At 38.9% G+C, this 144,179-nt stretch overlaps 8 protein-coding genes across 10 annotated transcripts; 2 read left to right on the top strand and 6 right to left on the bottom strand.

Moving 5' to 3' along the window:
- Positions 1–11,175: 11,175 nt before the first annotated feature.
- Positions 11,176–20,416, top strand: LOC122662682 (monosaccharide-sensing protein 2-like). Of its 3 annotated transcripts, none has more exons than XM_043858385.1 (6): positions 11,176–11,319; positions 12,953–13,072; positions 13,492–14,058; positions 15,957–16,918; positions 17,802–17,989; positions 19,521–20,416. In XM_043858385.1, the coding sequence occupies exons 2-6, from the start codon at positions 12,994–12,996 to the stop codon at positions 19,960–19,962; spliced, it is 2,238 nt and encodes a 745-aa protein (XP_043714320.1). In that variant the 5' UTR covers positions 11,176–11,319; positions 12,953–12,993; the 3' UTR covers positions 19,963–20,416. The 3 variants fall into 3 exon arrangements, with proteins under 3 accessions (XP_043714320.1, XP_043714322.1, XP_043714321.1); XM_043858387.1 differs by lacking the exon at positions 11,176–11,319 and adding an exon at positions 12,196–12,308; XM_043858386.1 differs by lacking the exon at positions 11,176–11,319 and adding an exon at positions 12,460–12,583.
- A 3,460-nt stretch (positions 20,417–23,876) lies between these two features.
- On the top strand, positions 23,877–28,475 carry LOC122662683. Its single transcript, XM_043858388.1, has 7 exons — positions 23,877–24,029; positions 24,941–25,001; positions 25,154–25,289; positions 25,427–25,754; positions 27,439–27,567; positions 27,664–28,195; positions 28,229–28,475. Exons 1-6 carry the CDS (start codon positions 23,936–23,938, stop codon positions 28,146–28,148), a joined length of 1,233 nt encoding a protein of 410 aa, XP_043714323.1. The 5' UTR covers positions 23,877–23,935; the 3' UTR covers positions 28,149–28,195; positions 28,229–28,475.
- A 3,797-nt stretch (positions 28,476–32,272) lies between these two features.
- Positions 32,273–38,569, bottom strand: LOC122662684 (protein MULTIPLE CHLOROPLAST DIVISION SITE 1). Its single transcript, XM_043858389.1, has 6 exons — positions 38,372–38,569; positions 38,077–38,260; positions 37,928–38,010; positions 37,176–37,342; positions 36,519–36,906; positions 32,273–32,759 (listed from the first exon to the last, which is right to left on the bottom strand). Exons 1-6 carry the CDS (start codon positions 38,414–38,416, stop codon positions 32,556–32,558), a joined length of 1,071 nt encoding a protein of 356 aa, XP_043714324.1. The 5' UTR covers positions 38,417–38,569; the 3' UTR covers positions 32,273–32,555.
- An 11,312-nt stretch (positions 38,570–49,881) lies between these two features.
- LOC122662793 (RING-H2 finger protein ATL8-like) lies at positions 49,882–50,830 on the bottom strand. Its single transcript, XM_043858508.1, has 2 exons — positions 50,782–50,830; positions 49,882–50,598 (listed from the first exon to the last, which is right to left on the bottom strand). Exons 1-2 carry the CDS (start codon positions 50,828–50,830, stop codon positions 49,919–49,921), a joined length of 729 nt encoding a protein of 242 aa, XP_043714443.1. The 3' UTR covers positions 49,882–49,918.
- Positions 50,831–58,293: 7,463 nt separating this feature from the next.
- LOC122660817 (outer envelope pore protein 21, chloroplastic-like) lies at positions 58,294–73,583 on the bottom strand. Its single transcript, XM_043856056.1, has 5 exons — positions 73,446–73,583; positions 72,316–72,390; positions 72,067–72,219; positions 59,637–59,735; positions 58,294–58,489 (listed from the first exon to the last, which is right to left on the bottom strand). Exons 1-5 carry the CDS (start codon positions 73,536–73,538, stop codon positions 58,406–58,408), a joined length of 504 nt encoding a protein of 167 aa, XP_043711991.1. The 5' UTR covers positions 73,539–73,583; the 3' UTR covers positions 58,294–58,405.
- Positions 73,584–76,063: 2,480 nt separating this feature from the next.
- Positions 76,064–91,382, bottom strand: LOC122661528 (dolichyl-diphosphooligosaccharide--protein glycosyltransferase subunit 1A). Its single transcript, XM_043856945.1, has 10 exons — positions 91,161–91,382; positions 89,161–89,205; positions 88,359–88,993; positions 88,114–88,261; positions 87,851–88,027; positions 81,203–81,271; positions 80,963–81,052; positions 77,709–77,867; positions 77,388–77,612; positions 76,064–76,368 (listed from the first exon to the last, which is right to left on the bottom strand). Exons 1-10 carry the CDS (start codon positions 91,251–91,253, stop codon positions 76,177–76,179), a joined length of 1,833 nt encoding a protein of 610 aa, XP_043712880.1. The 5' UTR covers positions 91,254–91,382; the 3' UTR covers positions 76,064–76,176.
- A 3,510-nt stretch (positions 91,383–94,892) lies between these two features.
- LOC122661529 (MLO-like protein 9) lies at positions 94,893–131,925 on the bottom strand. The gene is made up of 15 exons (XM_043856946.1): positions 131,562–131,925; positions 130,830–130,887; positions 130,400–130,611; positions 108,027–108,143; positions 107,353–107,410; positions 105,466–105,554; positions 101,714–101,788; positions 101,183–101,271; positions 101,014–101,063; positions 100,876–100,916; positions 100,612–100,785; positions 96,610–96,645; positions 96,445–96,512; positions 96,180–96,240; positions 94,893–95,678 (listed from the first exon to the last, which is right to left on the bottom strand). The coding sequence occupies exons 1-15, from the start codon at positions 131,694–131,696 to the stop codon at positions 95,325–95,327; spliced, it is 1,617 nt and encodes a 538-aa protein (XP_043712881.1). The 5' UTR covers positions 131,697–131,925; the 3' UTR covers positions 94,893–95,324.
- Positions 131,926–136,323: 4,398 nt separating this feature from the next.
- Positions 136,324–143,290, bottom strand: LOC122662664 (protein S-acyltransferase 21-like). Its single transcript, XM_043858366.1, has 10 exons — positions 142,927–143,290; positions 141,820–141,933; positions 141,623–141,731; positions 140,587–140,798; positions 139,974–140,042; positions 139,713–139,784; positions 139,467–139,595; positions 138,989–139,069; positions 138,685–138,891; positions 136,324–137,466 (listed from the first exon to the last, which is right to left on the bottom strand). Exons 1-10 carry the CDS (start codon positions 142,969–142,971, stop codon positions 136,540–136,542), a joined length of 1,965 nt encoding a protein of 654 aa, XP_043714301.1. The 5' UTR covers positions 142,972–143,290; the 3' UTR covers positions 136,324–136,539.
- Between the last annotated feature and the right edge of the window lie 889 nt (positions 143,291–144,179).

Here is a 144,179-nt window from a genome sequence, read left to right as displayed (position 1 = left end):
ATGTGGTCGGCTATATAGATCATTGCCCTCCAATCAGCTTCATTCGATAATTAAAACAAGTATCATTAATTACTTGTTTTAATTATCAATTAATAGCATATAGACTAATTGTCAACCAATACAGAATAAACATACTCAGTCACCAACATATTTGTCTTGCTTTTAAGATCTTACACTGTAGTATGTTTTTCTTATTCAATTAACATCTCAACCAATGCTATACAAATGAAGTGAAAGAGAATGGCAACTAAGTTTATTTAATATAAGCCCTAAAAGTGTGCTTTTGTTCATAAGTCAATGATGCCAAGGCTTCAAATCATGCAATTGTTAGTTGCTTGAAACAATATAAATCAATTAATTTTTTATATGATTTTGATATACTCTTGAGAGAGAGAGAAAGAGTTACCCTTTCACTTCCAATGATCCTTTATTCTTCTTCATTTTGTTCCTCTTTCTTCTTTTTCAAGAACTTTTTTTTTTTTTTTCCCATTTGAGATGAATTGAGTTAAGATGGGGTGTTGGGAGAATGGGGTGAAAAGGATAGCCATGCTTAATACTTATTTACAAAAAATATACACATATATAAAAGTCTCTAGCGTATAAAAACTATGGGGAAAAAAACACTGTGCGGGAGTGTGGCCTACGCCAACACTCCCGAGAGTCTATCTCTCTCCTCCCCATCTGAAAAGACACATCTACCCCTTGTTTTGAGGAGGAGAGAGATAGACACATGGGAGTGCTAGCGTAGGCCACTTCCGGACAGAAAACCACTTCCCTAAAAATATAAACAAATTTTAATATAGAAAAAAAATTCTATATAATTAGCACGGATAAATTATTTGTCTCCAACAATTATTAGTTGATAGCATTTCTTGTTAAGTCAATAATATTAGTGTATATACTAATGTATATGATGTTATTGTACACATATTTATCTTTGTAATATCTAATTTTTTTTTTCATCCCCTTCCCATCTCAAAGGATAATAAATAGTAAGTTGGCCAAATTTTAGAAATTAAGAAAAAAAAAAAACATAATTCAAGAATAAAATAAATTTATAACCTCCCTCTCTCTCTCTTGCTTGAACATTCTTTTTTCTCCTCTCACCTTCTCTTGAAAGAATTTATTTTTTAGTTTAAAATAAGAAGTATATCTTTTGTTTTTTAGAAAAAATACACGTCATTATGACAAGGAGAAAGTATTTCATCATTATTAATTCTTAAAATATAACAATTCTTAAAATGTATAAATGCGTTGTATGATTATCCATACAGACATTAACAAATACATGTATTACATATCTCACATTTTATTTTTTTTTTGGGTGAGACGTAACTCTCATCACAAACAAACATGCGTAAGTAGCGCCTATATTATCACATCACATATGAGCTCTTCTTCATAAGCTCTATGTTAATAGATTGACTTTATTCAAAATTTAATGAGGTAAAATAGACAAAACAAAACATCTCTTCACTTTTTACCTATCGATCTATGGAATCTGACCCGACAACCAGTGAGCGGCCAAAACCAATAAGTCGAGCCAACTGTTGGAAAAAGTAATAATTTTTTAAAATGCTTCCCATGTTCTTGAAATGTTTGGTAAAAGGATAAGAAAAATCTCAACTGCTTTCCTATTTTTATTATAACTATATCCACCCCTCCCCCTTCATTTGAGATATACAATGTTATGTTCCCTTTCTAATATTTTTTGTTTCATTTTAAGAATATTCACCTAATAATACGAGTATTGCAAGAAATAGCACAAAACATGAAAACTTTAATAAATTTAGAATATCTACAAGAAATTAATCCAACTGCATTTATTGCTGAGTTTCTATACTGCTCTGATTGGATGTTGGTGAAGTAATATGAATTGTTCAATCCAATGGGTTTGAGGGAAAATAATTTAAGTGAAAATGATGAAATATTTTTTTTTGAGTGTGTATTATCACGAGATATTACAAATTAGGAAACAAGTTTTTTGATGAAATTAGAAGGGAAAAATGAATTTTGAAAGCCACATCTTCCCCAGCCAATTTGCTTATGTATTCAAGTTTCAAAAAGAAAATTTTGCTTTGTATTTCTCCCGGTGACCAGCCAAAACAAAGAATAGTAATAAGAGAAATTGGTATTGTTGGATAAAGAATAAGGAATATCACTAAATAAACAGCAAGGATAGTAAAAAAAATAAAAATAAAAATCATTTTTGTAGGTTGAAGAAAATTTCATTTTGTGTACTTTTTTTTCTTTTAATGATAAAGCCTAAAAACTATGAGAAGCATTATAATGAGACCGAAAAAGAATACAAAAACCCAAACATGGATATCTCCTCTAATCGAAAATCTGAAAACTAGAAAAGGAGAGAAAATATTTACCGTTACTATTTCCATTGCCATCATTTTTTTCTTGTCCAATCAAATGTGGTCTAAAAAGAAAATATTCCAATGCTAATCATATTTTAATACTCTAAATTGGATCAAAATTTTCTTCACCCATGGTCAAGAGAGAATCTTTAAAACCATAAGTTATGACGGTCGAATGAAAGTCGTTAAATAGTAACAAACACATTTATAACTTCGTGCAATAAGAGGGATAGAGGATATCGGGATCAATCACTTGCAAAATCGATATGTATCATTCGATACAAGCGATATGATACCGATATCGATACCTCGAAACCATGATAATGATAATCCAATGACTTGATCATCTTCACCTACAATGAAAAAAAACTTTTGCCCCCCAAATATAGTTGGAGGGAGATGTGAGAGTCATTACTCATTATTAAAAAAAAAGAAATAAAAGGCATGTGAGAGGGATCTAGATCTCCTACGGCCTAGTTGTCAATAGCAGTCTATGTGATGTGATAGGGCTGCACGTGTAATGATTGTCTTACCTCTTACCCTTGCTTGGGTAAGGTGTTGGATAAAGGGTAAGATGGTCATTGCATGTGCGACCCAATCTCCGCCGCACAGGCTGCTCCCGGCAACTGGGCCATAGACGATCTGTCTTGATGTGAGAGACTTAAGAGGAAGAGTGGTGGTGTGCGTGATTGTGAAAAGATTCTCAATTCTGAAGAACCTCTCTCTCTCTCAAAAGTACTCAAATTGTGAGAGTTGATAATAATTAAAGAGCTGACGATACACTTCCACCCCAGATCTCAAAAATTATTTATGGAATGCACGTTCTGATGTTGAAATTTGGTGGACCTTGGCCGGCCCACTTCTAGTTAAATTCCCAAATTGACGTCACTCCTTTATCTAAGATATCTAAGGTAATGTTTTTTATGTTTGAGACTTGGAGTTTAATAAAGCCAAACGGGGCCCAAACCTCTCCCAACAGCACAAAACTATTGAAGAAGTACAGAGTTTCCTTTTTTTTTTTTGGGTAAGAAACAGAGTTTTCTGTCAACATTAAATGTTTTGGATCTCCCCCACTTCAGATTTCGGTCTTTATCAATGTACTTCTTTGAATTAATAATTCCTTTTAGTCAAGATTTCCCCATCAAATGTGGATCTAATCTTATAGGTATACCACTCTCTCTCCACACGCTAGCCATACATGCATGCATCCATGATTTATCATCCCATGTATGAGTGCATGTATTTTTTTTTATGCACTTGATTAACTTTTTAGGGAGAATGTTCTGTGTCGCAATGCAAGTTGCGCCCAGACACATGAATCTACCACTTAGGGAGCATGGTGGTTATTGCATGCACCTTCATATGCATAGGCGCAGCCTACGCTGCGGTATAGAGAATGACACCCCAACTTTTTATTTTGGATTAAGTTTCTCTCTATCATAGTGGATGGTTCACCCACCATCCTAGGGTTCACAAACCCCTCTTAGGGTGAAAAAAAATCACTTCAGCCATGGTGATTTGAAGTTATGATCGACTCCTGGAATGGTGAATGTAATCAATTTTCCTATCCCCTATTTGTGATTCTGATTAAATAGAAGAATAAGACAATGGGTGAGAGTTCTCTGAGCAAGCATTATAGAACTCAAATGGAATAATTCTATACATAGAAGGGTAGCAAGGCCATTTCTGTAAGGAGAGATAAGAGTACTAGCATTAGCTTATTTTTCCTATGTCTTAAAGAATCTTTTCCTAAGAAAATAGAAACCTACATCATCTATTTTTTTTAGAGATAAAAAATTACGATTTGAAAGAAAGAAAGACACATAAAACAATCATTGAATCATCATGATTTTTTTCTTATTATATATTTTTTTTCTTTTCTTTTCTTGGCATCCAAACATAGCCTAAAGAGAAAATTTTCTTCTCCCATATATGAAGGAAAAATATACCCATTTAATAGAATTATTAAATTTAGGGGCATTACTACTCTTCCAAATTTTGGGACCCCGGGCCATCCACAAACCTGTTTCGGCCTTTCTCATATGCTTGGAGAAGGGTAGAAAGACACGTGATTAGATTATGTATGAGTGTATGAGTCATGTCCATCATGGCTGTAGATAATAAAGAATGGTAAGCCATGCATCATGCATGTTGGACATGATCTATTCTCCTCCATGGCTTGGCACGTGTCACACGATATGATATGGTCGTGACGAGATCTGGGGTATGTTTGACCTGCTTACCTGTCACATTGACCGTGACAGTTGGATCCTAGGCTACATATAATACTTAAAGATAATGCCCATATACCCATCATATTTACATAGTCAAGGTGTGTCACTACTTCATTGAGAACAACTTACTTAGTCTCACGTCCTATTTTTAGAGTCCACTCCTCAGTCCTCACATTTCACCTCACAAAATTTGCCTCTTTTTTTTTGGAGAAAGTTTTCTCAACTTATAGAGGATGATTCACCCATCATCTTAGGTTTCACAAACCCCTCCTAGGGTTTTGGATCCCTATCAATACCCATTTCCACCCTCTCCCACCCAGATCCCATGCATTCACCATGGGTGGAGGGAAACTTGGTGCTTTTTTTTTTTTTTTTTTGTTTCTTTTTCTCCCTCTTTCTCAATTTCTAATGATGTTGAATGCGAAAGTTTTTCTTCACAAAAAGAATCAAGGCATTAGAAGGATTAATTTTTCTATTTTCTATTATATAAAATTTGAAATATTTTTTTACAAATTTCAAAAATAATCTTGAAGTTATTCAGCACATCGTTCAACCAAATTGGTGGTTTAAGAAATTCTCTCTTCACCATCGGTGAAAGAAAATTCAACCCATATTATTTTGGGAGAAAGTTTTCTGTTCGAGAGTGTGGCCTACTCTAGCACTCCCATGTGTCTATCTCTCTCCTTTTCAAAACAAGGGTATAGAGGTGTCTTTTCATATGGGGAGGAGAGAGATAGACTCCTGGGAGTGCTGGCGTTTGTCCCTATTTTGTTTGTTTCTATCCTCTAATTTAATGATATTTTACGATCATGTGCCGTGGTGAAAACTTAAGATAGGCCAATAAAGTGCGCTGGCAAGAAATTAGAGTTCAATCTAAACAAGAAAAAGTTTAGAGTTCATGCATCTCTTTACATAATAGGTTTCATCTCAAGCCATTAATCACACTAATTTCACTAGAATTCAATGATAAATCAATAGTAATTATATTAAAAGGGCAAGAGATCGTTGTTTGTTTGTATAGCACTAGTGCGGGGGCCAATGAGAGCACACGCAAGGGCATCAACTCGAATATGATTTTTTATTTCAGGAGGGGTTGGGTGGTAGGCAAAGGAACCACCCGACCAAGCAATGTTCTTTTTCCCATTTTGAAAAATACTAATACATAAGTTATAAAAAGAAATAATTAAGTAGTTATAGTTACATATTCATATACATATAATAATAATTTAATTGGACAGCTTATATTGAAAATACTAACACATAAGTTGTAAAAATAAATAAATATATATTTTTTTGGTAGAAAAAATAAATTGGTAGTTATAGTTACATATTTATATACAAGTACTAGTAATTTAATTTTGACAACTCATTTTGATAAGTTTATCAAAAACGCGTACCATTTCTAGCTATGTGGACAGCTAGGTTTAGACAAATGACAATTGGATGAGTCGTACGCCTTTTGGCATTCTCTTTTAACTCATAACATGCTGACTCCCTTTACTTGTGATGCAATTAAAATTTGATCTAATTTTAAATGTAATATAAAAACAAGTAGAAGTTAAAACAAAATTGTACTTATCTCTTTCCTTTTCTCTGACCTTTCTCTAAATTTACCCTTTTTTGTTCTCCATTTACACTAACATATTATCAAACTTCTACATTTTAACTAAGATGATGAACAAACAATGCATTTTAGAACATGATTATATAAATCTATCATGAAGAAGTCATTGATTTTTTTTTTTTTCAATTGATATTATAAAGTTTATTGAAAACCTATTAGCTCTTTTTTTTCGCAAGGGGGGGTGGTAAGTGAAGGGGAGAGTGGATGATAGCTGATTTTAATTTTTCTTGATTATTAGTTATTATTAGTATTAAGAAGAGGATAGCAACTCCAAATCTGTCGAATCACTCATGTTATGATCTTCTACATCTTAGGTCTTCCCGTTCTATCATCTGGCTTATGTTCTTCATGTAGCATTCAGATCGAACGACTCTATGAAATTACGTCGATACTTCCACATATTACGGGACCGTCCACGTGTGACACCAATGAGAACGTGGGACGGAACATCATATAGGAGGGGGTCATTTCATAGAGGAAAAGAAAGAAATAGAAATAGCTTGCGGTATGTGTGCGGTGTATCCAACCTTTTCCCTTAGAAGTATTATGATGATTGTAGCAGAATGATATTTTATTTTACATAGTATATTAGAGAAAATTAGTTAAAACTAACTAGTAATAGGCATGTGAAGTATTATTTACTGAGCACGACAAGTATAAAAGGCTTATCACAAGAGGAAAATGATATTTTTTTTAAATGAGATATCTAACACATGAAAATAAAACTACTTTGCTTCTAAAATAGTCATAAAATGTCCTCTCATATGCTCACTTTTATGCTTTTAGATTTCCCTATTTGTATAGAATATATTATGGTATATTACAATGCATAGTTCTATTTAAGTAAAATTATTTCTTATACAATAAAATGTTACAAAGTTGAGAAACCAGATCTATTGAATGAAATATTATGTCTTGGGAGTTCATAATTTATAATTGTTGATAATAGGATGATGGCCTAACTTGAAATCTATCTCCTTTCAATTGACAATTCCTATTTCTATTTCATACCTACAATGTGTATTGTCTTTATAATTTTCTTAATCGTCATGATGTTCTCGTATTACTTGAATGATGATATTTTAACAAATTTATTTGGGTTGACAAATATTTTTATTTATATTAACAATTTCTTAGAATTTTATAGGTAAAAAAGTTATCATTCTAAAAAATGTCAAAACATATAGTAGTAGAAAAGTATTTATACAAAATTGGCAAAAAGTAATATATAAAGTTATATAGTCTTTCACTTCCAAATAAACAACACTTTAGATTATTCTTTCAATTATTTTAGTGTTTTTTTTTTTTGGGGGGGGGGGGGTAAACTTTCAATTATTATGGCTTAATCGGTTTATTTTGTGCTGTTTTACTTAATTAAACAATAATATAGATATTTCTCTAAGTTTTTATTTTCACATACTATTTACATAATCATACTTTAAAACCAAAATGTATAAAGAGTACAACATTGACCCTAAAAATCCCCATCACATTAAATGCTCAATCTCTTTCTTTTCCTCGAGGAAGGAGGATTGGAAAGTTTGAAGATCCAAAGGTTAGCCTCTCTCTCTCTCTACCCCCCCCCCCTTTGTGTGCGTTGGTGGGTGGGTGTTTGCATTTATGTGAATTGATTAATTCTAATTTTGATGTAAAGATCCATTTGGTTGTTTTGATTCTTTCTTTTCACGAGTTCCATTAACATTTTATGAACTAATAACAAGTACCCAAGTGTTGATTTTCTCTTAGAATTTTTATGCCAATTATAAAACTTTGCAGTTTAGAGTTTCAATGCCGGATGATTAGGAACACCTTTGCCTTTAGAAGGAACATGGTAATTTGAGTTTTTCTAGCATAGAGAAATACTTCACGAAGGAGCATTATGATTCTAGTACCAAAGTGTCTTGAGGTATTTATAACCACACTTAATTTGAAGGGAAGGGAGGGAGAGTGATAAAAATTATTTTCAAACACCTGATCTATTAAGTTTCTCATGATGTTAAAGTTTCATGGTACTTTTTTTTTTTTTTCTTTCTCCCTCCCTCCTTTTGTTAAAAACGGGAATGAAAATTTACATTTTTTACCCGAAGATCTAGCAAAGCCTTTTTGATATTTCCTTCCCGAAAGCCTTAATGTCATGAGAAACTTCATGGAAGAGCATTACTTATCCAATCAACTGTCCAAAAGTATATTTTCTTAATTTCCTCACATCCTTATTTATATTAGAGTCGTAATGCTCCTCCATGAAATCAATTTGATGCTATGAAAACTCTTTGCTTCTTTTTGTAACTTTCATTATTAGGTTGCATGATATGTCTAAAATACTTATAATATGATTTATCTTTTCTTGTTATAGTAATTTCCTTTTTCACTACCATATCTCTCTCTCTCTCTCTCTCTCTTTCTTAGTTTCACAATTTGTTTTTCCTTCTTTTGATATCAGTGGTGCTTCTAAACCTGTCATTCCATATGAACATTATAGATTTTTTTTTTTAATCATGTCATGCTTCAAAAACAATAGTAAGATTGTAAATTTATAATGGACTTAGGTTATAGCACAAGCTTAAAGGGTGGCAAATCTAATTATCAACTATTGAAAGAATTGCTTCCTTCCTTTATTTAGATTATAGCTAGCGTATAAAAAAAGTGGCATACAAATGATGAGCTAGTGGACCATCCATGTATGGCAAGAAATTGTTTGAATCATAGCATTGGGCAAACTGAAGTTGTGAAAAATGATCTAAAATATTATTGCAAAGCTACAAGCTAGTTTTTCAGATTTAAATACACACGCATCTAGCCAAATTTTGATACAGAATCTCAACAAGATTAATTATATATATAATTAAAATAAGATGACAAAGCCAAAAAAATTAATAATTATATGAAGTTGGGGCCATTCTAAAGAAAAATGAAAATTTTTTTCTTCGATAATAAAAGAAAAATGTAAAATAAAACCTTGAAAAACTCCATCTGAGCAACACAAAGTATGTCAGGAAAGTTAATATATATATTTCATGAAGCTTGATTCTCACAGTTTAATACAATAGAATATTAATTACTATTAGAGTTTTTACCCTAAAATTGAGTCTTAATTTAACTTTGTTACCAAACAAAAAAGAGGAAATAAATATCTAGAACCGTAAATAATTTTCCCATTTAAAGAAGTGAAAGGTTCCACATTTACTAAAATGGCTAGATTGGATGTTAATGACTTAAAAGCCATAATTTTGAAAATGTTTAAAGCTACTGAGCTAAAATGCTAGTGAATACACTCCCAATAATATCAAAATATATTCTTTTTAAAAAAGAAATCCTGTACCAAGATTAGCTATTTCTTCATTTATAAATTTGGAAGAGGGACAAAAACAGTTTTAAATAAACAATGGTTAAGCCAAACTGATTAAAACAATTCCCCTCAAATGAAGAATCAATTAGTGAGGATGCATGTGCCCCTTTATCTTTCTTTATTCAATTAATTCACATTATTTTGATCTTAAACCATATGAGTAATAGAACCACCAACTATGAAAAGAGACAGTAACAGTGGAGACTGATTGGTAAGCTAAGTGATTACATTTGCATGTGGGGTTGAGAAGTTGGAGAGTTGGAAGTTGAGATCATATGGCTGGTCCAACTTCAATCTCAGTCTTACTCCCACACAAGCTTCAACATGTGGAGGTAAGTGGGGGAATTCAGATCCTCTCCAATGACATTTAAACACCAGAGTCGATCTCCCATCATCCATGGGGTGTGGTCTCCACATCCCAGAGGTGGGGTATGGTTTGAAAATTTGAATTGGAATCAGCAAATCCCACTTGAATTGAAATGGATCTAGCTATTTCAATTCCAATTAAATGTCGATTCCTAGATTGATAGTTGATCAATTTTTCCTTTTCTTTTGATGTCTTTGGATTGCAAATGCATTCTTAGCATAGAATGAGAATATCCTTTGGGGAACAAGCTATTCTCGTTCTTAATTAGAATGTAGAATGAGCTAAATTGCACATTCCAAATGGGTTATATTCTCTAACAACCATGAACAAGAATGTATACCTTTCAAAACATGTTTTTGACCTTGCATACCAAACACAACATAATAGTCAGTAAAATAAGAGGAAATCAATAAAACCCTTGTATTTAATCTTCAAGAGTTTTGAATTAATAATTCCAAAAAAACCAAAGATGTGTGTAAATAGAGAAAAAGTTTTCCATGATATTAGAGTACTATTTTCCTCTCATATGGGGATGAGTAGTTCTTTATCATGTTTTCTTTCATGCACGTGTCGACCACGTGGGTCTCATCTCTCATGTGATTGATATTATTCTTTGCACCACCATTGATATGATATGCAGATTCTCCCAACATTTGGCATTCCATGAAATTCTCTTTGGCAAAAATATTTACTCCTTGATTCCAACCGACTCCAATACATTTTGAATAAGAATCAACAGAGACCAATCCTGTGTCCAATACAAAATTTTTATTATGCTACATTTAGGTATGCATTCTTGAAATAAATTATGAGTCTAGAATGCATTTCGAAGTCGATTCTTCTCTATTTTCTTGGATCCAAATACATTATAGAACCAGAATCTATTCTAAAAATGTATACTACACATAACCTAAATTGATACCTTAGCGACGCACGTGTTGATTAAACAGTGATCAACTGTCAGAATTCTTTGATCCAGGTGGCGCATGCAAATGCAATGGATTTCAATAAGTGGGGCCCATAATATTTCCATCATTTTTTTTCGATTTTTAATGCAAAAAATGTCATGCTGTTTAAAAGTGGAACCGTGCCCGACGTTTTACCGTTACATTCTGCGCCACTTTTAACGGATCCCCTTTGTCCTCTTTTGGTAGAAAAAATATAAAGGGAAAGCGTATATTCGTAATTATTTAAGGGTACGACCCGCTCTGTATCTTCCCTGTCCCTGTTTCCTCTCTCTCTCTCTCTCTCTCTCTCAAGATATTCAAATGATTTGGTCCATATGAAAATGATAGAACAGATCAACGAAGGCACGTTCCTCATCCGTAGCTTCTGGTCTCGGAGTGGAACTGGTAAGACCCTGCGCTCCGTTCTTTTGACAGGTAGAATCTCAGATTTACTCAAAACGAAACAAAATAGAAAAGTGTTCTTTTTTTTTCTTCCTCTTTCTGAAGATCGTGACTTGTAGAAACTTGAAGATTATAGTACATTGATTTGGTTTTCTTTTCAATCTTCGATTTGACAAATTAAGTTTTCTGGTTCGGAAATTTGTGTTTCTAAAAAAGTAGAAAAAGTGTACTTTTGGTCTTTTGTTTTATTTTAATGATTTTGGATGGTTTTGAAAAGTATAGATTGATAGGTACCCGAAGACTGAAGAGATGTTTAGGTTTCCATGGTCAAAACTAGCAAGAATTTAACGATCTTTGGCCTTCTTTTTTTTTTTTCCTTTCAAGAAAAGGAAAGATTTTGTCTGTTACGGGCGGTATAAATGTAAGTTTCAGGAGTAGTAATTACAGTATTGAGTATTGCCAGCTTGGAATTTCGGGAGAGTCTCGACAGGTTTGAACTGGTGGTGTTGTCACGATTATTAAGAGTTGGCATTGTCGAATCATTTCTAAGACGGGGGATCTGTGACTGTTTCGATTGAGGACTGTGGATTGGAGATTGATTTTGTCTGCGTTCTGAGAAAGAATTATGAATCAACTCGTTTTTTTGCAGATTTGATATTAGAATTGGACACTCTAGAGATTTTTGATCGGTTATCAGTATTAGACTCGGAAAGGTTCATAAGGATTCCCGTAATCTTTGTACTTGTTTCAGAGTTAAAAATTTGCATTTCGTTTTTTCTTCTTTCTTTGGGTTTTTGAACTCGAATCTGGATACAGTTCTTGTTTCTGTCGTGTCGTGTTGTTAGTAGGGAAGTCGCACTTTCGAAATCTCTGAATTCAACGTTTCTTTTCGGTGCACTCAGTGGTGACTGATCTTTGGCGGTTCGCTTCGCAGTTGAGCTTTAGCGGCAATACGTGAGTGGAAGAGAGGTTGTGGATGCTGACGTGCAGTAGTGAGAGGTGCAGGTGTCATACAGTTAAGGGTTTGTAGAAAAGCTTGACTCTGGTTTTACGACTTTTGTACCGCTTGCAGTTGCGTAGGTTGAACTGTTTTTTCGCTGGAGTATTGTCCTGATATGAGGATTCCGTCAAAAAAGTTAGCTTGTTATATCGATTCTTGGGTGCACTGACGCAACAGTTTCATAAGCACCAGCATTATACTCCTAATCGAACAATCGATTTCCTGTGTTTAGATTTTTTTCGGGGTCTCGGATTCATAGCCACTGAAACGGTTAGCACTTGCTCTTCTTCTCAAAAGGTAAGCGACAAGCTCTTTTGAGTTGTGGGAAATTCATGATCGCTTGTTATTTAAGTTGGATTCAGGATTCGTGATGCCTGCAGACAGTCGTTTTGAGTTTTGATGATTACTTCGTCTCTTTCCATTGAACTTATTAACGAATTAACTTGTTCCATTTCTTTTTATTTTGTCTGGGGGAAGGGGAATTGTGCTGATCCAACGTTAAAGTTGTCTCAACTGGGTAATCGTTGGTTCATGCTTCGCTAGTGAGAATCGGCCTCATGGGTTTTTATTTAATGATGGAGGTTAATGGACTGATGCTTCTTTTTGAACTGTTCGATGTGATTGGTTTGTACTAAATCTTTGCCGATCTGGATTTTTCTTTTGCAGGTTAGTCCGTAGTGGTTAGGAGCAATTAAACTGCAGGAAAGATGAGGGGTGCTGTGCTTGTAGCTATAGCTGCTGCGATTGGGAATATGTTGCAGGGATGGGATAATGCAACGATTGCAGGTGAACGTTTGCCACTTATGTTACTTCTTTATTCTGAAAATACAGGCTTATAAGGTTAGTCAAATTCAAAAGCCGGGAAGATAGAGGAACCCGTGGGACTGTAGATCTGTTCCTTGCTTAATAAACACGAAAAAAACCAATGAAAATAGAACTTAAATTCCCTATTTGGCAGATATTCGTCCCAACTAGTTGAGTTTGCTTTACAGCAAAAAATTATTTTTTTTCTGTTTTGGGGGGGGGGGGGGGTGTACACTCAACTGTACCTTGTCATTGAAAGTGCTTTCTGGTATAGCCAAGAAAGTTTTTCTATTTTTTTCCCTTATTCTTCCTTTTCTTCAATGATTATCCTTCTCTTTATGGAACACGATGCACAAGTGGAAGTAGGACATTTAACTGAGATTAAGTTTTGATATCTACAGGGGCTGTTCTTTACATAAAGGAGGAATTTGAATTGGAAAGTCAGCCAACAGTAGAAGGGCTAATTGTGGCTATGTCGCTTATTGGAGCTACAGTTATTACAACATGCTCTGGACCCGTATCAGATATGCTTGGTCGGCGTCCAATGCTGATAATCTCATCTATCCTCTATTTTGTTAGTGGTCTGGTAATGCTATGGTCTCCGAATGTTTATATCCTTCTCTTGGCGAGACTTTTGGATGGATTTGGAATTGGTCTCGCTGTCACTCTCGTTCCTGTCTATATATCTGAGACGGCCCCGCCAGAAATAAGGGGAATGCTAAACACCCTTCCACAGTTCACTGGTTCTGGTGGAATGTTTCTGTCATACTGTATGGTTTTTGGGATGTCACTGATGGAAGCACCAAGCTGGAGGTTGATGCTTGGTGTTCTTTCTATTCCTTCTCTTGCTTATTTTGTGTTGACAATATTTTTCTTGCCTGAATCTCCACGGTGGCTTGTGAGTAAAGGGCGGATGGTTGAGGCTAAACACGTATTGCAGAGGTTACGTGGAAGGGAAGATGTCGCAGGTTTGTTCTTAAGAGCTCTTTCCAAGTAATTAGTGAAATATTTCCTGTATTGCACTGCAGAACTTAATCTCTTTGTATTTTGCCGTGGAGAAATTTAAACTAAGTTGATGAATTATTTGCACTTATAATTCAACCAAGGGAAAACATTAGTAAGAGTTGTAACAAATGATTTGATAGCACAGTTATTGACCATATATACACTGAGCATATGAGTAGGATTGTTTGTAAGTAGCAACTTCTAGAGTTCATAGTCATACTTCAAGCATTCTTAGAAAAATGACATTGTAGTATGACTATGAGCTATTGCCCAAATACTTTCCCTCTTTCCTGCTTCTTTCCAGTTCTTTGGTTGACGTTTTTGAAAACCTTGAAGCACTAAAATTAGTTCTATTTCAATAAATTCAAGCAAACTTATATTTTTTTTAGAAATCAGTGCCCAGTAGTAATTACCCACTCTTTGTTTTTCTGTAACCTGGGAACTCTGAGCACCCAGGCAACCCTAGTAAATTTATTAAATAATAAAAACAAGATACGATGTAACTTTCTTTGGGGAGGGGGGGGAGAGAAGACCTTACCCTGGAAAGGTCTAGTGATGATGTACTAGAAGTTGTATTGTGGGGTATATTATTTCCACGTAAAGAGCTCCTTTAATGATTATGATCATAAGGACGCAATGGCCTCAATTAGAAGTTCAGTTGAACCCCCCCCCCCCCCTGAAATTGTATATTTATTATGATTTCCGAAATTCCCAAATCTTAGAGTGATTTAGTTTTCCTATTTTCCCATATGATCTTTTTGAAGATGTGTTGAAGGTATATCCATCTCTGATTTAAGTTTGGTGCTACAGATCCAGGGATCTTCTTAACCATAACATCTCAGAGTGTCTTTTTAACCTGCTTCGCTTGAAATTATTTTGGGCTCTTATTGTCCCCTTTAAGTCCTATGCTCTTGTAGGGATGGCAGTTATTTGTGGGATCTTAACTTCTTTGTTCCTTGAGTACATTAATGTACATTTTCCTGTTGTCTTTTATATGCATGAGAGATGGGAAGTCTATACTCTTAAACTCTGGGCTCTTTTAAATTGATTGGTCATTGTGGGATGGGGAGTATAGATCTTTTTAGTTTTTCTTATTTAAACTGGAGGAAGTAGTTTCTTCGACCCTACAAAGTTCTATTGAGAAAGATGTGTTCCATATGCTCTCTCTCTCTCAAGATGTTTTGTTCTATGTTTTCACTTTAGTCGAAGTTTAGAATGCTTAGGGGTGGGGGAGGGGGAGGAGGAGGCTTTTTTTTTCTTAAAGTTTTGTTGAGGTTTTCTTTTCCTTTTCTTATCCTCCTTTTTCTATTTGTATTGTATTGTTTCTTTTTCTTTTCTTTCTCATTCTTTTATTGTGATAATATCTTTTATCCTTGCAGTTTTGAACTTGGATGTCTTTGATCTTTTATCTGGATGCCATCCAAAGTGATTTTTTAGTTGCAGATATTACTTTTGGAACAGCTGGTGTTAATTTATAATCCAATTTAGCTCCATAACCCTGTATTGAAAATTTTATGCTATATGTTGATGTGACATACACATGATAAACAACCAATTACAAGTATTAAAGCAATTCTTTGTATGGGGTCCTCACTCTGAAACCTACATGTGAAGTTAGAGGACAACCGTGATTATAATATTTGAATCAAACAAATAAGTCGATCTTTTTTCTAAAAATATTGCTTTTGAACATTAATTTGTTTTTGTTATGATTTATCTACCATATTTTCACCCCCATCCTACAAGCACAAACTTGCTTCTTGATCTATTCGTAGAGGCTTTAAAAATTGTCTTCTGGTACTTTATAAGAATTTCATTACTGCTGCATAATGGGGAGTACTGAAGCCTCTTTGATCTACAGGTGAGATGGCTTTGCTGGTTGAAGGTCTTGGAGTTGGAGGTGAAACTTCAATAGAAGAGTATATAATAGGCCCAGCCAATGATCTAACTGATGAACATGACCCAACAGCTGCGAAGGACCAGATCAAGTTATATGGGCCTGAAGAGGGTCTTTCTTGGGTTGCCAGACCCGTCACTGGGCAGAGTACTCTTGGTCTTGTGTCACGCCATGGGAGCATGGAGAACCAGAGTGTTCCACTTATGGACCCTCTAGTCACCCTCTTTGGTAGTGTCCATGAGAAGCTTCCTGAGACAGGAAGCATGCGAAGCATGCTCTTTCCCAACTTTGGTAGCATGTTCAGTGTGGCAGAGCATCAGCACGGTAGAAATGAACCATGGGATGAGGAGAGCCAGCAGCAGAGGGATGGTGAGGATTATGCATCTGAAGCTGGTGGAGGTGATTCTGACGACAATTTGCAGAGCCCATTGCTCTCACGTCAGGCAACAAGTATGGAAGACAAGGACATGGTGCCACCTCTTGCATCCCATGGTAGCAACTTAAACATGAGACGCCACAGCAGTCTCATGCAAGGAAATTCTGGGGAGGCAGTCAGCAGTATGGGTATTGGTGGTGGTTGGCAGTTGGCATGGAAATGGTCTGAGAGAGAAGGTGAAAATGGAAAGAAGGAAGGAGGATTCAAGAGGATTTATTTACACGAGGAGGGCGTCCCTGGGTCCCGGCGTGGCTCTCTTGTCTCACTTCCTGGCGGTGATATTCCTGAAGGTGGTGAATACATTCATGCTGCTGCTTTAGTGAGCCAGCCTGCTCTCTACTCCAGGGAGCTTATAGAGCAGCATCCAGTTGGACCTGCTATGGTTCACCCATCTGAAACTGCTGCAAAAGGGCCAAGGTGGGGTGATCTTTTTGAGCCGGGAGTCAAACATGCATTGATTGTTGGAGTAGGGATTCAAATACTTCAACAGGTAAGAAACAGTTTCTACTGTAGTACTCTACTGTACCATTTGTTTCTTCCTGTTGCATTAAAAAAAGGATGGTGAACCAGTTGAACTATTTCCAACTTATGACATGTTCGGTAGTGGAGTAGCTGTGGACATTTTTTGTCATTTGTGCAAATATGTATTTTAATTCTCTAAAACTTGAGTTGGTTAGCAGTGGAGGCTGATCAAAAAAAATTCACATGATATACATCTCCCCCCCCCCCCCCCTTTCTCCTTGTTGCTTTGATGAATACGGGTTGGGCAGCTACTGCACTAAACTTTGTTGACATTGGCATAATGGAAAGGGTTGCATTCACCATTCTATTGGCTACACCTATGAGAAAAATGTCTTCCCATCCCATGATGCATCCCAAATATACTGTTTAGGCGCCACCTCTCTGATATTCTTAGTAAAATTTATTTTATTTTGAAGTTCGTGTCAAATTTAATAAACTGTTTCTACTAATTTCATTCTTATTTTTTTCCCCCTAACTGTTCAAAGATTTTACTTTTTTTCCCCACTTAAAATTTTCTTGGTTAAAGAAAAATAATGTGTTCGTCTTCTACTATAGTTTAGAATCTTGATTTGTTGACAAAAAACGGTTTTTCTTTGTGTTTAACAATTGAAGTAGGTGAACCCATTCAGTTTGGCATACCATCTGAATGCCGACTATTATGTCACCTGGTCTACTGCACTTCCACCCAATGTTTATTCTTACCTCTTGTTACTTCACGTGGTCCAGATGGAGTTGGGTCTATAAATGTGGGCTCTTCTTGCTTGGGTTGTTGGTAGGAGAATTTATTTAGTTTTATTCTTATGCCATGTTGTTTTCTGACAGATTTTATGTGCATTTTCTTGCCTATGCAGTTTTCAGGCATAAATGGGGTTCTGTACTACACTCCTCAGATTCTTGAGCAGGCTGGTGTTGAAGTTTTACTTGCAAACATGGGCCTCAGTTCAGCCTCTGCATCTCTACTAATTAGTGCCCTCACAACCCTCCTGATGCTTCCTTGTATCGCTGTTGCCATGAGGCTTGTGGATTTTTCTGGAAGAAGGTAAACCAGCCCTCTCCCTCCTCCAGCCCCCCATGACTGAAGCTGCAATTTACTTCCTGAATAAAGGACATTGTCGATTTTACTTTTGGGTGTTTCATAGTGTACTTGTTTTAATTGGCAGAGTAAAAAAAATTTTTGGTCACTAAACTTTGTGGTTCAGTCTGACCATTTGAGCAATAAATTCTCAAGACCATTGACTTTTCAAAGAATCATTGAACTGTTCGATGATTTGAAAATCTGTGAAGGATAATTTTCCCCTTTTTCTTTCTTTGAAATTTGAGATCAGTGGTGATTAAAACCATTTCCTCAAGCTATGATTGATTTAAACCATAAAACCTCTGTCCTACTTATTGTTATTTGTATTAATGCTTCCTTTTCACTTCTTAATACCTTTGACTTGTGCCACTGTCTTGCATGACTGGATCTTCTTCGTAATTAATGATTTAGCTCTCTTTTGTTTTGGATTTGGAGGGGGGGGGGATAGGTAGGCCCAAAGAGAGTTGAACTCTTATGATTATGCTCTTTTGTTCATGACAACAGAATATTCATTCTAGGCCAAGTCAGCATTGGATTACACACAGGCAGGATCCATGCCGTGCAGTGGACCAACCCTGTATTGGCATGGGGCGCAGTGCATGGCAGGGAGGATCTCTGCCTTGTGTCATCTGTCGTGCGATGTGTGCTTCAGAAAGCAGTCCCTTACGTTTTACAACTTTGTTCCTTTCCTACTTCTTTAGCCAATTGATTTAAAATTTCTACACTTTATACATGTTTGGACGTTTGACTCTTGAATTAGACTAACTCTCCGTCTATGCAAAGAGTGATACCAGATCTTACTGGAATTAATTATTAGGGGTCACATTCTCTGTGGGGGAGTGCATGGGTCACATGTGCACAGCAGCCAATGAGAACGCATGCGCTGGCTGCCCGGGGGGTGGGATTTCCACCTTTCATGGGGGGTGGGGCAGTCAATTCACCCCCATGTCTGGGCATGGCCTGCCCCCCCCCCTCCCCCCCCCCCCACACACACACAACATTTTCCCTAATTATTATATTGAATGTTTTGATGTGAAAGTTTTTGGTCATTGACCATTAAGCATTTATGACGATGGTTGACATAAAACTGTATCAGCTGAAACATTATAAAACCACTAAACCCTGATAATAAAAAAAATTAAAAACTGGCAGAAAAATGAAATAAGGTGATCCAATCTATATTGCATGTATGTAGGTCTGATCTATAGTTTTTTTTTTCTTTATTTTTATCTTCAGTCTGATCTATACTCTGGTAAAATATTTCTTGAATTTTTTCACATGGTAGTCTAACAAATTATTTGATATTTTGGTATCCTAAAGTGTGTAGTAAAAAATTTATATATACTACCAAGGTAGATATGGCCATGGATTATACCATAAATAGTTTATTATATTTCTTCATCACATACAGTATTTTTTATTGAGGATCTTTTTATCATATGCTGATAAAGGGTGCATGCAATGTCTTTTGTCCTCTAATTTCTCCTTATTGCAGGGCCCTGCTTCTGTCCACAATTCCTGTCTTGATAGGGTCACTCGTCATTCTTTTCATTGGCAACACTCTGAGTATGGGTACCATCATCCACGCTGTAATTTCAACTATCAGTGTTGTTGTCTACTTCTGCTGCTTTGTCATGGCATTTGGACCGATTCCCAACATCCTCTGCTCGGAGATCTTCCCCACCCGAGTCCGTGGGCTCTGCATTGCCGTATGTGCACTGACATTTTGGATTTGTGACATCATTGTTACCTACTCACTCCCAGTCCTGCTCACCTCCCTTGGGCTTGCGGGCGTCTTTGGTATCTATGCTATTGTATGTTGTATCTCATGGGTGTTCGTCTTCTTGAAAGTTCCAGAAACGAAAGGCATGCCCCTTGAGGTTATCACAGAATTCTTTGCTGTTGGTGCAAAACAGGCTGCTGCCAAGAATGAGTAGTAGTTTAATGGTCAGGAGGTTGGGAAGTTTAAATGGTGCCATTTTTCAGCATTCTGAGGTGCCAACGTTGTTATCCTGCTGCCAGCTGCAGATTGCCTGTGCTGTTTGGAGCTTAAGGTGATAAGATGGTTGGTTGTGGTGGTGATTATTTTTAAAAAGAAGAGGTAAGCATCAAATGGATGGGAGTTGGGTAAATGAAGTAATTTGTGTCTTGAAAGTTTGTTTGTGTTCTTCCCTTCTCTTCGACGAGTTTTGAGAGCAAGATACTTTGATTTCTTTCTCCGGCATCAAAAATTTTTTTCTCTGTTATTTTTGTGTTGAGGCTATATTGATTTGATTTCATTACATTCTGGTGTATATGCATGTAAATGAGAGTGCAGCATTTGTAGTCTCAAGACAAGTTGCTTTTGAGGAATATAGCATTTAGAATAAATGCCGCGAATAATTGTGGGAAGAATCTCTTATAATTCCAATAGGCTTATAGATTGTTTTGGTCAGTAGCGAACATAATCTGATCATCAGGTGACTTCCCTCTAAAGAAATTTTTGGTGGTTTCAAAAGAATGCTGAGTGATGGCCAAAAAATCTGCTAGCTTGTTAATACCATCAAGCAGTTGAGTTAGCTGCTTTGATCCCCACCTGCAACCCACGAGATCTGGTAGCCATATGCCTGTAAGTTGCAAACCCCAGAGCTTCTGCTGCCCAGAGCATCAGCTGCCTCCCTCATTCTTCTGATCAGCACTTAGAGGGTCATGTATACCAACAGAGATTGGCTTGTGAGTCTTTGGCAATGCATCCAAACTCAGCCCTTTCCCATAAAGAGGCTATCTGAGTTGATGCTCACATAAGGATGATTTGAGGAATTGGAATCGCATCGCCGATCCTTGTCAAATAAGATCGGAATTGGCTGATTTCAATTCCAATTCTGTATGGTTCTAACTGATTCAGAATCCATGGAGGCCATTTCCTCTTACTTGAGCCATGCACATAAGCCTCTTTCAGAAGAGAGACACATGTACATTGAGTATGTACATTGAGTGAAGATTACTTTGTTAGCTTACTTGTTTTCCCCTTTTAGTATAACATACAAATTTTACCGATGAGGGTAAATATTATCATTTCACATGTATACTTAAAAAAATGTACATGACAATGACATAATGATATGTAACTTTTAAATTATTTTTAAAAATTCTTTTATATCCTTAATAATAAGACAAAGAGGCAATTAAAAGAAGATGTCAAATTTTAAATACACCTATTGAGGTGTCATTCAGACACTTCCTTTGTATATTGTGGGTCAAATACCTAATAACTAAGGTAATCACTTAAAAGAGAGACACATGTACATTGAATGAAGTTGGGATGAAAATGAAGAGTCCAGTCCTTTTTCATATGGTTTCACTGCAAATAAGGCAATGGAGCAGACCCTTTAGGCGTTTTTTAACGATTAGGTTACGGCTGATAAAATCTTTCAAAAGTAAGGGAGGGCATTGTCATTATTTAAAACTTGGGGGTGGGGTTTAATATTATGGATATTTAGAGGGGTTTGGGATGACATTTACCCTTTTTTTAAATATTTGGATAGTGAGATGGGTTAAGTCTATCAATCTGATATCGCATGAATTCACCCATATTACAAGTTGGTGATATGCTAGATTTAACCAAGAAGGAAGAATGGTTATGACTAGACAAATAAGGTTAAATCTGAAAGGATCCAAGGAGATGCAACTGGTGTAGGAAACTAGTAACCCTGCATACGCACACCCTCTCTACCAAGGTTCAAAATACAGGTATCGGACTCGAGATCGGTCATGGCCGATATCGATTCGGATCGGTAAAAAAATGACCCAAATCTAAGTTTTTTTGGGTCGGGCTTGGACCGGTCAAAAATATTAATAAAATATTTAGTATGAATTGGTAAAAATTTCAAAAAAATGATAAAAAAACCCAAAATATTGGTCAACAAACCCAAAAAAAGGGCAAGTATTGGATCGGCCGATACAACCAAGTTGATCGATCCAAGAATATGTTGACGGATCGGTCATGGCCAATACTGATCCGATCCTACCGATATCAGACGATCCGATCTGAGATTATGAATCATGCACTCTAGACACTTAAAACCACCAAAATATCGTATGCTTGTGTTGAATCAGTTAACTTGACCCCATTTGTTTGACAGATAAAAAGATATTAGAAACTTGTGAGGGTGAGTCCCACATGTTGTGGGTTGGGTTGACAAGGGAATCAAAGGAAAGGAAATAATGGAATATGCATTTTGTAGTGGGGTGAGATTCCATGGAAAAGAAAGGAAATAGGAAGTAATCCGACTTTTCTCTAGGGAGCTCAGTGTCCAAGCCACGTCCATGGGGCATCCAAGGGTTGGGTTGTGCCGCACACATCTCGGTGCACGCCTAGGGATGTGTGCGACACGGCCCAACGGCTGGATGCTCCTCGAGCGTGTTGGGCTCCCTGGAGAGGAGCTCAATCCAATAGGAAGAGGAGAGAGATAGACTCATAAGTAACTTTTACATGAATAGTGCCAAAGTCCTACAAAATATCCTACCAATTTAGTAGGACTTTGAAAGTGAATGGGTTAGAAAAAGGGATGCCACTTCACCGGACAAGAATAACATTTAATGAGTTTATTTGGAAGTTTCCCACCTCATCTAACCAAACAATCACATTTGTGGTAGTTTGTGGGAAACAAGTATAAGTTTCCCACCCCTTTTCACCTTTTCCATTTTTCTCCGTCAAACATACAGGTAGGGATGTAAACGGGTCGGATTCGGCTTGGATAGTGATATATTCGCATCCGATTAGCTATCAGACGGATTCGGATAGTGCTAAACGGATACGGATACAGACACGAATACGGATTAGATATTTTATCCGTTTACATGTAAATATAGCTTTTCGGATAGCTATAGTCTATCTGTATCCGCATCTGTTTAGCTTTCGGGCTGATTCGGATAGTGCTAAACAGATACGAACACGGATACGGAAACGGATTTCGCCAAAGTCCTACAAAATATCCTACCAATTTGGTAGGACTTTGAAAGTGAATGGGTTAGAAAAAGGGATGCCACTTCACCGGACAAAAATAACATTTAATGAGTTTGTTTGGAAGTTTCCCACCTCATCTAACCAAACAATCACATTTGTGGGAAACAAGTATAAGTTTCCCACCCCTTTTCACCTTTTCTACTTTTCTTCGTCAAACATACAGGTAGGGCTGTAAACGGATCGGATTTGGTTCGGATAGTGATATATCCGCATCCGATTAGCTATTGGACGGATTTGAATAGTGCTAAACAGATACGGATACGAATACGGATCAGATATTTTATCCGTTTACATGTAAATATAGCTTTTCGGATAGCTATAGTCTATCCGTATCCGCATCCGTTTAGCTTTCGGACGGATTCAGATAGTGCTAAACTGATACGGACACGGATACGAAAACGAATTTTGACTATTCATTTACACCCCTACATACAAGACGTATAAGTGAAACCATGCCCCAATAAAGTGCGTAGGAGGCACAATGTTCCTCGCTTCTCTCAGGTAAGCCAGTAAACCAATTAACCACCCCTCCCTTCCCCTCCCCCTCGGATTGGGCTCCTCTCCTTGGAGGGCATCACCCAATGAGTGCCCAATGAAGCATCCGATGACTGGTATGTGCCGCACACATCCTGGCGTGTGCCGCCCAATCGTTGGATGCCTCATTGGGCACACATGGCCTCTGCTGCGGCGGATATGCATCGACTCCCCCCCCCCCCCCTCCCCGCCACTAGAGAGAGAGAGACAGAGAGAGTGTCTGTGTTTGGAGAAAACGATTTTTCGAGGGAACTGCAGCTGTAAGCCTGTAAACTGTGCCACCGTGGATGTTTAGATACTTGAAAGCCTTTGGATCTGCAGCTTAGAATTCTTCTAGGGTTTCGGAATCTCGCGCAACGGTGGGAAGAGAAATGCCTCCGCAACTCGATAAGCTTCCTCTGGAGAACAGGCCTGGGATCCTCATGGTTGGATCACCCAACGTTGGCAAACGAACACTTCTCTCCAGTTACTACTCTTTCTCTCTCTCTCTCTCTCTCTCTCTCTCTCTCATTTGATTGTTTCGTCTCGGTTACATGAATTATGAATCCTGTTCTGCTATTCTACTCCATCTAGGGCTTCTTTAGGTTATGTTTGGATAAGAAACTTATTTTCAATTGCGTTTAGATTTTCGTTGACCTTGAATTAACACAATCTTGTTGTTTGACACTGCTGCCATGTTTCTTACTCGAGATACTTGGATGTTGGTCTTGATGCACTGTTTATAATAAGTAGAAATTTGGTCAAGAAACTATATTGCCATATTGATTAGACAGTGAACAAGATGAGGCTCCTTTTTCCCGCTAGCATGACTAGTTGCTGTTCTGGTCCTTCAAAGCATCTGTTCTAGTTGGTTTATAGTTTTATGGTTAGGTCAGAAGAGCTGAATAAGATTCACATAACCAACTGTCTGATAGTTGGAAGGACTGTCATCGATGATGATTCTAGCCCAAATCCAATTCTGGTTCCCAACTAAACAAAATTGAGAAGAATCTGTAATGGTCGAAAGATTTGAGAGGTTTCTTCCCCTGAATATGTTTTAGCGGCTGCTTTCGTACTTACCAGATGTTTGGGATTCACCATGGGTGTAGTCCTAGTGAGGAACTCTTCTGTACGTTCTTCTGACCAGTCTAACGTATTTTACAAATGTCTTAAAGATTACAAAGTTTGAGTTTGTTAGCATCATCTAATTCTTATGCTTTTCTGCAAGATCTTGGTGGAACCATATATTGGTGGCATAATGGCACGGAACATTTTAAAAAATGCATATTAGCAGGAAGAAAGATGTCCTTTCTTGTGCATTAGTTTGTAAAATTTAGTATTCCATTGCTTAATGAAATTAAGAACCATTCTCTGAAGATTTTACGTGTTGATTGTAGGGTTGCTTTCTGTGGATTTTGATGATGCATCTGATTCATCGTCCGAAGTACTTTGCAATGGGTATGTTAGGACTAACTCTACATTAGAATCAAACCCACCCACAGTTTAAGTAAACAATCTGGATATGCCTTCAGGCTTGCAGTAAGTTTGGGTAAAATGAAGATAAAAAAGGACTCCTGAAATTTTGTTACTTCTGTGGTTTTGATGAACAGGTGGACTATAACTACAAAGTACTATACTGCTGATGTTTCTGTATGGATGGCTCATCTTGACGATGAATTTTCTATTGGGAAGCTGCCAAGTTCAAATCAGCTGGCTGCTTTGGTGATGGTTTTTGACATGAATGATGTTAGCCTTATCCCCTTGTCCTTTCCTTTTCCTTTGTTTCTGAAGCTATAATGTCAAGTTTTCTATTCTGTACTATGTTTCCGAAAAAAAAAAGGAGTTGATATCAACTGTATCACTTACACTGCTGTTATTTTCAGCTATCATCCTTTGTTGTTCTCAAGGATTGGGTTTCTCATACCAATATCCAGCAGTTTGATATATTACTATGCATTGGTAATAAGGCAGATCTTTTGCCTGGTCACTCTGCTCATGCTGAATATAGAAGACACCTGCAAAAGCATGGAGAGGCGTCTAGTGATCCTCATCCAGAGTTCTTAGATTACGGAATTCTGGAAACTGAGGGAAGTAGTCTGTTGGGGGATGAAGAACCCTCGTGGGAGATTAGGAGATCATGTTTGGAATGGTGCAGTCAGTACAACATCGAGTACATTGAAGCTTGTGCATCCAATGTTTCTTTTGACAAATGTGAGAGCCACTTATGCCCCTTTATCCTTGAATTGCAACTAGCTAGTTCCTTTTTTTTTTTTTTTTTTTGAAATGTTAATTTTTTAAGTGTGACTAAGAACTTTCCTTTTGTCTTTAGTAGCTTTTGCTCTCGAAGAGAATTTTCAACGTTGGATAAAAGTATGGATTCCTACTTTTCTTAGGTCTTAGTTCTAAACAAAGAGAGAATTGTTGGAATTATTCGTGCTTGAGAATTTTTCACCTTCACCATTATTTTAATAGTAGCAAGGTTCATGCTTGAAACTGAAATATTTCGCGGAACAGCGAAATTTCGGCCGGTTGCTGGTTTTGATTGATGGTTTCGAGGCCCAAATGGCCAAATTATTTTCTGAAACTTCTACGTAACCTTATTTTGTAGGCCCTTTAAACATAGTGGAACCCTGAAATTGTAAAAAAAATACCCAAAATGGTAGTTTGGCTCTGGACCCTATGTTGGTAGTATACATTGCACGATGTTGTATACGCAAAATTTAGTACTAAAACACATAACTCAATCAAAACAACTAAAATATTCGTTAAGAATGACTAAAAATAAAATTAGAAACCATTTCAAAATTATCCAATGTTATACATGGTTCATTACAAAGATGTGGGAGTGATTTGTCCAAAAATCTAAAAAACTGAGGTTTGCTAGGAAGTTTCTCTCTTTGGAGTCAAAACTAGCAAAACGAAACTGTAACTTGAAGCATGGTTGAAATTTCATTGAAACTGCATTGTTTCAATTGAAACCATGCATTTTATACAAAGGGTTAGACCGAAACGATTCCAAAACATGGTCGAAATTTCGCCGAAACTGTGATATTTCGACTGAAACATGGTAAGATCCAGATCTCACAGCTGGTATCGTTTCGACCTTTATCGAAACTCAAAAATTTCGTGAAATTTTGGTCATTTCGACCAAAATTTTTAACATTGAATAGTAGTAGCTGGAAATGATTGTTTGTCTTGCTTAGTCTTGTTGGTTTTGAATGTTCAGTCACTAAAATATGATATATTGTATATTTTATGGAAAAATAAATATATATTTGTAAATAATTATTACGACCTTATTAAAGTAAAAGATAGTCTGTAATAAGAGCACTTTTTAGGTGTAATTTCATATTCTCTCTATGTGGTGCATCACTGATTGCTTCATTTTCACATTGTTGTACATCGTTCTTAAAAGGGGGAAGAAAATATGAATAGACATTCACACACATCTCAAGTCAACGAAGTATTATCTCACCTACCGAAAAAATGGAGTAGCGAGTAAGACTAAACTAATCAACCCTGTTCCACGTACTATCCAGGGCCATTTCTGAGGCTAAAGGAATATATATACAACAAGCATGTGTCATGTTATATTCATATAGTAATTTACATCCATGCATAGAAATATGCTGTTGTGTGAATGCTCTCTCTCCTCCCCCCCCCCCCCTCTTTTTATATATTCATTTCAATTTTTCCCAGAACTCTTTTCTACTTACATTTTTTATGGCAGTTTTTCTCTTCCCTTGAATTATCAACTTATAAAAAAAAAAGGGTCCCCACACTCCATTTTATTGCAGGTGTAATCTTAATTGTTCTTTTGATAATGTTGTACTAGTTTATGTCATTTTTAAAAAAAAAAAATATGAGGTTAAAAGGAAAAAGTTGTTCTTATCAGGTTTATCTGTTGACGGCGATTTACAAGGAGTCGAGCGTCTGTTTGGAGCACTGTCTGCGCATATGTGGCCTGGAATGGTCCTTAAATCTGGCAATAAGATACCTGAACCATCTCTCCCTGATAACGAAGGTCTCATCTTCCTGCATTGTTTATTAGCTTTCGCCCTTATTCACATATCTTGCTGAGATTTTATTTTGTTATGTGTTTTTTGGGTCTCTGCTCCAGAGTTATCAGAAGAAGAATCTGATTATGAGGTAGAATATGAAATCTTGTCTGCTGGTTCATCTGAACCATGGGATGGAACAGAAGAAGTATGGATTAGTGCAAGTGGTAAAACTGCAACTACAGAAATAGGTAGTTCAAGTGCAGCTACAGAAACTGTTTCTGCAGCCACGGAGGATGTCAACCGGGAGCATAAAACTAATGGCAGTGCAGATATGCTGCAGCCATCAGCCTCTGAAATTCCTTTACAAGAAGACAGAATCGTAGGGGTACCTGAAGCCGATGAAACTGACAAAGCAACAGGGCCAGATGATGGTACCCATTTGGGGCTTGAGGAATTGGAACAATTGATGTCTGAAATAGGGAATATGCGTGACAGCTTGAGGTTGATGCCAGACTTTCAAAGGAGGGAGATGGCTGCAAAGCTGGCAATGAAAGTGGCGACCTTATTTGGTGAGGACAGTGATGATGAAAGGAATTTTGATTAATGATCAGGAACTGCTGGTAACCTAAGTAAATTAGGATCCCCATCTTTCCGTCCAGAGAAGTTTTTTTTTTTTTGGTAGAAGCGTCCAGAGAAGTTGACCATCCTGAGTGAGGAATAAGTGACCACATCTGTATAGCTAATGTTGTATGTTCCCCGTCCGCCGCTTTCCTTTGGCTATCTAAGGGTGCATACACATGGGTAAGCCTCTATTGTGCTCTTTACCAGATTATAAGGATTATAAGTAGAGGATGAAACAGAGTTTCTAGCTTGTTCTCAGCCTGCCAAAATTGTTGATGGGGATCTGATATGCAATCAGTGATACGTAGTGGTACATATTGTTATTGTTGGTTCTGGGACTTAACACCTCTGTACCACCAGGGCATGGTCAGGATTTGCCGTGGAGATGCCTCTGCAGCATGACTATATGGAGTCATAGGTATGTGTGTGTGCTGAGTAATTTGTCTTATTTCAGCTTGGATTTTTGTGGGAACAGGGGAAAAAATTTATTAAACTACGGAGCAGAAAAGATAAATGAAATACTTTTCGGGACTAATTGCCGGCGGCAATATTTTGTTGGATATAAAGCTCTGGGAAAATCAGTGGCTATACAATCTACCCAAGATACTGCAGTTCCATTGGTTTGATGCCAATTCATATGTTTGTTTTAAGGTCATGTTCACCGGTGTTCTGACCAAACATTTGCACAGCTCCTCCTGCTTTCCCCAAGATACTGCAGTTCCATTGGTTTGATGCCAATTCTTATGTTTGTTTTAAGGTCATGTTCAAGCCTGTTGTTGCTTTACATAATTGTTAATCCAGTTCTTTCAAGTCTCTTCCAACCCTTCCCAACTTCAACAGTCAAATTACAAACTTTTTTTTTAAATTGATGCTTCTTTCTCTGCCTATCCATAGTTCATAAGAATAGCATTTCAATTTTGGTTACATGACTGAAAGGTTTAATTAAAGGGTAATTTACACATACCATCCCTGAGGTTTGACTAAAGGATAATTTTACCCCTCAGTTTTGAAAAATTCTGCGTACCTCCCTGGGTTTGTAAACAGTAACAAATAAGCCTATTCCATCAGTTTATGATTAACACTGTTAAAAATATGATGTGAATTATCAAAATTGCCCTTGCAAGAAACAAGGCAAAAAAAATGAGGGAAGATGAGTTGCAAGTATCCAAATACTCACAAAGCATATAGTGATCACATTCCCATATTCAGAAACAATTTGGTTCATCCCAATCAAGGCCATTCGATACACAAGAACTCCATTGAAGTAAAAAATAAAAAGAAATTGAAAAACAGCAGGAGAAACAAACATTAGATATGGTCGATTCAATCCAGAATTCAGATTCTAGAGTCTCAGATGGGCTCAATCAAAGAAAGAGCAAAAACCCATTTTTTTTTGGGTAAAAATGACTTACTCTTCTGTCTCATCCAACTACTAGTGGCTTCAGCATCGTTATTATGAACATTAGGGTGAGAAAGCTGCCGTGCAAGTTGCTTTAGGTTGTCATTGATCACACAGAATCACCCTTGGTTTCACTTTCTTCTTGCACATCATGGAATTTGGAGCTCTTCCGCGATGGCCCTGCATCACCATTGGCAGCATCTGAAAAGACAAACGGCATTACAGGACGCGGTGTTCTATATGAAGGCATCGTTGCAGATGGGGTTTGCATAGGGTTAGGGTAAACAAAAGGACCTGCTTGATTGGAAAAAAAAAATTGAAAGCTGAATGGAGGAGTGATTTGATTTGAAAAGATAAGAGCAGAGAATGTGTTTGTGTTTATGTCTCTGTGTCTTTCGAGAGCGACTGAGACCCAAATGTTTTGAAGGGGCATTTTCCCCCTCAAAGAGCTTCGATTAACAAGATGTAGAGAGGGACCTTATCAATAAAACTACTGGACTCCTGAACTTGAAGAATCTGTGGCCATTAGTCACGCATTGTTAGAACCATTTGTTGATAACAGAGAATCCCTCACACAAAGAAAAGCGAGTAAGAAAGAGAGAATCTGAGAAGAGGGTTGAGAGAGATTTAAGAAAATGGAAAGCAGAAGAGGGAATTTGAGAGAAGGGTCAGAGGAAGGTGATTTAATTGTGAGTATTTGGATACTTGCAACTCATCTTCCCCAATCGATTTGGGGAAGATGAGTTGCAGGTTTTTCTTTTTCTTTTTTTGTTTTTTGGTTTCTTGCAAGGGTAATTTCGACAATTCACATTGTATTTTTAACGGTGTTAGTCATAAACTGACGGAATGGGCTTATTTGTTACCGTTTGCAAACCTCAGAGAGATACACAGAATTTTCCAAAACTGGAGGGTAAAATTATCCTTTTGTCAAACCTCAGGGTGGTATGTGTAAATTACCCGTAATTAAATATTCCTGCTCCAACACAAGCATTGTACTAAAATGGAGCAGTGATTTCAGTATTATGAACATGGAGAATACCGGAATGTTTTGTAGTTAAGAGCACAGCCTTGAATACTGTCCAAGAAATGGTTATGAAGCTTGAACAGATCAGAACAGAGACGCACAGAGTGCCATTTGAGGCTGCTCACTGTGGTGGTCCCAGCCATTCTCACGGTAGAAACAACTTCTACATTAGCTGCTCAAAAAACTTGATCATCTTCCATTTTACTAATTCTCAGCAAGGGCCCCATTTGAATCAGTGTCTCAGTGGCTTCATGGGGCTGGGTTGTTGTATACTCCCTAATGGCAAGATCGTAGCATGGGCCTTGGAAGTTGGAACATCACATAATCACTTCCAATAAGAAACCCTTTTCTCAAGTTTATTTTCCAATGGTGTGTGGTACTGTGGTCTCTAGAGTGAGCATGAATTGAGCCGAGACAGATGGGTGAAATGACCACCCCCATGAAAGGCAAAAATGCTCACCTTGTTGATGCTTTTGTACACTCCAATTTGCCCCCGCATGCGTGCAGGGCCCCATTCCCCCTACAAAACTCTTCCCCTAAACCATATTAAAATAGTTTTACTGTTAATTCGATGAATTATTTAACCAGTTGAAGCATGGAGCAGGTTAGGATCTAGAAATTCGAGTCTGGTGGACTGTTTGGATTTATCTGAGGTTTTGGATACACTTCTGCGTTTATCAACTCAAATGTGAAAAGTAATGAGTCTTACCACTTTTAACACAAAAACACGTACTACTCTCAGATGGTTATACCAAAACCGTTCGAGTCTCTGTTTCTTTCCGAGTCCGGATCAGCTCCCTACGTAGGAAAGGAGTTATCTTCCCCAATCCATCTCCCACCGCCCAAGCGGTATCCGGACCACGAGTCGGTGCATCAAATGCACCATTGACTTGTGATCTGATACCCATGAATGGTAGGAGAAGGGGTTTTGCAGCAAGGCATTTCTAGGTTACATAACAATTCCCAAGACTTGATTAACAAAAGCATTGCTCATTTTTCAGCAGTAAAATGAATTGGGTGATGCAGACAGACGTAACTGTAGGGGAGGGTTTTCATGCACAGCCGTATTAGCGCAAAACGGGTTATGAGGCTTCAAATGTGTTGGGGGAAGGGGGAGGGGGGAGGGGGGAGGAGAGGGGTATTTAATCATTTTGAGCCCTCACCCACTGTGGGAGAGGGAGTTAAGACCATACATGGTGCTCAGCCGTTTCTATCCTGTTGAAATTATGAGCTACTTCAATACGGTCTCTATCCTCTTTAATAACACAGACCTTGTAAAAAACATTTTATGAGACTTGATATTCAACAAAACAGTGAAAATCAAAACCTACCAAGGCCATTTAAAATCACTTTGCTCCCACCCATATTCTGCTAATTCTTGGCACTCAGGTGACTCCCCCAGTAATCTTGCTTTTTGCAGCCCTTAGAACATTCCCCTTCTGCTTCCTTAAGGCTCCTTGCATAGTCGAAATCCGTAGCAGCAGCAGTAAAGTTTTTCCACAACCTGATTCATTGATTCAGATACAAAACTCCCATCATAAATAATAGTAGCAGTCCCAGGTCAAGTAAGCTCAAGGTAATCCGTTAAATGACATTGGAGATGATGAGCATGAGACTACATCAGGACAATAAATAGAGAAGACTACATTCAGATAGGCTATCCATGCCGAAGCGAGACTATTGCAGTCCAAAATAAAGCTGGGAAAACCAAACACAAATGGTTTTAAGTGGATACAACTCTCTACAATATTAGATAACACTAAGGTAACAAATAATATAATGGTTGCTTCTATTTACAATGCCAGCCTCTGCTGTGTTTAGTTGGATTTCTCTGCTCAGGCTTCAAAACTGTGGTTCCATCTAAGAATGATCAACTCGAACAGATGTCAACAAGATCACAGAAAAATGTTAGAACGGTTTCTGCAGCTCTTGTACACAGCCGACATCAAGATAGTACCAAATGTACCTTACGGTGTCTGCAGCCCCTCAGACTCTGCACTGGATTCCAAGGAATTAGGAGCCTTGTCTGATTTGGGAGAGAGAGAATTGCCACCTTCATTAGCAGACGGATTATGTTCTAGCTGTTCATGAGATTTGGAAAATGACTTGAATGGCCTCTCAAAATCTCTGGCGCTACCCGGATCAATCACCAATTTATTGAGTTTTTGCTCCTAAAAACAACATAAAATAAGTGACATCAGAAAGAAAACCTTAGGATTGGTGTTGGTGCTAGTGATTGTGAACCATATGTAATAGAATGCAACCATCAATTTAATAATATTACATATACCAAAATAATCAACCATAATTGCCTGTGTACCCTTTTTCTTCACTTATGGTGATTTGATGCTATAATTGGACTCTGGGAAGAAAGAATGTCATCATTAACTCCTACCCCCCTATTGTTGACAGTCCAAAATACCCTTCTCCAGTCAAATCAGAGCATCAGATCCCGTGGATGAAGAGATTCTCTCTTCACCATGGGTTAAGAGAAACTGGTTCCTATTTTAAATACATGGAATAGGACAAGAAGATAGTTCGTCTCTTTCTAAAGAGGGAAGAAGAACAGAGCATTTACATTAAACGTAGAAAGTATATATTGAAAGCTAATATGGTAGGGACACCCAAATGGAAAGAGGGTTAGCTATAAATGTACAGAATACACAAAAGTTTAGGATTAGATTAGCATCTTGGAACATTGGATCCTTAACGGGCAAGAGTCTAGGTTGATAGATATTATGGGGAGAAGATCAATATTGCTTGTATTCAAGAGATTAGATGGACTGGTAAAAAAAGCTGAGGTATGACTTAAACTTTGGTACAAGGGAGATCAAAGTGATAGAAGTAGAGTGGGAACAATAGTGGACAAAGATCTAAAGAATGATGTGGCGGATGTTAAAAGATTTGGATATAGGATTATATCCACCAAGCTTGTGTTGGAGAAAGAGGTTGTCAATATAATTAGTGCTTACGCATCCTAAGTAGGACTAGATGAAAGTAGTAAGTTATGATTTTAGAAACACATGGATTGATTAGTACAAGGTTGTAGTTAGGGAGAAAAGATTATTATAGGAGATGATCTAAATGGACATGATGGGAGAGATCATAGATGGTAGTGTACATGGAGGTTATGGATTAGGAGAAAGGAATGAGGAGAGGGTCTCAGTTTTAGACTTTACAGTAGCTTATGATTTATCCATTGTGAACACCTTTTTTGAAAAGAGAGGAACATTTAGTTACTTACAAAAGTGGGCATCATATAAGCCAAATAGATTTCTTCCTAACAAGAAGGTCCGACAGATTGTTTTGTAAGGACTGTAAGGGGAGCCTAACCATTCAACATAGATTGGTGGTCTTGGATATGTGTCTCATTAAGCAAAAGCATAAGATAGGGGAGCCTACTTACCCTAAGATAAGGTAGTGAAAATTAAAAGGAGGGACCTTGAATTCATTTACTAATAAAGTGGTCAAACAAGGAAAGTGAGACTTTGGGGGAGATACTAATACAATGTGAGACAAGATGACGGTTTGTATTAAAAAGGTTGCTACAGAGGTTCTAGGGGACTCAAAAGGTATAAGTCATGCGCTTAGGGAGACTTGATGGTGGGATGATGAGGTCCGAATAGCCATTAGTTTAAGAAAACTAGTTTTAAGACATGGCAAAGAACTAAAAAAAACAAGGCCGTACCCAGTGCACAAGGCTCCCACGTTTAACAGGGTCTGGGGAGGGTCAAATGTACACAGCCTTACACAATGAAGATATTTATAATAATCTGAACACAAACGATGGAGAAAAAGCTATCCATAAGATAGCTAAAATGAGAGAATGGAAGAGTAGAGATTTCGACCATATTAGATGTAGTAAAAGTGATGATGGTGGAATACTAATAAGGGATGAGGACATTAAAGAGAGATGGAAAGAGTACTTCTACGACCTACTTAATGAAGACTTTTGAAGTAATAGGGTTCTAGAAGGCTGCATTACTCATCTTGACACCACATGGCGTAGATATATACGTAAAATTAGGGTGTCTAAAGAAGCTTTAAGAAAGATGAAAATAGGCAAGGCACTAGGCACAGACGGGTCCTATAGAAGTGTGGAAGAGGATAGGAATCTGTGGTTTAGCTTGGCTAACCAAGCCGTTTAACAAGATTATGACCACAAAAAATAAATGGTAGACGAATGGAGGAGAAGCATTGTGGTCCCGATTATAAAAATAAATGTGATATTCAAAACTGCAATAACTATAGAAGCATAAAACTAATGAGTCATTCAATGAAGTTATGGGAGGGGTTATTAAAACCTACCTGAGAAAGTAAACTATTATTTCAGAGAACCAATTTGGTTTTATGCCAGGATGATCCACAATGGAAGCTATTTTCTTACTTAGGAGACTCATGGAAAGATATAGAGAAGGCAAGAGGGATCTCCATATGGTCTTTATTGACCTAGAAGAATCCAATGACAGAGTACCTAAAGAGTTAATATAGAATATTCTAGAGAAGAGAAGGGTTTCATATAAATATGTCAACATAATTAAAGATATGTATGATGGTGTGGTGACTAGTGTAAGAACTGTGGAGGGTCAAGGTAGTGATTTCCAATTACAATTGGGTTACATCAAGGATCAGCCTTAAGCCTTTATTTCTTTGTGTTTATCATGGACAATTTAACCAAAGGCATACAAGATGAGGTTCCCTGGTGTATAATTTTGCGGATGATATTGTGTTGGTAGATGAGACAAAAGAAGGGATTAAAACAAAATTGGAGCTATAGAGATCAAACTTGGAAATAAAAGGTCTTAATATAAGTAGAACCAAGATGGAATACATGGTCTGTAACTTTAGTCACACTAGGACGGTTAATAAGGTGGTGAATATTGATGAGAGGGAGATTCCACAAAGTGATTATTTTAGACATCTGGGCTTAATTGTAAATAAAGGTGATATAGAGGACAATGTTGTTTAGAGGATTCAAATAGGATGGATGAAGTGGAAAGGTGCATCTGGAGTGCTCTGTGATCGACATATTTCTTTAAAGCTTAAAGGAAAAATTTATAGGATTGTCATACGACCGACTAGGATGTATGGTGCGAAATGTTGGGCAGTTAAGAAGTGTCATATAGGCACTAATTGTAACTGAGATGAAGATATTGAGATGGATGTGTGGCAAAGCAAGGAAGGATAAATTAAGGAATGGCCATATTAGAGCTAGGTTAGAGTAGCTTCGATTCATGATAAGCTTTGAGAGAGTCGTTTGAGGTGACATGGTCATGTTCAATGGAGGCCTTGGAATGCCCTAGTGTACGGAGGAGTGATTTGATTCCGATTGAGGGAACTAAAGGAGCCAAAGGCAGGCTTAAAATAACCATTGGAGAAGTGGTGAGGAAAGACATGCTTAACTTAGGCCTCGTATCATGTATGACTTCGAATAAAGCTGATTGGAAAGCAAGGCTCCCTATGGCTGACCCCATTTAGTTGGGATAAGACAATGCTGTTGTTGTTGTACATAATACACAAAATCCATCATTGAGTGGGTCCCAACTAGTAGATCAGATGGGTTAAAAAATCAAAATAATTGGATGCAGCATCCAAACTTTTCAAGGCCATTTTCCAGATTTTTCATTCTCGACCATCAAAAATATCCAACAGATCATGTGGAGATTATCACCCAATTTGTCGCTTTCTCAACCCAGGCGATTCCAACGACAAACAAGATTGTGTAGCTGATCATTTAGTGGCGACAACATTTAGTTGAGTTGCATTGAGCTTTAGATTCCACTGAGACTGTCTGAATGGTGAGTCCCAACATGTTATCCAGTCTAGCGGAATTACATTCATACTGTCCAAATACCATCTATAATACACATCAAGATTCACCATCTAACATAATCAGAAAATGTAAACCTGAGAGGATAGAAAAAACTTACACCCTGTAGTGCTTCTAGTTTTCTTTGCAATGCCTCATGCTCAGCCTGAATCCGGAATGGGACTCCATGCTTTTGGTACACATTGTTTTGTGCTAAATCCTCATCAATATCACTGACAGTTGTTGCAAATGGATGATTTGCTGGAATCCATCTAACTGTGTCAGGGTCAACATCTGGGGGCATTGAATCCCCTTCCTTCAAGAATATGGTTGGTCTTTTCCACTGATATGCTCTTGACCTCCTTTTCTGATGGTTAGACTGTTGCTCTTCTGTAAGAGTCACGGGGACTAAGCGATAAACCTTTCCACACATCTCAACGGTCGAATTACTCTTACTTATCTTTACCAATGGGTTATTGAAAGGATCCTCATACTTGAGAGGTTTTGAACTGTGAACATGGAAATACATAAGTTTGGCAACAGTTTTGTAAGAAGTAAATAACGATTTCAATTTAGAATTACAATCTAAGCATTACACATGCCAGTTTCTTACATCAGAACTTTAAACAGAGTATCATACTAAAAAGGAAATCTCATGAAGTCATGATGTTTATCCATGATGTTCCCAAGGAGTAAATAGATTAGTAGTTTGACTCATGATACATAAAAGTCATTACTTAAAAGGTTACCGGCAAAAAATGGCGGTTAGACAACATACATGCCTCTTCTATCAGACCTCAACTGGCCTCGTTTGACAAGATCAGCTACAGAGCCATGTTGATTGTGCCTAGACTTCGTAGCTACATATTGTTTCACAGCAATCACCAGAAATGAAATTGCAAGACATAATCCAATAGTGAAATTAGTGTCAATCCGTCTTTTCATCTGAGACAAAGAGAAATGCTTAAGAATGTAAGCATAGACTAATAGAAAGACAAAATTAGACCAAGGGAATACTTGCAATGTCTAAGAAAATGAATTAAGCATTACATGTTTCATGGATCAACTTGTCTAAATAGAGCCACACACAATAACTGGGGGAAAACCCCAAGTCTCCTTACTTGTTCATAGATTGATGGAATGGAACTGGCTTTCTATGACAGAGAACATACTATTTGTCACCACAAAACCTTCATTCTTACTTCCATCTACCACCTAACAAACCAAGTGCAACTTATAGGGTTTGGACAAAGCCCAAAAAATTGAACAAGTGTGAGATAGGCACTTCCCAATTTTTACAATAAGCTTTGACCTTGAAGATCTTTATCATTTGGCACAAAACATAACTAGCAAAGAGAAAAAATACAGCCATTAATTAACAAGATCTGACACAATGACTTCATGGACTAAAATCTAGGACAGCAAAACAAGCAATTCCTTCACGATTCTCAAAATGCTGAAATACTATCCTTCTGTTGAATAACTTCCCACTATACAATTATAAAGAGGGGGAGAGAAAAACAGCCATACCAAGAAAATAACCGGAGGAAGAGATTTTATTGCTCCTCGCAAACTACTGAATGAGTCTTTAGAATCCATGATATTTCTCTCCGCAAGAGATTTTATAGCTCTTCGCAAACTACTGAATGAGTCTTTAGAATCCATGATATTTCTCTCCATCTCCATATTATCTCCATCACAATTGCCACCGGAATTCGTCGAACTGCAAAACACTCGAACCGCAAGATGATGCTCTCTCTTTGGAGGGTTCCAATTCATATAACTTTTACAATTAAGCTCAACTGTGTCTCCGAATTCTACTGCATTTCTAGAAATCCGATTCTTCGAAGCCCAGAATCCAGGCTACAAGGAAAATTTTCCAGTTTCAATATTATAAGAAGAAAGGTAACAACACAACATAATCGAAAAAAAATGAAAGAAGGAAATGGAAGGGGGAGGGAGGAATTATAATACCTGGAGCGTGATGGCGTGAAATTGAAGAGTTGAAATCGATGCCATTGATGCGCAGAGATCATTCGGCCGAAAACAGAAATAGGGTTGGAGGGCCTCGGGGTATGGAAGCTCCCATGAATGATAAGAATGAATGAGAAATTTTCTTGCTCCAGACCAAATAGAATCAATCCCTTTCACTTGATTCTCTTTCTCTAGCACTCAACAATCAGAGTTTCTGACTGATAACCATAGAAACTCATCCGCTTTCGTTACTTGGCTGCGCAGGTTCTTCCCAGAACGCTCTCCTCAGTCCGCCCACGCGAGACTGAACGTGTGATACAGTCATCGCCTACACAGACACACCCTTTAGGGGGATTACGTTTGGGCTGGCTGATCAAAACCAAACCTTATCGCTTGGGCTTGGGCTTGGGCTTGGGATATATGAATCGCATGTTGCAATTCTGTGTGAGACCCCATAGAGGACTATGGCAAAGTGTACAACAACAACTCAGCCTTATCCCAACTAAATGGGATAAGGCAGAATGCAGAGTAAAAGTGAAGAAATGAGATAAGAAAAGTGAGTACTGGAAAATGGAAAATGAAAAATGAAAAATGAAAGTAAGAGGAAAGAGGATAGCCCAAGAAATCAGGAAAATCTCAGCTACATGATGTCGATAATGTTGATCTTTGCTCTCTAGTAGGCTCTATCTGAGGTCATACTTGGCACAAGACCTGACTATGCAAGGCATTCTTCACAACCTCACCTATGGTCGTTTTAAGTAAGTAGGAGATTTCTACCCTTGGAAAAAAAAAAAGTATATAGGAAATCTTTACCATTACTTAACAAAGTGGGTAAGTATGCACTAAGGCCGTAAAGCCAATCCCTCCTCTATTGACTCTTAATCTTTCATTGCAAGGTTAGGAATTTCATCACAGCTTGTGAGTTACAACAGTTAAACATGGAAATGTTTGGAGATTTTTTGGGAGTGCAGGGAATGTTCACATACGTGAATGACTCACATCCGTTCAAATGGAATCCACTCTGTGGAATGTTCCATTTGAACGGTTATGAGTAGTTCACGGATGTTCATGTATGTGAACAATCAACACCCCCCCCCCCTAACTTTCTGAATTATACGGAAAATCAATGGAAATTGGAGCTAATGAAGGACATGGGATGGGAGGGGTTTTGAATTAATGGGTTTATGGTTTATAAATGGGCCTTGCGGATGGGGACATGAGTTATGGGCTATGGGTAGTAATTGGGTATACGGATGATGGGCATTATCAATATATGGACAGGGCCATCAGTTGAGGCACCGGAACGAGGTAGAAATCCGAAATTCAAAATTAAGAAATCCTACTGTCCCACGCATGTGCACCACACTCAGCATTTCCAGCTCGATCCGCGCTGCCCAAATGTGAGCTTGTCCACGTGGTGAGTTCTGGTGCCGTCAGAAGATGTCCGGCACACCCCTGCATTGTAAGGAGCCCAATCCATATATATCATGAGAATAATGTTCTCTGCGGGAGAGCGCACCCTCCTCCATCACCCCCCCCCCTCCTCTTCTTTCTATCTCTCTCCTCCCCATGTGAAATGATGCATATGCATAAAGGAGAGAGACTGAGAGAGGGGGCTCTAGTGTAGGGTGTGCTCCCCCACAAAGAACACCCTCTCATTTATTATTTATGAGAAAAAGATCTCCACGTGTGTGTTGGAATACTTTCCCACGCTTTCTCACATCCTGACCTTGTGGGTTCTTTTGTTGACGAGACCATTTCATGCATCATGATTGGTGTGGCATGGGAAACCCTCTCCCGTAATTGATATACCTAAAAGGCTAAAACTACATGAAACAACAGCTGATCATCACTCAAGGTTCCATAAAACAAATCATCTAAACTAATTGTATAAAACAGAGATAAAACTCACAAAGCTAGTCTTTGGTCAAGGAGAAAGCTGTGTTTGGTATGCCTTCTTGGAATGGATTCTAAGTCGATTTTGCATTCTCCGATGATAAAAATTGTTGTTTTTATTGTTCCAGAATGCGAAATCGACCTATAATGCATTTAGTGCAGAGATAATTCTTTGTTAAGTTAGTTAGCATCAGCATGTTGGTAATGCAGTGAGTGCAGCTCCATGGTCAAGGATATTCTAATCCCATATCGATCAAGTAATGTGTGGTTACTGGGTTTATGACCCTGGTAAGTAATTCTCTACATTGAAGCTCGGGCTTTTGGGTTAGAAGCCATTAGTTAATCTCTGAAATGCTCTTCAAATATGTGAAAACTTAAAAAAACATCTGCAATGTGGACCTTGGGATGCCATTCCATGCCTGCTGTCCAAGAGAAAAAAAAGCCACTATGAGTGGGATTTTTATTCTCCAAATGCTCATAAAAAGTAAAGGTAGATCTTCAGGTGGTAAAAAGCATGGTGGTGAAAAACTTTGCTTAAAATTGACCATGTTTGGTAACATTCCAAGCCTTCTTGTCATGGTTACAGTCCTTAATAAGCTATACCTTAGATGGTCAATTTAGTAGATAGTAAGTAGGACACAATAGAAACTGGCAAGGGTACCACCAACTGCATTTAACAGTTATCTTCAACCATCCAAAGATTTTTTTTTTTTTTTTTTTTAAAGTCTCAATGCATCTTAACTTAAACACCCACTTGTACTACTAGCTAGGGCCATTCCAAAACCAACACAAGAAATGTATTGAGAATGGAATCAATTTAAACAGATTCTATGTACCAAAAATCAAAAACAGGAAAACTTTAAGATATGATTTGAATCCCTTTTTATGTGGGTCTCTCTCCCTTTTCATGCTTTTACACAACCTGTCAAATTGGATTGAGATTTAAGGTATACTCATTCATTCAAATAAATCTGTAACATCTTAATCTGCCGGAAACAAACACACATGGTGAATTGAATTTGGTTTGCTATTTGATTGATATGACTTTGAGCTTTTGAGATACCTTTCTTAGAGGTATTACAAGATTTTATAAGGATCTTCCTTGCTTTTTTCATTGATTCATTCTGTTCACTTTGAGTGACAAAACTCTGTTTAGGTTATTTAAAGACTCACTGTTAGATTAATTTGATCCAAATAGGGACAAAACCCTAAAAGTTAGGATCTCCATATATAGGGTGTTCAAGAACACAATCAAATAAATAATAGAAAACAGAGGTAGAACCACTGACCTTGTTTCGCATCCATAGTGATGATGATCGTAGCAGAAAATAAAAACCAAGATCTAGATGTTTCCCTTCTATTCCCAAAGTAATTGGTTTGATGAGAATACCGTATGCACAGGGATGATGAACATTGAATATCTCTCTCTCTCTTTCCAGAATGCACTCCTCAATAGAGATTGAGAATAATGAGTTGTGATGGGTAGAGGGGGGGACCTAACTCTCTTTATATAGTAATTTCTATAGGGTCTGACTCATCACAGTCCTAATAAGAATCTATCTGCCCACACAAAAGCCAATCCGCATAGGATTCCTAATATAACCCAATAACCCCCTTAATTAAACTAATACCATAGTTAACCTGAGTTTTAGGTTATTTAATATTAATCCATAATACAAAATAATAATTCTATTCTAAGTAGAATTCTAACCCTCACTTCCATAGAAATACAAGGAAATATATATATGATATGGTCTGCCCTACATGCTATAATTATGGGAATTGTAGTGCAACCTCTTGCCTGCTTTTTAGACTGTAAAATGCAAATAAAATAAAAAAAGAAAAAGAAAAAATTCTTGAAAAGCAGAACTCAACTTTGCAAAGTTATAGTTTGCTGATTGGGCCAATACAACTTTGGTTGTGGACTTTGGCAATGGACCAGTTCCCTACTTTGTGGAAGGTGCTACCAATATATTTTTAACTTTAAACAGCCCATTGGATAGAACAGGAGAGCTCATAGGTTAGCCATCTGTGGTAAGGCAGAGTTTGAGAAAATTCAAATAGGATAAGAAACCAGGAAGAACCAGAAGAAACCAGGAAGAACTAGATTTGTAATGATAATAAATAGATGTACACCATTGGTCACTTTTTCATATTTGACTTTTGTACCACGAACATGAGACCACTCCATTATGGGCCATTGAAAAAGGTATTTTTCTTTCACTATACCAACTTTTGAAGGATCTTAAGGAGGCATGAGATCTGATTCCCTTCATTTACCATTTTGATCATTCATTTTTAATTATTAAAATTAAAGCTAAATATGTTAGGGTGTTATTCATAAAAAATTTTCTTGACCAATTCGAGGAAGAAATTTCCTTCCTCCTACATAAGAAATCATGATAAAATGTGGTTTGAAAAACTAGGGTTAAGCAGAAGATTTAAACTTAGATTGTGTTTGCTACGTTTATGAGAAACGAATAAATAGAGAAGAATCGAGTTTCAAAATACGTTCTAGACTTAGAGTCTATTTTGAAAATACAATCAAATACAATCTTACAGGTCACAAAGGTTTGTGACTTGACTCACATGACAATAACAACATATACCCCACTAACAAGGACAAAAGGTTTTAATTAATGGAACCATTTAAATGGCACATCTATAGGTGTCTTTAGATCTTGACATCATCTTTTAATAGCACTTTGTCTTATTTTCAAAAGTTCTTTAAATTAAGGGCATAAAATGGATTTCAAAAATAATTTGAAAGGGACCTATAATTGTGCTATTATCAAATGTTGTTATTGTCTTAAACATTTTTTTAGATGCACATGTGAAATTATATGCTTATCATCATTGGAAAAAATGTGTTATACTAAAAGGGTAAAAGAGTAAGGTTACAAATTATTTGAAGGAAGAATGTTCTCTGTGCCGCAACGCAAGCTGCGCCCAGACACATGGGCAGCCTATGCAGAGGGGCAAGGTGGTCATTGCGCCCACCCCCATGTGCCTGGGCACAGTTTGCGCTACGGCCCAGAGAACAGCACCCCTTATTTGAAATAAGAAAACCCCTTAATTATAAGCGTCTTAAAGAAATCCTCATCCTCGTTTTCCCATTCCAATCCTCTTCTTCTTCAATGTTTTACCGATCTTACCAATCTTTGCAATCGTGACAATGGGAGAACACACCATGGCAAAAAATTAAACCATTTTCATTGCGTTATTGATTCTCTCTCTCTCTCTCTCTTAAAGGAATGTTGTTATGTGTAAAGTTTTTGTTAGCATTCAACAATGTATAAAGGACAAGGTTTTCCTCTAACTATAGAAGACGGTTCACCCATCATCCTAGCTAGGATTCACAAACCCGTCATAGGGTTTTAGTATATTCCAAAATACCCTCCCGAAACCCATTTCCACCTCTCCCGCCCCTTGGTGAATGGGATCCCATTCACCATGGATGGAGATCCATCTAAAAAATATAGCTTTAAGGGCAATGCACCTAAAAGAAAGGTTCAATTTTCCTTAATGACTTGAATTAGATATCAAACAGAAAATTTTAATAAATTCTGTTATCTTAAGTGTGTGAGAGAGCAGTTTCCTCTAGTGGATTAGTAATAGATCACAACGAGCAATAAAAAAATTAAGACTCTCATCAATCGGGATAGTACCATTTCAAAAATGGAGAACTTCCATTACAGTAGCTGATTCTCATATTGTGTAGTTTGGTAATTATATGCTTTCAATTGTATAGTGCTATTAATTATTCAAATTGGTTGCATATTTCATCATCTTGGGATCCATTTTGATTGGTTATTTAATTTTTTCCACCCTGTCCCCTCACTTTTTTTTTTTTTTTTTAAAGGGGGGTGGGGGGGGGGTGTGGTGTCTGGTGGGAAGGGGAGAGATGGGCCCAATAGTAGGGGTGCCAATCAGTCTGGTTGGAATTCATCAGTTTCGATGTGAGAATGAGTGAGTCTAAAACATGATCCAATAAGGGGGCATCGGTTTCGGATTCTTATCAGTATACTATCAATATTTTTTTTATGGTAAAAGAAAAACTATTGGAATTAGAAAAGGGAAATATATACATGGTTTTTAGCTTGCGCATATATAGCTAGGTTCAGCGCAATGGCCCAACAAAATTTATCCCTTATCTTATCATAAGAGATGGTAGGATCTAGATTACTTATATTCAGTAAGCATGTAAAAAGTACTCAGTAAGCATGAAAAAAAAATATGTTTCCTTTAATGAATTTTGGACTAGTATCAATTTTTTATCGGGTTATATCGGTTTCAATCTGATTTTTTAAGATTGGTTCGGTGCAGTGCTGTCTAATTTTATTTCAGTGTCACAAATCGGTTTCGATTTTGGTCGGTTCGATTTCGATGGTTTGGGCTAGGTTTTGACACCCCTACCCAATAGTTATCCAAGGCCTAATCGAACGAGCAATGCCAATATGGATCGAGTTTCCTCTTCACCTATGGCAAAGGCTCATCCTGGCCATCCATACCATTAGATTGCATTAGGGAAGGGTAATGATGACATAAGACTTCAATCAGGGGTCACATCACCAAAAAAGGTATACCAGTGCACAAGGCTCCCAGAATCTGGGGATGGGTTATAACATATGTAGCCATACCCCTATTTTGAGGCAAGGCTATTTCCCAACTCAAACCCGCAACTACTATGTCATGTAGCCAACACATTTTACATAGGGCAAGAGTTCTTTGTGGGGGAGCATGGTGCACAATAGGGCCAATGAGAACGTGTGCTGCAGCATCAACAAGACAAATTTCATGGAGGGCGGGGCGATCATTTCACCCCCTCTGTATCTGGGTGCATGGCGCACACTCCCACACAGATAACTCTTTCTCCCTTTTAATATATCCTAAGTTGTTGTCATGTGTCCCTTAAAACTCCTAAAGACTGAACAAAGAAAAGGTAACCCACTCTTCACCACCACAAGCATTTCTGTGCTATTTTTTATGTTTAATATGAAAGGACAAAACCTTACATTCCCAAAACGTCTTTAAAAGGAACAAAACAAAGCTTATAAAAGACGTACTCAATGCACGAAGCTCTCGCCACTGAGGGATCTAGGAAAGGTCATAATGTCCACAGTCTTACCCCTGTGTTTTTACAAAGAGGTTGTTTCCAAGCTCGAACCCATGATCACTTGGTCACAATAAAGCTACTTTACCGTTGCACCAAGACCCACCCTCACAACAAAGCTTATAAGTCCCACCAATTGGACTCTTGCTAGACACAACTGTCTGCAAGATTTTGTGGTCTCTCTGTCTCTCCCTCTCTCACTTTTGGAGCAGAGCAAATGTGCCCTTAGTGTCCCTGCAAAGACACAAGTTCAAATTTATAGTGTCACGGCCGGGCGCATAATCTTTACAAGGATCCAAGATGTCCGGTTTGTAGGCCACCAACCTATATGACCAGAAGAGATATTTGCTTTGCTGCCTTAGTTTGAAAGTTGAAACAAACCCAATTGGGTGATCAACCCTCCCCCCCCCCCCCCCCACCCACCCACCCATCCATTGCCCCATATATGATCCAACCACCACCCACCCACCAACCCAAGATAGTAAGGTTTATTGAATTGGCTAAACCTTCCCAATCAATCTGGTTGTCTTATGGCACATAGCATGCCTTTTTATGAGAAAAAAATTTCTTTTTCACATACAAATACCAACATTCCAAGACCCTGTGATGCAAAAGGCTTTAAATTTTAAAACTTGGAATTTGACATGAAATCGATTTTCATCAATTTTGATTTGGATCGTAATCGACAGGGATTTCAGTCGAAACCTTACAAAAGGCACCTTTGAGAGGGTTCCTTGTCCGAGCGGGGGTAAGGCGGTATTTTCGCCGTTCTATTGTGTCTGAGTTGCACGGGACAGTACGGGCAGGCGAAAGTAGAGGATCTCGTTCCTTTGAGAGTGAGTTAATTGTGTCTATGTAGCAATTGGACAGAAATGCTCGAACTGTGGCGCAATTAGTTCAATTTTTTTTCCATAAGAGAATGCTTTGAAATATTCCATTCTTGTAGCAGCCACTGCTACGGATGCTGCTCCTCTACAATTTTTCGCCCCATATTTAGGGTGTGTCATAGGGAATATTTTCGCGATAATGAAATATACGCATTAAAATTGAAAAAAAAAAAAAAAAGCAAATATTTATACAGATCTTTGTTTTTCTTTTATTATTATTAATTTTTTGCTATTTTAACTTAAAAAGAAGGAAACACTAGTTAATAATGAAGATCAAATTGCCTTATGGTTGATTTTAAAATGTTGAGAATCACCATTAATCGGAGGTGAACTTCAGCTTGACTGTTCCCTTTCCAACCATTTTTGAAGTCGAAAAATTGCTCATAAAGAAATTCATGCCAACCCCCACTAATTCGAAGGTCTGAAAGGCATTTTTGTTACTAGTTATGTGACACATGTGATTGGGTATTGGTTTGTTTCATATTCAATTGACTATTAGACTTTTCTTTAGGTTAAAAAAAAGCTTAGTCCAATCTTAAAATAGTAAATATTTTTGTTCAATAGATAATTAGTCTGTTTTTAGGTAAACCAATAAATAATTAGATACTAAACAAAAATTACAAAATGTAAACAATAAATTGTAAAACATAACTTACCACAGCATCAGGCCGGATCGGACTGGGCTTAGCCCAAGGCCTCAACCCTAACCCAGCCCAACCCTGACCTAGGGCCTAAAAATTTCGACCCTAACCCGCCCTCAGGGTTGAAAAATCCAACTCAGGCCCTATTCAGACTCGGGCGGGCTCGGGCCGACAGGGCCAAGCTTACACCCCTAAGTCGATTTCAATTCTGATTCCAATTGATTCGTACTTGATTTCAATGCTCTAGGCCAACCTCGGTCAATTTCGATTGATTCTAGCCAATTCTGGCTGAACCGGAATCAAAATCCAATTCCATGCCAATTCCACTTCCTTGAACCACAGTCGAGAAGAAAGGGGGAGCTTGTTAAATAAGGGAAGGCCCTCCAGGGCCACTCACATGAAATTCAGTCATCCTGTCGGTATTGTACGGTACTTGTACATGGACATGATCCACGCACTCTGATTTGAGGTATCAGTCTTGGCTCAATTATATGGATCGATTTGAACCGGTATTGGTACAAACTGATCCCGATACCTTATCAATCCCATATCGGTGGAATGATATGGATTAAGGAACCGATAAAACTATCAAAAAATCAATTTTTAAGAGAAATCAAGGACAAAACCATCCAATCTGAGCCGATCCATATCAATTTCATATCAATTTACCGTGCACTAAAACCCTGAGATCGAGTGAATAGAAAAATCTCAAACCGCCAGTCAAGGATGAATTGCTCAAATGCCCTGAACCTTCGCCCGTGAGAGTGAAAGTGAGAGAGAGAGAGAGAGAGACTAATTCACAAACACATGATGGCCCTTTCTCTGTCTCTGACTCTCTCTGTCCCGCCTGTCTCTTCCTACTTGGCTTAAAACTCCCTTCCTCTCACATGATGCACCTAACTGTAAAAGTGTTAAGTGTTGAACTCTTTTAAGTGCTGCAACCATTTTTCAAAACCCAGATAGAGATGCCCATATCATACACTACTAAAAGAAGAAGAGCAGGGAATTACAAACATTACCCCAGAAAAACCCTTAAACTAAACAAAGTAAGTTTTTACTTTATACACATTAGGCACACATTAAAGACTGAGAGAGATGTGAATTGTGAGGTCCCGCCTTACAAACTCTAGATGATCCAAGTTCATTGTTTAATGAAAAAGATCAATAGATAACATAAAATAGCATCACTTCCGATATCTTATGAGATCTTTAGCTAGGGCCCAAACCTCTCATTTGGTTCAATTTGGAGCACGTTTATAAATAAAAAAAAAAGGGAAAATGTTCTGTGTGCTGCAGCGCAGCCTGCACCCAGGCATATGAACAGTTTATGCAGGAGGACAGGGTGATCATTGTGCCCCACCCCATGTGCCTGGGCGCAGGCTGCGCTGCGGCATAGAGAACAACACCTCCCCAAAAAAAAAAAAAAATGGTTTTGAATATTGTATCGGTCATTATCGAGATCGATATCAATACTAGTATAGAACAACTTGCATCGGCCCATTTGAGATTAAAAAACTATTTTCTTTAAATTAAAATAAAAAAATCTTTTAATTGGTACAATCAAATCAATCGGTGTCGATAAATATGGTTATCAATCTCTTATGATACTAAGATCAATACCTAAAAATCAGATTAGGAGGCTCTAGAAGGGAAAAATATTCATATACATGGATGGGATTTTTTATTTCAGAGGGGTGCAATGGTATTACACAAGCCTATGTGCAAAGCTTGTTTTTCCTAATATTTTTCTTTGAAGTAGAGAAATTGATAGTACATAGATTAGGAGGGGAGAACAGGGAACACATGTATTTTAGGGATTTTGAAGTACTAAGAGAGAAAGAGAGGTGAAAAGTTTGCAATTTTGGAGGATTAGGAAAAAAGTTTGGCATATGGGAGTTTAAGTAAATATAAGGCACGTACAACAGAGAGAATAATTTGCATATGACTTTAAATTTTGAATGAACAATGTTTACCCTAATTTCATCAATGGAAAATCACACTAAAGAGAGAATGAGAGACGAATTCATCACCCATTTTTTGTTGGCAAAAGAGACTATCAATGTGAACCCCACAATTCATCATTATAGACTATGTTTGGATGCTAAGAAAAGAAAAATATGATAAGACGAAGAAAAAAAAAAATTTGATAACAAAATGATTGATTTATGTGTCAATCTCTCCACAAAATTCAAAATTTTTTTTGAATTTTCTCTTTTCTAGACATCCAAACATAACCATAAATGTGAAAGGGTATGAAATCAGATGGTGTCATAATATCTTTTCCCATTTTATTAAAAAAGAAAATTTTCCTCGACCCACGGAGGAGTACGGTTCACCCACTACATGTAGGGTCATTATTACTCTACCCATACTTATATGAAGTCGATAATATCCTCCCCACAGTTTCATCAGATCTCAATCAAAGACACACAAAGCCATGGGCAAGGGATTTAATAAAATCACCAATTCCCCATTGATGTTGACACAAACAGCTAATACATTTGTTTGTTTTTAAAATTTGGATATCAGACTTGTTTTCTCACTTACAAATGCTACTACCTAATATATATCTATATCTCTCAAAATTATTTCCCATATATACATATTAAGAATTGAATTAAGAATTGAATCACCCCTAAGTCACTTTACATTTATGAATTTCTATTTACAAAGCTTTTACTTAGCTCAGCTACTTATTAATTAATGTATGGAATCCATCTTCCACCCTCCATCCTTAACCCCCCAACTGCCATGTTAGTTAGAATAAAATAGATGAACAATCTGAGCATTAAGAGCCATTTAATGATTTAAATTTCAATATATATTCATCAGCTACAGTAATAAAATATTAACATATCCCTACAATTACAAGAACTTTTGAAACCCTAATTGGAATGAAAAGCAAAAAAAATAAAGAAGTTTATACAATTATGGAGAAGTAGAGAGAGATAAAGAGGGGAGAGAGAGAGAGAGAGAGAGAGAGAGAGAATTTCCCCTATTGATTAGGGTATTAAGGTAAAAACCTATTGACATCATCCTCTCTTGCCTTCAAACCGGACTCTGTGTTAACGCCGACGGCGGAGGTCGCCGGTAGGCCACCGCACTTCTGACACATGGCGACAACAAGAATCTGACGGCAGGAAGGACAGGAAGAGTGGGACCCAAGCCAAGTATCTATGCATCCAACATGGAAGGTGTGGCCACACTGCGGCAGCACTCGGATCTCATCTCCATCAACGAAATCGGTTAAGCAGATAGGGCAGTCGGCCAACTTTCCGTTGACATCGGCGTTGAAGGTGAGTTTGGGGAGTGACCGAAATATTTTCTTCTTTAACCCTTTATTCGCCGAAGCCCGAGGTTGTGACCGCCCAGTTCCGGCGGAGCTGTCCGAAGCTCGACGGAGCCACGCGCACCGAGCTACTGCTACTAGACCGACAACACAAATTAAGGCACAAAGGAGAGCCGCTAGAATGACCACGAAGTCGGAGTCCACGTTGACGGAGACCGGCGGTTCTGCTACCACCGCCGACGACGTCGACGATGAGGAGGAGGAATTGATGCCGGTTAGGTATCTTAACGGCATGGTTAGTCTCTCAGTACTCCAGACGAGGAAGAGGAAGACAGAGAGAGAGAGGTTGGGTCGGAGTGGGGCGATGGGAAGAGGGGAGAGGTTGGGGGTTTTATGAGTTTCTTAAAGTCTTCGTTTCACTGATTACGCATTTGCTGTCTGTTAAGTAGTCAGTAGTCTTTAATGGGGCTGGGGCTGGGACTGGCGCTGGTGCTGGGACTGTTTTTATAGGAAAAGTAGGTAATGGGATCGATATTTGGTCGCATGCTCTCTACACCAGCATCTGGGCAAATGGGGGAGCATGCCTGGGTATCCACCCGGGGCAGAGACAGGGGCAAGGGGCAGGGGCGCCATTTCACTACGTATTGTGAGAAGGCATAGGAGCACCACCAAGCAATGATTTTTCTTGAAAAATAATAATTACTCTATTTTTCAAGGGAGAATGTTCTATGTGCCGCAGCACAGTCTACGCCCAGGCACATGGGCAGCATGTGCAGGGGGCAGGGGGCAAGGGGCAAGGTGGTCATTGTGCCCACCCCCATGTGCCTGGGCGTTGGCTGCGTTGCAGCATAGAGAACAACGCCCCTTTTTTTAAGAGACAAAGAATGCCATCCAATCGTGCAACGCACACTACCCCTACGCCCAGACGCATGGGCATGTGAAATGACCACCGCACCCTTGGTCATTTCCATCTTTCCAAGAAGGTGTATCGGTCATTACGCGTACCCATGTGTCTGGGCGCAGGGGCGGTGTGCGTTGTGTGACCACTGCGTAATCAGGTGGCGTTCTCTTTCCCATTTATTTCTATTTTGTTTTAGGTAAAAGGGTTTATAGGTTGCTGCCATGGTTTAAAAACTAGGAATTAGATCGGTGGATTGACCAATTGAAATCAACGGTGTCACCTATCCTGATTATTGCTAATTCGACTAAACTAATTCATGCCAAGAAATCCTAGAATCTCTGAATTTTCTGATGAGGTCTAATTCTAGGGTTATTGGATTGATTCAATCCCCAATTCATGCCAACAAACTCTAGAATCCTGTTTTTTATGATATGAGGTCTGATTCTAGGGTTATTGGATTGATTGAATCATTGATTCCACATTTTGAGACATTGATTACCATTCATATAAATATCTTACACGTCAAACCAATAATAGGTAAAGAAACCGTATATTTGATCAGAAAAGAAATGGGAGAGACTATGAGAGAAAATACCTCCCTTTTCCCTTTATTTTATTATAAGAAGATTGTGATTATGGAGAAATCTACCCATCATAGTTAGCAAATAGAAAGAAAGATATAAATCTTTATTTTATTTAAAAAAACTAAGTAGTGAGGATGGTGCCATTTGGGTTGTTAGAACAGTTAACTTCAACCCAAAAAAAAAAAAAAAAAAAAACAAGATTTGAAAAGTACCAGGTGCTACTTATTTACCAAAGTACCCTCTATTCATTAGTTGCGTTTAAAAGTCAAATTCATGCTAATTTCATGGGTCCTCAACCAAAATCTTGCTTTGCTTTGTTAGTGGTGTTTTGTTGGATTCAAACTTGACTACAACATTAGATTTGGCCCTCATGGATTTGTTCATTGTATTTAGTTTAATAGGGGACACATCATAAGGAAATAAAAAATATTTGTAAAGAACACACCACTTATCATTTGAAGGTCATGGTAACTCAACTCCTTATTGTAGTCCACCATGATGTCATACTTAATTTTTCAAATGGAATCTTTGGATATACGGGGTAAGATCCATGTGATAGATAATTTTACATCCATCCTATTGATAAAATTTTCAATTTTAAATAAGCATAGGTAGATTACGGGACGCCATCCCCAAATTTTTTTAGAAAAAGGATGAAACGAATGAAGTTAAAAAGTGAGTATAAAGTTGTATAAAATCACAATAATATTCGAGAAAAGTGCCCTATGAGGTAAGGCATTCCGTAATTCTTACATCCTCTCACCTATGTAATTATGTGAGATGATGTAGGAAATTTATAAGGCTAAGAGAACACTTTCCATAATATTATTTCAAATCAATGGAATCTCTTTTTTAATTTTTTAGACTATTAATTTCTTAGAGGAAAAGATCCCCATGTTGTACGTTAATACGCTTAACGTACGTCCTCTCAAAGGTTTTTTTTATATTCACTTTCTCTGTCCTCCCTGACTACTATAGATCTTTTATTGACGATACCATCTCACGTACTATCATTAATGGTGTGGCATGCGAGCTTCCTCCTACGCCTGCAACGTGGGAACCCTCTCCAATTTCTTTTTATCTTGGACTTACACTTGAGACGATTTCCATTCTTTTTTAGGGTTCAAATTGGATGAATAACATGGGAAGAGGGCCTTCTAAGTATCATTATTGACTAAGTGAAATTCTTGTTTAAGAAAAAGTTATCTAGATTTTCTTGAACAACCAAGAACCTCAACTTCCATAACCAACAGGCCTAAAAAGGGGAATGGAACTAACCATCTCCAAGAACATAGCAGTGGAGCAAGGATTGAGAGGAGGAAAGAGTGGGATTTGAAAGGCTGAAATGGAACAAAACAAGTTAAAGTGGAAGAGGTTGGAAGGTGGTAGGAAATGGAAAGTTACCCATCAAGACAAAGGTCCTCACTTAGTATCATAATGTGGCATTATGCATACAAGATGTTTTTAATTAAAGGATGGTAAGATATTTTAACTTAAAAATGTTGAAATGCTTAAACACTTTTCTCTTCAAAAAGGGTGGGATCTAGTTTTGTAAAGTATGTTAATTCAAGTATTTAAAATCCTATTCTATGGGTACAAATGAAAGCCACCTAGCAGTGTTCATAATGGTTTTTGGTCCCCCACTAATGCTCTGTTTATTTCAATAGATAAATATTCTATATTTTTTCTAGAGAATTAATTATTTAAATTGTATTTCTGCTTCATATGAATTTTTCCCTTTTAAGATTTTACCTATTTTCAGAGGGGGGGGGAATTTGAAAAAAAAGAAAAAAAAAAAGAAATATACTTAAAATTTGTTTCCTATGATTTTTATTTCGAACAATCAGAGACATTATTGATTGTTGTATAATTGACTAAGATGCATTGTTCTATCTTGGGAGTAACATCCATAAAATTTCAAAGGGAAAAAGAAGTATGTGCTACCCTTGTACATATTCCTTTATATCATTCTCACATAAGAACAGTGGAGTCCACACTAATACTCTCTTTCTATTTCGACCATGAGGGCCTCATGTCGATGATACCATTTTCTAGTCTCCCATCGTTGTAGCGTGCATATGCCCTTGTAGGAAACCCTCCTCCAAATTTAAATTAGAAGTTTTTTTTTTTTTTTTTTCAAATTTGTGTGTTGCACTGGAAAACATTTTCCGTATATATTATTTGCAAAATAAAGAAGGACAAGAGGATCCACAACCAGTTCCAAATAGTAGTTTGGAGATGGGAATATGGACAACTAATCAATCACCTTGTAAGGATGACACATCAAACTCACACTAACAGACATTATGCAAATGTTTGGTTATCAAATCCCCCACTTAATGGATGTTCCCATTTCCCATCATCTCCTGCCCAAATTTTTTTTTATTATTATTATTTTTTTGTTATAACAGATTTCCATAAAATTCCTGCTTACAACACAGCCCCACAGGACAATAATGTAGGCTAGAAGAGTTATAGGTCACAAAAATAAGAAAAAAATATTGTTACAACCTTGTCTTGTTTTGTCCAATGCTATACTTTTGTTAATCATAACTTGTAAAGTAATGTATGCTCGAAGAAGGTCATAGGTTCGTCTCTCTTGTCTTCACCTTGTGCTTAGGTCGTGCACACAAGTGCTGTGAGTACAATACAAACACACCATTTTAGGTGTGATGAGAAGTGGAAACCGCAAATTAGATGCAACAAGGAGCTTAAATCACCTAATGCCTAAATGCCTAATAGGCTTGGATCTTGACTTCCTCCTTTTCCTTCTTCCAATACCCTTTTGAAATGTTGATTTTATAAAAAAATAAAAAATAAAAAGCTTTAAAATGATTCTCAGTGATCATCTTACATCAAAAGTTTCTAGTCCAAGTCAGATGCTGAGAATGAGCAAGGTCAGGCACCAATCTTTATTTTATTAGCTTTCTTGGAAGTGAGTGTGAACCCACACAATTAAGAAGGCCTTACATGTGAAGTTGTCTGAACTGTACCTAGTTGACCTACTCCACAACCCAAGTAAGTTTCACATTTGAAATAGGTCAGATCGGCTGAATTGTATCTCCTTTGAATTGGACCATCTCTCACACTAATTCTCCAGGACAAACTGGCCAGTTGGGTCTCAACCCTCAAGAATGTGAAATCAAGGTTGAATCCAAAAAAATTGGGTTGAATCAGCCAGCAACACCCCCCCCCACCTTAAAATTACCATTCAACATCAACCAGAGTTGGGATCAGCTGCAGCCAATTCCAATCCAAATTGCCAATTTGATCATGATTTCTCAAACGGTATCCAATACATAGAATTGGAATTGAATCAATCTTTATCGATTCCAATCCGATTGGTCCAAAAAAAAAACCCTTAAAATCGGCATTCAGGTCTAAAAACTCGACGATTCTAAGGTTTTGGACCAAGAATCTATTGTGTCAAATCAACTGAAATCGAAATCTGTCATGACTGATTCCAATTGAAATTAGGATTGGTCACATTGCTTTTGATCCAAATCAATCGATTCGACTGATAACCCTTTGTGGATTAATTCAAAGTTAATTAAGTGTTTGATATCTGTCACTGTGTCTTACTTTTTCTTTTACAATGTTTTTATAGGAGCAATCTTTATAATGTTTTGGATAAGAAGGAGGATTTAAAACAAATATTATGATGCTCTTTATGGTATGAACTTTGCCCTCTGCCAGAGAGAGGAAAAAGTAAGAAGTTTCTCATGGACTTATCCTCAGAGGACTTTTAACAAACATATTGGATAAGATCATTGCCTCATGGGGACATGGGCACCGCTGCCACCACTAAAAACAACCTTCACATTAAAGAGTTACCCATCTCATGAATCTGAATGTGGGAAATGAAGCCACGAAATTGGAATCCAAAGATTGGAGCTGTCAGAACGGATTTGATGCCCATCTCAGTAACGAGGCTAGTGGCTTGGCTTCAGGGTCTATCTTCCAAGCAAGCCCATGTACTGATCGTTGAATGGCCCCAGTGAAAGGGAAAGAATTGATTGGGAATTTGGAATCAACAACTCTATAGTTTTATGTACAGTTACAGTTCGAACTCAAAACTTAGAACTTGGAAAGGGAAATTAGGTGTTTAGAGTGTACAGAAGTAAGAAACCAGAGAGATAAAAGAACAAGAAAGAGATGAGTGTTAAGCCTTTCGAGACACAAACGATAACCCACCACCGCACACGCGTCCTGCTAGTAGTCTAGTCTAGTAGTCCACTTTCACTACCATACATATGTGAGGCAGAACAAGCTCTTTTCTAGTAGGAATCAGAGGTTGTATAAAGTTTACATAAAATAAAGCCTCTTTAGCTTCTTATTTCTTCTTTCTGAGCTTCTTTTCCTCACATGGTGGAGTGGAGTGGAACATGTCTCTATACTTCCTTTTTTTCTTCATTAGAAAACCCAAACTTGAAGTAAATGAAATGATGAGTGGGACAACGAGATATAAGAATAATGTCCAAAGAGGATGGATGGAAGCACAATGCAAAGAAAGCTTACTTGTCAGGCACCCAAGTGCCACAGCACAAACTTTTCATACTCATATGATCTTTGTATGAAACCTACGACTTATACCCACCAAGGCTTTATATAAAATAAATAGCTAATTAAGGTAATGAGATCAGATCTTGGCCATCTCAAAGTCAATTTTAATACTTTTGAAAAAGTTTAAATATAGATAATGATAATGGGTGTAGTAAATTAAGTGATTGAGACCTCAAAGATTAGGTCAGGTGAGGTCTCATCCTCCACATGCCCACCCACACCATGTTAGCACCCCACGTAGATATATTTTCTAATAGATCCAATCGGCACAAGGGTAAGGTGCTCCACTGCGACTTAGTGGTCACAGAAACAACCTCTTTGTAAAGTAGAGATAAGGCTGCATGCATTATGACCTTTCCTTAAATCCCATAGCGGCGGGAACCTCATGCATTGAATAACACCCTTTTAAAGGACTGTATTGGACAAGAGTGTTCTACCCACAATTCGAGTTTACAGAATTGGCCTCTGTAGATTCTAATTCCGATTCAACAAGAATTGACCTGAACCCTAGAAATTCTGTCGATTCAAATTAGCCAGAATAGGGATTGGGATCGATCGATTCCACCATTTCTGATCCCGGCACTCCATAAGCTTTTTTGTAATGATTATCAGCCTCAATTAATTCCTACCTATTAAGAACTTCCAAATCTGACCCATTAGAATGGTAAGTCCAAGTCCAAGTCCAAGTAAAGCATTTTGACCGCCGGCCCAAGGTGGGAACCTTTGTCGGCACACCCAATATCTCATTTGACATTACTTTCCGGCATTGAATTATATCTTTTCCTATCCCCAAAAAAGGCAAAATCATTAAATTATATCTCAGCACTGATGAGGTTGAGATTTAATTAAGGATGTAGGAAACACAAAGTCTAACCATCTTATCCTGTTTACCAAACACAAAAAACACTTCTTACCTCCATGGTAGTGCATCATATGATATAATAAGGATGCCCAACACCCCTCCCAACCCCCCCCCCCCCCACCAAAAAAATAAGAAAAAAAAATCTGATGCTGGAGTGCAAATTCCAATGTGTGCCCTTACTTGATGAGATATGGGATCCATACCAGTTCTCTTTCCTGTTCTGACTCAATGGGGTTACCATTCTCTAAACTGCCATTGGTGTAACGTGCAGATTCCTCCCCACTAGGGTCATGGGAAACCCTCTCCTTTGAATCAAATTGACCCAGCTAATCAGATTTTATTTCAAAAAGAAAAGCCAAATCCTCTCGTGAGTTCTAAAGAATGTTTCTCACTTGCATCAAGGATCGTCTTTCTAAGTCCTTGTAATTCCAGTTAGTTAATTGCGATTCAAATATCCTAGTCTCTACTGATTCTCTTAAAATCAGTGACTTACCTGTATTGAATCCTTCAGTGACCTGTATGGATGCTTCTTTACTTCAACTTTTGAGGTAGGTAGGATGTGCCTTATTTGATCTTTCATCAAACACACTTTACTTTTGCTTGATTTGGTTCTTGTTGGGCAGGTGACAATATCAAGATCAAAGACACGGGTCTTGCTCGAGGGGTTATAGCAGCCGCAAGATTTGGATATACAGAAGTGGAGATGTGGTCGAAGGTGTCATTGCTTCCGACATCTAGCGGAGTGGTATGGCCATGGGGGTCATTTATACTTCTGCTTAATATTCATATGGATTGTATAACTTTGGATGTTTTAATTTAAATTATGACAATGTTTTGGTGGGGCTTACTTCTGCCTTGGCAAAGCAAGCAAGAAACAATTAGAGGAACTGTAACTAAGTTTGTAGATTCTTTGGTTGTAAATTGGGTTAGATAAGACTGGACACTGATTGATCCTCAAGGTTGAGCTTGAATCCGCAGGATCTCAGGGCCAACCCTCTCAGATTGCTTAATCTATTGCATTAAAGTTCATAGTGGATGACTTCAAATTGTGAACACGGAATTGAGCTTATTTGTAATTTTGAGGACCTCGCAGAACAGACCCATGAGATGCCTTTCTCAAGAGTTGCCAGCATTCAAATATGGGAAGGATCTAAGTTAACAAATTTTAGAACTAAAGACTTTAAAATAAATGAAAGTGTCTATAGTCTATACCTTAGCCAAATGCAACCAATCAAGATGGATTTTTCCTCTCAACAAAAACGAAGATTTTCTGACCGCTAACAAACTAGGTTTCTCTTTCACAGATCAAGTCTCACATACCATTTGCCCTTCATGTCAGCATTGAGGGTCCAATTGTTTTCCCTTATCTGCAAATATGGGACCTGCAATAAATTAAAGAACAAAATATACTTCAAAGATTTGAAGGTGGGGTGAACAAGCAGTTTTTTGAGTTCAGCAGTCAAGAAGACGATATTTGCAAGAGAATTCTACTTTGTTTATTCCAGTAGCAAGAACTATACCACTTTGGGATTGCAATGCAAATAGAATTGCACAAGAAAACACATACAAAGAATGGAAGATTGAAACAATCAAAAGAAAAAAGGGAAGTAGAAACCTTCCACAAGTGGTTCAAGAAGGAACAAGCAAATAGCAGGATGTAGTGACCTTAAGTTTGCGATATTTGCAAACATAAGCTGAGCATAACTCACATAGCTTCACAGATGCGATAGAGTTGGGGGTTGTGATTGACCTTTTGAAGAGTCATGCCTGGGGAATCTCCTCTGACAAATAGCTCCCAGGAAAGGACTTACATATCCATCCTCAACCCTTGTTTCCAAACAAAAGGAAAAATCACATGTAACTCAGACCCTTCTATGTGGTTTTTACCAGGAACCCAGGAACCAAATGAAGCCTAAGCAAAAAAATTTCTACTTACAAAAAAAATACAGGAAACATACAGATGCAAATCAAAATTTTACCACTACAGAAAACATAAGTGGTAGTCAGAAAAAAAGGAGGCATTCGTTAACTTCAAGACGACCTTGGAACAGCTTTGCATTCTAAGTAACAGGGAAGTACAATCAAGAAGGAAAAAGGGTTGACACATACCCCTTGTAGGAACCCTTCGCAACACAAATCAAATTTTTTCATATGGAAAAGATGATTGGAAATTTGACCATAGGATGCCTAGGGAGTTCCTCAAATAGACCATATGTCAAATTTGATGGTCCATTTTAAATGTATGGTCCATCATGTATGGGGTTCTTGCCTTGTTTTTCCAAGGCTCCTGTTATTCAAACAATCCCACTTTTTAAAACAATTTTCAAAGTATAGTAATGCAAGTGGAGAAGATGATGATGTCAGGAATTTAATACCAGTGCATTTGGTTGCTACCATTGCAGCCATGTGGAAGTCATATAGAGGTGTGGGAAACAATTCCTACAATAGGCATGCCTGAACACCAACCCTAAAAATCTCAAAGCGATGAGCCATGCATATTTGTGTTAATATATTCTCACACATTTATACCTTATTGAAAACTTCGTAGCCTACTTTGAACCTTACATCTTGGTCCTTTTGAAAATTGAATATACTCCAACTTAATTCTGCAGCTCCTCTTGGCTTTTTCTGTGAAAGACATCAGATCATAGCAAGTGCAAATATTAGAATAGAGCACTGGTGTCAAGGGTACAACCTTCTTTATCAGTCACTACTGCATTGTACCATGTGCACAACCAGAGGTATGAAACCAAGTAGACAAAAAAGATAATTAGCTAAAGCAACCATAAGTCGATATTTCCATATGATCTCATTACAATGACCAAAAAATCAGTGGACATTTTTCTCCTTGTTAGTAAGACTTTGTTTAATCTGGGATGAGAGAAGAAAATAGGAGAAAAACACAGGCTATAATCAACATTATCACTATCAGACTCATATGGCAGCAGTTCAGCAAATAGTCAGGGGAATCCCATGAGGTATCACCAGAAACTGGCTGAAGATTGTGCAAACAGAATCCATTGGAAGTTGCCCCTCCCTGACATAGGCTATTCAATTAAATTAAAATTTGATGCATCATCATTGTAATATGGGGGCAGACAGGACTTGGCATGTAATAGGTTGGCTGGGTTTAGCCCCAGTGGGGTGATTAATCGATCGCAAAAGGAACTAGATCAGCAGTTCTGATCTGAAGAAAGCATCCATTAAGGCATTCAGTGGCTAGTGATTAAAGGTTATACAGCAATTGTGGTTGATTGGCTTCATGGGTCCATCAATGTGCCATGGAAAGCATGGTTTTAATGCACAGTATCGGATTGGGTATCGGTCAATTCCGAAACCCATACCGATACATATCGGCTGTATCTGGTCGAATCAGACTGTTTTACCCATCAAAAAACAGACACCTAAGCTTTATTGACTGTTTTACCCTCCCATGTTCTGATACCAACAATAAGGTATTAGTCACGTATCGATATCGGTCATGGCTGATACCAATACGGCCCATCCAATACCAATACCTAAAACCATATGATGCAAAGTTGTTTATCTCATGTCTCTTCTTTCCATTGTACTTGCCACTTGTTCCACGATTGCCTTATTATGTGAAAAGCACAGGATATAATCAACATTATCACTATCAGACTCATATGGCAGCAGTTCAGCAGACATTGAGGGGAATGCTAAGAGATATCACCAGAAACGGGAGGAAGATTGTGCAAACAAAATCCATTAGGAGTCAAACCCCTTGCCTGGGATAGGCCATTCAATTAAATTAAATTTTTATGCATCATCATTGTAATCTGGGGTAGGCAGGACTTGGCATGTCTGCATGAAAAGGTTGGCTGGGTTTAGGCGCAGTGGGGTGATTAATTGATCAATAGGAACTAGATCAGCAGTTCTGATCTAAAGAAAGCATCCATTAAGGCATCCAGTGGCTAGTGGTTAAAGGTTATACAGCATTTGTGGTTAGTTGGATTCATGGGTCCACCAATGTGCCATGGAAAGTTGGTCATCTCATGTCTCTTCTTTCCATTGTACTTACCACTTGTTCCAAGATTGCCTAATTCCGTGTTCAAGGTTATACAGCAGTTGTGGTTGGTTGGCTTAATGGGTCCACCAATGTACCATGGAAAGTTGGTCATCTCATGTCTCTTCTTTCCATTGTACTTACCACTTGTTCCAAGATTGCCTAATTCGGTGAAAGATGATCAGGCGAAGACAGGGCCTTTTACAGATGTGATGTACTATGAGCATAGTTCGAAAACTCGTTTCGTTTCGGTGTTTCGGGCTGACCGAAATTTCGGATATTTCGGTCAAAATTTTGCATTTTTCTGTTATGTTTTGGTAGGTCATTTCGGTGGGTTTTAGGCCAAGTTAAGGCCTGAAATTTCATAGAAACCCTATTTTAGGCTATATAAACACATTTAAATGTTCAAATTGCAAAAATAGTCATCCAAAGTGGTATTTTGGATTTGTACCATTGATTGGCAATGTACAATCGAATCCTAATGTATAACTTAGTTAATTACACATACACATTGTTTAAAACTTTAAGTACTAGAGGACATAATAAATTAATGATCAATAAGCAATTTAATCTAGTAAATTGACTTGGAAGTTGGAAACATAAAGTGAATGACTCATAAGTCGTAACTTAAGTCATAATATTAAGTACAATAAGTAAATAACAAGTTAAGAAAATGATATCAATATGACAATATCCCCAATAGTCCAATACAAGTCAAGTAGTCATCTAGTGACTCAAATGTTTACAAATATTCTAATAATAATTACTCCGACGTCCAGGATCGACCCCACTCATAGTCCGATGGAGCCGACGTGCATTGTTCTCCGACTGTAGGACAAATGAATGCCACGTCATAGTATGGGAGAAGAAACGAGTGTAGTCATCTATTGTGGCCATGTAAATTGCATCATCAACATGCTGAAGGTAACCTATCCTAGGATCTAGGTCACCAAACTGTGAACAAGTACTACCCACTGATCCACTATGATATGACGCCTATGGGAACATGTATGGATACGGCTAGTGGGTTGGGTAGGAAAAGATGTCATCTACAAAAGATGATCCACTACATCCCTATGAGTGGGAGTCGTACTCAAAACTGGGAATGGATGGAGAAGATATTTAATTGATCACCATACAATGTACATAACCCCTATTTTTTTTACATTCTTGTTATAAGAAAATCAAAATTTTGAAGCAGGAAAATAAAAAAATAATATATATATATATATAGAAAAAAAAATTTCGACACCGTGAGGTTGTAGATCGACCTCCGATGTCTAACATATATTAATTTCATCACAAACAAACAAGTATTGATCATGCTTCTTTCAAAAAAGTATTTTTGGAAAAATTGGTTTTACCTGAAATAGTGGAAAAGCTTCACAAATGTGCTAATGGTGTGTTCTCCGGCGTAGATGCGGCGAAGATTCGAAGGCCGGTGCAAGAATCAGCAAGGAGAAGTGAAAGGATGAAGAACAAGGAGAAAAAAACCCAAAAAACCAGAGCTTGTTAAGTCTCGGTCGAAATTTCGACTGAGACTAACGAGTTTTGGTATTTATAAAGCTACTTTTGAAAAAGTAATCTCGATATCTCGCGAGATTTTGATTTTGTCTCGAGATATCGCGAGATGGTCGAAATTTCGACCGAGTTTTTACATTTTTTTTATTCGAGCTGCTGTTTCGTTTCGGTCAGGTCGAGATACTCAAAATATTCGAGTCCTCGACCGAGATTTCACGAGATTTAGTACTATGACTATGAGAACGATGGGTATTTCTGATACGAATAGATATTCATACAAATCCAACTGCAGCTCCCTGCTCCCTCAGACAATCTCCTTTTTATTTATTTATTTTTTCTAATACGAATTTTAAAGGGCAAAAATGATTTTTTGGATTCAGATTAAGAATGGATGCACTAGTCTTGCTTCAATGGGGTACCATAGCTAGAAAAACCCCCAAGGCCAAAGTTCAAAAAGTGTTTCCAAGGGAACTAGATACTGAAGCAGTATGGTCCCACCCAAGCACTAACGGCTACAAACAAATTGAACGGAGTGGCATTTCTGAAATTTCACAGAACAATGAGGCCCCTGTTTGGTAAGGCAAATGGGAATATGGGGCATAAAGTAATTAACTTTGAAGAGAAGAACGAATCAGGCATTTCAGCAAATTGAACTGAGTTGACAATTTTGAAATTTCACAGCACAAAGAGGCCCCTGTTTGGTAAGGCAAATGGGAATAGGGGAGCATTTCAGCAAATTGAACTGAGTTGGCAATTTTGAAATTTCTCAGCACAATGAGGCCCCTGTTTGGTAAGGCAAACGGGAATACAGGACATAAAGTAATTAACTTTGAAGAGGAGAACAAATCAGGCATTTCAGCAAAGGTAGAGTAATAATAGACACTACCTAAGTAGTTAAGGACCTTTTAGTAATTATAATGAATTCAAGCCTTATTTGTAAATAACTAAATTAGTTCATCCCCTACCTATTGATAGAAACAGAAAGGGAGATCGATTGAAACCATAGTTGTCAAGGGCAACACCTTGGTCACCTGGTTGCCTTGTTGGTTTCGCCTTGCGTCTAGGCCCCCCCCTCCAACGCCTTGGGTCGCCTAGACTCCGTGACAACTATTTGAAATCTGAATTGAATGAGAACTTTTGATTCCCAACTTACGAGACTATTGATTGCTGCTTTCAGGCTGATGTTCGCAACTTATGAGACTATTGGTTCCAACCAACAATCACTCAAAGGAGCAATCAGAAAAGTTAACAAAATTCCTGAAATCAAAACTTGGTGGAACGAGGTCTGGTTACTGGTTTCGATATCACTGCAGAGGATTATTTGGGGGACAGGCTTCAGGTGTTTGAATTGCCCTACTCCCAAAACCCTAGGTTGATTGGGTCGGTAATCAGGGAGTTCAAACACAATACCAACAGAGTAACGGTAACAAAAACAGAAAATAGAAGAAAGAAAAAGGAGAAGGAACAAGAAAGGGGGAAACGGAAGGGAACTAGGAAATGAGAGAAAGTTGAGAGCGAAACTCACAGATAGGGAAGGAATCGAACCACAGAGCGAGAGAGACAGAGAGATGATTACCCGACCAGCCATACTACAAACAGTAAGTTCCAATATTTCTTCTTCAGCCAACTCTCATCAATCGTTAGCTACATGTATATATATAAAGAGGACAAAAAAGCTCCTAATCTTCTAAAATCTTAATTGTATCCTGAAACTGAAATAAAATTGCAACTCAACTATCTCCTACGATCCTATCAACAAGAATAAAATAATAAAATGAAAATACAAAAGTAACCTCTAATTAACCCTAGCAAACGAAGGATTCAACACAGCCAACCCACTCCTCCCATCTTCTAGAAAAAACCCTAGCGACAGAAAGAAAAACTCAGTGCCGCCGCTGTGGAGCAGCCCAGCCTCACGGCCAGGCTGCTCCTCCACCCCCCCCTTTTTCTTCCTACCTTCTCCTTCTCTCATCCTTCCCCCCTCTCGCCCTAGCTTTCTTCCTCCTCCTTTTTTCCCTCTTCTTCATAAGGTTTTGGAGTCTAGCAATGAGGTCGGGCTCCTCCTTCCCCCTTCTTCTTCTCTTCTCCTTCTGCTTCTCTCCCTCCCTTTCTTCCTCCTCCACTTTCTCCTCTTCTTCTTCGGGATTTGGAGCTTGGTCTTCTTGTTTGGACCAGCGTAGTGCTAGTGGCCGCCATCCTCGTTCAGTCTGCAGTCATGCTAGTTGATAACCCTCTTGGTTTGTCATTTTCGTGGTCATCAGCCTTGCCTGGTTTGCTGCTTCGCAAGTCGCCCTCCTGCTAGGTCTGTTTCTAGGCTCGTTGGGGACTCTCTTGCCTGGTCGCGATGCTTCGCTTGGCTTTCGTCTCCGACAACCGCTCACTTTGTTGGGTCGCCCCCCTCGCTAGCTGCCTTCCTCGCTTGGCCTGCTGGCCCGTCTCTTCACCTCCAGCCCCGCTCGCCTTCTCCCTCGTCAGTCGTCTTGCATCGCCAGCGCTCTCAGTTGTCACTTGGTCACCAGCCCGCTTGGACCGCAGCTGCTTGGCTGCCAGCCCCTCTCAGTCAGCCTTCAACCTAATCCCCCGTGTTATTGCCAGCTGCATAGTCTACCCTCTGCAAGCTATGCTTGGTCGGCAGCCGCTTTCGCGTTACCCTCTGCAAGGTCAGTGCCTCTCCAATGTGGCTGTCACCTCCGCTAGGCCTGCTGCCCGCTTGGTTGTGGTCCTCCGCTAGGCCAGCACCCCTCTGCAGTGGTTGTTTGTTTGCCGATGATGCTCCGATTCTCGTCTTAGCGGCTAGTTGATGTTGTGCTGAGATATTTGGTTTAGGGTTTGAGGTTCCCTACCTGGAATTGACTTGGCTGCCCTTCTCTTTCTATTGGGCTTCTTTGCTCTTGTGGGCTTTTGTATTTTCTTGGGCTTCCTTCTCTGTCTTTATGCCCATGTGGGCTTTTGATTTTTGCAGGCCTAGCCTCCTCTCAGGTAGGGCCTTGTAATTTGTTTGTGGCTTTGTGCCCTTGTACGCTCTCTCTCCTCCCCCACTACTTTCATTTGGTAATGAATTTATTTATTCATCCAAAAAAAAACCCTAGCAAACCAAGCAATTGCATCAGCTCTCCCGCTCATAAAAGAACTCAACTCTGTCAAGCTAGGTCACAAACCCAAGATCCCCTTCTAATGAACTTGACGATGAGGTGACACGTATCTTGAAGAAGACGGTTTAACTGCAACTCCATGAATAGGAAGATTCAGCAAGCTCATAGTTGGAGAAGGAATCTGTGACCATCGAGCCATATTCGTCAATACATGAAACAACATCAGAAATGTATACCCTCCATGTTTCTCTTTGATGGTGTTACATGCACCATCATATAGTATATCAGCCTTACGTTACCATGGTTGCCCTAAACGAACGTCACAAACTCACAATGTGCTAACGGGCTGGGCAAGGCTGGTAGTGAAGCGGCCCAAACTGTAAATTAACTATTAAACTTGCAATGTCCTACTCTCTAGCATTAGGGCCCATAACCAGCACATCAACTTTCTTGAAAAGATGCTTTTGCAGGAGGTTATGTGTTTGAACTAAATCTGCAGTGACGAGGTTGGCTTCTGCTCCTGAATTGACAACTGTATGGCACTGCCATAGAATTCTCATCATGTAGTAAAGTACCCTTCTATCAGAAAGGGGAATCTTTTCTAATAGTCCATTGGAGAAGGAAGTAAAACTAACTGAATTGGCTTCAACCTCGTCATCAAGACTATAATTAGTATCATTATGACATTATTAGGATCAAGATGATAAGGATCATAATGCTGCACATCATCTATGTTGTACGCATTTTTCAACAACTTCTCAACCATAGTCAGAGGAGGGGTCTTGTTGGGACACTTACTGCTGAAGTGACCTTTTTGCCAAAATTACGACACACAATGTTTTTCAGCTGGAGAGCAAGGATCCATGTGGCCGACCCCATTTAGGTGGGATAAGGCTATGTTGTTGTTGAATGTTTTTCAGCCACTCATTACCCTTGGGAACCTTGGGCTTTTTTCCTTCAACCTTATGATGCTTAATCTTCCTTTCTTTGATCTTGGGTGTAGGCTTGTAAGCTGAAGAAGTCTTAAGCTTGTCCTTCAAGTAGCTGTATTTTTCTTCGACTATACTAGCATATGCAGCTGCCACATCGAATGACCTGGAATCAAGCTCTAACCTAATCTTTGTATTTAACCCACTAATATACCTCAATTCCCACTGCTGATCCATCTCCAGGAGTCTGCATGTGGAGGATATTTTGTGGAACTCTATGGTGTAGGTATCCACATCTTTACTGCCTTGATGGAATCTGACCATCTTGTGGAAGAGCAACTTCTCAAAATTAGGAGGAACAAATTTCTCCTTCATTATTTGCTTCATAACTTCCCAATTAGTGAGGGGTCGAAGTTTCCTGATGAACCTCAACTATAGCACGTTATCACTCCACGAACATGCATACCCAGTGAATTCGGTGAGCATAAACTTGTACTTCTTATCATCTGGAAAGGACTTGCAGGCAAAAATACTAACTTTAGTAAACCATTCAAGAAAAACTTTGGGTACCTTCTCACCATCGAACTCTGAAACCTCGACCCTGATGCCAAAATCCCTATTTGAGAACTATCACATTAGATCTTGGGGGAAAACTGGCTCCGGTTATTGTCTCAGGGGGGTATCAGCAATCTGTAAAGTACCAAATTGAGGAGCTGGTGTAGACGGCCCTACAACATCTCACCTGTCAAATCTCCTCACGAAGGCAAGAATCTTAGTGGAAGTCTTGTGAGATTGTTCTCGCTCAACCAAAGTTCCCACCATGAAATTGAGATTGGTTTCCGAGAACTTGTCGAGTTTAGCTTCACTCCACTGTTGGTTTTCCTGTAATTCCTTGTACAACTTGTGAAGTTCGGGAATAGTAATATGAAAGGGTCCTGTCATGGTTATATTCAGCTCTGACCAATTAATGCAATCCCAGGTCACAAACCTGCTTTGGGCCCACCCAAGCACTAGTGGCTAAAAACAAATTGAAGGGGAGTGGCAATTCTCTAATTTCACAGCAAATTGAGGCCCTTGTTTGGTAAGGCATATAGGAATATGAGATGTAAAGAAATTAACTTTGAAGAGTAGGGGCGAATCATGTATTTCAGCAAAGGTAGAGTAATAATAGACACCACATAAGCAGCTAAGGACCTTTTAGTAATTATAATAAATTCAGACCATAACCAAATTAGTTCATCCCATACCTATCGATAGGAACAGCAAGGGTGATGGACTGAAAACTGCATTGAATGAGATAACTCTCTCCTGTGAATTCTGATTGGAATGAAATTTCAGGCTGATGTTCCCAACTTATGTGACTATTGATTGCAACTAACAATCAGTCAAAGCAGCAATCAGAAAAGTTAGCAAAATTCGTAAAATCAAAGCTTGGTGGAACCAGTAGAACCAGGTCTGGTTACTGGTTTCAATATCACTACAGAGCATAGTTGTCATGGCGTCTAGGTGACACAAGACGTTGGAGGGGTTCTGGATGCAAGGTGACACCAACAAGACAACCAAGGCACCTGCCTAGGGGACCAAGGCAACAAAGGCACCCAAGGTGCCTAAACGTCTAAGGTGTCACCTTGATAACCTGAAAAGGATGATTTGGGGAAAGGCATCTTGTGTTTGGGTCGCCCAAAGAGGGCGGGTTAACTTTCCAAAACCTAGGTTGATTTGTTTGATAATCAGAGAATTCAAACTTCAAACACAATACCTGGAGCTGCAAGTACTGCCCAGAAACAGAGTAACAGTGACATAACAGAAAATAGAAGAAAGGAAGGAGGAGCCACCAGAATGGGGCAAACGGATGGGAACTGGGAAAGAGAGAAACTCACAGGTATGGAAGGAATCAAACCACAAAGAGAGAGAAACTCACAGGTACGGAAGGAATCGAACCACAAAGAGATAATGGTCACCTGACCAGCAGCCACACCACGAACAGTAAGTTCCAATATTTCTATTCAATCAACTCTCATAATGACTCCTAATCGTATCCTGAAACTGAAACATAATTGTAACTCAACTCTATCTCCTACAATTGATACAGGGCATCCTTTTGATCCAGCAGCCGGCCCATCAAAGAAGGTCCAGCCCAAGTCCAAGACCAGTTCAAATCTGTCTAGCCTAGACTGAATTAATTCCAACCCTCTTAGCTAATTCATGGACTTCTAAGAGCAGTCAAATTCTGGTCCAAGATTAGTATTTTCTTGTGTCTTTTCATTTTCCAAGGCAACTTTAATGCCTTCCATAATTCAGTCTTGTTTTGTAGTTCCTAAGTCTTGGGGACAGTTTTCCATTTCTTGAGGGTAGATTTCTATGTCTTGGGTTTGATTTCTAGGTATTGAAATCTCATTTAGCATTGGAATTCCAAGAGTCTCTTTATTTCAAGTTCATGTATCCAAAAGTCTACTTAGTCTCTTCCTCCTCTATATATATAGAATTCGTTGGAGGCTGTTTTCAACACCCATAATTTTTGAAAAAAAAAATACTCTCTTGTGAGAACATCAAGTGAGCTTAGGTGAGACTCCTATAATGAGATCAAGGTGGGGCTCCTTCGATCGTGACCTCGGTAGGATTTCGACGGTTGGCAACCAGTGATACTCTGGGCTGCACCTATCCAACTATCATCATCAGCATCACCGTCATCCTCATCATAACCATCATTCATTTTCATCACCATCGACATCTTACAATCTGAACTCTCCAACATCTACAAAATATTTTCAGATCTGTCCATAATCGGATTTTTTATTCTTCACCAGACGGATCCTAGTTGATTGACATCTAGTCTCGCATCATTTTGGGTTGTAAAGCAACTGATTTACGTCATTGTGGTATAGAACTATTCTATACCAAAATGATGCAGACCTGAGTGGATAAGCAAGCCAAGATCGAATCTAGAAGAGAATAGGTAGGTATGAAAATCATAGTTATCAAGGCGTCCTTGGTCGCCTTGGACTCCTTGGGCGTCATGGCGGGTGCCTTGCCGCCATGGCTGTGTCGCCTTAATTTTTGCCCCTCTAAGACGCCATGGTCACCTTCCCGCCTTGATAACTATGATGAAAATAGATAGCTAGATTGTAGAGTTGGAGTCCCACTAGTCTACCAGCCGTAGGAGTCCCACCTAGGCCAATCCGCAAGAGTCTCACCTGGGTTGTTAAGTCTCACAGCTCTTGCTTCTCACAAGGGTTCTCACAAGAGGATTTTTGTTTTCAAAATTCTGGGTGTTGAAAATAGCCTCCCACAAATTCTATATATATAGAGGGGGAAGAGACTGAGTAGACTCTTGGATACATGAACTTGAAATAAAGAGACTGTTGGAATTCCAATGCTAAATGGGATTCTAACACCTAGAAACCAAACCCAAGACATAGAGATCTACCCCCCAAGAAATGGAAAACTGTTCCCAAGACTTAGGAACTACAAAACAAGATTGAATAATGGAAGGCATTAAAGCTGCCTTGGAAAATGAAAAGACACAAAGAAAACACTAGTCTTGGACCAGAATTTGACTGCTCCTAGAAGTCCACGAATTAACCAGGAGGGTTGGAATTAATTCAGCCTAGGCTAGACAGATCTGGACTGGTCTTGAACTTGGGTTGGACCTTAAACTTGGGCTGGACCTTCTTTGATGGGCCGGCTGCTGGATCAAAAGGATGCCCTGCATCAACGATCCTATCAACATGTATAAAAAAATAAAGGGAAATTACAAAAGTAACCCCTAATTAACCCTAGCAAACCAAGCAACTGAATCACAGTAGGTAATAGTCCCAACTAGAATAGGAATACAGAATCAAGCTCAAATATAAACCTAGAATTATGGCTTTTAGATCAGACAAAGGCATGGCCAGCCACAGGAAATCAGATTGTTTTCTACTCAAAACAGAATTATATATTTTTAAGACGACTACAGATAGAACTAGCTCTTACGGGGCTCAAATTGAGCCAGATTAGGGATTAAAGTCTAAACAGGCACAAAAATATGACTCCAATATGCTAGTATATTAGTATGAGGGCCTATCCTGACCTATTAGATGGCATCCATACCTATTGACAGAAACCTCATGAATTCACATATGAGCTGGTGTACAACCTAGCCCATCCATGAATCCAACATGATTGTATTCTTAATCTAATACAAAATATAATTAGGTCAATACCCTGTGAGTTAGTAGCTGTTAGATTCGGGTCCTAGTTACTGAGGAAACTTGTTTCATAGTTTAAGCAGGATTCTTTACTTGTATTTAAAGTTATTATTTAAATAGGCAATCTTGCATCTGAGTTTATAAGACATTTGGATGGTGTTTCCATATAACTTGCCATATAATTTATGATAAGAGGACCGGGGACCAAAAAATGGCTTGAAGAGATTATCAACCAAAACATTTTTATCATATTCATTTGAATGGTTGAAAGGATTTCAGTAGGGCTTCAAAAAGCGCTGAAAGCACGCCCATTTTTCTGTTAAACACTACTTAAACGGTCTTTGTGCCACCCAGCTTTGGGTTCCAATCCTCTTCACCATGTGAAATCTAGTGAGCTATGAAGACACCAGAGGCCCAAACCCATCCAGAGTCCTGTAGCACCCACGAGCCCAAGATATTCCCTGAAAAAAATCTCTTTGTTTTACTCCTGTACGAGGTGATCCTCAAACTGAATTTTGCTGTGCTAGGTATATCCCCGATTATCTGAGACAAGATGCTGATATTTTGCATTGGAGCCAAACAATAATCTAATAAACAATGATGAGTTTTTGCATCTGTTGGAACGAAGAATGAAACACTCATAAACCTGGTGCATAGAGTCACATACCATCAGCTATCAACTAGGAGAATTTGGCTCATGTAGCCCAACATCAGTAACAGACAACTACGTTGCAATTTTGGGAAGTGGAACTGGTGTAATGTCTTAAATACCATGATTTCTTGTTTTGTCCAAGTCAATTACATCAATATTGCTTCGGGATCGTATCTATACTACTGATCACAGACTTTTATCAAATCCAATGCCAATAAAGCCTTTAAACAAATGTTTTCCAGATTGCTTCAACATGCGAAGTGCCTTTCTCATAGATTGAGACTTCTGTATGAACTGTGTTATCTAAAGTATGTTCTTAGTTAAATGAATTTCCATAGATTGAGACTTCTGTATGAACTGTGTTATCTAAAGTATGTTCATAGTTAAATGAATTGAAACAAAGTCCTTAATATCCTCAACTTTGTATTCCTCTAAAGTAAGAAAAGAGAAGGGGAAAAACAAAAATAGAAAAAAAAAAACAGATTGACAACTCTCAAATATATATTGTACTCATAGTGTTTTACATTTTTCCAGCTTAGACGACATACCTCTTTAAAGTCATTATCACCATCGTACCTCCCCTGGATGATAAAACTTAGTGGACCATTAGTTGTGACAGGAATATTCGTCTTCCCACGCACTGTATATCTGAATTTATCATGTTTATCATACAGTAACCCAACACCAAGGGTGGTTGATAACTACAAAACAGTTAATCATCACATATGCTAATTTAGCTTTTCATCAGAAAGGAAGAAGAAAAACGAGAAGAAACAAAGTAGAGCTAGAGGAGACACCTTAGGGTAAAAATTTCTAATTATGCCACTAAAATAACCCAGATCTCCACTTCCTGTATCTAGTGCTGCATGAACCTGCCAAAACAATACCTTTAATGTTGACAATCAAAATGTTGAATATAAAAACTTGTGTATTCCCAGTGGTCTTAATTTCAATGTAAGAAAGAGATTTTCTATCTGACACTGTATCATGAACTAAATGAGATCATGCTTGACATGAGAACGATTAAACCTTCATGAGCATAAGGAATGAATCACTCCAGAACCAACACCCCCCCCCCCCCCAAAAAAAAAAACCCTACGAGTTGAGTTTACTATTGTCGTATAGTATATAAGACATCCTGATTTCAGCAATGATGCTGAGACTTTTAAGTCCTGTTAGTATTATCTGCATTGGTTATCACAATCAAAACCACATAAACATTCTTTGCAAATCCAACAAACACAATTCAACTTGAATCCCAAAAGTTATTCCAAGTGAAGGAAGCTTAATGCACCAACCTGGATAATAATTTATGATTTTCACTAGCTAAAAGGAAAAAAAAAATTAATTAACAGTTGGAAAGACGCCATTTAAAAAAAAAAAAAAAACTGAGGTAATAGCTGTATCTACTGAAAGAAATTCAGGCCTCTTTCTTGTAGAGGGTTGACACGCTTGAGTGAATTGTCAGGACCTGGACTAACGAGTCAGCTAAGGAATGGCTGGAAATATGACAAGACAAATGATTGCAGGTTTCAATATGATAGCTAGTCCCGAAGAGCATCAGTTACCGAGTGGGCTCCATTTTAAAGTTTCAGAGAAAATTCATTCTCATAAAACACAAAGAACGAATTCAACAGAAACCATCATTCTATCAATACCAATAAAACCTCCTACAGTTAAGTGAGATTGAGAAACTGATGAAATCAAGAAAGGAGTCAGACATTGAACCCAATGGGAAACCAGTAGCTAACACGAATCGAACTGCGGAATCACTACGTAACATAATAAAGTGAGTAAAGTGGAGAAAGATTAAAAAGAAAGGGACAAATAACGAAGAAAAGATTTAGAACGAAGAAATATTGAAAGAGTACGAAAAGTAGAATGGAGAGAAGTTAGAGAAGGAGAATATAAAAGGAAAAAAAGGTACCTGGAAGTGTTTGTTGGTGAAGATGGGGAAATTCTCCTTGGCATGGATTCGAAGAGCTTTAGAGTCTCCGCCATACCTGAGAGAAGTCTCCATTTCTTCCAAGTTTCAGAACTTCAGTAGAAGTTACAAACACTATGGAGATGAGAAAAAGTGAAAACCCCCTATACCGTGGAGAGACCAAGAGCTGATTGAATATAAATAGTGTACAGGGAGAGATTCCTCTTCATCAGTCATCAAAGAAAGGACGCCAAGGCCCCGTTTGGTTGGAGGAAAAGTTGATTGAAGCAAACTACAATTTCAATGGTAAAAACGAGAATGTGAAGTAAAATGAAAGGGAGAAAGAACACCATCCGGTCGCGTAGCGCACGCCACCCTTGCACCCAGATATAGAGGCATGCAAAATGATCGGCACAGGCATGTGCTGGCCCAAATGAAATGAACAGAATAAGAATGAGGTTTTCAAACAAAGATTTTAAACTTGGAATTTAGAGTCAAATTGATAACAAGGATTTTAAATTTTAGAATCCGGAGTCACTTTGATAACAATGATTTCGTTTTGATTCGGATAAAAAATGTATCAATAAAAGTCAGAATCAATCCCAAAAACCCTAGCATTGGCCCTTCATATCTAAAACCCCGATTCAATCTCCAAAACCCTAGAAAGGACTCTAAAAATCTACTATTGTTAGAGTCGTATTCTATTTTTGTGTAATTACAGGACATGAGAGAGAGAGAGTGCTTTTACCATGCATAGAATTTCATACTCAAATGCAATCAATCCATCTTACACCCTCCCTATATTCGCATATGTTACTTATATTTTCAATTAAACGTTATTTTCTATTAGATTTGCATGTTTTATTTTGTCACAATGTTGCATGGCTAAATCCACAAACTTCACATTTGAGCATAGGACTTTGTGGTCTTGGACATGCAATGTGGCAAAATTAGAAGTGCTACAAAGGAAACTTCTTGCGCTGTGCTATCTAAAATAGCTACTCCCATCTCAAAAAAAAAATCGTTGCCTGAGCTTCTAGAGCTTGCACACGCACTATGGCCGATGGAAGCGTACATGCAAGCATTGCCTTGGGCGAAACTTCAACTTTTCTATGAGGACAACATGGTACATTTGCCTGCTTCTGTGTCTAAGCGTAGGAGAAACATGGGCCACCCGACCAGGTACCGTTCTTTTCCCCAAAAAAATTTATTTTGAATAGCTTTCATGCCCAAATGATAGTAATTGAAAAGGATTACTTTTTTCATATACTACCATAAATTTCACAAACCAAATTTGAAGGGGAAAGGGAAGGGAGTGGGGAGGAAATTATTTATTTATTAGGAATGGTGGATTGGACATGATCTTCCTTTCATACTTTTTCCTAATATAGGTTTTGCTTGGTTGCAAGGGGAACTTCGCTAGTAAATAAAATATATTTTACAGGTAAAATTGTTTTAAATGTTTGATTGTAAGAAAAATATAAATATTGTTCTTTACTTCCCTAGCAACCAAACATAGCAATAGTGAGTCATTATATTCCAAGGGACTGGGCTCCTGTCCTGCAATGGCGGGAGCTGGAGCGTCCAGCCCAAGAAAACCACCCAAAAACAGGGGGTGGGGTGGTCATTTCACATGTGGGGCCCAGATGAGACCCACCTGTGAAATGACCATGCGACCCCTGTTTTTGCTGTGGTTTTGGGGGCTGGACGCTCCAGCTCCCGCCACTGCAGGACAGGAGCCTTTTCCATATTCCAGGATGGGGAGAGTCCTACACAGGTGCACACATTGAAACCATTCGATTGAGATCCACCCATCATCAGATCGGATATCCCTTCTCTAATGATTAGCAACCCAAATTGAGGCCCAGTGACCCATCGAACCAACTCCCAACCCAGGGGTGGGGATCCAACTCCTCTCCAATGAGCACGCCAGCCCAATGAATGCCCAAAGAGCATCCAACGACTAGAATGGCTGGCACACATACCTGAGCATGCACCAGGATTTGTGCCAACCCAACTGTTGGATGCCTCCTAGGAGAGGAGCCCGACGTCTTTATTGGGCAAGCAGCAATCTCTTGCCCTTTTAACAAATTCAAATATGGGAAAAGTATTCATGCACGGAAGATTCTCTCATCCATTCCATCATATAGGGGGTGGGGGTGTTATTTTCAGATGGGAATTTATGTCCAACCACACTAAATGCCGGTCGTGCACATGCACAAAGGTGCATACAAACTTTGGCCTTCAATATCACATAAGCAAGGCTAAAAGAATTATGGCCAAATGTTCTCTGTGCAGCAGCGCAGGCCCAGACACATGAGGGTGGGCACAACGACCACCCTGCCTCCCTGAATGAGCAGCCCATGTGTCTAGACGCAGCCTGCGCTATTGCACAGAGAACTTCCACCCAAGAATTATTAAAAAAGAGAAAAAATAAAAAGAGGCAAAAAGGAAAATTGAAGTAGGCCATCAGAATATTAAACTAGGACACAAAAATTCTGATCCAAGCATATCCCCAAAATTAAATATTTAGGAACATGACCAAAAATTATTCCTTGGCTTCTTCTAATCCTATTAATAAACCTATCTATCAGATTTCGTCCAAGAACTCAAGCAGCTCATCAACTAAAACACAAAAATTCTGATCCAAACATATCCCCAAAATTAAAATATTTAGAAACATGACCAAAAATTATTCCTTGGCTTCTTCTAATCCTATTAATAAACCTATCTATCAGATTTCGTCCAAGAACTCAAGCAGTTCATCCACATCCTTCCTCAAGGCCACCAGTTTCTGTTGAAGAGAAGCAATCCTGTTCTCAATTTCCCTCCCCCCTGATTTCTTTTCATAACTGTCCACCACTGTCGAGTGTTTCAGCATTAGTTTCTCTTGCATCTCTCTCTCCTTGGCGACCAGCTCCTCCACCTATATATTAGAAAAAAATCGATGATGATTAAACATGGTCAAATATTAGTATTATGCTATGTTACTGAAAAAGGCACAATGGTGCAAATATTGTACACGTGAGCTAAAGAAACAAAATAACAATTTAGAGCAGGAGATAAAACTTTCCAGATTAAGAGCCCAGAAAGAGGAGAGTGAGTGCTTTTATAGGCGAAACTTGAGCAGTAATGAAAAACAAATAAAATGATTTTCTTTCCGTTTGTTAAGAAATGCTCACAAGATGATTGAACTATCAATAACATCATAACTTCTAAGAAAAAAAAAGACTTCATGATGTGGACAAGAAGTGTACAAGATGGTGGAGACCAGGAGATGCTATAAAATTATAGAATAAGCACAACTGACAGAAAAGGTTCCAAAGTTTGCAGTAAAACACAATAGACAGTTTGTTAAAACCATTTAGTTTACAAGTAGAGGGAAATTGAGCAGGCAACCAAAGGGCCATAGGTTAAAGTGAGGAATGAACATATTAGAGCTGAGTTGGGAGTAGTTCCAATACATGATAAGCTTCGAGAAAGTCGTATGAAGTGGCATGGCCATGTTCAATGGAGACCTTGGGATGCCCCAGTTCGGAGGAGTAATTTGATTCACATGGAAGGCACCAAAAGAGCCAGGGGCAGTCCTAAAATAATCCTAGGAGAGGTGGTGAGGAAAGACATGAATAGCTTAGGCATTGTATCAAGTGTGGCTTCGGGATCTGATTGGAGAGCAAGGATCCATGTAGCCTTGTTGTAACCAAAGGACCATAGGTGGACAATTGAAGAAATTGTTAAAATCTGATCTTTTCAATGGTCAGAATACCATCATATGGATAACAGATAGTTTACTATCCAAATAGAACTGGATGCTAATGATATTCAAGTTATGATCGGTTCAAACAACAAATGTGAGCTTTAGTTGAATATCCCCATTTTTCCTAGTAAAGCTGGAAAAATATCCAATTCACAAAAGCAGCAGTATCAGATAGAAACCCATCCAACCTTAGACCATAGCTGGGTAGCTTGGGGAGAAGACTGCAAAAATGCCAGCAAGGGTTTCAACTCTTTTGCCAACTCTTTCAACAAACCATCAGCTGCTTTACGAGCTGCTTTACAAGATTGTACATCCCCTGTCCTGGAGAGGTCACGCAATGATGCTTCCAGTTTCTCATGGACTGCTAAACAGTGATTGATGTTGTTCAGGAATTGCTGTATTGCTGCTTGCACCTGAAATTAGAATGCAGCCAAATCAGAAAAGAAAGGAATAAAAACTACACTTCCTTTCAGACTGATATGTCAAGATTTGAATAAATTTCTGTTCACCTCATCCCACTGTAGCTTTGCCAGATAAGAAGCAGACGTCTTGGATATTGTTATATCAGCATGCATATATACAATGCAAGCAATGAAGAGGAGGAAGAACCCAAATATCAACATCAATGGCTCCCTAAGCAACGAAAGGGTATTGAACTTGTAATAAACCTGAAAAAGGACAAAGTACAATTTAGCAAATTCTGTTCCTAAGCAGTCTACAGGACGAGTAACTGTATTAATAGGCTTTACCATTTAAACCAACATACGTTACAAGACTTTCCCCAGAAAATCTTGTACAAAAACTACATGAAGCCTTTTTATTTTCTTCCCTAAGAGCTTAAGACAAATATAAAATTATAACATGCATTAAAAGATAGACTTACATGACATTTTTCAGGCATATTGAAACCAGTCAGAAGTTACAGAACACAAACTAGATCAGATAAAGTGCCAGTAAAATTTTTCATATTGGGGGAAGTACGGAACTGCGAAAGTTTCTCCATGTCCATGGAGAAATAACATCCATTTGTTGAAATAATGGTATACTGTTTGATTGCCCGTTCTCAAATAGGTGTACATCAAATAAAGCCTCCAAGTTGACATCCGCAGCGAGAGAGAGAGCAACCATGTAATACCAATGGCAGTATTTTAGCCATGGAGAACACCAATTTTGAAGCATTGACCACTCCAAGAAAAAAACAATAATATCCTTCACTTGGAAACAAAGTAGTTGTTATACCGTTCGGCTTTCACCAAGATTGTGTTAAGCAAAACACATCAGTTGGTTCCTTCCAGCCTGTCAGTCAGAGGGCAACTAATGTAGAAGGGGTTCAGCTAAGAACCACTCTACAGTAGGATTGATAAACCCACAAAATCCAAAATAGAAACGAGAGGCAGAATTAGAAAGTATATGAAATCAACCAAACCAGCCAAAGGATTTTTCCCAGCTTTGGATCGAATGATGCTTGTATAGGGTAGAAACATTGCTGAAAGTTTCAATTGATTCTGATGGTTGAACTGGAAGATATGACAGCAACTCCCAAAATAGAAACTATCTGCAGGCCAATCCAGCCATGTGATGGTGATCAGACTTGGATCGAGTGTAGGATCCATGGAGAGAGGTCTCTGCTGCAAGTTTGATGAAGTTCTGATGGGTAGAAGTGAAGTTATGGGGGTGGAATGGAAATAGAACGTTTGTGGAATTTGGGAGTTTCAGACTGTGGAATGAGGTGGGAGTGACAATCGAATGGAGGGAATGGAAGGGGGAAAACAGTGTTTCAAAACCCAGCAGGGTTGGTGGAGAATTGGAGGTGTCATGGAATTAGAAGGTTGCAAACAAGAGAGTTGAAGAGATGCAGCAACAGCCCCAATCGAAGGCACACTCAGTAGCAGCAATCACAATGAGGAAAGGATGTCTCCAGCAACAGCAGCAGCAGCAACACCCGATTGGTTTTCTGGGCAGAGGAAGGATCACAGCAACCCTGACTCGATGGAGATGAAAGAGATTGGAGAAGGTGATAATGGAAGGGTTGGGATAGATGGATTTAGCTCTCCTAGCACTTAGGTTTCGGCTCTCTCAGCCAAGCCCTCTGCCCTTCAAGCTTCACAAGCAAACTTGAGAATAACCATGCTGGCAGCAGGAAAATAACTTTCATTCAACTGAGATAAATCGTGGGGATGGCTATATCGCCTTGCAAATAAATAGAAGCAATACTTGCGTACCAAGAAAAGACAGAAATAGAAACTAACTTATTGACTCAATCTTAAGAATTGGAAACCACTCTAATTAACTAGGACTAAAATAAAAATAGATACATAATAAAATCTTCTAAATCTTCTTAAGTCTTCAAATCTCCTTATGGGACCCACTTGGATGACTTAATTGTTGCAGCCAAAATCTCCAGCCTCTGGTCCCCATCATTTCAACTTATTATCTTTGGAAGAATGACAAAATTGCCCTTCACTTAAGGACTTGAATAACTAATACTTAAAAGACTAATTTACCCCCACAAATTTTCAAGGAATATTCTTACAAAGCCAAAAATAAGGGGGCTGTGACACTGTTCATGTGAACAGTGATTGGCCTCTTCAGATTTTGATCTACATCAGCGACTGAAAAATGCTGGTAGGCTATACACCTAGAATCTGTCCTTTCTTTCAGTTAGATGAGGCCCTATATTTCCATGGGATAAAATCTGTACCCCCTGTTGCAAGGGAGGCAGCGTTTTTGTTTTGAGTTTCAGAGAGCCACAGCACCCAACTATCCCTGTTTTTAGCAAGTAGGGTCAGTAAATCTCAAGAAGGCAATAAGGAGCTACCCTAAATAACCAAAATCCAAAATACAATTTGGACCATATTAAAAAATAGAATCTAATGCATTTGGTCTTCCACCCTCACAACAGATAAAGGGCATACCCAGTGCACTAGGCTCCCGCCACTGCGGGGTCTGGGGAGGGTCAAAATGTATGCAGCCTTACCCCTGCTTTCAAAGAGAGGCTGTTTCCAGACTCGAACCCGTGACCACTTGGTCACAATGGAGCAAGTGGTCAAAACAACAGACCTCAACAGTTTATCCACACACAAAAAAAAGTCCCCACTCGCCATATAGAGTCATGGGTTATGCAAAGTTTTCGTAAACAAGCCAAAGTTGTATATTGCCACAGAATTCTTATTAGGGTCCAAAGAGGTACAACTTATGCTTCCCAATAATATTTACATCAATTGTCTACACCAATGAAAAGATCTATTTCCTGAAAAGCAAAGGCAAAACCAAAGAACCAAGACTTTAACGTGCAAGCACCGAAGGAGACGTGTGGGTCTCAAGGGTTGACCCAACGGTTTTTAATTTTGATATGATTCTTATGGTCAAAGCGTTTGTGTTATGGAAAGTCCAACACACGTCAGAGGAACACTGCTCTGCAACCATCATATCAAAATGTGATCCTCAATGACCAAAAACGTCAATATAGACAGCCAATTGATTTTATAATTCATACTTTTTTAGGATACATTTGGTCAAATTTCCTCACCCACTAAGACCATAATATTACTTCTTTCTAAGAAACCCTAAGGGCAAGATCCTTTTTCTGAAAGCCTTTTTGACTTTCCTCTTCACGTAATATGCATTTATACAACTACTACCTAGAAGAAACTAAATAGAATGATGACCATCTTATCATAAAGTAGGGAAAGGATGGAAAAAATACAATTGAGGAAAGAAATAAATAAATATTAATTACTATAAGGAAAAACAACAAAAGTACCTGAAAATGCACATTATGCTCCGGCACAATGTTAGTCTTTTCTAATATGACCACTGGCCTGCCTGCAATATCTAAGTGGGAATACTTGGCCTGCATTACACCTTAAGCATAGTAAATAAAAGGATACAAAATCAATCCAATTTTGAGATAAAAGTCGGATAAAAGAAACTGAAAATGTAAAAAACAGAAAGTTCACTGACAAAGGAAAAGATTTAGAGAGAGAGAGCGAATACTGTATACCTCTTGCGATTGTTTTACCACAAATGGAACAGAAACAGAAATGTCCTTTGATCCTTCAGGTAAGACGACCTGTAGACAGAGGAGACCATGTTAATGCTAATGACAAAGGAATTTGCATTGCACCATAGGATTCAGAATGCTATTCCTAGATCACAAACTTCATAATTGCATACACACAAAAATCACATTTGGATAAATAGAGAGATAATATTACAAACACCTTATCATGGTAATAAAAGATGGTGAGATTATACATATACATTTTCATGGTAATATTACTAGCACCTTACCATGGTAATAAAAGATGGTGAGACTATACATATATACATTTCATATTTGAACAAATTAGTATATTATTCTGCAAACCAAGAATAATTCATCTAAAAAGTTAGGGGGTGATACAAATCATACAATAACATAAGAAAATTGATCATATGATATAGATATCCCTTCAACACAACATAGGCCATCGAGAGGATCTCGGATGACCCACCAAAGCACGAAAGCCAAGATCTTTCAGAAAATGGTTAGTGTGAGCTTATCCAAACGGTTTTATGCACTCTTCGAATAGGAATCCATTTTCTGAAAGATCCTGGCTTTCATGCTTTGGTAATACGAATTCTAACGACACAAAATCCTCCACAATGCCCACACGTTAAAGTAGCTTGAACAAAAGTATAGGAGAATTTTTTTTGTAGAAACCAGTCGTTATGTCAGACAATGCAAAGTAGTCAAATTCTTCTGAAGGGACCAGAAGGATGAGTGTAAAGAGAGAGTTTTCAAAAGAACGAATAACTTGAACTACCAATTTTGAACAACTCAGGCAACAGCTGAAGTTTAGCATCATAGGGAGTTCACAGTCAAGTCAAGATGACTGAAACAGGTATATTCCATGGAATGTCAGCAGAATGCAAAAGTGGTCACCCTAAATCTGTTTCTCAGAGTTAGTGAGAGAATTGCAGCAAGGCAAGTAGACAGCATACATGTAGAATTCTAAAGGGAACTGACAAAGATAACCCAGGAGAGAATAAAGGGGTAAAGATACAAAAGCAGGGATGTGGACCCAGCAATCTCCAAGGGCGGAAAACAGCAGGAGGGAGGTCAGTGCTACGAGTTCAACTCTAAAAAGGGATCTCATTGAATAGGAAATAAAGGAAATGGAGATGACAGCAGTATTACGGAGAGAAAATACTGAATCGTATATAGAATGGGACTGGTTTAGACCGATCTTAACAGGATGATTATGAATTACTCACATTTCCTATAATATTACTTTACCCCGGTAATGTCTGTAAGAAAGGAGGAATGAGAATACAGAGAGAAGTGCAACGTGAGAGAACTCACAAACAGTTTTCTTCAGAGAAAAGTTCAAGTGAGTTATGGTATAAGGAGCTTTCATAAAAGGCCAGAATATTTCAAATAACATTTCTCTGGCCTATGAGTTAATGCTGGATCTGGATAATAAGCTGCTGGGCTACAAGATTATCATAAAATTAGACATGTTGAAGGCCTACGACAGATCGGAATGGGACTTTATACCGAATGGCCAAGAGCTAATGCTCCGTATTCAGTCCAGTTAGCTTTCTTGTAACTCGTAGGCAAGAGGGTTCCTGCATCTGCTGACTAACGGTTTTGAATAAATGTGGTTGCCATAATTGTCAAAGCATCTAGTCGAACCACGGCGGTGGAGGGGGCTAGACTCAAGGAGACCAAGTCGACCAAAACGCTCACTAGGAGACCAAGGCGCCCAGATGAAAGGCGGTCACCTGCCTAGGCAACACCAAGACAACTATGGTGGCTTCACTATGCTTTTTTATGTATTACAGCCATTTTCCTTGCAATTCTTCTGATTGTTTATCAATGCTTTCATCACTCAACTTGCCTTCCGTATTTATGTTCAGAAGTGCTTATGTTTCTTTTCGCTTTCTTCATATCTAAGGCCTGTGATTCTTACAATGTGTTTCAGAACTCCTCACTCTAGCTTTACATTACATCTTTAGTTTCATTGCTGTTGGGTGACCAGTCTGACATGAGCTGGTGTATCCAGAGTTACAATTTGTGATCGATTTCTTCCGGAAGCAGATGTTGTAACGTTTTGTGAGTAGCCAGGGCATTGAGGAATATCTAGAAAGGCATTTCAGGAATTGGTCTGATTCTATCACTATATGTTCCATATAAAAAAAGGACAGAGCCCAAAGATCGATCTTTCTTATAGTTGTTGAATCTCTCTTCGATTGATCAATGTGTGATCCACATCCTAAAAACTAATGTAATTGAAATGATCACAGGATTGATCAGAAGATCCTTTCAATTAGCTAGAATCAGAATCCCTGAATCTTTATACCACCAATACCTTCAAAAGAGTGCACAAATTTGCAATCTAGGAAGAGTGAATAGAAAAGGGAAGGGTGTAGGGGAAGGATCAGTTAACTACAGCAGCATACCATAAACAACAAAGAACTGGTCTACCGAAAAATACAAGGGCTAATAAGAGTTCCAATCTCTCTGCCCTTCCCTCCCCCCCCCCCAAAAAAAAAGGGGGGGGGGAGGAAGGAAAAATATATACATATTATTTAGGAAGATCAGGCTGAATTATATGTATCTTTTTTCCCCAGAGGAGACAAATGTGCCTGCATAATTTCTTCAATTTAGAATTATGAAGCCATGGAAGCCTTGACGTGTAATATTCCTCTTCCATTTTTTTCTCTGCTCGGGGTGATGCAATCCCAGGCCACAAAACCCTACTTTGGGATCACAATGGGCCCACCCAAGTGGATAAAATTCCAAATAAAAGAAATGGTGGCAATTCTGTAAATATTAGAAACAATTGAGAATCCTTTTGGAAGTGGAAAACAGACTCAGGACTAAATTTGGAATGATTACTTGAGTGGAGGGTATTTACGGAATTTGAATCAAAGGTGGGACTAAACAGAACCACCTTTAGTGGGCAAAGACATATCTATAATTTTAATGAACAGTTCCTTCTTCCTCCTCCACGATAGAACCTCAATCCTCAAGCCAGCGGTAACCCAACCTTCTTTCAGATGCGAGAACTCACTCAAGAGAGCTCCGATCAACCTGAAACTTATGGTGAAGGTTCACAACACTCGGGTCTCTTGAATGCAATAATTAGTTCATTACCAGAACCCAATATCAAGGAATTAGGTAATATTAAATTCGGCAGACAGAATCTGGCGGAAGAACTCAGACCTACCTTGTTGCAGGTTTGGTTCTCAAGATTGGGATAATTTTTGGGTCTGATTCTCTGGGGTTTGAGTCACCCTAGGGTGAAAGAACAGACATACAAGATCTGAGAAGAAGAGGAATGAGAGATATCAACACCAGCCTTTGTAGCTGCTGTTACCGCCAGGACAGAATGGAATAGAACAGAGGAAATGATGTTAGAGAAGAAGGATAAGCTGAGAGAACAGGTTATATGAAGAATAGAAGAGCTAAGAAAGGGAAAAGAAGGAATGATGCGGAGCCCGTTTGTCACAATATACCCTATTGGGTTCGCTTATGGGCCCACCCAAGATAGGAAAGGCTCAATTTGCAAGAGCAATGGTAACTATGTAATTTACTATCAATGCAACACTTAATAAAGGGAAGCTACAAAGGATGGGATTACCGTAATTTTTTTTGGTGAATAAATAATTCATTACCAAAACCCCAAAGGGGAGGGCAAAGAGGAAGGGGGAGAATACACGGGGAGAAAATGGGGGGGGGGGGGGGACTATACAAAGCACCCTGCCTTAGCTTGGGGGGGGGGGGGGCAGCAAGAAGAGAATGAGATAAACCCCAGGAGAAAACAATACACATGTTCCTTGGGGAATAAACCACTGAACTGTGAGGGAACAGATGGAGCTTGGAGCTGACATAAAAAAGATGGCTTTCCAAATCAATTCTAAGGAACGAAAATTGGAAGTCCATCTTCTTCTAAGATTCCGCTCCATCCAAATATGGTAGATGGAAGCACCAAAAACAAGCTTGCCCAGAGTGTCACAAATCAAGTTGCCTGGGAAAGACATATCCATCCAAAGCCACTCCTTGGAAAAGAGTAAGGATCTTCTAGGGCGCAGCCAACAACTATCAAGGACTTTTTTCCAAACTGAGGCTGAAAAGGGGCAAGAGAAGAAGAGGTTGTCAATATCCTCAAGGCCATTCCAACAGAGGACACAGGAGGGGGGACAGGTAAATGTCTATGGATAAGGAAGGCCTGGTAGGAAGGCAATTGGTGAAGGCTCTCCAAACAGTAAGACTATGGCGCAGGTGTGCGGCCTTTAAACCAAACAAGCTTACGCCAAGGGACTAAGGGGGCATGAATTCTGACGAGGTTCCACTGTTCCAGACAGAGAAGGAGCTGATGGCCGGAAGGGGAGGGGAGCCAAGAACCAAGTCAGGGAGGGAGGATGGGGGGAAGGGAGGCCTAGATCGGGGAGAGAGCAGGGGGAGAAGAGGGCAAAGTAGACCAAGAGTCTTGGGAGATAATGGAGGCTACAGATGAGTGCTTGGGGATACCAGAAGAATAAACCACTCTCGCACTGACTTCTGGGAGGAGAACATCTATAGGGTGCCAATGGTTGAGCCAGAGAGAGGATTACTGTAATTTATTAGAAGTTATAAATAAGAGAACGGAAACAAGCAAAGGAATGTAACGTGTATGTGATGGGAGGGTAAACTTGGAATGAAATAAAAGATAAGGGCAAGAGGTAATATAGGAGAGAGGGAGCGTTAATAAGGAAAGTGGGGAAAATAAAATAAAGAGATTAAAAAGGGGAATTGTGGGGGGAGATCTGGGGGTTGTCTTCAACCTCCCGTAAAATACATAAACAATAGCAGAAAAACTCAAGTCTCAATTTGAAGAATAGATCTCCTTCGCTGGTGCTTTAATGACTCATGGGTTTTGGTCAAGGGTTTCAACCCACAATCCTATTGAATGTGATCAATAGCAGGACCCATAATCAAGGAACAAAGAAGTGTTTGCTGCTGCAACATGTTCAGACAGTAGGGTAAGTACCAGTTCTGATTCTTGCTATGTAACTCACAGCATGAGGCTTATATGGGTTGAAAGATGTTGGGGTTTAAATTGCTACTGGTAAGGGTGATGCAGATAAGTCACCTAATGGGCTTATTTTATTGGAAATAAGCCTTGGGTGGGGTTCTGTATGCATTGGGCCTTTGAGTATCAAACAGGATCAAGGTGGAACTCCTTTGATCGTGATCTCCGTGGGACTCTGGGCTGCACCAATCCAACTATCCACCTACTACCTTACCTCCATACCATCATCAACCCTTCATATTGTACAACCTGACCCTTCACCTTCCACCTTCAAATACACCTATCTATTTGAAATCCGGATAATATTCTCTTCCAAAATTGGTCCTGGCGTGATAGCCTCCTAGGCTACACCAAAGGGTCCTCACACCTACGATATCAACAAGAAAGAGGAGGTGTGGGAGGTTCAAACGAATCTATGGGGCTGCTAGTATCGCATGACAGAATAACCAGAATAGTTAGGAAGGAATAGAAGAAGATGAAAGACTCAGAAGAGAAGGGTCTCACTGGGAAGGGTGAGAAGAAGAATAGATGAGAGAGATCACACAGAAGAAGGGGGGAGAAGTTTCCACATGCACTGGCCATCGAGGCACTCAATTCAGTCTTTCTAATTTGAAAATTCTATCGTAGTTACAGCATGTATAAGATATAAAAACTACCAAAACTAGAAACCAACTCCAAATAGGAAACTACTATCTCCCCATAGCTATCTCCTACCAAAGAAAAAAATAATTAAAAGTTTATGTTATTACCAAACTAAAACAAACAGTACCGTATGGTTGGGTCAAGATTGCCAACAAGAGCCAGGCTAAGGTTGACCAATGCTAGCACAAGCACCTCAAAAGAATGGCAAATAAAGTCAAAACACTTAGGAAGGCCTTAGAATACTCTGACGATAAAAAAAAAAAGATATTTACAACTTTAGGAAGGCCTTAGAATACCCTGACGATCCTAATTTAAAATTGCAACATTTTTAACAATAATGTTAAAAACATATTTTTTTTAATACCAGAATCATGTCATCTGTGGATGCCATTAGCCAGCAGCCTGTTTGCATCATTTAGAAGGGCCAACTGGCCCAATACACAAAGTTCTGCCCATTCAGACAAAAGAAGCCTGAAACTGGAAGTAAACATTGGTCAGTCAAATGCCAAATGTGGAAGATGACCAAAAGTCCATTTGGCTATCCTAACATAATCGCCTTCTTAAGAAACAGCAAATATATAAATAGCAGCTGGTATAATCCATCTTGCAGTGTACACCAAAAATAAATAAATATGTGTTTATGCATATATATAACCAATAGATGTCTTTACACATCAAGTAGTTCGAGAACCAAATCTTACGGAGAAAAGAGATCACCATTAAGGTGACTCAATTTTTATGCCACTCCATAAACAAGTTTAAATGTGTCCCATTGGATAACAAAGCAGATCCATCTTCCCTAATCACTAGTGCAAGATTATAACAAAGACCAATTAGTTACACTTCCCTTCTAGGGCATAAATTACCAGCCAAGGAAAAATTAGTGATAAGTTCACCTAAGTAAAGAAATATATTGAATAATCTAGTACTAAAAAGATTTTACTTGCCTTTACAATGAGATTCTCGACAACCACATCATCTATAGGGCAACCAAAAGTGATATTAAGGAAACGCTTTTTTCCAGATTCAAACAGAAAATCCTTGAGTGGTAAACCGTAACCAATTGTAAAAGCTGTTCTCCAGCCTCCAAACATTGGGTAACGAGGTTCAATTTCCAGTTCTGTCTGCATGCAGCAAAAGTTTAGGTGAAAATCAAGAAACAGATATGATAGGGAGTACAAAGATCAATAGTAGGCATCAAAGTTTTCACCTTTCTAGAATCACCCCATAAATGGGATGTTGAGATATTGCCAATTTCATCTCTATAGTAAACAGAACGAGCTCTTGGAGGCAATCTAGCAATAAGATGCCTAAATGATGACGAACCTCTTATATGGGCCCTGACTTGATAATCAAGTCTGCAGCATACAAACAAAATGTGGCAAAACTTAACTTTCAAGTTACATGTAAGATAACAGAAATGAGATGAACCTGTGAATGAAAATATGAGCAGACCTGGAAAAGCCCCCTTTGTTTTGGGCACCTCCATGGACAAGGTTATAATGCTCTGTGACCTGTATGTTGCCCCAATGGGAGATTTCTATCTCTCTTACCAACTGTTGAGCAACAGCAAAAGGTCTATTGTTTTCAAAATGAATAACTATTGGTGAGTATGAGAAGGGTGGAAGTTTCTCATATGGGCCGTATTTGATCTCTGAATCTACATGCTTCGTATTATGAAGTTTTGTATATGATTCAACTCTTGAACTTGGTAGTGTAACAGTGAGTGACTGGAACCTGACTTCATAAGGAGAGAGATAGTATGCACTATCCCGGAACAAGACAATCTGCGAATCAGCCTGAGTAATTTCCTCGGGGAATGGTCGTATGGAATGTGTGAATACAGCAAAGACATCCAATGTGAAACTCTCCCCCTTACTGAGTCCCTTGGGCAAAGACACAGAATAGAAAGTCAAAGATGGAGGCATCCCTTCAGGATTCACAACTTTAAAAGGAAGGCTGGTAGTAGAAGATTTGGTTTTTCCTTTTCCTTCACTAGCAAATGCTTTCATGAATGCTAAGTTCTTATCCTGGTAATCAGGTAAAGCCAATAAAACCTCTGACACAACATCAGTGCCTGCATTCTCCACCTATAAAACAATGAACATTAACAAATGCAAATGTTGAAAAGCAATATTTGAATTTTAAAAAGAAAAAAATTCACATACAAAAGCATAATTCACCACAAAATAAGGATCCATTTCAGTTAATCAAATTCATGAAGCACTCAAATTTCATTCAGGCAATGCTTAAGCACCTTCAGTGATGAGGTGATGCGCACAATCTGAGAAGTTAAGTCCATCTGCAAGAAAGGATTTAACATGGTCAGCAGCAGCAGGTGCCTGATTAAGATAAAGGAAGAAATATATAAAATACTCATGAAACTCCACTACTTTTTTTGGGGGAAAAAATATACTCCATTAAAAAAATTAATATAACAAAAGCCAACAAGGAAGTGGACTGTAGAATAAGTATAATAAACAACCCTTGCCAACTAACCCAGTCCATTACAATGATGTCCAAATTGAAAAATAAGCTGCTGTAATGAAAACCTCAACTCATCTCAACTCAGCCTTATCCCAACTAAATTGGTCAGCCGCATGAATCCTCTTTCAATAATCAACTCATTGTAAATGAGAGAGACAGCAACCATTGAACAAGTTCCTATTTCAACTTCAACCTTCACTACTGAAGAGGATGCACTGCGAAAACCCTTTCACTTGTACATTGACAATTTGACTTTCTTATAACTTTTTCTTTTGGCGAGGGGGGTGTTGCAAAAAAAGGAATTTGCTATCATTTATCTGGAGTTCCCTTATTCATCTGGAAACATCGAATGCACTGTATCATCTCCTTATTAAAGGGAGTTCGATTAAGAGCAAATTTTATTGTTTACATGCAAATATATCTTGCATTATAACTTAGAAGCACTTTGAGATGACAGATGGCTTCTCTGTCCAGCACAGTCATTTATCAAATATCTACTCCCTTTTATTGTTGTTTATGCTGGAGCTACAGTAAGACTGTAGAACATTTGTGTTTCAAATGTTCGTTCTCTAGTTCTATGTCATACAAACTAGAAAGTGGTTAATTTCCAGAATTGACCAACTTCTAGACACAGCTGAGCTTGTGAGCACCACAAGTTTCAGTGTAACACAAAAAGTCCACAGCATAGTTATCTACTTAATAAAAAATTCAATCATATGAGTTTCATCCAATTCAGGAAAACGTAGCAGGACCAATTATGCCAACTGAGCTGGCTGACACAGAGTGCAGCTCAGTCTCATAAGTTGTAATATTTAGGTTCCTCAATTCTGATAATGCAATCATGTATATTCTTAACATTTGATAGAGTTCCACCATTGAGTTCTTTTTTTTTTTTTTTTTTTTTTTTTTTGGGGGTGGGGGGGGTGGAGAATCTCCACTTTCATTCAAAGAAATTTTGCTCTATTTAACAAATTTCCATGGAGCTTCTCATTTCAAATAAATGGAATTCAGAAATCCTGTAAAATTGAAATGGATAACCTTGACTGCCCTGTAGAAGAGAACCCTTCACTTCCAAGTATTTCACTTAAGGGAGAGGATTCTCCAAGCAAGCGGCATGGAGGAGCACGCCAATGAGGTGCAACGGAATGGTTTCGTACATAGGAGAGAAACAAGGTCATTTCATGTGACGAGGAGAAAAATAGAGAGAGATGGTGCTAGTGTACCCTCCCTTGGTTGCTTTATCGCCTCTAACAGTGTTGCACGAGTCTCCTAAGCAGACGAAGTATATATAAACCAAACACATAAGATACTGACTTCCATGACCATATCTACCTTAAATATCCTCTAGATGATAGAACCCACTTAATTGAGCACTAAACAGTCTGAGTTATCATAAGAATTCACTTCAATTATCTAATTCTGATATGAAAGCAGCCCAAAGAATAACATATCTACATTGTAGATATGCCTGTTTACGTTCATATATGCCCCCATCACATGCATTCAGACAGATAAATGAATTGATTTGAGCTCAATGATCCCGCAAGTATTGCTGGAAAACTAACTAAAACCACAGCTGAAAACCCTGGTGTCTGAATGTAAACAGATCAGGAACACATTGGACGCATTGCTGTTCTATAGATCTGAGTAAGGAAATTACGGAGAAGATAACCAATGCCCTGAGAAACAGAACTTTATAGAACAGAAGAATGGTCGTAATTATTGGGGAAGGAAGGAGATATATCATATATGGATCGCAGAACAACTTACCCGTCGATCAACCCTTGCGAAGATCAAGTCGGAGAGCACAGGTGTGGAGAACATGGCGATCAAAAAGAGAAAAAAATCGAGGCGAAAGCCCATCCTTCCTCTCCCTTCCTCGTTATCACAGTAGGATTGCAAGCCTTCTCGCCCTACGAGCTCTGAGCCTCTGATGGGAGCTGAATAACAGAGACGTCTCTCGATCTCTGTACGTGCCTTACTTGTGAAAAGAAAGACTAGAACCGGCACGCGACCGCATTGTAAGGGTCAATTTGACCGGGGTTCAAGGTTCGGCCAGACCTCGACTTCGGACCGGGCTATCGAGAATGCAAGCCCATCTGGCCACCGGCCCACCACAAGGGGTTCTAAGAATCGGTATCGGATATGGTATCGGTATGAATCGAACAGATTTACCTTTGATTTTCATTTGAAAAATGGTCTTTTATCTTTTTACCCTTGGTCTTTATCGATCCATTGATACGGAATCACCCGAGAATCGATATCGCCCTCCATCAATACTGATCCGATCCAACTAATTCCTCTAATCCACCACTCACCCCTTCCCTCCATCGATACTGATCCAATCGAGCTAATTCCTCTAATCCACCCCCTTCCTTAAACTTGTATCTAACAAACAACAACAACAATCATAACCTTATCCCAACTAACTGGGGTCAGCTACATGGATCCGAAGAGGCTATGACAGTAAAAGAATGACAAGAAGTTAAAAAAAGAAAAATATAAACTAAGTAAAGGAAAAAAATCAAAACAGCATCCCAGGAACATTCCCTTACAAGGGGTCGGCTACAGGTCCTAATCCTCCAAACAACTCTATCTGCGGTCATATTAGGATCGAGCCCTACCACATGCATATCCTTTCTTACCACTTCTCCAATAGTCATCTTAAGCCTGCCCCTACCTCTTTTAGCTCCGTCAAATTGAATCTGGTCACTCTGCCCTACTGGTGCATCCATAGGTCTCCGTTGGACATGATCATACCACCTCAAGCAGCTCTCACGAAGCTTGTCTTAAATTGGTGCAACTCCCAATTTGTTTCTAATACAATCATTTCTTACTCTATCTCTTCTGGTCTTACCACACATCCTCCTCAACATCCTCATCTCCGCTACACTCATCTTATCCATGTTACTCTTCTTAATTACCCAACATTCTGCTCGATAAGTCTTGGCTGGTCTTATAACTGTCCTATAGAATTTTCCTTTAAGGTTAATAGGCATGCGTTTGTCACATAACACTCCCGATGCACCTCTCCACTTTATCCATTCTACTTTAATTTTGTGGGAAACATCATCCTCTATATTATCCTCTTTGTTAATGGTTGACCCCAATTATCTAAAGCATTCACTTTGTGGTAGCTCTCGCTCCTCAAGTTTCACCACTTCATCACCTCTCCTAGTTTAATTGAAGTTACACATCAAATACTCTGACTTTGTTCTACTTAACTTAACGCCTCGTGATTCCAAGCTTGATCTTCATAACTCCAGCTTTGCATTAATCCCTTCCACTGTCTCATCTATCAAAACAATATCATCAGCAAAAAGCATACACCAAGGGACTTCATATTGAATGTGTCTGGTTAAATCATCCGTTATGAATGCAAACAAATAGGGGCTTAGAGCTGATCCTTGATGTAACCCAATTGTAATAGGGAATTCACTACTTCGGCCTTCTACAGTTTTGACACTCGTTACCACACCTTCATACATGTCCTTAATTATATCCATATAGTTACTTGAGCTCATTCTCTTCTCTATGACATGCCAAATGAGCTCTCTAGGGACTCTATCTTAGGCCTTTTTCTAGGTCAATAAAGATCACATGGAAGTTCCTTTAGTAAGCTCTAAATATTTCCATAAGTCTCCTTAAAAGATAAATTAGCTTATGTTGTGGATCTCCCTGGCATAAAACCAAATTGGTTCTCCAATATAACAGTTTCTCTTCTTAAGTGAACTTCAATGATTTTTCCCCTAAGTTTCATGGTATGACTCATTAGTTTTATGCCCCTATAATTATTGCAATTATGGATATCACAATTGTTCTTATAAATTGAGATTACAATGCTTCTCCTCCACTCATTTGGCATTTTCTTTGTACTCAAAATCTTGTTAAACAACGTAGTTAGCTAAGATATCCCCCGTGCTCCTAAGCTCTTCCACACTTCAATTACGATCTCATCTAGTCCCGATGATTTCTCAACCTTCATCTTTCATAAGGCCTCTTTAACCTCGGTCTCACCAACTTGTTGTAGATGTCCATGACGTGTGTTGGCTTCAAGACTATTATTCTCCACTTTCGAATCCATCCTATTGATTAAGATAGCTCAATTAAATAGGTTGTAAAAATATTCACCCCATCTCTCCATAATGTCCTCATCTCATATTAGTACTCAACCTTCCTCACTCTTATTGCATCTAACGTGATCCAAATCTCTGCTCTTCCTTAAACTTGTATCTAGTTAAAGGGAAAAGATTGCGATAATGCTTGCTTGGAGTTTCCTCATTTGCCCTCTCACATTCACTTGTGGATCCTACACTCTTTCTCCTTGTTAAAACTCATCCCTTACTAACAATTCGTTTTCTTCTCACCTCTTCATTGGTGGGAAACTACACCCTATACCGCTTGCTAATTAGAACACTCTCCCATCAATGGTTCAAGGAATTGGTATCAAATCAGCTGATTCATATCGATATCGACCGATACCAATCTAGATCCAGGGGTATTGATCAAAGGTAAAAATATAAATAAAACTGATTTTTATTGATATTTATGGGTAAAACCGTCCGATCTGGACTGCTATGAATCGATCTGGCTCAATATCATATTAATTACTAAAACCCTGCTCCCTTCTTTTATTTTATAATGAGCAACCATACTAATAGAACTTGGCAAATCCTGAATCTTAAACTTGCATAGAGCAATCTCAAGGCGGATGTTCTGCAATGAAGACCACACAAGACTCACAATTTCAATTACATCTCCTTCCATAATTAACTTTAGGAAATTGCCACCTCACCATCATGACAAATCAATGCCTTCCACTTTGTCAGCAATGTTGGATTACACATCAGCTGTGAGCAGGATCCTTGTTTTGTTCGTATACCTGGTAGTACTTCCACTCAACACGCTGGCTTTTTTAGATGCAAATATAATATGGTATCAGAGCATGTACATTATAACCCTCCCAAGACCATGCAGTGGCGGGAGCCTCGTGCATTGGATACACCTTTTTTTTTAAATTATCAGAACACGTCTTGAATCTGCCTGGTGCGTTCTCTCTCTTTATCACGTATAGTGGTTTCGATCCACCTACGCATGAGTGGGAGTGTTGGATATCACTCACATAGTACCTCCACTTAGTAGACTGATCTTTTGATATGGAAATCTAACAAACAGAAAACAGTTACAGTTACATTTACCAGCTATAAACACTCCTATACAACACCTTATCATCACAGCAGAGCTTGAATCAGACAAAATACCCTAGAATCTGCCAAAAAAAAAGCCTATAAAACTTGGATCAAATCGACCAGAATCGGGATCGGCTGTGGCAGATTCCTATCTGAATCGGCCAATCTGATCTTGATTCCTCGAACCCTACTTTTCTCTTTCTCTATGCATCACTTGTACATTGTAAAATATTTATATGCAAATCCAAATCAAATCCACAAATATTCCCCTAAAGAGTTACTAATTTTCTGGCATAAACTGAAGTAATCCATATGCATCCACAGTACACCCCTTAAGATTGGCTTGTACTCCCAAAGATAACAGCACTTCTAAGTTCTAACCTTGGCGCTTGGGTTGATCACTCAGAGCTCACTAGATGGTCTATAACTTCTCATATCCAAAACAAAACCCAAACTATAGTCCCACAAGAAACATTTGCAACCACTTACAACTACCTGTTTTCCACTGATCCATAAAAATATTGCATTTTGCATTAACAGATGTATATGGCAACAACTACTCACTTATGAACAACAAGCATGTCAAGTATACAAAAAAAATGGCTGGCATTCAACTAAACCATATCCCATAACCTGTCCTAATCACTGCATTTAAGTGAAAACTGATCCATTCCATCACAACCACCTCTAATGCAGTCTCAACCATGACAACAGCGTATATAACGTCTTCACGTTGCCGTCATCATCATAAACTTAGTAGGTCATCTTTATTATGGCGTTCGCCATCACGGTGCTGCTGTTCCATTGTTCCAGGCTGTGGACAACCATTGTCCACGTCGGCTATCAGGTTGGCAGCTGATGATTTGGGTGATGTTTTAGCTTTCATGTCAGATAATTCATGGTCAGAGTGTAATGAGCGATCACCATTAGTCTTGAAGCCGGGAAGTGAGGATTGCCCAGTTGATTCACCAAAGTTTTCACCAATGGTATTAGCAGAGGGCTGTCCAGGCTTTGTCTTATTTACAGCAGTCAAGTGCCACTTCTTAAGGGCCTTATTTGTGTGCTCATCAAATATAGTTGTCTTCATAGTTGATCCCATCTGCACATTTCCATAATATTAATGGTTAGAGAAACTAATCACATCTAACTTGTAATGATTGAAGAACTGTTACGATTCACTAGCAAGGAAAAATTGAATCATTCTCATGTTCCAAAAGGATTCACGGAATCAGAGAGCATTAATTTTCATATAAAGCTTAAGATCTTAAAAGTGCTAAATCAATCACAATCAAATTGACATTACTGCAATTTCTGGGAATTGATCCCTAAAATCAGCATATCAACATGATAAGACCAAGTGGAAGGAAAAGGTATCCAAAAAGTCAAGGCCACGCATTAGATTGTCACACACAATATGGAGGATCTGTTGAAATATTACTGTTAATATTAAATTTAAATTAATTATCAAGAAATCCAACTAAATCCAATGGTACAATGAGTAGAAATTCTAGCTTTCATGGATGGTCAAATCCTTACACAATTTAAAAACATTTTCAATTAGAAACACATCCAAAAGGAATAACTTTAATTTCCTCCATACCTGAGTTACCAGGGCGTAGAGGGGGAGGGTTATGTAACTACACGTAACTAAGATTCCAATCCTGCACCGCAACAACACAATTGGTACAATATTTCATTTCAGAAAGTTAAGCCTCTACAATGATACAATTAGAAGATGCATAATAAGGTTCTGTGTAGGTGCAAAACTCCTTGATTCTTAAAATGCATAATAACTTCAACCTGTAGTTGCAAGTTGCAACTTGCTAGACATCACGTGGAAAATAAGTTCAGAAGCTAAGTATTACCCTATAATAATTCTTACGATTATAAACTTCAAGTTCTCATGGAAGCAAGATTTCAATCCAAACTCATACTGCAACAAGAAATATTTCAGTCAAGCTTTAACCTTAAGCAACCATTCATAAAAGATACAAATGCTGACAGCAAAGGAAAAAAATAAAATTCCTTACCCATATCCACAAGAAATATGTTATTTGGAATGCGTTCTGCACAAAGAGATATGACCATCAGCCAGGTTCAACATCTCAAAACTTAGTTACCATACCAAGAACAAATCTCAGGACCTATGCCTCAGGCTAAGCAGCTTTACTGTGAAAAGAAGTGAATAAAATAGAAGAAACATACTGAAAATTTAAGGCCAGGGAAGGAAAGCTAGTCATCTCTTTGCTTGGTATATTCACATGGCATGTAAATTTAAGAAGGTAGAGGCCTACCATGCTACTATCATGGAGATCCGCCATCAGTTGATTCTAAACCACTGGAGCTATGTAGATCTCCAACTCAAAAGTTCTTTTCCAAAATTAAACCTATCACTATATCCAAATCACTTAGCACATATTTCAAGTTCCATTGCAATAATGATATTGTGGGTTACTCTGATATGGGTTGGGCTAGTGCTGACAGTGATCGCAGGTCTACTACTGGATATTGCACATTTGTTGGTGGTAATCTTGTTACTTGGAGGAGTAAGAAGCATAATATAGTGGCTCGGTCTAGTGCAAAGATGTATTGTGAGAATCAGGTTGCCATTTATATTGGCAGTAATCCAGTATTCAATGAGCGGACTAAACATATTGAGGTCAATTGTCGATCTGTACGGAATGCTATCAGGCAAGAGCTGATTTCTACTCCATTTGTTAATTCTAGCAGTCAACTTGGTGATATGTTTACTAAGGCATTGTTGAGGCCTGTATTTCGTAGTTGTTGTTCTAAGGTGGGCATAGGAGATATCCATGCTCCAGCTTGAGGGAGAGTGTTAAGTGTTATTAAGTTTTACTGCTATTCTAAGGGTATCTTGGGTAGTGTGTTGTGAATTATGGGTAGTATTGTAACCAATTAGTTTGTAGAATCCATGTAAAAGGGTTTGGATAGGTTTTATTTTTTTTCCTGGTGCCGGCTGCCGACCTCACACACCAACCCTCTTTTTTCTGGGCTTGGAACCGGCGACAAACACTTGCGGAGCTAGTTTTAAGACATGGCAAAGGACTAAGGATGTAGAAAATCTACAAAGGTACAAATTTTCCAGAAATGAAGCTAAGAAGATTGTGGGAAAAGTAAGGGAGAAGAAATATGAAGATCTTTATAACAATCTGAGCACCAAGGAAGGGGGAAAAACTATATATAAGATAGCCAAAGTAAGGGAAAGGAATAGTAGAGATCTCAACCATGTTAGATGTATTAAAAGTGAAGATGGTAAAGTACTTATAAGGGATGAGGACATTAAGAAGAGATGGGAAGGTATTTCTGTAGCCTACTACTAAATGAAGATACTTCAAGTAATAGTGTTCCGCAAGACTGCATTATTCATCAAGACACCACATGTCGTAGATAGATACGAAATTTAGAGTGTCTGAAGTAAAAGAAGCTTTAAGGAGGATGAAAGTAGGCAAGGCACAAGGCCCAAATGAGGTCCCAATAGAAGTATGGAAGAGCTTAGGAATAAGTGGTTTATCTTGGCTAACCAAACTGTTTAATAAGATTATGAGCACAAGGAAAATACCAAATGAATGGAGGAGAAGCATCGTGATTCCGATTTACAAAAATAAAGGTGATATTCAGAGTTGCAATAACTATAAAGGCATAAACTAATGAGTCATACTATAAAATTATGGGAGAAGGTTATTGACACCCACCTGAGACAAGAAACTACTATTACGGAGAACCAATTTGGTTTTATGACAGGAAGATCCACGACAGAAGTTATTTACTTACTTAGGAGACTTATGGAAAGATTTTGAGATTTTAAGAAAGGATCTCCATATGGTCTTTTTTGACTTAGAAAAAGTTTATAACAGAGTCCCTAGAGAGTTACTCTGGCAAGTACTAAAGAAGAGAAGTGTTTCAAGTAAATATGTGGACATAATTAAAGATATGTATGATGATGCGATGACAAATGTAAGAACTGTGGGGAGCCAATGTAGTGAATTCCCAATAACAATTGAGGTACATCAAAGATCACCTTTAAGCCCTTATTTGCTTGTGCTTATCATGGATGATTTAACCAGTGACATTCAAGATGAGGTCCCTTGATGTATTTTGTTGATGATATTGTTTTGGCGGATGAGAAAAAAGCAGGGATTAATGCAAAGTTGGAGTTATGTAGATCAATCTTGGGTCAAAAGGTTTTAAGATTGTAAGTATCGGATCAAACTGACAGGGGGGGTGAATCAGTTTCCCCTTTTTTTGTTTCCTGTAAACAACTCGGTCGCTTACAGTCTCACCTCGCACCACCAGAATGTGGCAGGTCTACCAAGACTGTAAACCCACTCTGCAAAACAAGGATTAGTCTCCAACAAAAAAACAGCAGGCAATGAGACAAGATTTACGTGGTTCACCTCACAGTATGTGAAGGCTACGTCCACGGAGCAATACCCCTCGGGGTTTCGTATATGCCCAATACTCAACTCAAAATACAATAAGCCGCCCCTACGGCCAGGATACCCCTTACCCTGCTTCAACCTCTTACCTCAGTGAGGGCAAGGACCTCAATCCCAATAAGATAATGGCCTCAGCCTTACAATCAATCAACCCAAATAAACAGATTCAATCACAAACCCCACCCACAACAGATTACACTCTAGGTTCTACCCAATACATTCAAGAACAGGAACTAAACCTAGAACAGAGAAGTTTGTGATCACGTTTACCTTCTCAAAGGCAAACCTCCAACTACAAGTGAGTGTTGTGAGATCTTCAATAGCACGAATCAAGCACTCGAATCCATCGCCAACACCAGATCGAAGCTCTCAGATGATCTCCTTCGCGCCTCAGCTCTCGAACCATGCCAGAACGATGGAACACTACTTCTCTCCGATTTCCTTCTTCTCTAGGGCTCTAAAAGTGCGTTTTCGGTCATATTAAGCGAATATATATACTTTCCAATAAATACCCTCTGGACCGTTAATAAGAAAACGCAAGCCCAACAGAATACTGTACCCACAACCATTTGCTGATGACCACCACTGCCAAACCTTGTTGCCAACAATGACAACACTGCCACGAGCACTAACAAAGATAAGTAGAATGAAGATGGAGTATATGGAGTGTAACTTTGGTTACACTAGGATGGATAATGAAGTGGTGAAATTGATGAGAGGGAGATTCCACAAAGTGATTATTTTATGTATATGGGCTCAATCATAAATAAAGAAGGTGATATAGAGGACGATTTTTCACAAAGAATTAAAGTTGGATGGACGAAGTGGAGAGGTGCGTCTGGAGTGTTGTGTGATCAGCGTATTCCTTTAAAAATTAAAGGGAAATTTTATAGGACAGTCATACGACCGGCTAGATGTATGGTGCAGCATGTTGGGAAGTTAAGAAGCATCATACAGACAAACTCAGTGTAGTGGAGATGAGGATGTTGAGATGGATGAGTGGCAAAACTAGGAAGGATAAAGTAAGAATGATCATATTAGAGCTGATTTGGGAATAGCTCCATTACATGATAAGCTACGAGAAAGTCGTTTGAGGTGGCATAGTCGTGTTCAACGGAGGCGTTTGGATGCTCCAGTACGGAGGAGTAATTTGATTCAGATTGAAGGAACTAGAAGAGCCAGGATAGACCTAAAGTGACCTTAGGAGAAGTGGTGAGGAAAGACATGCATCGCTTAGGCGTTGTATCAAGTATGACCTTGAATAGAGCTGAATGGAGGGCAAGGATCCATGTGGCCGACCCCATTTAGCTGGGATAAGGCTGAGTTGTTGTATTGTAACGAATTAGTTTAGTTCTGTCTGTTATTGTAATTACACTTCACAAATTATTTATATAGTGGGTTATGGGACTCTGCTAGACATTCCATTCTACCTGTGAATTCTATTTTCTCTCTCTCTCTCTCTCTTTTTCTCGTTTTCCCTCCTCTCTTCCTTCAGTTCATCTTCTTCTTCTCTTTAACTGCTGGGTTCTTAGGTTGAAACTGTTACAATTAATAAAGAGGAGAACAATTTTTTACCTGAAATAGAACAAAATGGATAAGATACAGAACTAACTTAGGCCTGCCAAACCAAAAGTGCTTGTCACTGACTTTCACAAGAGGAATTCCCTGAACCACTGCATGTCTTTCTTGGATTTGAAGGGCCATTTTTATTACAATCGATTGAAGCTTAGTTCCAACTGTTAACATTACCTGCAGCCATATCAATGATCATAGTTTATTTTGTGATCAAACTGAGAAATAGTGACGATGAACAAAAGATTAAGTATAGCAAATTCTTACAATTAGAGGAACCGTGCCTTCCCAATACAGTGCATGCCATCCTGAAATGGATGAAATGAATCACTGGGGAAGAATCAATTCTATTTTAATTTGATATGGTGAAATGTTATATTGGAATAGAGTGTAGAGGTGACTCACCTTTAACATCGAACAGCAAAAAAAACACAAACAAAGCCCATAACACAGGACTGCAGACATCATTTTTTTGTGTCATAAGGATAAAACAAGATGCAGGTAAATTTGAGACAACCTGCTTTAATATAAACAACATTGGGCTTTAAAAACCATAAAAATAATAACTCTTTACCTGATTCCCACCACTACTTTAAAATCATCTTCTAGTGACCGTTTAATATACTTTTGGAAGTCAAACTTACTTCCTGGAGCCAAATGAACCTACAAGAATAAAATAATCAGCATTTCTGCCTGCTGTATCTATCATTCTTGATTGATGTAGACAATAAACGGATTGATTCCCACCCGATCTAGTCATCCTCAAAGCTAATGCATATGTGATAGACTCGAGTCCAGGACTTAATTCATTTAAAAAGGGGCACTGCCACTTTCTTTTCTTGGCTTTATTCTATGATCAAAGAACTTCCTCTCCTATACTGTAGGAAGTCTGGTTTGCTGCTCTTCAACTGCTCAATACAACAGAGGATGAAGAGTTTGTATTGGACGAGAGCCAAGCCCCTAGTCTTGCAATGAATCAAGGATGACCTCCTCTACCCTCGCTATCAACTTAACACCCCGGATCTAACTTTTACAGAATTGGAAAAAATAGGTACGATAAGAAAAAAAATTGGATTCTGAAAATCTTGAAGTTGGACAAGCTTACCGTGACGAATCCATGGCGCATAGTCAAATAGTCAACCTTACGAACAGACCTGAAAAATTGTCGGTAAAAGCAAACCTGCGAGAGATGGATTTTTTTTTCCTTTTGGTAAGTAAGGAATGGATATTTTAAGAAGCATCATACAACGAAAATGTAACAGGATAATACATGCAGGAAGTACTCAAGGTTTTAAGTATCCTTCCATATCCACTGATACGTATAGTATCTTTAAGGTACTGATATGATGCCTAAAAAAATTTGGAATTAGTACGTGTAAGAAACCTCATCCATTATATATAATCAATTGAATGCACTTGTCTCATCATAATTTGTTCCTCTCTTTATATAAAACAAGGTGCGTACCTAGTACATGAGGCTCCTGCCACTGCAGAGTCTGGGGAGGGTCATAATGTACGCAGCCTTACCCCCGCTTCGAAGAAAGGCTGTTTCCAAACTCGAACCTGCGACCACTAGGTCGCGATAGACCAACCTTACTGATGGAATATTTGGGGAATTGAACTTATGTCGATGAGACAGAAGCCTACTCTTAATTATAATAATGATGGAGAAGTACAAGTTACAAAATACCCTTAGGGCAACACACGATAAATCCTATTGGACCATTATACCCTTGTACCCAAAATACAACATTCCCCCTCAAGTTGGTGCATAGATATCAATCATGCCCAACTTGCTAATCACTGAAATAAAATTCTTAACAAGTAAACCCTTAGTAAATAACTGATCAGCCAATGGAACAAAGGAGATACAGATAAGACCCTGTTCTAGCTTTTCCTTGACGAAGTGACGATCAATCTCCACATGTTTGGTAGTTGTTCTACCACCATGTATTCTCGCCCATTATCAGTACGAAGAATTCTAATCTTTGCATCAAACTGAGTGTGCACCATCTTATGGAAGGACTTAAAGCAATGAGAAACATCACTCTTCTGATGAATTAAGTAGATCCAAGTGGTATGACTAAAACAATCAATAAATGTAACAAACCACCGGAAGCCAGAAATAGACATACAACGGGTAGGGCCCTATACATCAAAATGAACCACACCAAACGGAAATAAACTTCTATTATCAGAAATGGGATAAGTATGTCTAGAATGCTTTGCCAAAGTGCAAGCATCACAACCAAAACTATTTGGATTACATCTCTTAAATAAAGTTGGAAAGAACTTAAATAAAGTCCCTAAAGGGGGATGACCCAACCGACAATGCCACCGATGAAGATCGGACAGAGCAAGTATAGAATCCTCAGGAAGAGAAGTAACATTTGATGCTGAAGGAGAGCCCTCAAGCAAATATAGACCATCATCCATCCTACCACAACTAATCGTACTACCCATTGCCAGGTCCTAGAAAACACAGTGGGATGGAAAAAAAGTTACTTTACAGTTAAATCCCTAGTAAGACTACTAATGGATAACAGGTTAGTAGAAAAATTAGGGACATATAAAACAGAGGAAAGGGAAAGAGTAGGGGAACAGTGAATGGACCCTTTTCCTGAAATGGAAGAGAGGGATACATCAGCTACACGAACCCTACCGTTACCTGACAACGGAGAATAGTGGGAAAAAAGAGAAGGTGATCCAGTCATATGATCGGTGGTTCTAGAGTCAATTATCCAGGGTATGGAACAATGGCCACCAAAAGAAATACCTGAGGAAGAAGATGAGTCATGGGACTAAGGGAGAAAAGTAGTAGAGGCAGCACTGGAACTAGGAGAGGGCCCTAAAGAAGATGTTTCAATCCTGGTCATCAAAAGACGGAGGTGATGAAGCTCATCAGAAGAGAGAGGTGCATTAATAGATGTATCATCAGTAGTAGTGTGATGGGCAACAACACTAGTTGAATGCCCCTGACCACGACCACGAGAAGGAGGAGGCCGGCCATGAAGTTTCCAACAACAATTCTTTTGTATGGCGCTCCTTCCCACGATAGTCATACTTCACAATCGGCTTCTTAGATGGTGAACCATCAGTCCCACTGGCAGAAGTGCCCTGGGTAGGTATCCCACAGGAAGGAGTGCTAGGGATAGTGTACAATGCAGATCGCTCCATTGGTACAGAGTGCACCATTGCAGTACGACGACTACTTAATCTGAGCAGGACCAGCAGCAGTAGGCTTCACAGAGGCTCCAGCAAGATGGCTAGAAAGACCACGGGAACCCACGTCAAGAGAGTAGGATCTCGATCACATCAAGTAATTACTACCATCAAGTTTGACAAAATTTGAAGTGAACAAAGGAAAGTCACGGTCACGTGACGGTGGGGCAAGTCCTTCCTGTCCAGTAGATGCAGTCGACTTATCCTACATGGCTGTTGATTGCAAAAAACTGGGAAACACTCACCACATCAAACTTTCAAAAAAAGTTTAGTTCATGGGAAAGAAGAGAGAATCACTTGGTGGGAGAAAAGGTGAACAAGGCAAGGCAGGGAGAGGAGAGTTCCCGCGGTAAGAAGAGGAGGCGGAAGAGAGGTGGTTGGCGGTGGTGTAGGCAGTGAGAAAACCGAGAGAGAGAGGCGGAAGGTAGGTGGCGGTGGTGTGTGAAACCAAGAGAGAGAGGGATGAGGCGGTGAGTGGTGGCGGTAGCTCTAGAGCCAAGAGAGAGAGATCGAAGGAGGGAGAGAGACAGAGAGAGATGAGATGTGGCGGTAAGTTTAGGGTTTTATGGAGAGCACAAATCCCAAAGTTGATTCTCTTCTCCTAGCTCTGATACCATGATGGAATATTTGGGGAATTGAACTTATATCGATGAGACACGAGCCCACTCTTATTTATAATAATGATGGATAAGTACATGCTACAATAATACCCTTAGGGCAACACAAGATAAACCCTACTGGATCATAATACCCTTGTACCCAAAATACAACACTTACCATTGCACCACTAATACATTTGGTATTAGTACATGTACTTTGTTCTCCTATTTATATATGATATATTTTACATATTACTTATTTATAGTGTTTTATGCTTCAAAACTGTATTTTGCATATATCCTAAGCATTTCCATATGTTTTTTTTACCATTTCCATACATATCTAACATCTTTCTAATACGATACGTCTCTTAAAATCACCTTCCTATACGATACCGGTACCGATACTTTATACCTTGGAAGTACTATCCAAACAAAATTAACATTCTAGGAGAAAAGAAGTGAGATAATTTTGGTCTTCTCATTTATTTCATCAAGTCTTTGTTGTTGACCTTGTGGCTGCTAATATAGAAATAGAGTTCCCATCAACAATATGAATTGGACATTGAGAAAGCAGATAAAATCATGAAACCTTGAATATTTGCTCCCGATCCCAGAAAGATTTTGGATATTACGGACTAACAAGACTAATCAACCCATTTAGATTCTGTATTTTTAACTATTCACCACATTATAAGGGAGATGAGGAATGAATGAAAACAAATTAGATTTATTGAAGTTTCTGCCTATCTTAGATACTCAAATTAACAGTAGGGAGCTCTTTAGTATTTATTTAATAAAATATTAATATTTTATTTGTACCAAGTTGGTTTGGATAGATACATGCTATGGCTTCTTAAAAATTCAAAGAAGAAAAATATGAACAGAACGAAAATAAAGCAGGGACCTCATGGCACATTATTGCATCGTTCCAAACACTTTACTTGTTACTTTGCTTTCTTTGAATAAATTCTAGTAATTAGCAAAAGCAGGAAATTCGTAAGGATATTGAGAAGGTAAATGATGTATTTCTTACAAAGGTAAAGAAGAATGGAGTCTTAAGCCAGGAGCTGTTGTGAGCTCTCACAAAAGATGTCTCATGAGTAAGCCTGAATCTTGATGGATCTGCATAATCAGGATACACAGTTCAGCCTAAAGCAGTTGCAACAAAAAAACCAACATGACGGTGAGAGAGGATGGTCCTCCAACTTTAAGAATTTGACACCAAAAACCTCAAATTCAAAGACTTAGGAATTATAAGTAACAAAGGAGTTAAGTTCATAAAGCATAGCCCAAGCCCAAATATTGAAGTTCCACTTCCAGGACGTACTAGTCTACCAGTTGGCCACAGAATAGTCCATAAATCTGGCATTCCAATGGTGTCATGTCTGAGCTCTAATAATTGTTTCTCAAGGTTGCCCTCAAATCTGCATGCAGATTTACTAGTCAAGCAAACTGTCTGTTCCAGCAGACTCATTTATGCCTCATATACACAGTATGGTCATGTAGCACTTGAAAGATATTCCCTAGAATTTGGCAACCTCATGTTATTATTTCTGGTAATTTAAATTGAATCTAAAATAGGATCTTTGCAAGGTCGACTGTACAGAGAAATCTACTCACAGATCTCTGTCCAGAGTCGCAGTATTTTGGAATCATTACATTTTCTATAGAGTGGACATTTTTTCTGGTAATCTAAAATTCAGTCTCTAAAGCCATGTTGCCTACCACTACTATTTGATAATAGGATGAATGTTTCCTACACGACCCATTAAGGAAGCCTTTCCTTATTGACCCATCATCTTCCACTTGGCATCTTTGTTGGTACTCAAATTTCATGGGCTTGTTTTTCATGTCAAAATCTATCTAGTGAGTATCAGCTTGATCCCATCTTTAATGAGAATATATAAAGCTTTGGTGGAATATTCAGCTTTGGCAACCTTGGTGTAACCATTTAAAGCACAAAGGCAAAAGCCCTAAGAACGGTGGGCCCTATGGTGGAAATCATACCCAAAACTTGACATGTCGTTAATCCTAGGTCGGGGCTTTCCATCCAATGGTTCGTTTCACCAGAGATGCCCTCCATGCAGCTCAAAAGGGCAGACGGCTAACGAAAGCCTTCTTCAACAGGCCATGTAAATGATTTTTTCCTTGATTTGATGGAAAATATGGGCTGGACTTTGCAATGTTTTATTTTTGATGAGCTTAATTACAGCAATCAATCAATTGCTTTCTTATGGGATCTTAATCCATGTTGCCTTTTATGGAGTTGGCTTTATTAGGGTCACTGAAATAAATCTACTAGACAATAAGAGAGATTTAACATCTCTAACTATCCTATTGCCTTTATTTTCATGTTATTGGATTTTTACGTTAGTTTCTAAATTCCTGAATCTCTAATTCTGGTTTCTTGAAGTTGAGATATAGAGATCTATTTCAAGTTCCAGTTTTCGTGTTCAGAATTTCATTCAATAGTTATTAGTCTCCTGTCTCTCCACCAACTCTATAACCACCTAGCTGATAGGCTCTCTAATTTCGGCGTAAAATTTTACTTGAAAATTTTCAATTCAAAAAGTTTTAGATGTAAAATTTTAAATGTTGAAAAGTGTTCCAATGTTTGCTTTTTTATGGAAACAAACATCAGAAAATTTTTCAACATGTAAACTTTTATATTTACGAAGTAAAATTTGCCGCTTCTGGAAAATTTTATGCCGAAACAAATGGAGCCTATATAATCCAAAACCTGAAACCCTTAATCATCGACTGAAATTTCTTGACCCAACTCTGTTTTTGTTTGCAAAATGTCATTTCTATTTTCTAAATTGTGAATCTCGTATTGTTGCATCCCCGCCATCACCACCACCCCTCCCCCCACCCCACCCCCCCCCCCCCAAAAAAAAAAAAGACTAGTATGAGAAAATACCATTGGAAAACCCATAGTCATGCCATGTATCAATTTCCCATTCTTTCCATCCACGTATCTGCATCAAACAGTTTGTTAGTATATTGATTCAATATTGGACCTGTCAAGATTGCAGTATTAAAAGTAGCATTAGCCCAAGAGACCAGTTCCATGCCAGAATCAGTTGGTCAACTGTGCTGCATTGGGCTGCACTTGAATTTCAATTAAATTTTGAATTTGGACCAATCGTGGGCCAGAAGGCAGCCTGGTTTCTGAGCATAAGTTTAGCAGACAGCAGCTGGATGTGAAAAAAGCAGGCCGGGACTGGCCGCCAGGTCGAGACATGGCTTTTTACAATCGCACATCGGGGCACGTGAAAGTGCTGGGATCAACCGTTCAATTCCAATGGATCAATATATTACATCTTCAAGGTCTAAACTCAATAACATCAGAACTTTCTGGATTCTGAACAGGTTACCCAATTTTCTTATCTATCCAGAAGATTGAGACAGATTGTACAACTATGTCAGAGAACCAGATTGACATTTCAAATAGGTAATCTCCTGGAACTGGAGGAATAAATCAAAAGATAAACCGTAACCACTTGCACTCCATGTGCCAGGACATAATGCTCAGAGATTCACGGTCTAAGTATTAGAAAATAACTACACAACTACTTTAATATTTTTACTCACCTTTAATCTTCCAAGCATCATCACTATTGCACTGAATATGACATGAAAGACTGCTAAGAAGAATATGAAGATGTGCAGTTGATGTAACCCGTTTACGGAGATAAGTGGCTCATAACCCTGTTGATAGGAACCAAGTTAGATATAATTTGAGAAAGATGAAATTACATGAGAGAATTCAAATTTATTCTTTAAAAATCAAAATTTAGATGAAAATCAATCTCCAATGATTCTATCCATGTTGACAAAAAGAAATGAGTATGTAAATTTAGGAAGGAGCAATCATTCCTGCACAACCCAGCTAGGAAGGGCGTCCCCACATGACTTAAGTATCTGCCATGTAGCAGCTCAGATGGAGCCCAAATTTTGTGAACAGGCAGACCCCAAGGTCCCTGCTCACATGTCAAATTTCACCCCAAGCAGAGTTAGCCACATGGCAAAATAGAGCTTTAAAATCAAGGACTACCAAGAGGCTGCATGCCAATATAGGGATGCATGGACATAAATGGGAGGGTATTTGATTGAAGTAGGCTTTGAAATTTGACACTTGGAAAATCCAGATTATATCCTCTATATTGAACACTCAGAATTGCAACATCATTTTTCCACATGGCACCATAAGGTGCCGCAGGAAGCCATTCCTTTTTGGGGTGTGGAAAGGTCATTTTACCTTTAAGGAAGACAACAGTATTGAATGATAAGTATATAAACTATATAAAGAAATTCTTTTAGTACATAAGCACTAAATAGATGAAAAGCAATCTATAACTGTCCTCTCAAAATTAATAACCATAAAAAGTGAATAACCTAATAGAAAGTATGAATCGAAGCAATATGAGACAGAATAACCAATCAAATATTAAATTGTGATCATTGCTTCAGGTCAGAGTGTAGGTATACAGATGTACACCCAACCCTAAGAGATCTTCTCTCTAGCCCAGGACATGGCCCTCAGTGGGAGGTCTCATCTCGGGAGAAAGGGGAAAGTGTTATTGTTCGGAGTCACCACCTAAATAAAGGTCTAGGACTTGTAAATTTCTCCTCCTTTCAGGGAAGACTGTTGACTCTAATGGATAAGGCAAGAGTCCTCTCAGATCTCTGGGTAAGTTCAAGGTTATAGGCTGGGAAGGTGTTAAGCACCTAGTCCGCCAGGCGGGCGGCAGTCTCCTTCTATTTAGACCATTCCAAAGCTTACTAGTCCTACTAATTGGTCCTGAATATAGCATCTATAATATTAAGCATCATGTATAATAAAACAATAAATCTAGTTCTAATCTAGGTTGCTAGGTTGAAAGTAGATAAAGCATGTGAGAAAATATATACAATTAATGAAAAGAAAACAACAAGAAACAATTTATACATGGGGAGGGGGAGGACCGAACTTGAACATCACTTCGTCAAGCTGCCTACATATCCCAAATGATACGGGAATCAGGTCAAACATAGTTCTCAAATGATAGGGGATAATTTGATGATTGGAGGGTGGGGGACTGAACTTGAACATCACTTTGTCAAGTTGCCTAAGTACCCAAGATAGGGATCAGGTCGGGCATAGTTCAACATGCATTATTATATATCTTTGAAAAAGTCTTTTTGGAAACAAGTCAGCAACACAACAGTGTGACCGGGGGTATTATGGAAAACTTAATGTTATAACGGCATGCCGGGTAACTATGTTGAAAATATAATATATATATATAGGCTTTGATACCAGTGGAAACTCAAGGATCGTACTACGAGCGCTCAGGTGTGTGATCGTGTTCGAGAGAAATAAGGCGGAAAAACTTATGATAAAACTTGGTCTTATGAGATTTGAAGATAAGTAGAAAATGCGAAGAATTTATAAACTTGTGCTTTTACAGAGATCTGAATTACATTCTTGATATCATTCAAGTCTTGGAAATAACTTACGGTTTTGGGAGAAGACTAATAGTAACTTCACTTGGAGGCAAGCCTTGATCGGGGGCGAAAGCTGATACAGTCCGTTACAAGATCGGGGCTTGAGGGCATGGACTTGTGCTTGATGTTCAAGTCTTTTACAACTTGAAAATAAAAATGAAAAACTAAAATGCTTGACGAAGGCCCGGAGAGGATGAGCTGAGTTCTCTTCTCCAAAACTCCTTCCTTCCTTCTTGCGAGTCCGGTCTTAAGTAGACCTTTTTGGGTCTTGAGCAGAACTTCGCGTATCACGAGGTGCCTCCCGTGAATCACGCGTCTTTGTCTTTTGGCCGAAAGAAGAATGGAATCAAACTTTTCTGTGCCGAAAGATGAATGAGAAATGTCGGTGGAGGATCCCAACTTGACGGATGTGCGACATTGCTTTCTTGTCATTTTGTGAAAGGCATCTTGAAAAGGGTCTTCTAGAAAGATTCTTCCGGTAGTAGTGGGGACACGTGGCATTCCATATCTCGGGACAGATCGTTTTCCACATTGTGTTCGCATGTTGTTTAAACTCAATATTTTAATTGCCGAGTTGTGGCGATAGTGTGATAGGAGTTATCCTTCGTCGCACTAACGTGAGCATCCTTTTCCCTTTCGGGTTGCCGGATTGCCCGTTGGCTAGATCCATATACCGGAATCCGGTGTGATAAGTTTGGATTACTTCACAGGTCTCCGAGGCTGGCCCAGTTTCTTCTTGTGGACTTGGGTGATGAGGTGGAGAATTGTTGCGTTACTTCTTGAACGAGTCATTGTTGGGATCTTGGGCGATATTCTCCTTGATGGAGATGCGGCCCGATGGATCCTACACTAGAATGGGCTCCTATCGAATGGGCTTCTTCTTCTTGGTTATTGCGGCCGAGTTGGGGCTGCGATTTGTTTGGGCTTGGTGGAGCCTGCTAGCTAGCTGTTTGGACTTGGATTTTTGGCCCAGCACATTGGGGCCTTAGTTGGGCACGTAATTTGGGCTTTGTCCTTGGACTTGCTAAGGGCTTTGATGAGGGTTTCCTTGGAGCATTTTGTGAGATCACATTTATCCCACCATTTTACTCGAATCCTCACGATGAGGGATTGATGGACCATTCATCGGTCTCTCGTCTCGGTGGTCTCATATTCCCGATACATTATCCGTACAAGTTTGCGGTGGATAAAAAACCTTAAGAGATCCGCCGCTGCTGATCCGCATTGAGTGTCTGGGCAAAATACATGATAGGCTTGAAAAATGGGATCCGGTAAGATGTCGAGATTGGACCGTAAGTGGTCCACCATTTTGGAACCGCATCGATAGAATCGAGAATTTATAATCGAAGCGAGAAAAACCACGAGCGCTATTCGCTGATTCTCGGTACAAGAATGCATGGTGCCGTGCATCGATGTAATCAAAGAAGTGGTACTCTTGTGTTTGTAGTTTTGTGAGAACTTCTTATGTTGTAAAGGTATGCGCTTGATCGGTAGTCTTGAGGATCTTGAGAATAATAAGCGATGTGTAGGTAAAGATTAGTCTGTTTTTATCAAAGTTTTGTTTGATCTGATGGAATCGGTATCCATGAGGATGAACTCATAGAATTCTTGGGACTTTGCATTGCTTGAGGTATAGTATTGCGAGTCCTTAAAAAATACTCTCACAGGCCCGATGTCATTAGGGTCAGCAGCCTTTGGTAAGTTGTTCATCAAGGATCTTTAGGACCTCGTGATGCGACTTTTTTTGGATGTCTTGGCTTTTGGGGTAAAACTTGGTTTGGATCTTGATGTTGTCGGGCTGAAACTATTGAGGTGGTTCTTGTGGGTACAGGACTATTTGGGTGGAGCTTGTGGCGACTACTTGGTTGTATGGGACCTTTGGAAGAGGTCGAGAGCCAATTGTTTTGATGGGGCTGGTTTTGCATGGAGCTCTTGGATTTTTGTTTTTGATCGGGAGGCTCCTTAGGAGCCATGATTCACGAAATGACTCCGGTCCTGCAAAAATTCCTTGAGAAAATCAGGATGGAATTATTTCTCCTTTTATGTGTTCTATTTCAAAATCAAAGCTTGATAAGAGCGCTTGCCATCTTGCAAAAATCTGCTTTGATGCAATATTTTGAACATCATTTTTTAAAACTTGTTTTGGCCGCACTGCAATCAACTCTTACTAAAAATCTTTTGTTTAGTAAATCACTCAAATTTCTGAATGCATAAGACTACTCGATAAAATTTCCTTTTAATGGTACTGTAATTCTTCTCCTGGCTTGGTTCCATAGTCCGTGTCTTGAACTCAGTGGTTTCCTTCCTCGGTCAATCTGTTTGAGGACTCCTCCTATCCTGGTCGGAGGCATCGGTCTGGGCAATTTTGGGAGGTCCGGGTTGCTTAGAACTAGCAGGGATTTCTTTTACTAGTTTCTTGATATCTTGAACGGCCTTGTATGGGTCTCACACCAGGTGGTTGTTTCTTTTGAGTCTTTGGTACAGAGGTTCACAGTGTCTTACTTATTCCTGGGAGGAAGTCTCTAACATAATTTAGGCTTCAGAATCTCTCAGCAATCGCTTCTTTTCTAGGATTTCATCAGAAACTTTTCTCAAAGACCATTGTCCTTTCTACATGGAATGATGGTTCCCCGATGTATGTAATGGCCTAAGAACCTAATTTTAGTTCGAATAGGTCCATCTTCTTTTTGATAATACTAGCCCATTGGTTTTACTACTTGGTAGAAGTTTCTAAGGTGCTTAAAGTGCTGGTCTATGCTCCGAGAATATTAAGACATCATCTATGTAAACTATCAGTGACCATCGTATGGGTTGAATATATCATTCATTATGTTTTGGAATTCACTGGGCATTTTTGGACCAAATGGCATTACATTCCATTCGTAATGACCAAAGGGTGTAAGTGAAGGCTGTTTTGTATTTGTCTTGTTTACGAACCTGGATTTGCCAATATCCGGACTTTAAGTCAAACTTTGAAAAGATCTTGGCTTGCCAGTGAATTTTTCGAGTAGGTCTTTCTTGTTAGGGATCGGGTATCTAATCCATTGTAGGACATCATTGAGGGCTTATAATTTATGACCAATCTTGGTGCTCCTCTTCTATTTCTCGCATTCTTGTTTACATGAAGGCGGCAACTCCAGGGAGACTTCATTGCATTTTCTAATGAGGTTTTTATTTAATAACTCTTGGATTTCTTTTTGCAGTCTCTTGAAGTTCCCGGCTCATTCAATGGGCCGGCCTTAGTTGGAATGTTTTTTTCCGAGAATTCCTTTTAGTATGGTAATTTTACTTATGTGTCTTTTCCCCGTACCAAAAGCATCGGGAATTCGAACATAGATTATCTTCGAATCGGTTCTTAATCTATTAACCTGGGTTTTTATTGGGTGTTCTTGTAATTGTTCCATGATCTTGTGCATGATTTCATTTTTAAATGACTTAGGTGTCTTTCTTTGCTTTTATACTTCTAATGGTAGGATCTTTGTTATAGATGCGCTTTTGCTCGCCTATTTGTTCTGTGTCCTAAGGTTCTAAAAATTCAAACGTAATTCTTTGTTTCGCCTATCTTGGTAGTTAAGCCTTGTTGGTTACTTTAAAGGGTTTAATTAATTCTATGAATGGTTGTCTAATTACCTGGCATCCATCTAGATTCTTTACTAGGATAAAGGCTTGTTTGAAGGCATACGCCCGATTGCATATATGTACTTGAGCAATTTGATCAACATTCATGTATTCACCATCGGGCGTGGTAAGCCTCTCATGCAGTTTTTGGTAATACTTGGGTTGGAATTATTCCTTCGAATACAGCTTCAATTGGGCTCTGAGTATGAGGGCTATCAAGAAAACTTATAGGAAGAGCACATGGTTAATTGACTTTACGTGCCATTTTGGGGAGAAGTATATATGCTTGCTATGAAATTTTGGGGAGCACGATTCTTGTCCACGGTTGGTTTCTTCTGAATTTGTTTTGACTTTCCTTCGAGTTTAATTAACTTTCGGCTTTTACTTCTCTTTTTAAATCTTGGGTAGAATCTTCAGGTTTGTTATTACTAGTGTTTTCGAATTACTTGCAGTCTTCCTTTGTTCGAACCTTTTGAAGACCTGGTTTATATCATAAGCGCTTAGGTCTTTCTTTGTTTTTCTTCTAAAGCTTGCGGCTTCTTGAGAGCCTTTGTTTTCCTAATTTGAGCGTGCGCTATTTGTTGATGGCATCAAAGAAGGATTGTCTTATCATGCCGCGATGGATTTGGTTTTGGGCCGTGCATGTTTGGTGGTGCGGAGCATTCGCCTTTTATGCGGAGGTTATGCGATTGCGTACGCAATTGCATCCGGTCTTGTCAGCTACTATTCTTCTTGGACTTTGAGTCTTGATCATGGTTTATTTGGTTGATGGCTTCATAGAAGACCTCTTCTTCCGAGTCCAAATCCTCGAGTCGAGGACTTAGCGAATATTTCGAATATTTTTCTTGGATACTGGGTCCAGGGCCTAAGTAAGCTAACCCTTTTGGCTATTCTACAAAGATTTCGCTGCGGCCTGGTTTCCTACGCTTAAAACAACCTTCGGGTTTTTCGAGGTAGTTTTGCATCATCCTTTTTGGTTCTTCGTGGCTTTGGTTTGGTTGAACCGTTTTCTTATCGAACCTTGGTTTTGAATAGTACTTATTTAGTTCATATTTTTATACTTGTTCTTCAGGATGCTTGGATGATTCTTTGAATTTATGGGATTTCCTTTTATGTTTCTTCTCCGATTTTCAAAGGGGAACCCACATCGCTCACGTAACCCTCCTAGTTCTTTTCTATAGACTTATTTTCTTTTTCATTTGTTGGGCTAGTCTTGGGTGCGTAAAGAGACATTGCTTCTTCGTGGATGATACTATTTAATTCCCCATAAGTGTAAGCTGTATAGGAATTTCTCCGTTGTTCTCTTTTCTCACTGCTTTTATCTTTTAAAAAATATTCTGGGAGGCCTGTTAGGAATTTTTCTTTCCGAATGGGAGATTTGCATCTTCCCGGACATAACTCGGTCGCGAAGATATCTTTGTACCACTTAAGGTCATGTAATTTTCTCTATTTTAGGTTTGATAATTGTTCGGCGGATCTATCTTTGAGTTTAGATGGATCTCCTAGAAATGTTTGGTTAAGTTGAAGATGAGTGATTTACTTGCATCCTCAATAGGTCCATTCCTGTCTTGGATTACTTCTCCTCGTCATCAATGCAATCTGCATCTGGGATTGCTATTCTTTGTTCTCGGGTTAGGGCGAAGTCCCACCATCCTTTTAATTGGCTCCAAAGCCGAGACTAGAAGATCGGCTCTGCTGATCGAAAGTTTCTTTTATCCGTAGGCATTTGCTACCATTGTCATCTCATGTAACTTATTTTTGATGTTATATTCGGACATGCCGTCTATGTTCCATTCATAGATTACGCTACTTGATAAGAGGCCTGGGGATACATTCCTGTTCTCTATTTCAGATCTAAAAACTGGGTTTTGGCTTGACCTTGGTAATAGTCTTCTTCAATCCTATGTATGGAATGGTTTATTTTCTTCGAGACCTTATTACATCGACTTGGGCGCCGAAGTCTTGGGATTCCTTGTTTGGTGTCTGCAGGTATTACTAAGCCTTTGAGCCTGCTCAATTTCTTTCAATGCATCGCTGTGGCTTTTGCAGATCTCAAGCTTATGTTATGAGGTATGAATAGAGGCCTGCGCTCTGAGTACTTGGGTGTTCCTCGATGGTGAAATTCCCGGAAGTCTTGGGTTTTGTTTGTACTATGTTCTCTATCCTATTTAGCTGTCTTCCTATGGTTGGGGAGGTGCTGGTTTGAATAGTTTGCTAGGACTGATTAATTTTTGTCGCTCTCGGTGTTTCCAGGATGTTGATCTGCAAGGTGCTCCTATGGTCTCTGTTGCTCTGTTTTATCTTGATTATGTTATAGGAGGATGAATGGATTCAATCTCTTCATCTTTATCTCGTTATCCAGAGTTGTAGTCTTACTGGTCAGGGGCTATGTTTTCAAATGGGTATTCTAACCCACGGCACCGGGCGTAAATGTCTAGGTAGGTGAAGAATATTATGTTGGTTCTATGTTTGTTCATTTGTTCATACCAATGTTCTCTCGATTTTAGCTTGTTGGTCCAAGTAGTGTTTTTAAAAACCATTCTTTCTTGTCTTTATTTATTGAAGATCAAAATCTTTTCTTAACATTGGTTCAGCCTTTTCCCAGTTCAAGATTTCGATCTTCCAATAAATAAAGACAAGAAAGAATGGTTTTTTAAAAACACTACTTCAGACCAACAAGCTAAAATCGAGAACATCGGTATTTAACAAATGAACAAACATAGAACCAACATAATATTCTTCACCTACCTGCATATTTACGCCAGCACTGGGCCGGGTTAGAATACCCATTTGAAAACATAGCCCCAACCTAAGACTACAACTCTCTGGATAATGATAAAGATGAAGAGATCGAATCCATTCATCCTCCCTATAACATAATCAAGATAAAAACAGAGCAACAGAGACCATAGGAGCACCTGGCAGATCAACATCCTGAAACACCGAGAGCGACAAAAATTAATCGCCTAGCAAACTATTCAAAAAACCAAAGACCTCCTAACCATAGAAGACAAAATGCTAAATAGGATAAGAACATAAGACAAACAAAACCCAAGATTTCCTGGAATTTCACCATCCGAGGAACACCCAAGTACTCAGAGAGGCATGGGCCTCTATTCATACCTCATAACATAAGCTTCGAGATCTGCAAAGCTTTCAACAGAGTGATGCATCAAAGAAATCAACAGAGGCTCAAAGGCTTAGTAATACCAGAGACACCAAACAAGGAATCCCAAGACTCGGCAAGAGCCCAAGTCGATGTAATAAGGTCTCAAGAAAATAAACCCGGCCCATACATAGGATCAAGAAGACTATTACCAAAGGTCCAAGCCAAAACCCAGCTTTTTTAGATCTACAACAGAGAACAGGGGAATGTATCCCCGTGCCTCTTATCAGGGCGTGAATCCATGAATGGAACATGACGCATGTCAATATAACATCAAAAATAAGTTACGAGATGACAATGGTAGCAAATGCCTACCGGATAAAAGAAACTTCCGATCGCAAGAGAATCGATCTTCTAGTCTCAGCTTTACAAAGCAATTAAAAAGGATGCATGGACTTCGGCCCTAACCAAGAACAAAGAATAGCAACTCTGCAGTGACATGATTGATGACCAAGGAGAAGTAATCCAAGACAGAATGGACCTATCGAGGATGCAAATACACACTCATCTTCAACTTAACCAAACATTTCCTGTGAGATCCATCTAAACTCAAAGATGATCCGCCGAACAATTATCAAACCTAAAATGCAGAAAATTACATGACCTTAAGTGGTACAAAAGATATCTTCACACTGAGTATGTCCCAGGAAGATGCAAATCTCCCATTCGGAAAGAAAATTCCTAACAGCCTCCCTGCAATATTTTCTTAAAAGATAAAACAGAAATGAGAAAAGAGAACAACCAGAGAAATTCCTACGCATTACAATTTCAGGGAATTAAATAGATCATCCACTTAAGAAGCAATGTCTTTCTGTACATGCACCTAAGACTAGCCCAACAAATGAAAAAGAAAATAAGTCCTATAGAAAGAACTAGAGGGTTCTCATAATGTGATGGGTTCCCGCCCAAAATCGGAGAAGAAACATAAAAGGAAATCCCATAAATTCAAAGAATCATCCAAGCATCACAAAGAAGACAAGTATAAAAATATGAACTAAATAAGTACTATTCAAAACCAAGGTTCAATAAGAACGGTTCAACCAAACCAAAGCCACGAAGAACCAAAAAGGATGATACCAAACTACCCTTTAAAAACCCAAAGGTTGTTTTAATCATGCGGAAACCAGGCCACATAGCCAAACATCGTAGAATAGCCAAAAGGGTTAGCTTACTTAGATCGGACCGCAGTATCCAAAGAAAATATTCAAATATTCGCTAAGTCCGACTCGTTGCAGGATTTGACTTAAGAAGAGGTCTTCTACGAAGCCATCAACCAAATAAACCACGCATCAAGACTCAAAGTCCAAGAGTAGCAGCCGACACAATAGAACCGGATGCAGCTGTTCACGAATCGCATAACCTCCGCCATAAAAGGCGAATGCTCCTCGCACCACCGACTACAGGAAACCAAATCCATTGGGAAAATGATAAGACAATCTTCGATGCCAATAACAAACAGCGCACGCTCAAATTAGAAAACAAAGGTCAAGAAGCCGCATGCTTTTAAGAAAACAAAGAAAGACCTAAGGCTTATGATATAAACCAGGTCTTCAAAAGGTTCGAATAAAGGAAGACCGCAAGACAAAACACTAGAATAACAAATCGAAGTTACTACCCAAGATTTAAAAAGAGAAGTAAAAGTCGAAAGTTAATTAAACTCGAAGGAAAGTCAAAACAAATTCAGAAGAACCGTAACCGTGACAAGAATCAGCTCCCAAAATTTCATAGCAAGCATATATACTTCTCCCCAAAATGGCACGAAGGTCAAATTAACCATAGGCTCTTCCTATAAGTTTTCTTCAGAGTCCTCATGTACTAGTGGAGCCCAAATGAACTCGTATTCAAGAAGGAATAATTCCAACCCAAAGATACCAAAAACTGCACAGAGGCTTACCACAAAACACCAATAACAATACATGCAATGTTCAGCATAAATTACCCAAGTACATATACGCAATCGGGCATACGCTCAAACAAGCTCTTTATCCTAGTAAAGAATCTTGGGATGGACAGTAATTCTAGACAACCATTCATAGAATTAATTAAACCTTTTAAAGTAACCAACAAAGGCTTAACCACCAAGATAGGCAAACAAAGAATTACGCTTGAATTTTTAGAACCTTCGTGACTTAACAAATAGGACGAGCAAAGCTGCATCTATAACAAAGGATCCTACCATTAAGTATAAAAGCCAAAGAAAGACACCTAAGTCATTTAAAAATGAAATCATGCACATCAAGACCGTTGGAACAATTACAAGAACAGCCAATAAAAACCTGTGTTAATAGATTAAGAACCTGGGTCAAGATAATCTATGTTCAATTCCCGATGCTTTTTGGCACAGAAAAGACACATAGTAAAATTACCATACTAAAAGGAATTCTTAAAAAACATTCCAAATCCAAGGCCAGGCCCATTCAAATGAGTCAGAACTCAAGAGACTCGCAAAAAAGAAATCCAAGAGTTATTAAATAAAAACCTCATTAAAACAAAGCAAGTCTCCCTGAGTCAGGTGCCGCTTCTGTAAACAAGAATGCGTGAATAGAAGAGGAGCACCAAGATTGGTCATAAATTATAAGCCCTCAATGATGTCCTACAATGGATTAGATACCCAATCCCTAACAAGAAAGACCTACTCCAAAAATTCACAAAGCCAAGATCTTTTCAAAGTTCGACTTAAAGTCCGGATATCGCAAATCCAGGTTCATGAACAAGACAAATACAAAACAGCCTTCACCACACCCTTTCGTCATTACGAATGGAATGTAATGCCATTTGGTCTAAAAAATGCCCCAAGTGAATTCCAAAACATAATGAATGATATATTCAACCCATACAAATAGTCAATGCAATACATATAGATGATGTCTTAATATTCTCGCACACCATAGACCAAAGACTTTAAGCACCTTAGTAAACTTCTACCAAGTAGTCAAAACCAATGGGCTAGTACTATCAAAAAGAAGATGGACTTATTCCAAACTAAAATTAGGTTCTTAGGCCATTACATACATCGGGAACCATCATTCCCATGTAAAGGACAATGGTCTTAAAAGTTTCCGATGAAATCCTAGAAAGAAGCAATGCAGAGATTCATAGAAGCCTAAATTATGTTGTAGACTTCCTCCCAGAATAAGTAAGACCTGCGAACCTCTCTGCACCAAAGACTCAAAAAGAAACAACCACCCCGGTGCGAGACCCATACCAAGGCCGCTCAAGATATCAAGAAACTAGTAAAAGAAATCCCCGTCTAGTTCCTGGCAAACCCTGACTCCCAAAAATTGTCGAGACCGATGCCTCCGACTCAGATAATGGAGGAGTCCTCCAACAGGGACACTCAAGGGAAGGAAACCCCAGCCGCAAGACACTTCCTACATGGAACCAAGCCCGTAAGAATTACAAAGATATTAAAAGGAAATTTTATCAAGGTCTTATGCATTCTAAATTTGAGTGATTTACTAAACAAAAAGATTTTTAGTAAGAGTTGATCGCAGCCAGCCAAACAAGTTTTAAAAATGATGTTCAAAATATCGTGATCAAAATGAGATTTTTGCAAGATGGCAAGCACTCTTATCAAGCTTTGATTTTGAAATAGAACACATAAAAGGAGAAATGAATTCCATCCCCGATTTTCTCACAAGGAATTTTTCAGGACCCGCAGTCATTTCAGAATCATGGCTCCTATGAGCCTCCTACCAAAAACAAAATCCAAGAGCTCCTACGCAAAACTGTACCCCCATCAAAACAATTGGCTCGACTCTTCCAAAGGTCCCATACAACCAAGAGTGGAAGCCCACAAGCTCCACCCAAATAGTCCCACCCACAAGAATCCACCTCTAGTTGCCTGTGCCCAAGCACAACATCGCATCCAAACCAAGTTTTACCCCAAAAGCCAAGACATCCAAAAATGTAAGATTACGAGGTCCTAAAGATCCTCGATGAACAACTTACCAAAGGTCGCTGCACTCTAACGACATCGCCTGAGAGTATTTTTAAGGACCGGCAATACTACCTCAAGAATGCAAGTCCCAAGAATTCTATGAAGTTCATCCTCATGTATACCGATTCCATCAGATCAAACAAAACTTTCGATAAAACAGACCCTAATCTTTACAAGCGACCCACACATCGCTTACTTATTCTCAAGATCCTCAAAGACTACCGATCAGCGCACACCCTTACAACATGAAGTTCTCACAAAACTACTACCCACAAGAGTACCACTTCTTTTCGATTACATCGATGCAATGCACTACGCATTCTTTGCACTCAGTAATCGCCAGAATAAGCACTCGTGGTTTTTCCTGTCTGATTATAAATTCTCCAGCTCTATCCCACCGGTTCCAAAATGGGGGACCACTTACGGTCCAATCCTCGACATCTTACCGCATCCCATTTTCAAGCCTATCATGTATTTTGCACAAGACACCGAATGCATCCCCGAGCAAAAGTATCTCTTAAGGTTTTTTATCCACCGCAAACTCGTACGGATAATGTATTTGGGAATATGAGACCACCGCATAAGAGACCGATGAATGGTCCATCAATCCCTCATCGAGGATTCAGAGTAAAAATGGTGGGATAAATGTGATCTCACAAAATGCTCCAAGGAAACCCTCATCAAAGCCCTTAAGAAGTCCAAGGACAAAGCCCAAATTATGTGCCCAACTAAGGCCCAGCTAATGTGCTCAAGAAAATCCAAGTCCAAAGAAATAGAAAGAGGCTCCAAACCAAGCCCAAAGAAGAAATCGCAGCCTCAACCGGGTCGCAATAGAATCAAGAAGAAGAAGCCCATTCGTAAGGAGCCCATTCTAGCGTAGGATCCATCGGGCGCATCTCCATCAAGGAGAATACGCCCAAGATCCCAACAAGAGCCCGAAGAAGTAACGCACAATTCTCCACCTCATCGCCAAGTCCACAAGAAACTTGGGGCCCCAGAGACCCTGTGAAGTAATCCACTTATCACACCTGGGATTCCGGTATATGGATCCTAGCCAACGGGCAATCCGGCAACCCGAAGGAAAAGGATGCCTACGTTAGCGCGACGTAAGGATAACTCCTATCACACTATCGCCACAACTCGGCAATTAAAATATTGAGTTTAAACAATGCGAACACAATGTGGAAAGCGATCTGTCCCCGGATATGGAATGCCACGTGTCCCCACTACCACCGGAAGAATCTTTCTAAGACCGCTTTTCAAGATGCCTTCACAAGGCAAATGCAAGAAAGCAATGCTCGGACATCCGTCCAAGTTGGGATCCTCCACCCGACATTTCTCATTCATCTTTCGGCCACAAAGAAAGTTTGATTCCATTCTTCTTCGCCAAAAGGACAAAGACGCGTGATTCACGGAGGCACCTCGTGATACGCAAGCCCCGCTTAAGACCCAAAAAGGTCTACTTAAGACCGGACTTCGCGAAGGAAGGAAGGAGTTTTTGGAGAAGAGAACTCACTCTATCCTCTCCAGGCCTTCGGGTCAAGCATTTTAGTTTTTCATTTTTATTTTTCAAGTTGTAAAAGACTTGAACATCGAAGCACAAGTCCTGGCCCTCAAGCCCCAATCTCAGTAACTGCACTGTGAAGCTTCGTCCCGATCAAGGCTTGCTTCCTGCGCAGTAGTTACTATTAGTCTTCTCCCAAAACCAAGAAGTTATTTCCAAGACTTGAATGATATCAAGAATGTAATTCAGATCTCCTGTAAAAGCACAAGTTTATAAATTCTTCGCATTTTCTACTTATCTTCAAATCTCATAAGACCAAGTTTTATCATAAGTTTTTCCGCCTTATTTCTCTGAACACAGTCACACACACTGAGCACTCGTAGTACGATCCATAATTTATGGTGTAAAACAACCCTTGATTAGGGCATAAGCCCTAACCCGGGTACTTAAACAGTCCAATTATCTAAATTTAATCAAACAACTTAAATAATTGAATTAAAATGGACAAAAAGGGAGGAAAGAGAAAAATACCCTTTTTGGGTGCAATAGGTCTTACTGACACAATTCTGTAGAGTTCCGATGATGTGAAATTCTGACTCTCAGGGGTATTTTGGGGATTTAGGGTTTTCTGGGAGTTTTTCCCAGTCTCATAAGGATTTTCTGGAATTCCCTTGGATTTCAGACTTTCTCCAGGGTTTCGGGGACTCAGGGCTTCAAGGGAGTTCCTAGGTATAAGAGAGGGGAAAGAAGGGGTGTAGAGGTGTGACATTGAGAAGGGGTGAGGTCTCTATTTATAGGAACTAAGAGGAGGGGCAAAAGAGGGCTTTTTGGGCTTAGAGACCCCTCCAAAGGGGTACTGGCGGCCCCTCCAGGTCACCATTTGCGGGGTCACCGAGGGTTGCCACATGGCAGCCTCGGGAAACCCTAGATGCTGATTTTGATAGCTTTAGGCAGTGAACTTTAGACGGCAATATCTCCCAATTAGATTGTCAGATTTTGACGATCTATATATCATTGGAAAATTCTTTTAGAATACTATCCAATGGTGTAAAGGTCAACCACAAATTTGGCTGGGAACATAGTCAAAACTGTGTTCAAAGTGGGAGGCCGTGCAGAGCATGCAGAGTAGGAATCTTGATGAAATGATGGCCAAATAGTGTCGTCTTCGCAACAAAGTCTAGATTTAGCATTATTATGATGAAAAGAGATTTCCTAAAAGTTTCAGCCCATTTTGATAAGGTTTGGGCACCCAGGTCATCCTACGGGCAAAATGGTCATTTTCTTCTAGGAGAATTCTGGGAGCAATGTTGGGCTAAATTTATCACTGTCTGAAGATTACTTGGGGTGATAAAATTCAGTGTCTACAAATTCCCCCCCCCCTCGTTGATTGAGGGCACATAGTGGATGAAAGTCGAAGGACTAACTCTAAATTTTGACATAAGAGAGCATAAAACTTCACATACCTTGCTCACAGATGTGGGGGGGGGGGACCATTGGTGAAGTACATCATGCATCCTGGAGACACTACTTGTCATGTACCCTACAGATGTATAATTTTGGGAGGTTACTTATCACATACGCTGGGAACACTACTTATCATGTACCCTATCACCACTACTTATCATGTCTGCTCTTTAGAGGCTACTTAGCACGTACCCTGGGACACTACCCATCGTATGCCCTAAGGACACTACCTATAATGTCTATCTTGGGGGTCCCTATTTATAAGAACCAAGGGGAGGGGGAAAAGAGGGCAATTTGGGCTTGGTGATCCTTCCAAGGGGGTCCTATAGGAGGGGGAAAAGAGGGCTTTTTGGGCTTGAAGACACCCCCAAGGGCGTCCTGGCAATGCTGCTAATTCACCCTGGGCGTGGTCACCAAGGGTTGTCTCTTGGCAGTCCCAAAATGGCCATGGGAAACCTTAGATGCTGATTTTGACAGCTTTGCACGGCAAACTTCGAACAATGATATCTCCCAATCAGACTGTTGGATTTTACGATCCATATATTGTTGAAAAGGTCTTTCAGAGTACCATCCAATGACGAAAAGATCAATTACAAATTTGGCTGGGAACACAGTCAAAATTGTGTTCAAAGTGGTAGGTCCTACAGAACAATCATTTTGATGACATGATGGCCAAACAGTGTCATTTTCGCATCAAAGTCTAGATTTCGTATTATTATGATAAAAAAGAGTTTTTTCTAAAAGTTTCAGACCATGTTGATAAGGTTTGGGTACTCAAGTCACCCAGGGGGAAAATGGTCATTTTTTGTCAGGAGACTTCTGGGAGCAACGTTGGGCTCCGTCTATCATTGTCCGGAGATCACTTGGAGTGACAAAATTCAGTGTCTACACAGAAATTTTCAGCCCTATGCATAGAAATCAGCTGACTAAAACAAGCACAAACATTTTGTATTTTCCATGCACCACATTCATAGGAATTTTAATCATATGACGGAGCCATGGAGTGTTGAAGAATTCTCATTGTTTGATCCATAGTCTGCTTGTTAGAAATTCTGGTATACTTGCTACAAAAGATTATCCTAAAAGCTCGAGCCATCAGGTAAGGGAAACAACAATGAATATGTTGGTCAACTGGGTCAACTGAGGTATTCTGGAGTGGTGTTGTCATTGTTGGCAACCTTATTATCCATATTGGTGATGTGGCAGTGGTATTTTGTGAGTTGGAAGAGCTGAAATGGTCAAACAGTCACCTACACAGCAATAAGGGCATTTTGGTCATTTGGCAAAGTTACAGGGGTACCCGCACTTGAATAACACCATTTAACATTATATTAAGTCCTTATATAGTGTTTGGCAAAGGGGCGAAGCAGCAGGTGAAGGCTCCGTGTATTAAAAGTTATGATTTCACAGGTTCATGCAATGGCAGCGACTTTAAGGCCACTTTTAGAAGGTTTAATGGCAGTTTTTGGTGAAGCGCTCTTCACGAGAAATGAAGTTCATCGAGTCGCAATTCCAACGCTACTGGTTTCGTGTCATTTCAGTGTCGGACGAGAAAGTTACAGATGTTTTTGTGTCAAAGCGCGAAAACGGAGCAAATCTGGTACAGGCAAAAGCTTATATACTTAGCCAAAATTTTGGCTTACATCTTAAGTGCGATTCTGTATCATTGTTTTGTTAAAACTACAGAATCTTTTGGGCCGTTGGATTGGATTCTAGTGGCTAGATTCCATTTGGAGGACACAGAATGACCAAGGCGACTTTGATGCTGGCGCCAGTACTTCTATTGGTTGGATGCACCCAGATATGTGTACTGCTGCTCCACCATATCAACCTTTTACGAGTGTATATGCGGGTGTGGATAATATGTTGAGCGTGCACCATGATGGATCCATGAGATTCCATTTCAAGGAAAATGGTCGATTGTATTATAAAAGCAAAAAGCATATTCTCATCGTAAAAGCAAAGCGTGTTGACATCATCAAAAAGTTGGCTGCAAACAGAATATTTGGCATCGTTTCATGCGGTTTGTCATGAAGAATCTTTTTATTTATGGATTTGTCATTGGTTACCAGTTTTGGAGCATTCAACTTTGGAAGGTGTTTTCACAAGTCCTAATTTATATCTAGGGTTTGATTCATGTTAAAAGAATCCTAGTTTGTTCATGTTATTGGGAGGGACTTGTAATTGAATTTTTATATTCATATTGTAATACCAATCAAGTTGGGGCTTGATTGGCTTGGGGTTGTAGCCCTTGATTTCGTTGTTGCGGAGTCAGAAGAGGGTGTTGTAGCACCTGGGCTATTGCAGTAGTTGAATTCGAGTTGAGTATTTGAGGAAATACGAAACCCTTACGGGTATTCCTCTATGGATGTAGGCAGCTTGGCCGAACCACGTATACCCTTGGTGTACTGTGTGTTTGTTATTTTTCCAGCATATTCTTGGAGTGTGTTTGCTGCAGAGTGGTGGTGCACTGTCTGGTAGACCTGGCCACATAGTGGTTGCGAGGTGGACGTGCATGTATAATTGGTAATTACGGGACTGCCCCGGCCACTCTTTATGTGTGATTGTCATAGCCACGGGATCAAGTTTGGAAGAATTCTCGAAGACACTGATTCACCCCCCTCTCAGTGCACCTGGGATTATCAGAATATTAACACCCCCTGCACGTGTAAGCCATACATGGCCTTACACATGGCACACACTTATGCAGAAACACCATCACGTGGCACCGAGGGGAGAAAGTGTTGGGGAACCCCGTTGCACTTCCCAGGGATCAAACACCCGACCTTCCTGCTCTGTTACCATGTTACAACCGTGTATCCTAAACCAAGTTATTAAGGGCAACAACAATGTATATCAACAATACTTTCATCAAACCCGGTTGCACTTAATATTCTATAAATTTTCTCATTACTGATCCATTGATTATAACAACTAATCAACTAACCTCTCATCATTGTCGTTGTTGATGATGATGACGATGATGATATTTTTCTCCTTGAGTTGTAACGGAACATGAACCCTATTTATATATATGGAAAGTGAATAAATCATCATATAATAATCAAGAAATTGCAATAGAAAAGAAAAAGGGGAGGTTTGTGATGATTTTAAAATCTTTTCTACTAGGTAATCTATTATCCTTATGCATGAAGATAATCAATTCGGTCGTTGTGGTCGGACTCTATTATGGATTTCTGACCATATTCTCCATAGGGCCCTCTTATCTCTCCCTTCTCCGAGCTCGGGTTATGGAAGAAGGAACCGAGAAGAAGGTATCAGCAACAACTGGTTTTATTACGGGACAGCTCATGATGTTCATATCGATCTATTTCTATAGTCAGTTTGGCCAGCATAAGTGACCCTTTGATGGTTTCTAGAATTAGATAATCATTCTACAACAACAAACTCAGCCGTATCCCAACTTAATGGGGTCGGCTACATGGATCCAAACAAAATAAAGTAGGGAAAACTAAGGCTAGAACAAAAAAAAAAAAGGGGAATGAAGAGATGGGAAATGAGATGAAACATGAAAATGGAAAATAAAAGGAAAAATGAAATATGAAAGTAAGAGAGAGGCACAACCCAGCAAGTCAAGAGAATCTCAGCTAATTGGGGTCTACTAAATGGATCCTTGCCCTCCAATAGGCTCTATCCAAGGTCATACTGGGAACAAGACCTAGATTATGCATGTTCTTCCTCACAACTTCTCCTATGGTCATTTTAGGCCTGCCTCTAGCTCTTTTAGTTCCTTCAATCGGGATCATATCACTCCTTACTGAGGCGTCCCTAGGCCTCCGTTGAACATGACCATACCACCTCAGACGACGCTCTCGAAGCTTATCATTGATCAGAGAAGCTCCCAAGTCAGCTCTAATACGATCATTCCTTACTTTAACCTTCCTAGTTTTTCCGTACATCTATCTTAACATCCTCATCTCTGCTACACATAGCTTCTCAATATGACACTTCTTAACTGCCCAAAATTCTACCCCATACATCATAGCGGGCCGTACAATAGTTCAATAGAACTTTCCTTTAAGCTTTAAAGGAATATGTCGGTCACACAACACTTCGGACGCACCTCTCCACTTCATCCATCCCACTTTAATCCTTTGTAAAACATCATCCTCTATGTCACCTTCTTTATTTATGATTGACCCCAGATATCTAAAATAATCACTTTGCGGTTTCTCTCTTTCCTTAATTTGCACATGTCAGTGTCCATCATATACTCCGTCTTCGTTCTACTAACCTTAAAGCCTCTTTTTTCTAAGGTTGATCTCCATAGCTCTAGTTGAGCGTTAATCCCTACTTTTGTCTGATCCACCAAAACAATATCATCGGGGAAGAACATACACCACGGGACCTCGTCTTGAATGCTCTTGGTTAGGTCGTCCATGATAAGCACAAATAGATAAAGACTTAAGGCTGATCCCTGATGTAGCCCTATCGTAATTGAGAATTCCTTGCTCTGACCTCCCATAGATTTCACACTAGTCATCACACCCTCATACATATCTTTAATTACATCCACATATTTACTCAACACCCCTCTCTTCATTAGAACATGGTGGATTAAATCTCTAGGGACTCAGTCATAGATAATCATTCTACACTAGATAAAAATGTTTTTCTCTTATAACAGTATCTATTATTGGACAATGAATGATAGTTTTTCCCTATAGTTCAAAGGGAACACGAATCATGGCTATACAGTCATTTTGGCCAGCACTTGGGATCCTTTGATAATTTCGAGATTTATAGAATTATTCTACACTATATTAAAATGGGTTTCTCTTATAAAGGCCTTCCAGTATTAGAAATTCATTCTACACTTGATTAAAATGGTTGAACAATTCTTCGTAGTAGAATAGAGGCAATCGCCTGCATTAGAACATTCACCTTGGCGGTATGGTCACCTATGACCTATCTGAGGCTGTAGGGCCTCCACCATAGTAGCCAACGTCTTGTGATCGCTCTCCAAGGAATCTCTTCTTTCCTCAAGCTGTGCCACTTCTGCCACCACGCCACTCAGCTTATCACAGACCCTCTGTTCTATCGCAACCATAAAGGGAGGTTGGGGGTCCCCTTAGAAGTTAAAAATCCTTTACAAGAAACATGCCTTATTTCATGCTGTCCTCTCCAGCCATGAAGTTTGATGGATCTGATAGTGCATTTTTCAAAAGTATCTCAAGAATAAATTATTTATGTGGTTAAAACTTTCAATTTTGATCATGTAAACAGCCTTAGGAATTGAATGCTTGAGTGATCAATATGGATCACCTAGCCTTTATTTATATTAAAAGAGTTACAACCAATCAAACTGTAATTAGGAAAGCAACCTATACCGATTCTAATTAGGAATACCTAATAAGAATCGGCTAAGGAAAGGAAATATAAAAGATGGACAAAAATACCCCTATCGGGTATGACATTATTTTAACAAATCAATATTTATTTAATTGCAACATATATATATATATATATATATATATATATATATATATATATAACTTAGAAGTGGGAGAGCCTTGGCTCAATGGTTAAGTTGCGCTATTGCAACCTGTTGGTTGCGGGTTCAAAACTCGGAAACAGCCTCTCCTGTGAAGCAGGGGGTGAGGCTGCGTACATTTGCCCCTCCCAGACCCTGCAGTAGCGGGAGCCTTGTGCACTGGGACGCTCTTTTTATGTATATAACTTAGAGCAGGATCGGTAGTTAACAGCTATGCACTGTCACATTCGACCAAGAACGGCACGATAATCACAATAAAAGAGAGGAGATGAGGCTAAGGGTGAGATAAGTGCTCTGATATTGATTTCTTGGAGTTCTTGATTCAAGTCAGTTATGCACAACCATAGTACAATCCATGGGAGCTTTTACTGCCCTTGCATGTAGAGCTCTAATATCTAGTTCATTTCACCTTAATACAACAACAACTGAGCATTATCCCAACTAAAATGGAGTCGGCTACATGGATCCTTTTCCTCCAATCAACTCTATTTGAGGTCATACTTGATACAAGGCCTAAACTATGCATGTCTTTCCTTGCAAAGGGGCTAACTAAAACTAATTTGTAGCAGGCCACAGTTAAGAAACTTGTGCATGACAACTATGACTCAATTCCTTCCCAAGTTCTCCTTCTGTTGTTTCTAAGTAAAAGAGGAAGAAAGGACTGACCAATGCCCTTCAAGAACATTGAAACATTCACCAGTGCAACCATTCTTTTGAGAACAGATTGGTAAGCCACTCCTAAGCTTGGGTAGCCTGTCTAGCCCTTGATTTGCTCCTCATCAAGCAGTACAATTTTTCTACTACTTAAAAGGAAAAACTTGAATTGTTATTTTTAGAGATTTGAAACATGTACTTCCCAAGTACCCTCACATTGTTGGAACTTTTGCATTCAGATTAGGCATTTCATCTGGATAACTGAAACAATTGCTCCAAAATTAGGTGATCAGTTTCTTGCATTGATATCATGGAGTACTATGGAAAATTTGGAACCAAACAACTACGTGGGAGGAAAGGTGGGTAGTGGATTTCAAATTCATTATATTGTTAAATTTGTTGTTGGAAGCATGAACAGATTCTCAATTCAAGATTTTTAATTTTATCCAGGCAATGAAATTTTGGAATTCAAATGTTAGCACTATTATCATGTCATTATCTTGATTCATTCTTCTTGTAAATAGGAATCTAGATTGCATGTCATCTTGACACCATTAGAAATTCAATCAAGCAACACAAATTCAGTATCCAAAAATGTCACCCAAGATGCACTTACTTTTTTGCATCTGGCACCACCAGCACCACCAGCTAAGAATCTATGTTCATTCCATAAAAGCCTCCGATGATATACCTCCTCTTCGGCATGATCCTTCCCTCTATAACGGCAAGGCAACATTGTATTCGCAAACTTTAAGGGAATGCATATTCTGGCAATGTAGCTCTGACAGAATGTCAGAAGTAAAGAAATGAAACCTAGAACCATCAGCTCTGCAAAGATTACAGGGAAAAGGGGGAAAAGAAATTTGGTTACTGCTTTATGGTTTCCCCGCCCCCCCCAAAAAAAGGATAATTACTTGAAGAGAAAAGGATAAATTGAATTATTTCTCCCCTTCGCCCCCCCCCCCCCCCAAAAAAAAATAAGTTTTCCTTCTAAATTTTCCCTGTGACAAATAATTATTGTGAAGAAGCATAAGTTGTGCTCTTACCAGCTTTAACCTTCTCAAGAGCTTCGAACAGAGCCTTCTTGTCTCTTTTCGTAAACCACTGAAATCAAAAGACCACTAATATCCAGTAAGTGGGGCAGAGGACCCAAGTAAACCAAGTGAATATCATTTGAATGTTTATAGATTCTATTGGATAAGGAAGCAGGGCAGAAGGAAGGAGTAAAATGCATGTCAAAGTCTTGTAGGTGACTACCTCGCCAAGCTCGGCTGCTGAACTCAACCAATGGAAATTTTTTTCTATGAAAATCAATACCCAAATTACTCTTCCTCTGTTTAGCCCTCCCTCCAAACCAATAACCCCAGCTGAATAAACAGAGGGGGGATTCTTTGTGAAACAGAAACATGTTGGGAAATATAAAGGAGAAGGAGGAGTTGGTGGGTGGGGGGAATTAAACAATAACAACAACTCAGCCTAATCCCAAGTTAAGTGGGGAGTAAGAGAAGGAAAAATAAGGAATATAAAAAATGGAGAAAAGGGGTGGGGGGAAGAGATACAAAACAATAGAGAGACTCAATCTTTTCATGCTTATCTCCTTATGCTTATAGTATTTTAGCAGAATCAAGAGAGAAAAGCAAAAATGTAGAACCAACATTCTAATCATCACCAGTTTTTTCCATGAATCCACATAAAACAGAGGATCAAAAGGAGGAGAGGGCGTGGGAGTGGGCGGAACAGAGGAGACATACAATGCTAAAGATTTAAGACATGCTAACCTCTCCAACCTTGTGAAGAACTTTTTCCAAAAGAATAGAGATAATAATGATAATGGCACAAACAGCGGAAACGGCCCATGTGGGTGTTTGGTCGAGCTGCCTCTCTTGGGAGTTTGATGCTCCTCCTCCTGCCATGACTACCTACAAGTCTACAACAACCAGAACGAGTTGTCCCAAGGAAAGCAAAGAGAGAAAGAGAGAACAATATCTCTTCAATGAAAACGGTTCCTACTAATATCTATCTGGTCTTCTTCATCAATGCCCAGATTAACGTGAATTTATTCAACAAATTCAATTCAGGAGAGAGGGTAACGAGTTGTTTGTAGCTGTTGAGAGAGAGAGAGAGAGACATCAAACACGGTTTCATGATTCCATCAACTCCCAACTCCCAATTCCCATGGGCTTCATTGCAAAGCTTCCAAAGAAACAAAAAAATTGAATAGCGGGTTTTGAGGTTCTCCATTTTTCCTGTAAATGGTTACGTTACTTTTGGCCGTTGGGTGGGAGTATGGAGACCAGTGGTAAATAAAGTAAAGACCCACGTTTGAATAGTATATTTACGAAACTGCCATTGCCAAACTCATTAACAGGAGAGGAGTGTTAATAGGCATTTTGTTTGGCAGGTTGTGGTCATAATTCATTTAACCATCCCAAATTCCCAACTGTCCAAAATCTTATTTTAGCTTCTTTATTAAGAAAAAAAGAAGTTTCTTGGCATATTGGTGGTGGCTAACAAATTTGATCAAAAGAAATGACCAACGTTCTTCCGCTCCATTGCTAAAGAAAGGCATGTGATTATGAATTTATTTTTGGCAATGATTTGTTTTTGATAATCAAATTCAAAAAATTACTTTTGATAATCCTTGCATTCCCTCTTAGGATCAAGTTTTTCTTAAGCCGTTGTCAATGATTCCTCCTTCATCGATAGTCATCATTGCGTTTGAACACGGACATGTGTTTGGAAACATTGAAGGGCATTTTGGATCTCTAACAAATAGGGGGAAGTAATTCTAGCAGTTCATGGTGAACCCTTTATCGGGGGTTAAGGAAAATTTTCCCTTCCCTTAAGTACAAGGTTATTTTCTCCAAGGAAAAAGATCCCACGTTGCCAGTATGGTGTAGGGATCCTTTTCTATGCTATCTCATTTTCCTAATTATGTGGAACCCCACACTGATACTCTGTTTCCTCCCAAACCATATAGGTCCTCTTATTGATGAAATCATTTCACAAGCAATGATTCATGTAACGTGAAAGATTCCTTCCCCCCCCCCCCCACCGACGGTGTGAGAACCCTCTCCCGTTTATCTATCAACATTGCATCTCATCTTCCAATTATAACCAATGCCACCTAACAATAGAAAATAGAAGAATGTTTTATGTGCTGCAGCGCAGCCTACGCCCAGGCACATGGGCAGCTTGTGCAGGGGGGGTAGGGTGGTCATTGCACCCACCCCCATGTGCTTGGGAGCAGGCTGCGCTGCGACACAGAGAACAGCGCCCCATAAAAAATAAAGTAAAGAAAGAAAAACATTTGTCAGAAATGCTAGCACACAAATAAACAGTATCAAGTTCAGCGTCCCCTAAGACTAGTCAACGATATCCTATGAGTGTTTGATTTCTGAATTTTTTTTTTTTTGGGTGGAGAAAAGAGTTTTCTAAGCAAGTGGCATAGAAGAGGATCACACCAATGAAGTGCAATGGAATGATTTCATACATAGGAGGAAAGCGAGATCATCATTTGAGGAAGAGAGATATAGAGAGAATACTAGCATACCTCCCCTAGCGACTCAGAGAACCTTCTCTTTTTTTTTTGTTTAAAAAAAAATCTTTTTAGGAAAGAGTTTTGATGAATTTGAACATGGCACATGCATCATCCCAAATCTCCAAAATTAAGGCTTGGCTAAGGGAATGCCGACTGCCGAACCATGACCTCCAAATAGGGGTGGCAAAGGGCAGTGTGGAGTCGAGTAGTGACATTACTTGTACCCTATGGAATTAGATTAGCCCCTTCTTCTTCACTATTTTATGCATAAGACAATGTTTGGATTAGTTACATGTCAAATTGCGTAATCAAATTAATTCATATCCACCATGTATGTGTCTACATTCTTGTATCAGCATATACCCTCGAATTTTTATCCTCTACAGTGCACCTTTAAAGTGCATCCGACAGTGATCAAGAACATGTTCTAGGATTTTTATCCTCTCAAATGCAATAATCACCGTGGTTGTGCTGACCAGCGATCCCTTGTCATTTTTTTTTTAATGATAGAATCCCTTGCCAATTTCATTATTATAAAAATGGCATTCTTGTGAACATTAGAAACTTGGAACTAGTCTACCAAGTGGCAAGAGAAAGCATCGTCTAGAGACAAAATCTATAGTTCATGATATTGGGGAAAGTTCTCCTTCCCTCTAGGTGAAAGGAATCCCACCACTGGGACACCATAATGACCTCTCCCCTTATATGCAAATGTCCAAATTACCCTCTCCACTATTCTAGAAATCTCATATGAGTGGCAAAACTCATGAATGAAGAGAGAGTCTCTCTCCATCATGAGTGACGAAAAACCCAGTCCTAATATTTTTTTTTTCTTCTTAATTGATACGATGTATGTGTTTTCAAAAGTATATTAAGGAATCACATGTGACTATGGGAGCACTGAGGAAGGGTGTAGTTGAGCTATCAAATTTATTGAGAAGGAGTTTCCCTACTTCCCTTCCCCCACTATCAGTAGCAGATATTAATGATTGCCAAAGAGAGTAAATTTGTTATTTCTATTATTGTTAGGAGAAAGTTTTCCTCCAACCAAACCATTGTAGGATTCACAAACCCCTATAAGGTTTTAGTATGTTCCTCAAAATATCCTCCTGCGGTGAATGGATTCTCATTGACCATGGCTTCAAGAAAACTCAGTCTTTATAGTTATACCCAAAACACTTTTCTAGATATTCCTCAATGCCCCGGTTATACACAAAATACGAGAAGCAAGCGAGTGAATATGATCTCCATCGAACGCATGTACCACTGTAACTAGTATACGAAACTATATACAAGGATTCTTCTATCTATCAATAATTGCACATTGATGTGAAGAAGTAAGCCATTACCTCAGCAATAATAAACCAAGCTACTACTAATGTGGCTACCAAGTTATTTCTTTGGAAAGTTCCTAACGAAATGAGATGGGAAATTCCCCAATAAAACTACTCGTACCAGGTGAACTCATATATTGGCAAATGTGGACGAGAATGGAACTTATTACGGGACATACAATGCATTACAGACATTACTTTTCAACCGGATTATTTTATTCCACCTCTTGAGAAGAAAAAAATGACTTGAACTACTTCATAACATATCTCTACATTTATGCAAAAGTGATGGCTTAGGGACTGAAATTCTGTGGACAAATTGACCCCAAAGTCCCCTATTCACACGTCAAGTTTCAACCATATCAGAGTTGACCACATGACGAAATAATACCATTAAAATATTCAGGGGCACAACAAAGGTGTACATGACTATGACACGGTGCATGGACATAATTGATGCATGACATTACATGAAAGGGTAAATCCGTAAATGACTGAATTTAAAACTGAAATATGTCCCTCGTCAATTCTTCTACAGTTATACTCCTTAAATCTGAACTAGAATCTGCGTGGTAATGCCACTAGTTTCATCCTAACAGCCAAGTTAGGAGAATGTTGTCAAATTCATCCTAATATCCAATGTAAGGTATTGGGTTATGAACTCGACAGAAAGCCCACGACCCATCCAGTACTTGGGCCTAAGATCCCCACGATATCCAATGGGGATCATTGGGTATCTTCTCATGCCTTCTCACATAATGAGCCATGAGACTCTCACTGACATTCTCTCCTCAGACAAAATATGGGCCCCTACTAAATGAATCCATCTTCCGCCCTGTAATTGACGTGGTTTCCCCCTCTGATGTCACAGGAAACCTCTGCCCATTAAAAAAAGTACAAGTTGTAAGCCTCTGTGGGATGAGTAGTTCATAGAATTTGTAGCCATTGTGTTTTCGTAGTGCTAGCAAGTATCTCTGGGCCAAGTCCTACCCCAGAACTTTCTATGGGACTGGGCCTTCACACCTTCACACCTTCACACCTTCACCAAATATCTTATGATGAGAGGATTTGAATTCAATGTTAGATGTCTTTTGTGTCTTTGTTTATTGAACAGCCTATGTTTGAAAAACTCCAACAAGTAATCAGATGGTCACAAATTATCTAATCATATTTTCTATTAGTATAATCTATAAGTTGGGACCCATTTATATGTAGGTCCTGATCCTTTTAACATGTGACACATGGCAATTTACAAACTCAAGTAAGCTGGCACTACAAATCCAAGTTTCTAACTTTTAGGAACTTCTAGGACCCCAATCAATTTTGCAGTTAAGATTCCCTAACCTCTCAAAAATTTTAAATTAATGGTCCATATCACCATATTGTTCCATGCTGGCACCTCAAGTAAAAGCTGTTGCCTAATTTACTAGTTTACCTATCTGTTTCAGACTTTGAAGCTCTAAATTACCCCTCCTTGCTACCCTAATCAGGATCTGTACACATTAAACACATTGAAAGAAATCAAGAGTTAAAAATCCCATTATAGATCTTCTGTTCGGGATGTTGATGTATACCTCTGTTTAGGTGATCCATGGATGTGGAAATGTTGGACAGGCATGCATGTGTTAGTGCACAAACTGTGCACAAAAGGATGATAAAGATGGATGAAGGCACAGTAAATGCTCCCAACCAAAGGATGAGTGAAAATGGATATATGTACAGATGTATTAGTAGATTGACTCATGCGTACATGATGGTAGTAAAAGACACTAGAGCTAATCAGATATTCTTAATGCCGCAGCACATGCAAGAAAGAAAGAAATGTTGGTTTAACTCAATTATATACCTGGAAAAAAGAAAAGCCGTGTCTCCATTAACCCCTCAGGACAATCTAGAAGAAGAAAACTCGTTCACCTGAGAATCACTCGGAACAAACACGGGAAGTTGGCCTCCTCTCTCTAGTCTACTCTGATGATTTGAGGTGGAGCCTCTCCCCAAACTGGTTTGGCCCAATGAACTGCCATTTCTAGAGCCTCTGGTCAACCGTTCATTCACAAGAGGACCACCATAGAAAATTGACTGACCGGTGTAGAGGAGTTCCGGTCCCTGTGAAGAGGACCCAATGGCTCTGGCAGTAGAAGTTGTAGACACAAAGCGTCCTGCTTCTTGATCCCAAACCACTGAAGATCTAGAATTCTCCGGAATACCCCTGTTGCTTTTGTTGATTGGGTCCTGTGGTATCTGGAAATTATCACGGTGAGCAACCTCATCTCCAATGCTTGCTTTTGCTGACCAAGGAGATTGATCTGCTGAAGATTGATACATTGGGTTGAAATGTTCCCTGTTAGAAGTTTGCTGCTCCATGGGGGAAGGCATGAGATTGTTAGTGTGGTGAGGGCTGCTGAGGTTGCTAATACTATGAGCGCATGTTTCAAGATCATCCTTGCTAGTCTGGCTTGGTGGATAAGAACTCTCGAGCGGAGGTAACCTACTAGCCCCCACTCTAGCATCCCTGTTGTACCCATGATCAGTACTAACAGGACTGCTTCTGCCACTTATATTGCTACTCGATAAGTGGTCTGTATCATATGGCTGCTGACGAGAATTTACAGGACGCAGTACCGAGGATGATGCTCTAGCTTCAGCAGCTGCTCTAATCGCCTCATTAGAATCCAATTTTGCAAGTTTCCATGCACTGATTCGGACTGGGCGCTGGGCCAATCTTTTCCCCTTTTCAGATGCCCCAATTGCATCTGGATCAACTGTTGATGGTACACGTCCTGGCCCCAAGTGTGGGATGATTTCATCCTGCAAGGCAGATATCACAAATAGGTAGAAATCTCTATAATATTGTAGAAAATTAATGCTGAATAGATACACTATGAATACACCGAAAATAAGAGAATACATGAATGTAAAAAAGGAAAATTGTTTACGGCACCAACAGCTTCTACGATCTGGAGCCAATTATCTGGTCATTCTGACAGTGAAATAGATAGAGAACCTCGGGATGAGTGGATGGACCACACATTTAATGGTTAACTGTATGGCCCACCACTAATTGGGGGGATGGGGTTCATCTCCTAAATTCTTCGATGGGCCAAGCTCCTAAACAGAACTGATTTTTTCAAAAGATTTTAAAATCATAATTTTGACAAGTGGCAAAGTTAGATTGTATGTAAACTTAACCCATGACCGGATGGCCACTTAATTTACACTAACCAAACTGCCACATGGCAGATAATAGCATTGGAATCATAGTTGATAAATTTGGAAGAAGAATAAGTCGAGTTTAATTCATTTCGCTATTTCAGAAATTTGGTCAAAAAAGTAGACTATGGGGAAAAGTAGGGTTAGGATTAATTAGAGAGTTGATTGTTTATGTTTGAAAATTTCAGAACAAAAAGTTCGATTCATTTTCTTGAAAACTTGAAAAGATTCCATTTTTTTTTTTGTAAATATTCCGAATTATTCACAAAATATATAAATGACCCAATTTTAAGAGTCCGAGCTTTTTCGGGGAAATTTTTCGTTTGCCAAAATTATTCACGAACTTTTCAGAAACTCCGGAGGACAAAAATCGCAAAAAATTTCTGAGTTTTTTCAAACCAGTTCAGATTTTGACTGAATTTTTGCCAAATTATTCGTGTATTTCTTAACTATGGTTGGAACTGGAATGGAATCTGGCATTGTTAGTGGCAGAAACCAACTCCTATGAAAATGGGGAAAATTCATAAAAGAAGCGTCACAGCCATTTTTTATAGTATCAATAAAGGGAATCCAAGCCAAGGAGCATGTAACCAACGATATAAGAATCTAACAAACTGTCTTGGTTGATCATACGCCATTTAGCTTTGATCATAACAAGGGTCACCAAGTTTGCAGCTTGGATTCATTATCTGTATCCCTTGGTTATGGTATCAATGGCCTAAAGTTATGTCATATGAAGATTTTTTTCCCCTGCATCTTGAGGTGAATGGGGCACTCCAATCTGCAATTTACATGGTACTATAGATTATATCGTACCTGATGATCGATAAAGATTCTTGGAGGCGTGCAAAAAGCACCTTTATATTGCAACCCTAGCCCAAGAGAGCTCCGTCCGCTTATGGCAGTCACAGCTGAACTTGTAGGTGAAGATGGAAGACTCTGTTGTTCCCCTGCATCTACAGATGGCCCAGGTGGTTCACTTTGTGTTCTCATGGCTACAACATAATCATATGTCGTAATACCCTGTAAATAAAGAAAATCCAGGAGGAAAATCAGACTCGCCTTTCTTGTACTTTTCTTTAGGCATGGAAACACAAGATAAAGAATTAAAGGAACGAACCTTTCGAATCAAAATCATATGGAAAAAGAACAGTTCTCCCAATGGTACAGTAGCCAGAAAAGAAACAGCCGTACATAGGGCCTGAAAAATTAGTTAATATATTATAGAAATAAATATTGTAAGATGGAAGTCAAGAATGTGTCCCCAGGCTTTTCTCTGGACCCCTTTGCTTTCCCATTTTTCATCCTCTGTCTTTTTACCATCCAAATAAACAAAATTGATTAGATGATTATGTCATCTGGGCACCCTCATTTTCTGCCCCATGGATTTTTCTACTATTTCTTTTTTTTTTTTGGTAGGAAGATTTTTTCTACTATTTCAATGTGGCCCCCTTTGCTGTTGGTGGACTTCCATTATGGTCTGCAAGATACCGTAAATTTTCCATTTCCAAGTTCGATGGAACTTTTAAAGCCATTATAGCTATAGGAGAAGAAATTCAGAGAAGAAAGAGAAACCAGAAAGTTGATGGGCCACATACCACCACTGTAGCAAATGGGGGCCTAGAAAACCCAACTCCCAGCCTCTCAATTATCTGATTTTCGGTACCCTTTCTATCAACAAAGCACCGAACAAGGACTGCAATTCCTACTCCACATTCAACAATGAGCTGGCACAAAAAAATAAAGAGAAGTCCATAATTATGACTGGGTAGAGAGGAAATGGGTGGGTGCTAAGGAAAGTTATAAAAGATAATATTAAACAGTATCTTATTCACAAAACTTACCCAAACAAGACTCACTGCCATAAGGCACACAAATGTGATATAATTTTTTCTCCCCACACAATTATTTAACCACTGCATCAGAAAGACAAAAAGAACTAATGATGCCCATAATAATCTCAATGCATAAGAAGAAAATGTTGACAACCATAATGTGAATATCAACGAGGTAGCAACTAGCAATCATAAATCAAATATCAAGGTATGCAGTATATTCTGCCATGAGTGCTGATGCAAGTTCTAGAGAATACATTGCTTGCATACCCTGCAATGATGATCAAATCCATCCACACACTTGTCACAACTTCTGCAATGCTTGCTAAATTTGCGCACCTAAAAAAAAGAACAAATCAATGCCATTTATCCAGCATTAAATAAAACAGCAGGTACACCTCCATGATAACATTACCAATTAGTCTTCAGATGCAGTTGAATGGAAAACAAGCAACCATATGAATCAAAATGAATTTTTCATAAAACTAGTTTTTTATAGGCCTGAGAAAGGGAATTAGAAGTCAGAAATCTGCAGAAACCATTAACATTTGATAAAATGAGCTAGCAGCAAAAGGTTTAAAAATGTACATTCAAAACCCTGTTTGGCTCAGAGCATTCTTGATCAACTCATAATTGGATATTCATATTTAATCTTATGTCATAATCTATGTTTCAGGTTTCGGCGAGAGGTTCTTAGTTTACAATAGATTGTCCTCACTCAGGTCATTGAGTTCCTAGATCTTTATCAGTACCCTATACAGCATTATGAATCTTGTCTGGAACCATCCCCCCTCAGTTTCATTGAATTTTGATTAGGTCAAGTCAATTAGCAAGTTCTTTTTCCCCCTTCCTTCCATAAATAGAAAGAAAGAATATACTGTACCTCGGCATTGCACAATGTGCAAAATAAAGCATCTTCCTCGCCAGCTTGCTGATGCATAAAATCTACATCATTCCGGCAATCTTCTTTTACTAAAAACCCACAGAAGAAGCCTCCGGTTTTTAAGCAACAACTTGAATTACGCCTGGTAGACCTTTCTCCATTCTTCATTTCTACCTTGCTAAGTTCTTCAATTGGAGCAGCATTCCCTGATTCTGTGACAGGAAGTTTTTATGAAAAATAAAGAAATTAAGCAAATAAACTATAATTCAATAGAACATATCTTCACTCATTTCCAACCCCGCCCCCCAACCCTCCCCCCCCCCTCAAAAAAAAAAAAAAGGGGGGGGGGGGGATAGTTTTCCAGCTGGAAGACATTTCTGAACAACCCCAATATACAACATGAAGCAGAATGGATGTTGGATGTTGACCCAAATTTTGCAGACAAGGAGGGCTCAAGGTCTCTGCTCACACGTTAAAATTCATACAGAGTTGGCCTCGTGGCAAACTAAAGCTTTGAAAACTACTAAAAAATTGAAATTTCTGAAGAACAGTTGAAAACCGATGAACAACTGAAAATACAAGAAACATTGCAAATAAATGGGGGCTACATGTCTGAAATTGGGTTTGAAATGTGGCCAAACCAGAGCATGCCTTATCTATCCAATGGTCTGAATTGGAACATTATTCTTCCACAGGGACCAATTAGATCGACCAAAACTGGAAGCCTTTGCATGTGGGCCATGCAAAGATTTTTTTACCAGAGAATAATATAATTTAAACAGAAACAAATTAACTTCAGCATGCGAGGATGAATGGAAGCCAGCCTGACTGAGTCTGTCATCCATGTGGCTCAAACTAGACCCAAAATGGAGAACTCCTGGGTTAAAACCTATCCAGTCTAAAACCTCATCTCAGGACATGGTAGTTGGTTTTATATTATTCAGTGGGGATGATATTGGTACCGATTGAATGGGGTTCCTAACCTCGCAGAATTTTGAACTCCCCAATCAGAATATATCAAGTCAAAACCACTCACCAGGATTGTGAGACCTATAGGCAGATATCCCCTCTCCACCAATCAGTATCCCTGAATCAGCTGGATTAATGGCTGTGCATCTAACATAGAGAATAAACACTGAAAGAGCCTGAAATTTAAAAAGGAACAGAAATAAAAAAAGAGTTAACATACAGGACCAGAAAGAAACTGTCCTTGGCACAAAGAATCGTACTTACCAAGAAAGAATAAACACCAATAGCCACATATTCATAAATGTCCCTTCCAAGAAATGGAGCAAAAAAGGCATAGTACGCAACCGATAGCAAGAAAAATACAGTTATAGCCACAACCTGAAAAACAAGAAAAGATGAACATGAGAAGAGAAGCTCTTGTAGAAACTAAAGTTGTGTTTGGGAATGTTTCCAGGGACAGTTCCTGGTGCCCCATAAATAGGACCCTCCATTACCGGGAAAACTGGGAACATCAAAAACTGCTCCCAAAAATTTTCTCAAACTCTGTCAAAATAACAGAATGTCAACAAGTTCATGAGAAAGGCCCCACTTGTTCAAAAACCATGGAACAGGAAACCATAACGTCAGAACCAATGAATTTGCACTCTCTGAGTACCAAATGATCAATATCTTGCTACCACTGCTTTAATAGAACAGTATGTGACCAATATTCAGAAGTTCAGGTGAAAAAAGGGCAACCAAGCACAATGACTAACTGACCCTTTCAAGTACTATTTGTACTCCAAATGATCAACTAAGCGATGCTGACATGATCTCTATCCTCTGCAATGGGATTATTGTGACTACGGTGTCAAGCTTCTCAAGATGTGTCATGGGACAGATGCAAAGGACCTCCAGTAAGAAACAAGAAGAAACTTCTTTGCAAGACAACAATGATTATAAATAAGTACCAGGAAGATTAATAGTGCCGAAGATTCACCAAAAATTCTGGTTAAGACCATCTGTTGGCTGAAGTTATCCATTCCTCACAAGTCACAACACTCCGAAATTCAGAACCTTAAAACATGAACAAATCAACAATACTATTTATGCCAGAGGACCAGTTTGTTGGCATTTCCCATTCCCTAAGCAAAACCCACATAGCAGAATTCGCCTAAATTTAACAAACTGATTACTGAAAAATAGAGAGAAAGAAACACATTACACACCAAAATCCTGGGAGCTTAAAGCATTTATATAACCATAATCGAAACATTCAGAAGGAGAGATGGATGAGTAGATCAGTCCATATCACCGAGTATCCTAAGCCCTAGTAAAACCCAAAATTCCAAAACTGATCCAAACAAACAACAAATGAAAAGAACAATGCACCTGAAACGTGTGAGCTGGGAGTTGCCATCCATGACGCCTCGCCATGACTGAAAAGCGAAAACCGAATCAAATTGTGTTCCCTAACAGCACTTGCATTTGAAGTAAATCACGAAACCTCGATATGAACGAAGTGAGAACACAAGTGTAACCCAACATACAATATCTACAAGATCAAAAACTGATCCACTCCTCCATTTTCTCACTCCAGATCGCACTACACACCTAATCTCCAGTTCGTTTTCAGAAGACTTCGATCTTGAGTTCTTGACCCAGTAGTACAAAACACATTCCGAGACGGCTCATGAACTTGATTTTCATTTCTAGGGTTTCTTCAGTTTGAATCATCGGATATCGATAGGAGAGCCATGGAAGCAGCACAGCAGATGAAGGTGTTCTGGACTTCTGGTAGTGGTTTTACTGTGTTTTTTTTTACCGCAGCGTTTTATCAAATTTTTACGCATTATAGGGTTGGAGTGTGAGTTAAAAAAAGCCGATCTAGTAATTTTTTACATGTTTCCTTAATCATTATTAAACAAATTTTTTTACTAAAACATTCCTTTTGTTATTGAATTGACCAAAAAAGGCGCATATGACAAATCTTCTCTTTTATGGTAATTTCATGAATGCCACCATCAATCTCTTTCAGAAATGGTGGATGGACCGTTGCTTCTAATTAAAGCTGTGTGGTCCAAACTCCAAATTCAAAATTCTAGGGCATGGGGCATATTTCAGGAACTATCACGTGGGAAGGATGATTTGGATTTTACTTATAAACTTAACTACTATACAGATAATATAATTAAAACCCTAACCATTACACCATCATATAAAAAATGAGACCGGTTCGATTAAACCGGTTGGAATCGATTAATGTAACTTCTTCTTAGCTTGGTCTCGGTTTTTTATTTTTAGAAAACCTTAAATGGATAAACCGATCAATAAGACCGATCAAAACTGACTGCATGGACTGAAAACCGAAAAAGAGAACGATCAAATTTAACATGTTTTTGCATATTTTCTTATATATATATATATATGAAAACCGAGATCGAGTAAACAGGTATAGGATTACAGATTACTTAAAAAAAACGATAATGAAACCAATCAAACCAATAACTATCAATTTTGATTTGGCTTTTGTAGACTGAACACCTTATCGGTCTAATTTCGATCTTGCTTGATATATGCAAAAAATCACATATCTACTGCGTTCAATAATAATCCATCAAACATTCTATTTACAACCAAATTGA

Source organism: Telopea speciosissima, chromosome 5, assembly GCF_018873765.1.
Source record: "Telopea speciosissima isolate NSW1024214 ecotype Mountain lineage chromosome 5, Tspe_v1, whole genome shotgun sequence".
In the NCBI taxonomy this organism is placed as follows: Eukaryota; Viridiplantae; Streptophyta; class Magnoliopsida; order Proteales; family Proteaceae; genus Telopea; species Telopea speciosissima.
The sequence above is the reverse complement of the archived record's forward strand: the minus strand, read 5'-3'. Positions and strand labels throughout refer to the sequence as shown.

Bases quoted from the DNA above. Each gene is read 5' to 3' on its own strand.
- LOC122662682 (XM_043858385.1), top strand. From the start codon at position 12,994: ATGAGGGGTGCTGTGCTTGTAGCTATAGCTGCTGCGATTGGGAATATG. The intron at 13,073-13,491 runs GTGAACGTTTGC...TGATATCTACAG, and splicing joins GGATAATGCAACGATTGCAG to GGGCTGTTCTTTACATAAAG. The intron at 17,990-19,520 runs GTAAACCAGCCC...TCCTTATTGCAG, and splicing joins GTGGATTTTTCTGGAAGAAG to GGCCCTGCTTCTGTCCACAA.
- LOC122661529 (XM_043856946.1), bottom strand. From the start codon at position 131,696: ATGGCAGGAGGAGGAGCATCAAACTCCCAAGAGAGGCAGCTCGACCAA. The intron at 107,411-108,026 runs GTGAGTAAAAAT...TGTTTGATGCAG, and splicing joins TGATGCTTGGAAGATTAAAG to ATACGTGGATGGAAAGAATG. The intron at 100,786-100,875 runs GTAAGAATTTGC...ATATGGCTGCAG, and splicing joins AAGGCACGGTTCCTCTAATT to GTAATGTTAACAGTTGGAAC.
- LOC122661528 (XM_043856945.1), bottom strand. From the start codon at position 91,253: ATGGGCTTTCGCCTCGATTTTTTTCTCTTTTTGATCGCCATGTTCTCC. The intron at 81,272-87,850 runs GCAAGTAAAATC...CTCTGTCTACAG, and splicing joins TCGAGAATCTCATTGTAAAG to GTCGTCTTACCTGAAGGATC. The intron at 77,868-80,962 runs GTACTTTTGTTG...GTCCTTTTTCAG, and splicing joins AGCATAATGTGCATTTTCAG to GTTTATTACAAGTTCAATAC.
- LOC122662793 (XM_043858508.1), bottom strand. From the start codon at position 50,830: ATGGCGCCCCTGCCCCTTGCCCCTGTCTCTGCCCCGGGTGGATACCCA. The intron at 50,599-50,781 runs GCATGCTCCCCC...GAAGACTTTAAG, and splicing joins TGCCCCGGGTGGATACCCAG to AAACTCATAAAACCCCCAAC.
- LOC122662684 (XM_043858389.1), bottom strand. From the start codon at position 38,416: ATGGCATCGATTTCAACTCTTCAATTTCACGCCATCACGCTCCAG. The intron at 38,261-38,371 runs GTATTATAATTC...TTTTCCTTGTAG, and splicing joins TTCACGCCATCACGCTCCAG to CCTGGATTCTGGGCTTCGAA. The intron at 32,760-36,518 runs GTAAGTTTTTTC...TGTTGTTTTTAG, and splicing joins AACTAGAAGCACTACAGGGT to GAGCAAAAACTCAATAAATT.
- LOC122660817 (XM_043856056.1), bottom strand. From the start codon at position 73,538: ATGGAGACTTCTCTCAGGTATGGCGGAGACTCTAAAGCTCTTCGAATC. The intron at 72,391-73,445 runs GTACCTTTTTTT...TTGTTTTGGCAG, and splicing joins TCACCAACAAACACTTCCAG to GTTCATGCAGCACTAGATAC. The intron at 59,736-72,066 runs GTATGTCGTCTA...TGTCTTTCACAG, and splicing joins GTGATAATGACTTTAAAGAG to AAAAAGCCAAGAGGAGCTGC.
- LOC122662683 (XM_043858388.1), top strand. From the start codon at position 23,936: ATGCCTCCGCAACTCGATAAGCTTCCTCTGGAGAACAGGCCTGGGATC. The intron at 25,290-25,426 runs GTTAGCCTTATC...TGTTATTTTCAG, and splicing joins TGGTTTTTGACATGAATGAT to CTATCATCCTTTGTTGTTCT. The intron at 25,755-27,438 runs GTGAGAGCCACT...TGTTCTTATCAG, and splicing joins CAATGTTTCTTTTGACAAAT to GTTTATCTGTTGACGGCGAT.
- LOC122662664 (XM_043858366.1), bottom strand. From the start codon at position 142,971: ATGGCGAGGCGTCATGGATGGCAACTCCCAGCTCACACGTTTCAG. The intron at 138,892-138,988 runs GTTCGTTCCTTT...CTTTATTTACAG, and splicing joins ATATGATTTTGATTCGAAAG to GGTATTACGACATATGATTA. The intron at 137,467-138,684 runs GTACGATATAAT...TCTGCCTTGCAG, and splicing joins GAATCTTTATCGATCATCAG to GATGAAATCATCCCACACTT.